Source organism: Haemaphysalis longicornis, unplaced genomic scaffold (assembly GCF_048455015.1).
Source record: "Haemaphysalis longicornis isolate Haplotype H1 unplaced genomic scaffold, Haemaphysalis longicornis Haplotype H1 scaffold_133, whole genome shotgun sequence".
In the NCBI taxonomy this organism is placed as follows: domain Eukaryota; kingdom Metazoa; phylum Arthropoda; class Arachnida; order Ixodida; family Ixodidae; genus Haemaphysalis; species Haemaphysalis longicornis.
Genome location: NW_027526239.1, coordinates 334,245 through 478,423, shown reverse-complemented (window position 1 = coordinate 478,423; position 144,179 = coordinate 334,245). Strand labels below are relative to the sequence as shown.

General features: G+C 46.6%; 2 protein-coding genes across 2 annotated transcripts; one reads left to right on the top strand and one right to left on the bottom strand.

Annotated features, from left to right (window-relative positions):
* Positions 1–48,870: 48,870 nt before the first annotated feature.
* On the top strand, positions 48,871–129,274 carry LOC144164679 (cytochrome P450 3A14-like). Its single transcript, XM_077695002.1, has 14 exons — positions 48,871–49,026; positions 49,394–49,490; positions 84,506–84,558; positions 85,963–86,059; positions 93,733–93,858; positions 96,061–96,313; positions 100,485–100,615; positions 108,264–108,375; positions 110,195–110,288; positions 110,529–110,637; positions 110,723–110,811; positions 111,756–111,896; positions 114,032–114,197; positions 128,980–129,274. Exons 1-14 carry the CDS (start codon positions 48,971–48,973, stop codon positions 129,064–129,066), a joined length of 1,611 nt encoding a protein of 536 aa, XP_077551128.1. The 5' UTR covers positions 48,871–48,970; the 3' UTR covers positions 129,067–129,274.
* On the bottom strand, positions 117,378–119,317 carry LOC144164674 (uncharacterized). Its single transcript, XM_077694999.1, has one exon. It carries the CDS (start codon positions 119,030–119,032, stop codon positions 117,683–117,685), a length of 1,350 nt encoding a protein of 449 aa, XP_077551125.1. The 5' UTR covers positions 119,033–119,317; the 3' UTR covers positions 117,378–117,682.
* Positions 129,275–144,179: the final 14,905 nt, after the last annotated feature.

Here is a 144,179-nt window from a genome sequence, read left to right as displayed (position 1 = left end):
CTGGGGGCCGCGGGAGTGTTTTTTTAAGGAATTGAGGGGCGAATGTTCTCGTGCTCCTTCTACGCTGTTCAGCCGCAATCGGCTGCTGCGGCTGCTCATATTCGCCGAGACGCTCGTCCCTTCTTGAGGTTTCGGGGGATACGCAACCTGCTTCTTCTAATCACCGGAGCCGCGGCCGAGGTGAAGCCGCCTGGCGCGAGCGGTGCCTTCACCACGGGGACACCAAGGAACAGCAGAGTCCCCTCAGATTAGCCCGTGAGGCAAATAAATCTTCGCTTCTCAAACAACCCTAGCATTCCAACGTAGAAAAAGACATAGTGGTGTTAAAAACACGTGCTGCTTTCTAAACTTGTACCAGACACGCACGGCCTACAGAAAAAATAGCTGAAAAAGTATCTGTCACACTCGGACTCTTTTCTTTGCCTCAGATCTATTGAACCATTTGTGCCCTTTAACCATCTGCAAACTAAGCGTTTTCTGTGAAAAACTATGAACTCACTACACTCCGCAAACCCTGCTGTGTTTGTTTATTTATTTTTTCATGCGTCTAGTTAAAAGGCGGAAAGCCGAGCCTGTTGATTCGGCATGTATGGCAACGCGGCTTCTCGCTTTGCTCGTTTTTACTATCTCGGGCTGTCAGAAGTTTCCGGCTGTTCATTTTTTTTCCTTCGAGAGAGGGCGACTCTGATGTTCTCAGCCACCCCCTATGCATGAAAGGATTATCCGCAATAAATCAACGCTCTGTTTTGCTAGATTCCAAACATATGTTTCGCCACAGTGAGTACACATACTTCACAGCAAAGGTACGTAAGAAACAAACAACGCCTACAGACTTAGTTTACCTGTACTGAGCTTCAATTAAAATGTTTCTCGCCAGTTTTGTGCTCGGTATTCGAGGTTCCCTCGCCGATTCATGATGAGGGTTGCCCTAGTTTTGCATTTTTAGGTTTACCCAGGAATTATGAAGTGCCTTATATCCCTGCAACATTTTCAAATTTGGTGATATTCTGGTTTTCTAGAATATGTCTTGGAAGTTTAGATCAGAAGAACTTATGTTTTTTTTTCCTTATCTACAACGGCGTTGACGTAGAAATTTGACGATTTCATTTATTTTCTAGGAACTCCTCGGTTTGGGGAGCATGGATGTCGATTCCTTGTTAAAAGATGCACTGGTTAGTATCATTTTCAACTCTGTGTTTCAGCGTTGCCTTTTTTTTTGCTTTCCAAAACGATCTGTAGTTGGCACGCAGTTTACTTTGCATTTCTTAAATTTTAACGCTGTTGCTCACGAGAACTATAGTTTCTTTGAAAAACATTTACTCTAGCTAAAATAACCTACATAAAAAAGAGCAAGAACCTCTAAGCTAAATATCTGCATTCTGTTCAGGTTCCCGAATAACACCTGAGTATCGCTGGAACAGCACTTGTGGTATCTTTGCACCGAGAGCCTTAAACACCTTACAGAACCATAATCCTGATATGGCGTTTCTAAATCTGTGCAAGTGGGTGGTTTTTGTTTTGGAAACTTTGTTCAAACTTTTACTTCTGCAAACAGAATCTTTGCAATTCACTTCTGTAAGCCCCTGATAGTACCCACTCTCTAGTGCCTCAGTGGTCATCCTAGGACCCCAAGCGAAGTCAGCTGGGTAGGCGTTGGATACAAAGTGGTACTTAAATTATCATGACTACCTACCTATAAATTCTGACAATTTCATTTGGTACTGCTCGAAACATTTGTGTTCTTTATTTGGCATGTGCATTTGTCACAGACAATATAATAATAACAAAGGGGGCTCCATGAGGTTTCATATTTAAAAGCGGAGACGAATGCAATATTGTTCGCCGTGAAATTTGTAGTGACATAAATAAAATTTACAGCACAAGGTGCTGAAACCAATTACAGCTTGCCATTGAGTTTCTGACGTCATTGTCACGCCGCGAGTTACCAGGGAGTAAAGACTCGATTAATTTTACGTGTCCTAAATTTCATGATCAATTCGGATGCAGTTCTGAAAAACACGGCTTACTGACACGTGCACACAACTCCTTCTTACGCATGTTCTGCAAAACTGGTGCCCTGGTGACAGTCATGCATGAAAGGAAACTTAGTACCCGATGACATTAACGTTTCTCTCGCTCTGGTGAGATACATCCGGACCGTGCTCTTGCAAGGACGAGGAAGATGAAGGGAGACATAAAAGAATGTAATTTCGTTCCACCTCAAACGCTTACGTTGAAATAAAGTACTAGAGAAACATTTTCGCTTTGGTGCTTCAGTTTTTTGCCGTTGTGCAGGAAATGCATGTTTGTTTAGGCCCCGTTCCTCCGCAAAAGGCCCTACACGCTTTTTTTGCAGCTACATGAACGCAAAAATTATTCTGAGCAACAAAGTGTAACAAATTTACCAAAGTTAGATACAGCTTGCAACTGCACAAACAGTGCTCCATGGATGCGAAAGGAGGGCACAGCCTGTCACAAGAATTCAAGGGGCTGATGCTCCCACAGTTTAACAGCCACTGCTACAAGCTAGGAGCTCCCCCCGCGCTATAATAGGCGGTTGTAATTCATGATCACTGCAACGTTTATCTACAGAACACGTAGCCGAGAAAAAGGGGACGATGAATTTCAAGATAAACAGCACAGGAAAAGTTCGGATTCTCAACTCTTTACTTCGCACGAAATGCGCGTACGCCTTTTCACGCGCCATTGCAGTTAGTATTTTCACGCACTTTGGCAAAGAGTAGAGATTTAGCGATAGTGCTGCCAATCATGTTCTGTTTTACTTCTGAGCCTTCGCCTAGTGGGAGGATGTGTTGATCTGTTTGTTGTGAAATAAATAGTTGAGTTCGACGGCTTGTCATGTCCTGTTTGTCTTTAATTCTTTCACATCCTAACAGCATATTCGTCAATCATATTTACATCACATATAACTTAAACAGGGAAAACATTCAGTCAAACTTGCACTCACCTGCAAGACTTCAATGGCGTAACTGTTGGAGGTGATCATTGACGGACACGAAGTTGAGCTTTAGTATCGTTGTAGCGTCGTGGTTGACGTCGGCCGCATTGCATTCCAATAACCTTATGTTGAGCAAAGCCAGATTAAGCACGTCATTTTGTTGGACGTTTTCCAACGCCCCTCTGCAAGCGCGGCTTATCGTCTCTACGGAGGCTTTGTAAGCATAGCCTGTTGAAGCGCGGCCTCTTCCTCGGCCGTGCGAACAATTCGCGGCAGAGCCATGTGGATTCAATGATAACCTACACCAGCTTCGACATTCAAGTCGCGGATCTTCTACGGTACACAGCCCATGCGCACGACGACACGAGGACGAACGGACGAGGGGTGTACACTATATGACGTGTTTCTCTTCCTCCCGAGCAAGTGTTGCCACGATACGGCGAACACTGGAGTTTTTTTGTGTTGTTTTTTTTGTGGAGTTTATTTGTGGGTTACAATGCGCTTCAGATTGTCCTACATGCACTCGTTATCAGCAGTGCCCTTTACATGCGCATAACTCGGTTATCCTGGTGGCTGGAGCACAATAGAAAATATAATCCCGCTCATATCGGATTCAGACAGCACCTGGGTACCGAGGACGGCCTGTCTTTTCTGGCTGACGATATTTTGCATGTTTCCCCTCACAGCCACCTTGTGCGAACTGTGGTGGCTACCGACATTGCCAAGGCTTATGACAACGTGGAACACGAAACAATACTTAGAAACATGGAGTTTTTGGGGGTTCCACTTCATGTCACCAAAGTGGTACACTCCTTCTTGTGCTCAAGGACGTTTTCAGTACGAGTGGACGGAAAGCCTGTTGGCCTGTTCGAATCTAACCGTGGGGTACCGTAAGGTTCCGTGCTAGCGCCTCTACTGTTCAACATCGCGTTTGCACCATTGGCATGGAAGCTACAAGACATCCCTTGTGTGAAATTTCTCATCTACGCTGACGATGTCACACTGTGGTCTACAAACCGAGACCTCGGCTTGCAGTGTCGTCATCTGCAGCAAGCCCTGGATGTTTTCCATGCCTTTGCGCAATCAGCCGGCCTGGAAATTTCCGCTGAGAAGTCTGGCTATGTACAAGTGGCTAATAAGGCGGGGAGGAAGTTAGCCTCGAAGGTTAACTGTCAACTTAATATTGGTTCAGCCGCAATACCAGCCAAGGAAGAGCTGCGGGTGCTGGGACTTCAGATCCACCAGTTGGGTTCAGGTATCCATTGGCTCCGAAAGGCACGGAAAGACTCCTCGACGACCTTGCACTTGATCCGCAGGATTTCCACGCGGAGTGGAGGAGCCCGCATGGAGGTGGCTCGGCGACTTGTACGCGCTGTTCTACAGCCACGCTTACTCTACCAGGCGCAGTTTCACAGACTGACAGCACAACAATGGGCGAAGCTTGAGGCTATCAACAGAGAGGCCATGCGAACCATCACGGCACTTCCTCGTCTCACTCCGATTCCTATCTTACAGGAGCACGCTCAGCTCAATACTATCACGGAGCTTGTCAATCAGCGTGAAGAAGCAAGAAAGCTCAAGCGTTTTTACATACCTATGGTCGGAGCTCTCCATTTGTATTTCTGTAAAGAGCCTCCCGTGACTTCAACCATAGACGACCTTCCACCCTGGCGCTATACAGCAATAACAACCAACAAGACAACGAAGCTTTGTCGCCGTGAACAGCCAGCGCCAACCTCAGATACCACATTTCCTGAAGGTTACTGTGTATTGTACACAGACGCAGCCCTTCTCCCGCACGGAGGACGGACCGCTTTCGTCAGTTCCACACACTCAGCACTGAAAGGCTCGCGCTGTTATTCCACCGACACGCCAGACCCGCTGCTACTGGAACTCCAGGCTGTATATGACGCAATCAAAGCTGCCAGTGCCCTAAAGCAAGTGAAAAAAATTCCCCGCATTTCCCCGAGGGAAAGAATGTGAAAGTGCGAATGCACGAGTTGAATTTGCGCGGTTCGGTAATGTTCGCGAAAGAGAGATCACACACACACACAACTACAAAGAAAGAAAGATGCATTTATTCACAGACACCTATTTGTGTTGTCGTTGTACTTGATTGCTAGAGCGGATCTCAGCTTTGAAATTTCGTGTCAGTACTCCTTTAAGCAGGTGCATTAGCCCTTCTCACGCCCGATTCTTGGCCAATCCCCCACGTGGGTATGTGCCATGTCAGCGGCCAGGCAGCGCGCGCCCATCTCCCCCGTTGCCAAGGAAGACGAGGATATTCCTGGCCAATCCCCCACGTGGGTATGTGCCATATCAGCGGCCAGGCACGAGCATTTGCACGAGCGCGGACATCGCCGGTGGACGCAGGTTCAGGGTCGCTTAAGAAGTGCATTCGCACTTAAAAGACTCCCCTGATTTGCCAGCACATTCACAGCCTCCACATGACAGCACAGCTAATGGTACGCGTACATTGGATACAGGGGCACGGTAACAATTTTTTCAACCAATTAGCGGACAATCTTTCGCACTCTCCGGCCCCACCTGAATCTGAATCCGCCCCTAGCCCTCTTCCTAGTGATCCACGCTCCCGCCTTTTAGCCATGAAATCTCTTCTGAGAAGGGACACACGTGCCTTTATTCCCCCGTGTGTCTGCTCCCTCCCCCCTAATCTTTCCCGGGTGGAGGAAGTTTCTCTGAGGAGGCTTCGGGCTGGGGTGGCTCTCACACCTTCAGTCACCTGGACTTGGAGAACCGCACCAGAAGACCCAGGAACATGTCCCAAGTGTCCGGCTTCGGCGGCTGAAGCTGATGTCAATCATCTCTTGTGGACGTGCACAGGAACCAGAACAGCTCGGGACAGTGCGGTAAGAGTGGTTGGTCTTCGGTGGGATAAACTTGGGGACTTCAACCGGTGGGTGCACGAAGACCGCTACTGCAGGTCGCTGCTGAACTTTTTACACGAGACCGGACTCCATGCCTACCTTTAGACTTGTACAGGGTCATCAATTTCCTGACTACCTGTGCTTTTGTACCCGGTATTTTTATTCTACCTAATGTCTTATTTTTCTTTATATGCCGCATGGGCAAAAATGCGAAAAAAAACTTCCTACAACTGCATTTTTGATATCATTCAACACGACACCAAGCCAGAGGTGTGTTGCAAAATCGCTACGTCACGATCAATTTTATTATATTTAATTACATATGACCTTGCAACATACTACAAGTTTTGCCCTGTAATACCATCCAAGCACACCTATAGAGAAAGTAAAATGCGCACTTTCTCACTGCAAGAACAAAACATGCCGCACGTGGCGCTGCCACGGAGAGCCCATTCAAGCGCACAATTAGCATATGAGGCCACATGGAACACTGCAATGATTTCGATGATACCTCATTTCCAATTGCTGTCTACTTGGAAGAGGCTTAGTGGAATGGTTAAGTTGCTTTTTCCTCAGCACCTCAGCAATTCTTCATTGTCGGCATGTTGAAATAAAATAAAATCACCAGGCAAGGAGAAATATGGCTGTAGGTCACGTGATGCTGAAATACTAATCAAGCTATGCGCCGATGGTTTTATGCCCCAGTTTTACAGCTGCCTAGTAATACCGCCATACAATGTTGCTTATCTATGTAGGCTTCTTTATTGTAGGCTTCTAATGCGACCAATTACTCTTTGGTGGATCACCCCGCCCTGAAGTCTGCCTGGCAGCCCTCAAGAAGACAGTTTTACTGTAAGAATTACTCGAATCTCCTGTTTACCAACTTCTCGGGAAGCTTCCACAGGCAGCTTGTGAGGGCCATCGGTACATACCTGGCAGGAGAGGATGTGTCCTTCCCCTCCTTCAAGAAAGCCATACCATGGTTTTCCTCCCAGACCTTCGAAGCTCCCCCGAAAGTTATATTTTGTTGTAGAGGTGTACAAGTGTCTCAAGAGTGTTCGTATGTAGGTGTTGTATCATGGTGTATGTAACCTTGACTGCACCTGGAGCTGAATGATTACAAGTGTAAGAGCAATCTTCGGCTCGTGAAGTGTAAATTCAAAGTTTTAAGCAGTTTGTGAGTTGTCATTGTCATGCAAGGGCTTTTTCCCTTCGCAAGTTTTGTATTCCATGAAAGTGTTTTTTTAGTGTGCTGAACTAGGCACGTGTTGTGAGTGTTGCGCGAGTTTGTTAGCCTGGTCTGCCAGTGTGTCCCCTGTTGTACGAACCAGTGCAGGCTGTGTGTTTGGTGTCCTTTGAGTTATCGTATACGTGTCCTGCCCTTGTGTGCGTCGGTGTACGAGTTTATGGATGTCAGGAAGGAGGGCCAACTCTCTCATTTTGCCTCACGGCGCACACGTTTTCAAAACGCCTTTGCCATTTTAAACAAAAGGAGGCTATCCGGCATGGGGTATCGATGAAGGACACCTACGCTTGTTTTGGGCCTCTCACGCCTGGTTTCACGCCTGGTGTGCAGTCCTGGTTTCACCAAGGCCTCCCCTTGTTGCACGGGGAACCAGAGGCGCGAGGAATGGATTTTTCGGCGGCGTCGAGGGTGTGCGCCGTGACAAGTTGGGTTGCCTCTTCAATGTGTAGGCATTTTATGGACATCTAGTGTAGCTAAATTGCCTGTGTAAATGTATTCCTGTTAGCTCTCGCTTTATTGAGCCTGTTCTCGGAAGATGAACTGTTTGGGCCTTTACTTATATATGCTAATGAGGTAGGAAACTGATCATTACAAATTTGGTCCGTGCCCACGCCCCACTCAAGAAATGGAAGGAGAACTACAGAACCGATAGCCAAGTCAAGGTGTCAATAAGTGTTGTGTCCTATATTATGGTATGCAGGCTTTTTCTTATTCAAAAGGCACGCTCTTGAGGATGTTCGCAATTTTTAATCACGCGACCTCGCGCATTCGTGTGGGTGGAGCCCCAAAGAGATTTCTGTGCTTTGATGGCGCCTTTAACAATAGAGGCTTCAGTTAGCTGATGTATCAGGCCCTCAAAATCGGAGCTCGAACGCTGGAAATAAGCAGGGATGTAAATAAAGCATACTGCCATCAGCCTTTTGAACATTATGCTTTTACAACGATACCTTTAAGTACTGCCTATAATTGGACAGTGCGGTATGCGATGGCTTTGCGGACAATGAGGGCCACGCCACCTGAATATGTACCACCACAATCTCTGTGCTTCTTAATACCATGTAACTGTTCGTGAAATTTGTGTTTGGAGTTAAATGTGCTTCCTTCAGGCACATGGCTCTTGGCTGATTAGCATGCAGTGTCTCGCACGAATCAAGAAGATTTTTCAGTAGGGCTCTACAGTTCTATTGCATAATATTCATTGTCCACATATGAATATTAAGGACTACTCACCCATGTGTGTGCGTGTGCGTGCGTTTGTGATACATTCAGCACACGTCAGCGGAACAGTTACTGGGGCTGGGGAAGTAAGGGGAAGAGCAACAGTAGCTACCATGGGAACAGTTAGTGGAGCAGGAGCTGCAACTGCTTGGCGAATAGTTGGAATAGCCTAGGTGACCTGTTCCTGGTCCGGATTATTCGCTGAAGAAACGGAGGAAGGCATGGAGGTGGTGCCTCCATCCACTGGCATATCTTTTAAACCAACGGCACAATCGATAGTTGACATGCGACATCCGCGCGGGCGAACTCTTTTAGTTTCGTATCAAGTGACAGCGCTCGGAAGTGAAAGTCAAACTGGAGAGTTCTTCATTTGTCCCAGGGAGTGCCGGACCAGGGCTCCTTGCATGTGCAGCTCATCAAAGCTTTGGCAAAGGCTCGCGACCTCCGTCACGGTCTTGGGGTCCTGGTGAACATGGGCGCCTGCGTGCGTGCGTGTGTGTGTGTGTGTGCGTGCGTGTGTGTTTGTGCGTGTGTCCGTGCATGCGTGTGTGTGCGTCCGTGCCTACGGGTGTGCGTGCTTGCTTGTGTGCATGTGTGTATACGTGCGTGCGTGTGTTTCTGTGTGCGTGCGTGTGTTTGTGTGCGTGCGTGTGTGCGTGTGTATGGGTGCGTGCGTGTGTACGTGTGTGTGCGCGTGTGTGTACGTGCTTGCCTGTGTGTGTGAGTGTGCATGCGTGTGCGTGTGTGTGCGTGTATATGCGGGTGTGGGCGTGCGTGTGTGCAAGTCCATGCATGTGTATGTGTGCGTGCGTGTGTGCTTGTGCGTGCGTCCGTGCGGGTGTGCTTGTGCGTGCGTGCCTGCGTGTGCATGTGTGTGTGCATCCATACGTGTGTTTGTGTGTGCGTGCGTGTGTTTGTGTGTGTGTGTGGGTGCGGGCGTGTTTGCGTGTGTACGTGTGTGTGAGTGCGTGTGTGTGCGTGTGTACGTGCGTGCGTGCGTCCATGTGTGTGCGTGTGCGTGTCTGTGTGCGTGCGTGTGTGTGTGTGTGTGCGCGTATGTGCGTGTGCGTGTGTGTGCGTGCGTGCATGCGCGTGAGTGCGTGTGAGTTGCGTGCGTGTGTACGTGTCCATGTGTGTGCGGGTGTATGTGTGCGTGTGTGTGTGTGCGTGTGTGTGTGTTTATTGATTGATTGATTGATTGATTGATTGATTGTAGGGTATAACGCACCGACGCAACACAGGCGATGATGCGCGCCGTAGTGGAGGGCTCCGGATTAATTTTGACCACCTGGGGATGTTTATCGCGCGCCGAAATCTCGCACACACGGGCGTTTTTGCTTTCCGCCTCCATCAAGTGGCCGCCGCGTCCGGGACTCGAACCCGCGACCTCATGCTCAGCAACGCAACGCCTGAGCCACTCAGCCACCGCGCCGGGTGTGTGTGTGTGTGTATGCGTGTGCGCAGTGTGTGTGTGTGTGCGTGCGTGTGTGTGTGTGTGTGTGTGTGTGTGTGTGTGTGTGTGTGTGTGTGTGTGTGTGTGTGTGTGTGTGTGCGTGTGTGCGTGCGTGCTTCGCGAGCACCAGCCATCGCACCCGTACCTCGAATGGAAGCAGGGGGGGTGCGGAAGCAAGGGCCGGATCCGCATCGGTTCTGCTGGGGACTGTTGCCACCACAGCCGCTTCTGGCTCAGCAAGCGGGGTGGTGAGATGTTGGGCTACGTGAGGCAACCCAGCGGTGGGCGGTGGCAGCACCAAGTCCCACTCGGGGTACTGAGTCCCGGCCGATACCCGACGCCACTCCGCCCCCGGGCGAGCTGCGTCGGCATACCGTCTGAGAGAGGTAGAGACTCCGAGAGAGGTCCCGGAGCTCCCTGTCTGGTAAACAGAGAGGGAGCCCATCGGCCGGACCTTGACCACCGCTCCGACTGCCACCGTTCATGGTGTCTTACGCTTAGACACCATATGAAATGGGCTGCAAATAAAAGTTTATGGCAATGTTTTCTTCAAGTCTCACAACAAAACATCCGGAAAATAGGCGATATTATTTATTTTTTATTTATTTATTTATTTAGGTTTAAAATACTGCAGGCCACAAAAAAATGGCACATGAAGGAGTGGGAGATGGTACAACCATAATGATATAAGGATATAACCAGTTACACAGTCGTACAGGTGTAGAGAAAGAAAGAACAAAAATAATACAGACAAGTATACAAAATATTCACAAATAACATCAATCACACTTCAAAGTATTTTTACAAAGATTTTATTACATTTCCTGAGTCAAAATATGGTGCGGCAGTTCGTTCCAGTATGTTATTGTGCGAAGGAAAAAAGAGTACTTACGGGTGTAAGTGCGTGCACAGATAGGTTGAATTTGTAAGAATGGTATCATCTAGTAGGACGCGAAGATAACGGAGTGAGGACGTGCGAAAGATCTATGATACTGTTTTTCCTTGATAGGTGAAAAAGAAATTTAAGTCTCGCTAGTTTCCTTCGGGATTCCAAGGTTGAAATATGGTATTAATTATTAGTTCTGTCGGGGAGTCAGACTGGCGGAAGCGATTGTAAATAAACTAAACAGCTACTCTTTGGATTGTCTCAAGACTGTTAATATCCTGTTTAGTGTGCGAATCCCAGACTTCAGACGCGTACTCTAAACAAGGCCGGAGTATTGTACTAAATTCGAGGAGTTTAGTTCTAGGTGTGAACTTTTGAGTGTGCCTTAACCCTAATTTTATACGGGCAGATGAGCAAATCTTTTCAATGGGGCAGGCCGAAATTAAATTGTTGGTGATTGTAACGCCAAGATATTTATAACTCTGCGTAATCAAAATGGGAGTTCCTTTAATACTGTACCAGTAATTTAAATTAGTGGTTGTTTTTTGTTAGTAATGCGCACACATAGTTTTTTTCTGGGTTTATGTGCATGTCCCAGCATTCCCACCAGGTATTAACTGCATCAATACCTTCTTCCAATAATACTTGGTCATCTGTGGATTTGACTGAACGAAACAGGATGTACTCATCGGCAAACAGCCGCATTTCAACACTACGTTTCGCACTGGATGTAATATCAGTGATTTAGAATAAAAACAGTAGTGGTCCCAGGGCGCTACCCTGGGGAACTCCGAAGTTAACGGCAGCTAAATCAATCCTCCGTCAGTAGAACTTCAAGTTGACGGCCAAACACTTCTGCGATTCCATACAGCATTTAATGCCCACATGTTGCTAAAGAAAAGCATCCCGTTGGCTGACGCAGCGGTGAAGCGACATGATGTCGCCTAGTTACGACCTAAACACTGGTTTAATGCAGCAGTCCTAGGTCCTGGAGGTTGTGTGTAGACGCCTTAATAATCTTCAATATCGTTTTTCGGTCATGAGGATACCATCACCAAAGCAGGGGTGAACAGACTCAGTTAAAATAATATTCTATAGACGCCACTGACTAAACGTGGGCCATCCAATTTGCGATGGCTATTTGCTATCTACGAGAATATAACGCAGTCTGCCTGTGAAATAAATATGCCACCCGGAACAATACTTTGTTTGTCTCGTCTGCTACAGAAATGCTGACGTGTTCGTATGGTTTAAAGCCACCGAGCACAAGCCATATTGACGAACCTAATTAAGGTTCTTGTTTGTCACCTTTTGACAACGTTACCTCCAGATATTGTTGTAGCACTTAAGTATGCCAACTTTGGGCACTTGCGAATTTTGAAATCTTCAGGTTGATCCAAGTGCTCTTCTCGAAGTTTTTAAGCCATTATATATCGGGTGGACGTCGTTTCCTCTAACGGTAAACTCCTACATCGCTGGTTCCGAATGATGCTGTTCGTATAGCCATGCATCCACTCAGTGCGCCTGAGAACTCATTAGCTGCAAATCCTTGCCGGAAACGATCAATCTGGCAGATTGCAAGCGCGATGACAAAAAGACTGACTGACTGCAACGGCTTACTTGCACGAATGCTTTGCTCTGTGGACAGCCAATACACTCGCCATGTGTACAAGTGCGGCACGCACACACACAGCTGGCTGGCGCCGCATCTTTTCAAAGTGCTACGAGTTGTGCCGCGCCTGTGCCAGATGGCGCCACGGGTCCCGCGACCGAGAGAAGACGCAGTGAAACATCCCCCCCTCGCGAGGGCCACGATCAAATGCAGAGCATTTCCGGGGGCGCACGACGTTAAGTAGTTTGCGTTACGTTAATGTTGTTGCACTTGTGGCAACTGCTGACGAGAGAGCGCTCGTCAGCAGTAATTTGAATGAGTCAACAATATAAGGCCCGTTCGTAGCGTCCCATTCTGTGTCGGCTTTGTGGCGCAGTGGGCAGAGCACCATGTACATTGCGTTCCGCCCGCAGGGTCGAGGGATCGAAACCGGGCGCCGGATAGTATTTTTTTATATATAGTAGGGAGGGGTGCGGACTACGGACGTCATCGCGGGTAACATCGTGAGTTACTGAAATGGTCTGCATTTAAAACATTGTCATTTTTTGATAATTCCCCAGGTGGAGAGTCGTCCCTCTAAACAGAGATTTATATTATCGTGCTGCCTTGCACAGAGTGGCTCGTTCGTTTCGCGAGACTGCGCGAAAAGATATCCAACGACGATACTACTCATGTAAGCTTCCGTGCTTCTCATTACACTGAATAGAGGTTGCGTGATGCTCCCACGCCTGCATTGTAAGAGCAGTTATGACCGAACTCCCTGACCTCACACTTTGCAGTAGCTTCATATGCGGTTCACGCACAAAAACGTTTCTTTCAGCAGGCATTGACAACAGGAGACATTTGTTGCGTATGCCGTGCACGCTTAAAAACTGTTCTTTCAGCAGTCATTGACAAGAGATTGCTAACTTCATGTTACATAAACGTCCACCCAACGCAGTGCTATGAATTGCCCAAATACATGACAAAGGTTGTAAACACCAAGCGGTCATGTCTTCGAAACATCTTTGCTACTTTAAAACACGTAAGCAATCATGACAATTCATTCATGAACGTGGAGCAAGAACTTCAAAATACGTTGAGATAGCAAACGGTTTTATTTGGTTGTAGTGCACAGCCTAATGCTGGTCTCCTTGAACACGCTGCGAAAGTGGGGAACTATGGGTTTGTTTTATATAAACGGTCACCGCACAATGTGTTGTCTTCCGCACGAGACTGCAAGGTACAAAATCTATGCACCAAGCGCTCGCCTGGACTTTTAACAACTGCTTTCTATACCGCAAATACTACAAGAAATGCTCAAAAGGTACCCATAAAGCTCACAAATGCATTTCCTAAGGCGCAACGCACTTTGTTTTTGTTTCCGGTGCACATTACTAAAATTACCCTTTCCTGTGAACTCACATTGACGAAGTGCGTTTTGTAACCTTATTTTACAGAAATATTCCGCACACAGAGTTCTCGTCGGCACAGCACGGGCAGATCAAATATTTGAAGCACGAAACCATTACCCTCTGTTAAAACAACAGCTTTGCATACATAGCACGAACAGCTTAAGCTACGCTGGTCATTTAGGCTTTACTTCGGTACTTCAGCTGGAAATTGGATAAACCGGTCACACACCTGTTTTGCTCCCGTGAACATTTAAAATTAGTTTCCTGTCAACACGGTTTTGCAAGGTGGTTAGTGAAAGTTTATTTTCCAGCGCACGACACTGCAATGTCAAAATCTCCTAAAGAACAAAACGCTCGCCCACTGTTAAAACTGCAGCTGTACACACACGTGAACCGCAAACAAGCTTTTTATTGTGTGGTGCGTGCAGATGTACAGATCTCATCAATCAACACTTCCTGACAACCTGGGCTGTGCGACTTTGCTATGAAAAAACAGTTGACCACACAGAGCATTCTTGTCCTCAATTCGAGGCAAAGTGGTAATAAAGCACGCTAAAATGTCTTGTAATTATCCGTGTTGTTGTGCGCAACATGGTCACCTTATAAATTAGTAACAAAACAGTAATTTTTAAAAATTATGACGATCCAGGGCACGTCTTTTTCAAACGAAGTATAATATGTTCGAATTCTTAGCAAGGTTCCACGAGGGAGATTTTTACTTAACCGTAAATAGCCGAAAAATGATGTAAAGTGTTGCGTTGGCTTCCAAGAGCATCAAACGGAGATACGTTGCAGGCAAAAACGGCCTATCGCGACTTCAAGGCAGCACACAATCACCGAAAACAGATGTAAAGACAAGAAGCAAATCCAAAATGACCGAAGTTCGGACAATTTCAGCGCTTCCTTCCCAGATACTTCGTCGGTGGCGTTTACCCGGCCATCATTCGCTCTTTGATCAGCACCCTGAATAATAGAATCATTCAGTTTCGGAAACAAAGCTGTTTCATACATTCTTTGTACTAAGTTCCGGTAGGCTCTCATTTCGGGGTAATTTTTCCTAACTAAGAGTGCAACCAAACCGAGGCCAAGGTGATCGCGAGACTCTACGATGTTCTTCTCACCACGCGAACGAACTCCATAATAGGAGAAATGAAGGCACACAAAACCAGGCTTTGCAGCGCAATGTTTCATACAGTGTTCAAATTTATCGAACGTGATTTCAGTGACGTTGGGATATTTAAAGTACGCCGTTCGAAGTTTCTCATAAACACCGCCGCGAGGAAGCGTATTCCGTAAAAATCCAGTGTGCATGCCATGGTCCTTCACAACGCATGGCTGAATCATGCCCGAGTCCAAGTGTGCTTCAAGTTCTTCTAGCGTGTCTACAGGATTCGGGGAAACGTAGACGGTTAAGCGTGCAGTCAGAACAGCGCGGTAGAACGACAGTGGGATCATTCCCAGAAGCCATACAGCCAGGACAATCCGTATGCCTCTGCCAAAAGAACGAGAACGAAATGTGGCCCAATCGAACATAGTGGACACTGATGTTGATAACAGAGACGAGATGGTGAACATTGCTGAATCTAAGACGACGCCCCATTTAACACGACAACTGAAGTTTGTGCCAAATGTTAGGCAGCCAATAGCCGAGAGAGCCAGCCAGACAGCCACTCCTGTGAGCACCAACAGTGCCAAAAGTAGCTGAGAGTGCCCAAAAAACGTGAAAGACGAGTTCCACCGCTCTCCATCGCCCGAGTAGGCATAAAATCGCTCGTACCTGTAGTATGCAATGTACGGGAAGGAAAATTGTACATCCGATATGTACCGTATAGTTCGTACGAACTGAAAATTAATATCAACTTCGCCGCGATACAATTTTTCATTCTTATCACGAGTTCCTTTCGGTTGTTTGAAAATAAGTGTTGCGTTCATACTTCGCAGAGCTTCAGCGATGGAATGATTGTAGCAGCTCGTAAAGCTGGCCTTCTTCTTAAGTCGCGGTGAATCGTCTACATAGCACAGACCGGAAATAGTGGCGCCATTGAACGCGTCCTTCCATGTCGACCCCCGCTCTCTATCGTGAGAAACGCATCTGCGGGAGAACACTACTGGTGTCCCTTTTTGTGAAATATTGTTTTCCTCAAATTTACGTCCTGTACTGAATTCTGGGACAACGCAGGCTGGGCATCTACCGAGGTAGTGAAGGTGCGTTTGCATTTTGGCAACACTCTCATCATCATCTTTGAAGATTATCCAGTCAACCGAGAGAAAAAGCTTACGGCGCCCTACGCCGTCAAGGAGGCACAGATTTTGCCCTTTTGTCACGGTGGGAAACACGACTGCGGTTTTTTTGTTATCATATATGTTCCTCAACACCATTTCGTACAAAGCCTTGCGTTCTGCGCGCGACCAAACCGTAGCTTTTAACAAAGAATGTTTTAAGAGTGAAGCATCAAATGGCTTCCATTTTTTGCCACATGTGGCGAAGGCAACTTCGTCGTTCAGATCCGTCCACGTCCGAAGCCACTGCGATGCACGCTTTTTGTGCTGATTTTTAAATACCATACCCATCGCGCTGCCTAAAACACCTAATAGTACCAGTGTTCTTGCTAAACGTTTCATCGGTAGGAGCGTTTTATTTGAGATATTCCAAAGACTAAGAATATTTGTTTAATAATATTTTATTACCCCTGCAAGATTATCCCGGGAAAATTTAAAGTACCTTTATGAAACGTCTAATAAATCGTGCTTTAAAAATTTGCCCTAAATATGTCCTTTTCCACATACAATGCCGGTGCTATGAAGGGTCTGTTGCAAAATACCTAAAAGTATCCCAATTTTCATAAACACGCAGCGTGTATGTCTTCCAGATCACGTAAAGGCACTTGGTAGTGTTTTTAAGTGTTTCAAGGAAGATTGACGCGTCTGTACAAACGTATTGTAGAAATATCTGCGCCGAAGGAAGAACCTATGGTCTTTATAAGAAATGTTAATCACCCCAAGACAAAATGCACACAACAATGCAATCTCGATAATCTTGAAAGAAACACAGCACAGAATATTTACCGGATCGAAAAAGGCGTGAAGCAACAGCGCTCAAATGGAGGAAATCTCAACAAAATATAAATAACTTGTCAAAAGATATTTCTCCGCGTAGTTCCAGATGTTGCTTTCGCGGTGCACTGCTTCGGCCCGCTTTCTGCTGTTCCTAAATGCGATGGTTACGATTTTGTTCTTGGCGGATCCCACGCTCCAGAGTGTTTCACAATTGAGGCGCTCCCCGTGTTGTTCACTTTCAACTTGGTCGCTTTGAATCACGTGCCGAATATCTCAGTTTGTGCAACACCTGCAAAAGCGGAGGACAGCAAGAAATACAGGCTGGAAGAAGAAAACCTGTTTCACTAGGAACTCAAACCACCGCGAAATGCATGTAGAGCGGCCGCCCTAACCGCCGAACACTCTCGTACAGTGCGGAACGTTCATAAAGTTTTGAACAGTACCTGAGTGCGGAAAGGCAAACAGAACTAACCGTGCGACAGCAGGCGGAAAAACCTCGCGGACGTAGCTTACTTTGTAATGACAGTATGTACCCAGAAATCGTGCGCCATGGCAAGCGCCCTTTGAAATGCACGTCAAAATATTTCACATGCGGCCACTAAAAAGTGTGCAATTTTTGTTGTACGAATTTACAACACTTTAACAAGCACGAATTGATTTGTTGAGCTTCTCTTTGCGTTTTTTTTTTTTTTTTGTGGCTGGTGTCTCGAGACATTTCTTCCCGCGTTTGTTTTAAGTGTGCTTTGGTGGCCTTTAACAAACTCCGTTTACTCCTGACCTCAGTGTGGGGCATCTCTGACAAGCGATAGTATATAGCAAAAATGTTTACATGTTTTCATATTCTTCTAGGCATTTCTAGTAGCGTTCTACATTAGCACTTAGGATGTTTATCCCAATGCGTGAAAATCTCTAAATACTTTATTGTGCAGTGATCAGCCATAAAGCTAACTTTTATATTATTTATGTTTCATGAAGGATTAATACTTTTGTAATAGAATTTTCTTTGACAACGGCACTCTGTTCAAGTTTTGTCCTTGTACTTCAGTTCATACACAATAAGAATTACACAAGACTAAAGCAACGCCTTCAAGCATGCAACGTGATAGCATTACCGTACTCGTCGATCAACAACACTTCGTGTCTCCTGGCAGAGATATATTTCAGTAGCACATTACAGGTGAATTGATTGATTGATTGATTGGTTGATTGATTGATTGATTGATTGATTGATTGATTGATTGATTGATTGATTGATTGATTGATTGATTGATTGATTGATTGATTGATTGATTGATTGATTGATTGATTGATTGATAGGTACTCAAATCGTATTTAAAAGTTTACAGAAGTGAAATTTTCGTAAGAACGGATAGAGTCCTTTCCACTTTTCACTCATCATAAAACCTCCAACATGAGGGGATACTTGTTAAGAGCTGAAGACTTTCCAACACTGCACATAAGAATATTGTGGAGGAATTTCCACATTAAAAAAGAAAACAGGCCAAGGAATATCATTTTTATTATAGTTATTAGGATACAGCTAAAAAAACAGCAATACGTAGATGACAAACCATCTGCGCTCATATTTGTACCAGCGACAAGAAAGTAATACCACACTCTTTCATAATATGAAAGCCCGCATGGGTGTATGCCCAAAACATAGTTAATTTAGGAAACTAGCAGTTAAATGGATTCTCTAATGTAGCCTCCATGTGCTCTTATAGTAAAACTGTAATGTATTCCACCGTAGTACAGTTTGTAATTTAAAGGGACACTGAAGTTATTTGTAAACATTGCGGGATTACGAGCGCAAATTGCAGTCCGGAGTCCCCAGGCCCTGTTTTTTACCACTCTGAGCGCGTTTACGCGAATTTATTTATTAGAAAAATCAATTAGAAAATGCTGTCCTCTCTGCATCCTCGCCCATTTTCTGGGGCGTTTTCGTGTGACGTCAGGAGGAGATCTGGCAATCGGCTGCGCTTCTGCACGGCTCGCCGGCCTTCCGACAGAGTCAGTCGGCCCAGCGTTTCGATTGATTGATTGTAGGGTTTAACGCGCCGACGCAACGCAGGCGATGAGGCGCGCCGTAGTGGAGGGCTCCGGATTAATTTTGACCACCTGGGGATCTTTAACGTGCGCCGAAATCTCGTACACACGGGCGTTTTTGCTTTTCGCCTCCATCAGAAAAGCGGCCGCCGCGGCCGGGAATCGAACCCGCGACCTCGTGCTCAGCAGCGCAACGCCTTAGCCACTGAGCCACCGCGGCGGGTGGCCCAGCGTTTCGTCCGCCGGCCGCCGACGGGTCGTCGCAATTCGTTCACTCATTTGAAACGAAGCCAGGACACGTTTGTAAATACAAGAATGTGCCTTTCTTTACTTTGTTTGTTTGTACACTGTATCTAGCTCCAAGTCAAGGTCGCTTCACACAAGCGCTGGACGCTTCGCTGACTGGTACGCCAGTAGGAAAATATCAGGCCACTTGACGGCGGCAGAAGGGTCAGCAAAGTCAATATAGGTACTAAGGTACAGCGCAAAACTAGGGTGCAGAAAGCACCTTTTTGCGCTCGGCGAACAAGCACAGCGGTCGGCAGCGCGACCACGCCTCTGCGAACGCTTTTCTGTCTAAGAAATGCAATTGCTAGACGTGAGATATTGTGGAAACTTGGGGGACGTTTACTGCACGAGTGCAATCCAATAAATAGTCACCTAAGCTGCTTGAAATACTAAAACTAAAAAAAAAGTGTAAAATGGTTATACATTATAAACCTTATATTTCCAAGGTCACCAGCGTTGGACCGAGGCCGAGTGGTCTGGAGCGCTGGGTGTGTTATTGCAACTGTTTTGCAAGTCACGCGGTAGCGAGTTCTCATTGGCGTGCTGTTGCCATAAGCACCGACTGCTTGTGGGCAGTAAGCACAGGCAAGAATCCACAGACCCTTGGCCTGGTGCGAACACGCTTTTTACGATACAGGCCTGAGTGAGGCTAGCTACAAATTTGGGGGAAAAGCGCATGCCATTTGAGCGTCTGGGGGGCGCGGAGGGCGCTCATTCACTGCGTAGGCCTCGGCTAGTGATTGCTACGATTCCAAGCCGTCCTGGGAGGCTTATCTTATATTTTACAGCCGACAACATGGCCGAAACGCGGTACGACGATTACTGAGATATCAAGAATGCCCATCCAACTATGCCGTCGGATGTCAACCATATTGTTTTACAGAATCGAAAATGAAACTTGTTTGAATGCTAACCAATCACGGTGCGTCTCCTCCCTTCGTCACAGCCTTTAGTTGGTGCGGCCGCCGCAAACCCCGCATGGTAGTTTTTCTTCTTTCGCGCTTTGTAAAATAATTACCGACTTGTCAACCGGATAAACGATGAAAAGTGTGCTAATTTGAGCCAGCCTACACAGTGCAAGCAAAAACTGGAGCTTGACAAATTCACTTCAGTGTCCCTCTAAGGAGCTACGCTATTCAATTCCCTTTTTATAACGAGAAGAAGAAATATCTAAATGAGTCTATATAAAAAGGATCACTAGCTAAACGTTACAAATTTTTTGGCGAGTCATTCTTGCTTGCGCAGTGCAATGTTTTTCAATTTCTAAATCCCTTCTCCCCATGAATGTAGAGTAACATGAATCTTAGTGCAAGTTTGGCTCTGTTTTGAAGAATTAGTCATCTCGCTTTTCTAATAAGTTCAATTCGTGAGTTACATATCCGTACTTATGTCATCATCAACATCATTACCAGCCTATCTACGCCCACTGCCGGGCAAAGGCCTCTTACATTAATTTCCAACTATGCCGGTCCTGTGCTAACTGCGACCAGTTTATCTCCTAAAACTTGATGATGATGGTTGGATGTTTATGGCGCAAGGCCAACTGGGGAAAAGAGCGCGAAAGCATGATGATGACGGTCTGATTTTATTGGCGCAAGGCCGACATGGGCAAAGAGCGCCAGACACAAAGTTATTTGATGAGGAGAAAACACGAAATATAATCAGTTAAACAACTATGAGCACAGCTGGTGTAAAAGCCCAAGGTGAAGAACAAGAGTGGTTAAAAGATAAATGAGGTTGTTGGTGTATAGGACCAGGGGTAAAACTATGGGTGGTATGAGATGAGTTGTAAGAAGTGAACTTCTGATAGGAACTTAAAGGTGCGTTGAACAGAAAACATGGCATCGTCTCCTAAGAACTATGATGGGTGGTGGAATATGTCGTGAGTGCAGTTGTGGGGAAGTGTTTGCGTCGTGTAATGTCGAGTGCCTTACATTATATGAGGATGTGGATCACGGATAGGGCCTCTCCGCACCTGCTGCACAGAGGTCTTGGAGATGCAGTGAGAAGGTGCGAGTGCGTTGCATGTGTGTGCTCTATCCGTAATCTGGCCAAGGCGACTTCAGAGTATCTATTGCGTGTGTCGGTGGTGTATGGTCCCAATTGAGGTTTTATTACGTGTAACTTGTTGTCTGTTTGTTCACTCCAGTGTGTTTGCCATGTTTTGCGAAGTTGTTGTCTGATGTGCGGTGTCACGTTGGTGTAGGGTAATGTGGTTATGTCTACTGTATTCAAGAGTGTAGCAGCAGCAGCCATTCGATCCGCTGCTTCGTTCCCGGCTATACCACAGTGCCCAGGGACCCAGCAAAGAACCAGTTCAAATTTGCGTACATACACAGACATAATACCCTTGACGATCAGATTGACAACGTGGTTTTTCGAAGGCATTGTTGACGACAGTGCCTGCACAACACTTAGGGAATCTGTATAGATAATGGATTGTGGGATGTGGCTTTGAAGTATATCATTGACAACAAGAAGTACACAGCAAAGCTCTGCCATAAAGATACTAGTATGACTATTCAGAGTTCTAGTGACATTAAGGCCGGGCCCATGCGCCGCGCAGGATACAAAGGTGGCAGTTCTAGAAGCGTTTGTATAAAATTCAGAACACTCATACTTCTGCTGCGAATACAAGAAATGCTGAAGAATTCAACATGTGGGAGCTCGGTTTTTATCTACATGTGTGAAAGATGTGTCGCATGATACAGGGCGGAGATGCCATGGTGCTATAAAATCCGTTAGAGAACTTTGGATTGTATCTAAAAAGGAGACAGCAAACTCTGACGCTTCCTCTCTAACTCTGTAAGAGAAGGGCGCAGAGAACGATGGTCGATTTAAAAGGAGTTCAGTCATGGACGTATCATAAAAAACTCATTTAAAAGGATGGTGTGGCATGGATGAAATTTTAAAGGCATAAAGGAGATCTGTGTATGCTCGCTGACGTTGTAGGTTCCATTTGTTGCACTCCACATAGAGGCTTTCGACGGGGCTAGTGCGGATGGCGCCACACGCCAGGCGGAGCCCGAGATGGAGCACTGGGTCCAGCGTTTTGAGAGATGTTTTACTTGCTGACCCATAAACAACGCTACCATAGTCCAATCGTGAACCTATCAAGCTGGTAAAAACACGTAAAAGAAGTTGTTTGTCAGCGCCAAAAGAAATATGCGAGAGAACCTTCAGGATAGTCATTGTCTTTAAGCATTTATGTATTAGTTGTTTTATGTGTAGGATAAATGTGAGTTTTTGGTCGAAGATTATACCTAAAAACTTGTGTTCCTTTTTGACAGGAATCGAGACACCATTGAGTTGAATGTCTGGATCCGGCCGATTGCCACGCCTCTTGGAAAACAAAACACAAGTGCACTTCCCTTGATTAAAATTAAAACCGTTGCTATCTGCCCAGCCAGCTAGCTTGTTAACACCAAGCTGGACTTGGCGCTCGCAGACAGACGGGTTACAAAACTTAAAGGATAATTGTACGTCGTCTACATAGATTGAGCAGGAAATCGACGGTGGCAATGCCTTCCTAAGGGAATTCATTTTCACAATAAAAAGGGTGCAACTTAAAACTCCACCTTGCGGCACACCGTTTTCCTGCACATGAACCCTAGAGAGAGTAGTTCCAACTCGCACACAAAATGTTCTTTCAGACAGGTAACTGGCAAGCGTGTTTATCATGTCACCCGACATGCCAAAAGACTTCAAATCGCTGAGGATTCCGTACCGCCAAGCAGTATCGTACGCCTTTTCAAGATCAAAGAATACTGTCGTACAGCACTGCTTCTGGAGAAAAGCATCTTTGATATATGACTCCAATGCAACGAGTTGATCGTTGGTAGATCGCCCCGCCCTAAAGCCTGCCTGGAAGCTCTCGAGAAGACCCTTGTACTCTAAGAAGCACACGAGTCGCCTGTTTATCATCTTCTCGAGGAGCTTACACAGGCAGCTTGTCAGGGCAATGGGACGATAACTGCCGGGAGAAGAAGGGTCCTTCCCTTCCTTTAGGAAAGCAACTACTATGGCCTCCCTCCAAGAGCGTGGAACGTGCCCCGAAAGCCATATTTTATTGTATAGGTGTAAGAGTGTTTCAAGAGTGTCTGGATGTAGGTGTTGTATCATGGTGTATGTAATCTTATCTGCGCCTGGGGCTGAAGGTTTGCACGTGCTCAGGGCAACCCTCAACTCATAGAGTGAATTCAGAGTTGTAAGAAGTATTTGATTTGTCTTTGTCTTGTAAGGGCTTTTTTCTGCAGATGTTTTGTGTTTCATGAAAGTGCTTATGTAGTGTGCTGAACTGGACACGTGTTCGAAGTGTTGTGCAAGTGTGTTAGCCTGGTCTTCAAGTGTGTCCCCTGTTGTGCTAACCAGGGGCAGGCTGTGTGTCTGTTGTCCTTTGAGCTTACGTATACGTGTCCAGACTTTGTGTGTGCCCGTGTATGAATTAATGGATGTCAAGAAGGTGTGCCAACTCTCTCGTTTTGCCTCACGGCGCACACGTTTTCCGAACGCCTTGGCCCGTTTGAACAAAATAAGGTTACCCGACGTGGGGCACCGGCGCAGGATACCCCACGCCTTGTTCTGGGCCTCTCGCGCCCGCCTGCAGTCCTCATTCTACCACGGCCTCCTCTGGTTGCGCGGGGCACCAGAGGCGTGGGGAATGGACTTTTCGGCGGCGTCGAGGATGTGCGCCGTGAAGAGTTGGGTAGCTTCTTCAACGTGTAGGTGTCCTATGGATATGTGGTGTAGTATCGATGTCTGTAAATGTGTTCCAGTTAGCTCGTGCTTCATTGAACCTATTATGGGAAGATGAACTGCTTGGGCCTTTACCTATGTATGTTAGTGAGGTAGGGAAGTGGTCACTGCCATATGGGTCAGCGCCCACTCCTCACTCAAGGCATGGAAAGAGAATTGCCGAAGCAATAGCCAAGTCAAGATTTGATTATGTATTGTGTCCTATGTTATGGTATGTAGGCTGTTTCTTGTTGAAAAGGCATGCTCCAGAGGATGTTAAAAACTTCTCTATCAGGCGATTTCGGGCATCCGTGCGAAAAGAGCCCCAAAGAGAATTGTGTGCACTGAAGTCACCTGTTAAGATGTATGGTTCAGGCAGCTGGTCGACCAGCGCCTCAAAGTCAGAGCTCAGAAGTGTAAGATCAGGAGAGTTGTAGATGGAGCATACCGTTATCAACCTATTAAAAATTATTGTGCGGATGGCTACAGCCTCAAGTACGGTGTTCAAGGTGACAGGGTGGCATGCTAAGGATTTTCGGGAGATTATGGCCACACCGCCTGAAGAGTGTGTGCAGCCATCCCTGTCCTTTCTGAAGACCATGTAACTATTCAAGAAATTTGTGTGTTTGGAATTCAGATGTGTTTCCTGGACACACATTACACTTGGCTGATTAGCATGCAGAATCTCATGCACGTCGTCAAGATTATTCAGAAGGCCTATGCAGTTCCATTGAACAATGTTTTCTCTTCCCATTATTATGTGTTCAGAGCTACTGGAGTGTGACTGTTTATGTAGGGTCTTTCGGGGCTTGGACTCTTGGAAGGGGTTTTTTGCCTTCTCTACTGACCTGGACGTCGCCGACCGTTCCTTTCGTTGCGATGAAAGCCGGAAGGGCTCGACGTCCATGTCGTCATCTGAAGGCAAGGGGGTGCCCAGCGGACTGGGCCCCCTTGACGTGGTACACTTTCGGGTGTTCTTTGCCTGCGCTGCCAGTGCTGAAGGCGTGGGGAGCACTACACATGGCACAGGCACTGAGGCGGGAAAGGGGGTCGCGTCGACTGCCTCCGTCTCCACCTTCTCCGTGCCCTTGCGTGTGCTTCGGGCCGGTGGAGAGGAGGGAACGGTGGGTACAGCAGCATCCCCACCGGACGTGGATGTCACCACAGCCGCTGCTCGCTCAGCGAGCGGTGCGGAGGCGGGTTGGGCTGCAAGAGGCAACCCAGGGGGGGGGGGGCGGGACCAAGTACGACTCTCCGTACTGGGTCCCCGCCGAAACAAGACGCCGCTCCGCCCCCCGGCGAGCTGCGTCGGCGCAGCTCCCCAGGGGGAAAGAGGCGAACCTCTTTCGCGCCTCTGGGAAGGTGATGTTTTCAGTGACTTTGATTTTGATTATTGTCTTTTCTAATTGGAACTTTTCACATTTTCTGGAGTAGGACGCATGTGGACCCTCGCAGTTTACGCAAAGAAATTGTTGAACGTTACAGTTGTCGGACGCGTGGTCGTGCTGGGCGCATTTTGCGCAGGTAAGACGGCCGCGCCAGGAGTTTGTGCCGTGCCCGAACCGTTGGCACTTGAAACAGCGCCGCGGGTTCGGGATGTACAGGTGCCGTCAAAAGTAATTGGAGCGCGGGAGCTGTGGCCGAGCTGTATCGGAGCGCCGTGTAGCTGCACCGGTGGTAAACGAAAGGGCAAGAACACGCATGCGCGCCTTCCGACGGCGATAGCCCAATTATACCTTGCAAACCACTTCTTTTAACCTAGCTTCGAACATTGTTCGCAGTATATTGGTCTCGGCGATGGCGCTAATAGCGCACACCCCTAAAAATACTTGAAAGAAAAACTGCCACTGCAGTTTCCTTTGATAACGTGCCGTTTTTCCGGCAGCTCGCGTGCGCTGGAAGTGCGCCACAGACGTTGGGAGATGCGACTCTGCTATCAGCGCCATCGCCCAGACCAGTATGCTGCGAACAATGTTCGAAGCTAGGTTAAAAGAAGTGGTTCGCGAGGTATAGATGGGCTATCGCCGTCGGCACGCGCGCATGCGTGTTCTCGTCCTTTCGTTTACCGCCGGTGCAGCTACACTGCGCTCCGATACGGTTCGGTCACAGCTCCCGTGCTCCAACTACTTTTGACGGCACCTGTACGGCCGGACTGAACATCGGATGTAACCTGCGTTGATGAATTCTGGAAGGGTGGACTTGTCGAAGGTTAGGATGAGGTGCTTTGTCGGTATTTGTTTATCGTCTCTGCGGATGGTTATGCGCCTGACCGCTGTTACGCCCTGACTGCGAAGGCCCTCCAGCAGGTCAGCTTCAGATTCATTTAGTAGGTCATACTCGGAAACACGCCCTGGGAGCTGTTTAGGCTGCGGTGGGGCGTAACTCGGATCGGCAGATCGGCGATGCTGGTTTGAGCAAGAAGTTTACTGGCCTGATCCTGGCTACTGACCTCGACAAGAATTTCACCGGTTCGATGTTTTTTGGCCTTATACGACCCTCCAACAATACCGTCAAGATACTTTGAAATGAGAAATACTGACTGTGAAGCAAGAGGTTTTGATTGGTCTACAGATTCCATCACGATGAAGCGAGGATAGCTGTTCGGCTTCGGAGGACTCAAGTCAGGAAGTGGTGGAAAAGAAACTTCGGTGCGGCCCCTTTCGGGGGCCGATCACGTTTGGGGGGGGGGGAGGGGGAGGGGGGGTTGAAAATGCCATATAGCATAGTATAAAAATTCCCCGCATTTCCCCGAGGGGAAGAATGTGAAAGTGCGAATGCACGAGTTGAATTTGCGCGGTTCGGTAATGTTCGCGAAAGAGAGATCGCACACACACACACAACTACAAAGAAAGAAAGATGCATTTATTCACAGACACCTATTTGTGTTGTCGTTGTACTTGATTGCTAGAGCGGATCTCAGCTTTGAAATTTCGTGTCAGTACTCCTTTAAGCGGGTGCATTAGCCCTTCTCACGCCCGATTCCTGGCCAATCCCCCACGTGGGTATGTGCCATGTCAGCGGCCAGGCAGCGCGCGCCCATCTCCCCCCGTTGCCAAGGAAGACGAGGAGATTCCTGGCCAATCCCCCACGTGGGTATGCTATGCGGACATCGCCTGTGGACGCAGGTTCAGGGTTGCTTAAGAAGTGCATTCGCACTTAAAAGCAGGGAGACGGGGGTACTTTCTTTTTTGACCTTACCCTGGTAGTCAAAGAGGTCCCGGAGCTCCCTGCCTGGTAGACAGACAGGGAGCCCACCCGCCGGAGCTTGACCTGGGCTCCGACGGCCACCATCTGAGGTTTCTACCCTTCACCTTAAAACACATCGCCACGGTTGGATCCAGCTTATGTATGGGGGCTCGGGGTCCACGGTGTCGCCAACACCGTCACCAAGATTGCTCAAGGTGCCCCGTGCGGGGTCTCCGAAAACTTCATGATCTCAGCTTCCCAACTAAGTTTCTACCACCCCCTGCCACGCTTGAATTCTCTTGGGATCCACTCTGTTGCCCTTAATAACCAACGGTTATCTTGCCTTCGCTTTACATGCCCTGCCCAGGTCCATTTCTTCTTAATTTCTACTAATATGTCCTCAACACGCGCTGGTTCCCTGACACACTCCGCTCTCTTCTTGTCCCTTAATGATACACCTATCATCTTCCGTTTCATTTCTTGTTGAGTCGACTTCAATTTAAGTTGAACCCTCTTAGGTGACTACCGGTTAAGATGCAGCTGTCATACACTTTCTTCTTCAGGGACGATGGTAGGCTGCCAGTCATTACCTGAGAATGGCTGCCGAATGCGCTCCACCCCATTCTTATCCTTCTCATTATGCCTGCCTCATGGTGGGGATTCGAGGTCACAACCTGGCCTAAGTTGGTATATTCGCTTACCACTTCCACTGCCTCGCCACCTATCTCAAACCGCTGTGCTGTCCCGAGGTTATTGATCGTTACTTTAATTTTGTGGATATTAATTTTCAGGCCCACAGTACTAATCTGTTTCTCCAATGCGGTACGCATGCTTCACAATTGATCCCCCCGAGTTACATAGCAAGGCAACGTCATCAGCAAATCTGAGGTTACTGAGGTATTCTCTTATGTATGTTTTATTCCCTTACGTACATATGTATGCATACTAAACTGCTTTCAAGGAAGAGCTACAGCCTACAACACCTTACTGCTCACGTCAATGTAGCCCCAAGAGGTGCCCGAAAGCGCCGAACACACCGCTCCTACTCTGGAAACAACTTTGAAGGAGCGCCTTACGATTGCGGAGGTTTAGGTGGGTGCCCAAGCTGGTGCCTGGGATTGTTCTCTCGTAGTCGAAGAAGCTCCCACAGATTATCATGAAAAATGGACGCCTCGGATAAGGCTCCTTGTTTAGTAGTTAACTGGCGGCAACTAACAAATGAGATCGGGGCAACGGCCCGTTGAACGTTTGTCCACAGGTGTCCGGCACATGCAGATATAATTTTATGGACGTGCAACGAATTAGTTGGATCTCAGGTGTATTTTTGGTTCGAGGTGGAGCGCAGTCTGCAAAACTTCACGCGGACTCCGGCCGCCATCGACGTAGTACGGCACGCAGGGGTGTAGCCAGAGGGAAGGGGGGGCACACCGGGCCCGTGCCCCCCCCCCCCCCCCCCCGAAATGTTTCGTACCAGGCTGGGGTGCGGTTCAAGCAGCCTGAAGAACCGCCTGAGGTCACCTGAAGGCGCGGAAACTCCAGTGTTAAGGACACTTTTGTTCATATAAAGCTCAAAACAAGGGCTACGTCAATGTCTGGTTCCTGTGCCCGCTCCGGATACTGTACATGTGAACATAAACAGCCCGGCTGAATTTCGCGCCGGATACCCTGAGCTGCGCCGGGAACCTGCCGCGAGCCGATCGAGGGTCCCACTGTTTCGCTGGCGGAACAGCCCGGCCGCAAAGTGGCGGAAGAGCACGAAAAGCTTCATATAGGCATACATGTGGTCTGGACTTTAGTGTCATTCCTTGTCTTTACAATGGTATAAATTGTAATACCAAGACAGAGCATGTCACTGTATTTTGTTCAGTCAACTATCAATCCTTGATATGTTTATTTTTCTACCGACATCGCATTTCATTCACTATTGCAGTTCCATAATTCCTGCTATATGAAAAGCATTGCTCTGCCCATCTTTTATTTCCTGCACATCACCAAAACTGTTCAATTCTCTTTATTGCGGAGCTTTGTCTTTTTGGCGCTATTCCATTGTTTCCTTAACCTCCTTCTTGGTTAGAATCAGCATTCTGTATTTGCTTAACCGGAATTCTACTGAAGCCATGTCTGTTCAATTTAATGACTACAAATAAAATGAAATTTAAGAAACGTGCAACAAGCTCAACATTCAACAGCAGTGCAAAAAGGTGTACCGCTAAGCATAAGTTTAAATTTCGCGTTAATAGCACAAAAAATAACAAAAAGGCGATTACTTAAGACGAAGACGCACGTTTGCTAGCTTCACCGCCATAATATACGAATGCGCAGCACGTACAGTCAAGTGCGATTCTAAGGTTATCGCCGGAAAGCTACTCTTTCAAATGAAGCAGACAGAACGCCAGCTTTAGCAAATGTTCCATGCCAGTTTCGTTATCATTGGCGTAGATAAAAGGCAACGAAGTCTGTGGTTAATAACAACGAATGTAAAGCTTGAAACCCAAAGAAGGGCAAGTCAGTCTTGCGGGGCGTTGTTGCAGCATGGAACAGCCAACAAGGGATAGAAGAGTGCGAAATCTTGATTTTCATGGTTCCAGAAGGCATAGAGTTTCTTACAGTATACACTAGAGAGGAATCTGGCGCTAGCGTCTATGCGGCTCACATCAAGGCCGTCTGTGTCGTCATGGGCCGCCATTATACATCGCGCTCGCCTTAGTTTCATCATTGGCTTGGATTGAAACGTTTTAGTGACCGTAAATTTAAACAAAGTGCAACAAAAACGCGAAGAATAGTGTTCAATTATGTAAGTGGCAAATAAAAACAGGCTGTTTTAAAACGAAGAAAAAAAGAAGTAAAGCGTATTTTTGCCGGAACGGTTGTTGCTGCTATTCCGCAGGCCAAGGTTGTAGTTACGAACAATGTTATTATTTGGGGGGTAACTCATTAGGGACTGTGATTTTATTAATTTTACCATTATTTCACAAAAGAGTTGCTTGAAGAGTTTCGAATGTTTTTTGAGCGTGCCTATGACAACGTTGCCTTCGTGGTGAACCGGTGCACCGTGACCGCCAGCTAGTATAACAAGAAAAATGAAAACGTGGCGTTAAACAGTCGTGGACGATGACAAGATAGGACGCATACAGGCGCCCGTATCTGCCGTATCTTCTCTTTGTCGAAGTACGTTTTGTTTCTTCTTTCCGTCGGCTACAAATTTCGCGGCGGCATATTACCCGCTCAGTCATACTTCCTTCGACTGCGGCATGACCAACTTCAGGTGCGATCACGCATTGCCTGCTGTTTCACTGAACGCGGCTACCACAGAAACGGGAGGATTTCGGCTTCCTAGTAGCTCGTAAACGTGTGAATGCATAGTGAAGAAAGCAAATCTCAAAAACCGCTTAAGAATCCAGTTGTCATGCCAAGCCAAAGCAACAAGGACGTCTTCTCATAAAAACCCCCATGACGACATGGCTTACGAGGCGCAGTTTCCTCTCTAGTATACTTACTAAGAAACTCTATGCCGTAAGGAAACTGTAGGTGGCCATATACGGACCGGGCAGCTGGACGGGTGGCGCCACCACTCGGCGCTCCCCTCGTCAATGGAATGAGCTGGTGCATTGGACTACACAGCCTCCCGTTGTTTTTGTCGTGTTTGTTTCGGTGCTTTGTATGTTTTGGTGGCGTTGTGAGCAGACATGAGAGATGAAACGAAGTCTAGACAAATGTGTTGGGTTCTTAGATGTAGTAATGACTACGTAAACTTGTCGGACGCGTCTAAAGTTGGGTATCGGCTGCAATGGCATGAGCGCTTTTTGCAGCGATCTGCGCTTGGCTCCACCCGTTCTGAGTACGAATAAAACTGCTATTATTAGTGTTGTTTACTTCTTAAATGCACTAACGGCTACGCAAACTTATTGGATGCTTGTAAGTGTGGGGAAGGGCTACATTGACACGAGCGCTTTTTGCAGCGCTCTGCGCCTGGCTCCGCGCGATCTGAGTAGGAATAAAACTATCAGCAATATTATTATTCATTTCTACCACTTTAAATTATCTTCACTGGTTTCAATGACTACGGTTTCCACGCCAGCCTTAGCGCTGGGATACCTCGATGCGTGTGCTTTAAATAGAAAGGCACCTGCATACGAGATGGATTACCGTGTAGCCGTAGAAATGTTGCGGTAGTTTACACTTTCTGTAACCGTGAGCTTTGTAACTTCGGTTTTGGTGAGCGACACTGTGACAGCATGGGAGCCTGAAAGCCGAACTGGAAATCCCACGTTTGTGGTGGTCATTTTATCAAGAGCCAAAGTTATTCACCAACACAACAGCCCAAGCTACAAACCACCCCTCCTCCCTTTCCCGTTTTACCACCTGCGTAGAATAAAGGCTGGCGCCGATAGTTAAAAAAAATGTGGCAGTGTTAACGTTAGCCGGTGTTTTTTAATACTTAAGTATTCTTTACAGAGTACCTAAAAAAATCGTGTAATGCCTGGTGAAGACACCAAAAACGCGCGATTAGTTGCCTCAAATATGAGTGCATGACGCCGAGTCCTCCACCACAGACACATTTCCGACACGCTGGAAAAAGTTTGGATTTGGAGAGGGGGCATGGAAGTTCAAAATTAAACAGCAAAATCATCTAGCCCTCCGTCGAATGATTATGATTGTTGAACACAAAGCTTTCTTCGTGCGAAATCGAATGGGAAATGGCCAAAGTCAAAGACGCTGCGATCAAAAGACCAAACTGCGTGCTGGTCAAATTCGACGCTTAACTAGTCAAAGTTTAAATCCAGAAGGCAACCAAGGAAACCCATACGATAGAGCTTTGCGATAAACCATCATCGTCGTTAGACGGAGCTGTGCATGATTTTTCAAGCGTAGGTGGCAGCTTGTAAACCGACCGCAGCATTCAGTTGTGAAGCTGAGTACAGGTTTCGGGCACCCTCCTGTCTTGCGTCCTTCAGCCACGCAGGAATTGGTTTTTGAAAAACCATTTACCAACTAGCCAGCAACCATTGCAATTCTTGTAAAGCAATGCTTTTCCACGACAAGCAATAACGTTCTACTATCATGCGGTATTTATTCTATCCACGATTCCCGATGACTGTAGTAAGAACATTTCTGTGAAATTAAACGCGTTTCAGCCGTAGGTAATGAAGTTACGGAAGCGTGGTCCGTCACAATTTCTGTTTTGAGGTAAATCTTCGAAGACACCCCCCCAACTTTGTCTTTCGCTTGTGCACGACGTCGACGCCGTTTCGTCATCAACTGCCAAAGGCCAGCGCCGCAGTATTCGTAGATCGGTTGCACACACCGGCTTTGTGGGAGCATTTAGCGGCAATATACTCCTCGATTCGCGAAACTGCATGCAGGGATGAAAAAAATTCCATGAAGCAACGAACTTTCCCTTCCAGCTTGACTTCCAGCTTGGCGCATTGAGCCTCGTCTGCTATTTGTAAATACTGAGTATGGGCGTAAATAACACACATGGCATGCCTCGTAAACGTCACATCCATGCTCAAGATTGACCGATCTGAAAAATGTACGTGGGGTTACGTACGCTTTGCAAGCCGCACCGCAGAAAAACGACAGAAAGCCATGCACAACTACGCTGCGCTGACCGCCACCGGCATTCCACTGACGAGCGGTTCGCCACGGGCGGAGCTGTTCGCTGAAACGACGGTGGTGCCATACAACGACCGCCCGGTACCTATACTATTTCGTTTCAGCACCATGAAAATCAACTTTTCGAAATCTTTTCACGCTTGGCCGCTCGATACTGGCGCGATAGCCTTCAAATCTGCTCGACTGTGCTTCATATCTGATAAGAAAACTTATTAGTCCCTTTCCTAAAGGAAAATCTAAAACACGTGAATCTTGATAGTAAACAATCTTGATAGTAGTCTACTCGTAGATCGGCGAACGGGAATTTAAGTCATCATCATCATCGTCATCATCATCATCATCAAACCTACTTAAGGTGTGCTTTACTGTTCTCATCCAGCATACACAAATCGCATGTTGAAGTCAGTCATTTCAAGCTCCGTTTGAAGAACAACGCGCAAGAAGCCTTGGCTACATATTTCCCCCTCCCACCTTCTGGTCGACCGCGCCCCCCCCCCCCTTCCTGGCTACGCCCCTGACGGCGCGACCGGCGTTTTGGGCCGTCACGTACGCCACCCCGAAGGACCCCGAAGGTATGTGCTTGCGCCATGGGCCTCGTCGAGGTTTACAGTCAGTCCATTTCGCGCGGGGATGTCGGTACAGATGCGGGCTCGATAACTAGCCGTCGCAGGAAAGGTGGGCGAGCCTTACAAGAGCCAACCAATCGTTTGAACAAGCCGGCCACGCCCCCTCCCCCAAGAACAGGGCGCCAATGATCGAGTGATTATGGCGCAAGGAACCTTCCCAAGGAGAACATAAGTGTATTGTGACCACGTGACCATCTCAACTTGGCGCGCGGTTGCAAGGCGCTGCTGAACGACGGCGTTCTCCCCGCCGTGAATTTCAAAGCCGAAAAGTTCGGAAAGATACACTTCGAGTAAATAAATTCGGGAAGATCGTGGTAGTAAAAACGCCCAGCTTGGAGAGAGCCGCTATGTATCGCAAGACCGAGTCACTCACGATCGAGGGCAAAACCTACGGAGTGGTAGCATTCACTACGCCGCCGAAGGATTGCGCAAAGGGCGTCACTTACAACATTCTATCCAAGGACAGCGAGGAGAAATCTCGAAAAGCCTAATGCATTGCAGAAAACCTGACGGTGCTCCCAGTGAGACGTCTGTAAAAATCAAATGCTGACATTACTGTCTCCAGGGGGGGGACAAGTCTCCTACTCTGTATATTATAGAATGGCGGAACAACGCTGTCACCATCACAAAAGGAGAAACGAGGTGTGCCAGGGTGTGGGCGCCTTGGTCACAGAATCGACGTATGCCTAGTAACAACGGCTACTGGAGTGGCCAAGAAACTGTGCGCGACATGCGGTTCCGAGAAACCGCAGAACCATCACCAGTGCGAGCCAAAGTACGCTTTGTGTGGCAAACGACACACGCAGCACGGGTGACAAAACGTGCCGACAGCATTATCAAGTTTCGTACGTCCTCAAGAAGAAAACGTGTGAGACGGAATAGAGGAAACTCCGCGGACAACCATCGCCACCAACAACCAGGGGCGCTCAAGCACTCAAAGGCATGGCGATGGTGGAGGGACCCCGAAGAGCTCAGGGACCACTTCGAGAAGTTTCCCCTCGGCCCATCCCGGAACGACGGAGAGAGCCAACACCAGTGTCGTGAGCCGCGGAGTGCGTCCCGTTCGAACCATTGACGCTCCGGGGGTTCGACATCGTCTCGCACCGGCCACCCCAGCGGCAAATCGAAATCGAGGTCTGCCAGCAGGCGAAAAGGAGGACGACGGGCCTCGAGATGGCCGTCGAGACAGGGACAAGTACAAAGCGTATCCACGTCAGGAAAAGAACTGAGAAGAAACGGTGGCAGCGAGGAGGAACTGGTGCTACAAAACAAGGGGCACAACTTGAACAAGAGAAGCGGTGTGCTGGCGGTGGTGACATTCCCCGCAGAAATTACAGTAAGCTGCGCGAGCTCGGTCTCCCGACCTGAGAAGCAGGGTAGAAACAACTCATATGGCAAAAAAGATAAATATGCACAAGACGCAGCAGACCAATCCGAGCTAAGCAAGGTTAGACATGCTAGATATTCGGATTGCAGAGAACTGCTCTCAAACGAAGATAGCAAAGTTAGAATCGTGTAGGGATACCACCGCCACGCCGTGCGATAGGGGGGGTCAGGGCTCCCTTAGCGAATGAGAAGAGGTGCGGGTGACAGCAGGCAGGCGATGACGGGGTGGGGACGAACGCACAGCCGAAGGCAAAATCGACGAAGCCGAGTCCACCCATGAAGCCGAAATTGGCATCATCGGCTTCTCCCGCGACGGCGGCGACTGAGGTAAAGCCGGCAACGGTAGAGGCCCCAGTATAGAGACACTTACATTTGGACGACTTCGAGATTGAGCCTCCTCCACCGTACTGCAGGGTAGGCCGCAACAACGCTGAATCAGAAATCAAGCGCGAGGCGAAGAAACATGCGAGGATACAGGGAAGCATACATAACAAATTCGAAAAATATAATTGAGTTCATCTCAACCTGAAAGCTCTCGGAAGGGGAGAGTGGTGATTCGGCAGAGGGGCTGTTGTATCGTTCGCAGTTGTGAGCTACCACTTTTTACGCTTTTCCTCCCTCTGTCTCAATACTCTCTTGGTTAATTTAACACAGGTTTGCTTGTACAATGCGATTCAATTTTTACACTCTGGCAGTGCTGGCGCCCCTTCTTTAAGGACAGCTCGCATCCTTTTCTTTAACTTTTGTGGCTTGTATTTCCTGCAACTGCACGTGCGGACGTTCTGTTCTCTTTGGCCTTGCTTTCATCTCGCCCATGCTGGAGCCTTTCTACGCCTTTGGAACGCGTCGTTCTCTCCTTCAGTGGCCACTTTTCTTCGCTTACTATCACAAAAACCAAACCATTGAGCACTCCAAACTGGACGCGGGGACTGACGGTTGATTACCTATATTTTGCCTCAAATGTACCTGCAGTTTCCTATTCACTAAATATTGGGCACATCTATGACAAGTGCCAGCGCTTCAGCAGTTTCAAACAGTTCTGCTTTTATAAACCTCCAGTTCAAGTATCCTCTCTCTCACTGTTGGGACGGAAGGCTGAATCTAGGCACAAGTGGGTATCGTTTCAAAGCCTCTCTTTGGGAGCGTGACACCTAGGGGATCTGTTTGGGTCCGAGACGCCGCCTGACTGCGGTGGCTTGATAGCGTGACCACGAACTACCTGAGACAACAAAGTGGGCCCCATAAGTGCTCTGCACTTGGTATTTATTAAAAATTTGGACACGACAATGGACGCGAAACTTGAGGAGATAAGGGGCATGTTTACTTCCTTTCTAGAGAATGCAAACAAAGCCTCCCCCCTTCAGCATTATGGTGTCCCCACTAGAGGAACGCACCGAACGCGGCCAGGCAGCAGCAACAGCAGCAGCACGGTCGCGGAGTATGTCCAGTCAAAGCCACAAAGTACTCAAGACAGGCAGTAGAGCCTGTCACATTTGCCTCGGTAGATTCAACGGTAGGAAATCGTAATTCGACTGAATAATCATGACTAGACATGATCGTAACAACCTTAACGATTGAACCATCTTGCAGTGGAATTGAGCGGGTATCGGCGCAAGCGCAGAAGCCTCCAACTGATAGACTCTAAAAGCGCTCATTGCCCCGCAGTGGAGATGAGGCAGATGTGTCGGGATAGACGTCTTGTTTTGTCGCGCAGCTCTCGGAGGACACACGGACCCCGGTCACGAGCCTGCTTACGTGCAACGTCCCGACGCCAGGAAACAAGTGAAACAAATAAAAAATTTTCAATAAAAGAACCCCGCGAAGAATTGCTTCATCAAAATATGTAAACAAAATAAACTCAGCTTGGGTTCATTGTGCTTTTGGTAGTTCTTTAGAAAACTGTAATTACGGACATGTTGTGGTGTAATAGCATACTCGTCAGTTTCAGCACATCCATTCGGAAAATTCACAACTTCGTCTATCAAGGTATCCTTATGCAATGCTCCTTGATGGTCTAATGTTTATACTTGGCCTAGTGGCATCAGCTTTGTTTAACCTTAGCTGCGTAACGGGAACTCGTAAGCATAATAGTAACATGTTTTGAGAATTTTCTTCGCCCAATATTTACGTGTCGCCCATTTTGATCCATCAGAACACAAATGAAGGGTAAGAGACTGACGCCTATACTGCGCAGTCTTTCAATTGTAGGAACAATTTCTACTGAGTATCAATAAAACACACGTGTGCATCCTATACAACGATACCGTGGTGACAACACTTTATCAGCACAGTACCGTATACCCAGTAAAATATTATCTGCACCTCGTGCCGAACAACAACAAAAAATGCAGAACAGTACTTTTGTTGTTCAAGCCTTAGCAAAGGTTACATACACATTTCCCTGCTATCTCCACAGTAAACCTCAACCCAATATATTATTCATTTCACTTACCCTGAAATATTTATGTTTTGTTTTCTTTCTGCAATAATGAAAACTGCTGCAGTTGAACCTGATCACTCCATTAAGTGCTTCTGACGACTGGCCCCAGCCTTAACCGATGGCTCGACGTGCAAAATGCCGCCTGCTTATTCCTTCTAACAACCGACGGCTCACCCTCCCTCAATATGCCTGAGCAGCAGGCAAAATTTACGGCGTTAGGTCGCACAAAACGCAAACAACAATCTCGAGAACGAAGATAACTTTGTAATTCCTACTCCTTGGCGTATACCCGGCTAATGGCTTTTCTCGCAATCAAAACAAGAACATATGACAATTGCGTGCACAAAAATGTCTCGCTCTAGTCAGCGCAAACGTGGTAGTATCAAAACATTAGAAACAAAACACAACAGTAGGGTTTTAGTTTCTTCACTGTGGCTGTATATAATAAAAGAAGTCTAGCTGGAGCTACGCAAACATCTCAGAAAGCAGTTGTGAGCGTCCCGAAATTGTGCTCCTAGATGTAAACAATACATTTTCACGGTGAATGTGCTTCGCAAGACATGCATAGTATGAAGGACAATCAATTCAAAACACAGGGTATGAGTTCTAACTATTAGCTTGCGTCCATTACGATGCTTTTAAGAACAGTTGTGAGCACGAAAAGTCTTGAAAGCTTAGTCAACAATTTTACATTTTTATTTCCTTCAAAATGCACCCGCCCCGAATTCGCTTCCTTTTTGTGCATACGTGCTCGCAACATCAACTGCAGACGCAGCCGTCTCCAAGGTTAATAGAGCGATCGTATTGTGCTGGTTCTTGCATCGTGGTTTAAACCAAGTAATTTTATATATTGCAATGCAGACATTACTGTCGCGCTGCTATAACAGCACAATACGTGCAGGAGATTCAAAGGATAGGTGAATAATCTGACTGATTCATTGTGAGGTTTAACGCACCGATGCTACACATGCGATAAGGCGCGCCGTAGTTGAGGGCTTTGGATTGAATTTGACTACCTGGGGATCTTTAACGTGCGCTGAAATCTTGAACTCACGGGCGTTTTCGCTTTTTGCCGCCATCAGAAAAGCGGCCGCAGCGGCCGGGGATCGAATCCGCGTCCTTTGGCTTAGCAGCACAAGGCCTTAGCCGCTGAGCTACCGCAGCAGGTGAATAGCTGCATAAGCCTCTTCGGTGAGATGACTCACGTCATCACGCCGACTCGAGGACAACGCCATTGCAATCAATCACTCAATCAATCAATCAAAATGTTCATATCGCTATGTATGTTAAACACCCTAATTAATACTGACTAACATTGGTATACTTTACGCTATTATATTATTTAGGTATGTAACTCGGCTAAAGATGACTTTTTTTACAGATTCACGGCATTACACTTATTGACTGCTACCTAGCAATCTTTTTGTGATGAATTGTCCCAACCGTTTACTCCGTCATGAGCGTTGCACTAAGGTCGACATTACGTCCTCTTCTATTACTGTTTAAAACAATCTTGTGAACTGTGTAAAGTTTGGTATACTGCTTTTGATCGCGGGTAATATAAAGCTTTTTTTACAATCTTCAATGCAGTGACAACTGTAAATCTTACGCAAAACATTTTGGTATCCTGCAGTGGTGCACCAAACAGGATTTGGGGTTAAACACATCGAAAATAAAGTTGATTACCCTTTATAGGAAGCAAGTGCCTTTAATGTTCGTGTACCCGTTGGCTAACGCAGGTATCACCCGTGAACACGTCACCAGAAGTTTGGTTTTACTGCTTGAGTGTCAAGAAAACTTTCAACCACAGGTTACGTCAATACGCAACACAGATTAAAACAACGAGCTGTAATGTCACTTCTCATTGATTGAAAATTTTAAAATCCCTCATACCATCATACATTTGTTTTGTTTATTGGTGAGATCGCGTTTCGACTATTCCTTAGTTGCATAGAACCACTCCTTAGTATTGCCACCTAATGAAAGCATTTCAATGATCCCGGTTAGAGTTTTCTAGCACAGAAACACATTGTTCGAATTGTTCGCACACTTTTTGAGGAATTTCAAAAGCCTCAAGTAATTGTCATTATCTTTCAACTCCAATATAATTAGTGCGGCTACACACTTGTGAATTTTTTTGTCTTTGAGACTAGAATTCTGATGTCTATTAGCGTTGCAATTACCTTTACTCAAAAAATATTACAACAAAACAACAATACACACCACTTGTTGGTGGTGTGAAACTTGTGATCAAAGAATTTTCAGTTAAACAAAAGTAGTGCCCGTGTAGCCAAGCACTTCCTTCATGTTTGGATTGCGAAAGTGTGAATCTCCAGGTAAACAGCGAAAGAGCTTCGATTCCACCGCGCACTGTCAGATGAATTCCCCTATGATCCCCTATAACGCGGCCTAATATCTTGGATGTATCTCTTGCGCATCGCGCCCCTCCTTGTTTCATTGAGGAAAAAACCAGCGTCGGCGCTTGCATCGACAGAGAAATGGTTTGTAGCGAAGCGTTTCATAATCCGTGGCATCACATAGACCGACAAATCCCACTCCAGGAGGTGTAGCAATGCAAACGTCTATACTGTGTAGTAATAAAAGGCTGCAATCTACGACCGTTCACCGCAGAACAAGCAAGCGGAAGAGATTGAGATTTGCTCGTTTATAAGCGTTTTTTCCGCTGTCTCACGTATTGTGGGGTGTGCCGACGTAAATGACCACTTGCCACTACGTGCCTCTAATGCGGCGACTAAGCTTTCGTAATGAAGTGCCTCTTGCGATACGATGCCTCCATCTAAAGACACCTCGGTCTAGAAAACGCTTTGAAAAGAATGTTTTCCCAGACCTCGAAACAAGACAAGACGCCGGACTTATTTTTGCAAATTGAGCTATTGAATGATTTTGGATTACATTCTCAGATATTTTCACTTTTTGTTCGTCCCAAATGAACACCTACACATCGTAAGGGGTAATACCGCGTGCTCTGCCAATCAACAGTCCGCGATACGGCACGGCCCCATGATTACAGAAGCAGTTTGGACATAAGAAAAGCGAAGGCTTTTTCTTGGGACTAGGTTTCTTATATGTCTTGTAAATTTTCTAGCCGAGACTATATAGTCCATATAATCATATCACACAGTTTGTTCAGGACTGTAACGGTTTGACCTCATAGCACTTGCTTTTCATAATCGGTTCTGATTCTCGGAGTATGCCGATTTCAATGCCCTAAGGAATGGAAAGTTTGGTAGTTTTCGTTTCCTACGATCTGCGAATTGTGTCTTATTTTCCTGAATACTTTGCAGCGGCTTAAATACTAATTCTGGCCCGCTCTCAACATGAGCCATTGACTGAATAGTGGAACCGTTCGCACGTCTCTGATGCAGCCTTTGTAATTCAGATAAATCCTCAGCATTCTGTTTCAAGATAATCAATTTTGTGTACTTTTGACCAGTGGTACTTCCCATACCAGTGCGCCATGGCATAACGTAACAAAAAATGCGTCACACAGCTGTCTTTGTAACTAATCCAGAAAACAAAGTTACGAATACAAAAAATTTGGGAATACAAAAAAATCAATAAAAGCAAAACTTGAAACGCCGTACACTCAATCAAAAATGCCTAACGCACGGCACTGAGACAAATAATCGTTATAATCGCATAAATGAAGATAAACGGTTGAACATAATCTTGAAAAAATATTGACAAGTAAAGACAAAACATGAATTTTACAAAAACCACCTCTCGAAATCAAAATTGTACCTCTTATACATCTATTCCAGAAAAACTCAGCTTAACTAATAAAAGCTCCGTAATCAACGTCAGAAGTACGAATATTTTGCTTTATCGTATCTTAATTTGCTTTATCGTATCTATTTTAAAAAAACTGGCATTGATCCTGACATCTTTCTGTTTACCCCACATTTCGTATCTAGACGGCGTGACCATAGTTGGAAAATTCGTGAAATACCTTGCCGTACAAATGTTTTCAAAGATTCGTTCTTTCCTCACACCATTAGTTTGTGGAATAAGTTGCCAAGTGCTATAGTTGATTGTACCACTGACGCGCTTTTTAGTAAGTATCTGTTAGACTTGTAGTTCTGTTTTTATTTTTGTATTTGTGACGATGTTCAGCGATGTGTTGTAGCCTGACTGCCACATGTATATGACCACATGTTCAATTTCCCCCTGCTATAATGCCATCTTGGCGCTGCAGGAAATTAAATAAATAAAAATAAATAAGAACACTAGCGAAAATGAGCAAACGGTGTAATGTCCTCCACTTTCACAAAAATGCTTAACTGGCGGAAGTAACACGTTTAATTGTTATAATAGCGTAAGTGGAGATAATTTTGGGAAACAATATATTTTGACAAACAAAAACAAAGAAAATATCAAATTTAAAAATTTTACAAGAACTACTTGTCAAATAAAAATATGCATCTTACCAAAACGAGGAACAAAAATGCCGACCAAAGTCCCTTACCAAAAATTGGCTCGAATCCACGCTGTGAAGGTGGCTGGACTGCGAAGCTGTAATCAAAATCCACAACGATTACCCATGCGACGTCACTTCAATTCACGCACGTTGTTCCACAAAGAGCGAAACGAGAGATTCTTCCAGCCGTTACCTGTGCTTTGCGGGTGCGATTCCCGAGCGCAGCAGCGTCGGCTGAAAAAAAAAACGTAGACGAGCGTCAATAGAAGGGTGAGCAGGAGGGCGGCACGCGCGGGTATGGCGTGATCTCTCTCCCTTCCTCTCCCTCACTCCTGTTCCGTGTGCCGCCTCCAAAAAGCGCCCTCTCCCTCCACAGACACGGAATCCAAGCCACCGCCTTTCTCTCTGGTGTGGGCGTAGCTTAGCCGGCAAAATGACGGGCTTCGCTGCGCGTCTTTGAACCCAGGTTCGATCCCCGGGCGTGCCAGTAGATTGTTTGTGTAGCCTGGGCGTAGCCAGTAGCCAGTACAGTCGAGTCCACTTATGACGATACCGTTTATAACAATATATCGGATATAACGAGGAACAGCTATAACACCGTCAACTTTTGTATTTTTTCTATGGTAAAATAAACCGCTTATTACAATGCTTGAGTGCCACGATATCGGATATAGCGATCGAAGCCGGTTATATTGTGCACCAAAAGTGCAACAGTGACGACTCTAATGACGCGGTTGCGCAGCCTACTCACGTAGTGTCTCGGTGGGAGGTCTAATGCGTCCCACAGTCCCTCGGGGACTTTGTTTACGCCAAGCACATTTACCTCAGCTAGGTGAGGCACCTATAGATGCTGTTGGAAAAGATTTGCGCTAGCTTCACCGCGGCAAACAAAGGTGACCGACTGTGGCTTTTTTTCCGCAAATCAGTAGTAGCACGAATTTGCTGGATGCGAATAAAATGTTTTCAGCTCTGTTCCGCCTTTTTATTTTGCAACCCACTTATAACAATTATCGGTTATAGCGATGGGATTTCCTTGGCACTTGGATATTGCTATAAGTGGACTAGACTATAGTAGCCTTGAATGTGAATGTTTGTTTGTGTATCCAGTAGTAGCGTGGGAGTTCGCTGCTGAAGCGGACAGGATAATGTTGTTTACTGGTTAGAGTTATACTGCTTCGCAGTAAAAACGGTGAGTGAGCAAACCGTGAAAATAACGTGATAAATACTAATAAAAATACCTAAAATCGGCAAACTGTGCAGCGCCCTGGATTATAAAAAATGCATAACTGGCGGAAGAACGCGGTTAATCCTAAAAATTGCATGAAGATAAGCAGTTGAACAGATTTTAGAACACCAAAAAAAGGGCGTCTCTGCTCAGTTTCACCAAAGTGAAAAATCAAAGACAACACAGCACAAATACACTAGACCTAGCTATTAGTGGTAAGAAGATAACAAAGCGTTGCCATGACACCAATAACACTCACTAACCAGCAGAAACCAAGATAAGGCAGTCGGTTGATTCACCGGCCTGCGTCACTAACACTGCCGCTGGCTTGTGAAGAAACGCTGTCAGCGGTTACAATATAACACCGTAGAAGCAGCTAAGTGAAGTCCGCCGGTTGAACTTCAGCCAGAGGGACTAAAGATTGCATCGGCCTCCAGCATCAGGGTGCTGCAGGATCCAAGCTAACCGGCACAACATGGAGGACAACAAGCCGCTAGAGGGTAGCGTACACCAGGAGACCCGACTCATTTCCCCCATAGCGGAGGTGAATCTCCTAGGCTTGTACACGCCTTCATCGTGAGTGGCTTGGTACATGTAGTGCTCGTCCTCAATGTGCTCACAAGCTAGGAAGAGAAATTAGGCAGGCTGAAGAAGAGGCCTGACAAAGAGGCATGCAGCATAGCAGTCACGAATTCGACAAAAACGTGCGGCCATGGAGCTGCACAACTCGGTCGACGAAATGAGGAAAGCGCCGCACATTGAGCAGGCGGTGACATTCCCGAGGGGCCGTACGGCCGTAAACATCTTAGCGTCTCTCGGCAGTTTGGAGAAATACGGTCTCCATTTGCGAGAGGTCCTTAAGATTCTCCTTCTCCTGGCCACCATGCGCCTAGATACCGATCACGCGAAAAGAGCGAGCAGAGCGGTAGCTTTAAAGAGGTAACTCGAGCCAAACGGGAACATGACAAATGGAAACAAGTATATTACGTGGACGCTGCGGATTATCGGGTCACGCGTAGATCGCAGAGCGGTTATGGCGCAATGTTTGCGGTGGTAGTGGATCAGCAGGGGAACCTATTAGCTTTCGACTCGGTCATAGGTGCAGGAATAGGGTGCATTGTGTCGAAAGTAGCGAGTTGGAATCCCCGAGGCACCTGTTTTTAGGTTGATTTTTTTGTACTTAAGTAACGTTTTCTATACTCAAATCACCATTTTGTGCTGCAACCTTCATTGCTCAACATGCGAGCTGGCAGACTACGTGCACAGTGACACTAACGCGCTGGAAATTTAGCGGTGGCGTGGTGTTGACATGTGCACCGATGCTTGCAGGCACACTTCCGAATCAGCCGACTGGTGGCCTTGTCGAGCACGCCTATTGCAACACAGTCACGAGCCAGGCAAGCAGCAAAAATGGTGGATATATCGTTTCGCAGTTGAGCGTCTTAGATGGCGCGGACAGCGTTCAGGCACTGCTCATGCCGCGGCGAGTATATGTTAGGACTGATGTGGTGCTAGCAGGTATGTCTTACGCATTCTGCAGCCGATAACATGGCACAAAAAAGGTATGCCGATTCCTGTGATAAACGTCAAGCAAAGAATAGGTGTACAAGTGCCTATGGTGAGATGACCAAAGTTATCAAGCCGACTCGAAGACAACGCCGTTAGAATCAATCAATGAATTAACTACTCAATCAATCAATCAATAAACATATTGAGATCACAAGTTTTGTAAAATTGCTCTACTCGATAGCGTTCTGTCATTATTCTACCTCTACACTATGGTAACATTTAAGTGTGTAACTCTGCTAAATATGAGTTGCAGAGATTCTACAAATTAGGCCTCATTGACACAGCCTTCACCTTCTCCGTTACGGCACCTTCACGTCAAAAAGCCGCGACGAAGATGTAACGGAGTAGCATTCGTACTGAAGCTCTTCGTCAGAGCACAAGGTCCTTTGCTTAGTGGTCAGTTTAGTCGAGAATTGAGTATGAACAATTAGAAAAGCACAGAAAAGGCCTTGATATATACGATACAAGGAAACTATATTTACAGTAATGCAAAAATAAAAATTGGCTTAGATTTTTACGTGGGCTCACTTTTATTTATTTAGCCGTGGAAATTTTTATTTTTCTAATTGGCTGGCACACCGCGGAGCGTGGTCACGTCGTGCTGACGGAACGGAAACGTACAGCCCGGCTTCCCGTCGCCGTCTTCAGCGAAAAATCACCCGAGAAACAATCGCCCATGACGGAAGACGGTGACGTGGCGGTTATGCGAGGGGGTGAAATACGGCTGTGTGAATGATGCTTTACAATTACTGACTCCTACCGAGGGATTTTTCGGTAAAGTATTGTCTCAACCCTTCAATCCGCCCTTAGGAGTTACACAATGGCACCATACTGCGTGCACTTGCGTCCCTTTTATACTCCTTTGGCAGTGTTTCCTGTGCTCCGCGACTAAGCAGCGCCACTAACGTGACAAAAAATGAACTACGATTATGTTCTGTGTTCTATGCTCCCTACTTTACACAGTCGGTAGAGCTCTTCAGCCACCAAGAATAGGGTGCCTTGATTCATGCAGATCCGCCGTACGGCGTCGTTGGCATCGAGGAGTTCTAACCTAGAACTTCACTATCGCCTGCAGTGAAAATAATATTCCAAGTTATGTGTAAATTATGACCATAATTGTCCCCCTCCGTTTTAAGAACAATTGTCTATGTATCGACGGAAGTACTTATAGAGCTCCCGTCTGGATTTGTAAAGGAACCTCTCTTTGGCACAAACACTATGCACCTAAGGAGAATACCGATTAAGAAGGGGGGATAACAGCACGCGGAATCAGCACCCTGAGAGAGCTAATTCAGCGAAAATAAAATTGCTATCCGGTTTTGTTGTCTGGATGCCTCACTCAGCATTGACAATCGAGTTTATCGCCTCGTGCGCCGCATTGGGTGCATACGTTTTATTCAGACGTAGTACACAGGAGACTCTCATGCATGACTTTATTTGAACAATGAATTCCTTACATTCCAACGAATTCCTGACGTTCCTGGAAAGTGTAAATGTAAGCAAATGGGGCCGCCAAGAAGTGCTTCGTCATTGAGCCATTGGCCATTGAGCCATTGGGAAACGACAACGATGCGGTTTCTACCACCGCACCCGGTTGCCGGTTTTATGATGTATACAAAAAATGGAAACTTCATCTGTCAATTTCGACGCAGTTTAAAGATCCGCAGGTGGTTTATATTGCCTTGTCGGCGAGCATTATACGGCGTGCTTCATAGGACAGGAGTATCCTTAACGCATCAAGCAAACCAATATTTGTGCGAACTGTGTCTACGGGAAAACCAAAAATAAAGGCCGAACCACACGATTTTCAATTATTCAACTCCGAGTTCACCCACGAACAACTTCTGCTCTTTTTTGCTGCATTGAAGCTATTAATTGCGTTCTAGCATTGTTGCTGTAGGGTTGGATATGTCATTTCATTCCTTCAAAAGACTGGGAAAAAATTAGTTCTGCAGAAAGGGACACCGACTTTGAAGACGTTATCCCAACCTCGTGAAATGTGATGTGGACGGATTATGAATTGAATATGTAGGGGCGTGGTGATACAGCTTGTGAAAAACACATAAGCGTGAAACTTTACAGCGGTATGCAAGAGGTGGCAGGCTACAGCCTGCTTTCATGGATGATATGCTTTCGGTTCGATTGTATTTAGATGTAAAAGAACGACGCGAGTTGTCTGCACTGTTTCTAACGGCTGTATTAAATTTACGTGAACGTTCAGAATGTATTATGTGAATGTCTTGCACTCTTTGAAGTAACCTACGAGACGCCAGAGCGCAAGTCGATTACATTTCTAGACCTAAGGCTTCGTTTTTCTGATGCCCACGGAACACGAAAGCAACGCTCCCCTATTCATCCGCGCACTAAAAAGGCATTATTAAGTCTTCTCTCAACAATGCTTTGGTACACTCCTGTCCACTTCATTCCTGCCTTTAATTCTGTCATCAGTGCGCTCAGCTTCTCACGGCATGTTAACCTTCGCATCTCTTATCAGCAGTTGCAGAAAGATGCTGAACGCGCGCCGAGATAAGAACCCACATGATACTCCAACGACCAGACAAGATAGCGAGAAAAGAAGAAGCCTGGCTGTCACACCCTACATTTACGCAGTTGCGCCCTACTTAAAAAAAGTCTGCGAAGCGTGCATGCGTACTTGTGGTGTTCTCGGCCTTGAAAACTGATTCGTTTATGCACAGAAGAGAACTCATTCAGTAGAAATCGTAAGATTGCGGCACAAAGCACGGAAAACAATTTCTAACCTGCAAGCTGGAAGTTGTGTACTAATTACCATTGCACTGCAGAAACAATACGTTGGTCAATCAGAAAGATGCACAAACAACAGGCTGCCAGAACACCAGAACAATGCCGAGAAGCTCGTGGCGACAGGATACCTCGCCTATCATTGTGAGCAGTGCGGTTGCAAACCACTGTATGATACGTGCAGCCTGGCAGGTAATGTTCGTGACAAGACTACAACCAGCAGAAAATTATCGAGGCCTTTGACATTCATCGGCTTCAGGACACACATATTCGCACGCCTTCCGGTGCGCTATCAGATAAGGAATTAGAATATCTGGCTGGCCTTCAATGAGACAAGATTGCGAACTTCAATGTCATTTTTGTGTGTTAGTTTGAAGGTATATATGCTCACCTTTTCCAATGGAACCTTGAGTTGATAGTCAGCGCTTTGCCTGTGCCCCTTCTTTACACCCTGTTGCTGAGCGCTGTGCATGAAGAAAGTGAATGATTGATTACGGGGGTTTAACGCAACGACGCTCGACGCTAGACAGCCGAGAGGCGCACCTTAGTGGAGGGCTACGGATTTATTTGGGCCATCTGGGGAGCTTCAACATGCGCCGAAATCTCGAACACCTGGGCGTTTTCGCTTTTCGCCTGCATAAGAAAATCAGCCCCCGCTGCCTGGAATCGAGCCCATCTGAAGAAAGTGTTTGACCAGTGGTCTAGGAATGATTAAAAGATCAGCGTATTTCTAACTACAGACCACCGAGGACTACAAAATATTAACTCTAAGAAAAGACAATACAGTACTCTGGATATTACATCGACCTCTAAATGGCACTATAGGGGAGGTTCTACATTGCGTAGAACACCTAATTTTCTACGCCAATGTCAACTACTTGAAAATGACCTCCGGCTGTGATTTTAATATACACGTCCTACACAGACAGAGAGATGCGTTTCATTTTCTACCAGGGGCTGATGGTATGGGCCTCGCCCACTGAAAGGCATTTCCAGTCCTCGAATCCATAATATCGACTGGCTGGCCTCCGTACCATGCTGGATACTCCTTTGGGAGTGTTTTTCTATACTCTGCGACAAAACAACACCATCAGCGAGACAAAAAATGAACTACGATGACGTTCTGTGTTACGTGCTCCTACTTTCCACTGGCGGTACGGCTCTTTTGCCAACAAGGATAGGGTGCCCCGATTCACGCACGTGCGCCGTGCGGCGGCGTTGGCATCGAGGAGCACTAACCAGGAACGCCACTATCGTCTCCAGTGAAAATATTATTCCAAGTTATGAGTAAATTACGGAGATAATTGTCCCTCTCTCTTCAAATAACAATTTTACATACTTCGACGGAAGTACTTATAGAGCTCCCAACTGGATTTTTAAATCAGCTTCTCTCTGACACAAACACTATACACCTAAGGAGAAGACAAATTGGGAAGGGGGGATAACAGCACGCGGGATCATCAGCCTGAAAAGCTAATTAAGCGAACGTAAAAATACTCTTTCCGTAGCATACCGGTATTGTTGTGTCGATGCTTCCCTCAGCATTTACTATCGAATAGGTCTGAAAGTTTATTGACTCGTACGCAGCATTGAGTGTATCCATTCTTTTCCGACGTATCCCACAGGAAGCACTCATGTAAGTCTTTATTTGAACAGCGAATTTCTTACATTCCAGCTTTCAAAAAAAACGACAGCCGTTTTGTTGAAACAACCTTTCTGTCGTTAGGCGCTCGGTGCCTATCATGAGGGCTGCACTGCCCTTATCTAATCAGCTTTTTCATAGCGGACAAGCGTGAGGCACTTGAAGATATGTTGATAATGTGTTGTTACGACGGGGCTATTCCCCGTTGTAACCGTAGGCAGTGCAAAGAAGACCAGTTGCCCTATATGTGAGCACGTGAGGAGCTTCCGCATAAGGAGCAAGTCGTGTGGCTGTATAAACCATGTTTCAAAGCATTGTGATTAGCGCGGTTATTTCCCTCGTCGTGTGGTTTTACATGTGAGTATTTTCTGCTTCCCAACAGCTTCAACAGACAGTAATAGATGGTAGCATGTTTGCGTAGGGTTTACTCCCCTCGTTTGTCCGTAAACGGCGTTTGTTTCTACGGGTGGTAACGTTCAACTCGATAACCCACCAAAAAGAATTGGGAACAAAGTGTGTTGTTCACGCTGCGATTATGCGAGGTCGTTGCGTGCATTTGAGCCTACGGGTTTTGTTTAGGAAGGATGCTAAGTGCTCAGTGCGTTTCCCTATCTTACAACATGACTGTTAAGATTCGACAGTGAGGCTCTGCATGCTTCACGTTAAGAAATTAAACGCGAGGAAGTGGGTATTCGACAAAACTGAGATATTACTCTTGTTATAGGCAGCGAAAGCGAAGACTCAATTTCTTCAAGGACCGTGGAATTCCCGGGCCTCCTCCTAGTTTTGTATCTGGGAACCTGTCGGAACTCATTGAAAAGGTATTTGGAAACGTTTTTCCTCATGCGAGTACGATTTTTACGATGTGCCTGAACTTTTCATTAAAAGCTCATCTTTACTTCCTCAAACATTGCGCATTTACCTACAAAACTCTTTGCACGTCGTATAAACGGTTCGGGATATAGAAGCCGCTTCTTTGGCGGCAGAGAATGGCCGCATGCATACGAATCATCAGTGCATGGATTTCTAAAGCCGGATATTCTCCAGGATTTTCCATTGGTCTTGAAGCGCCTACTATTCTTAGAACACAGTGTAAAACTGCAAAACTGAGCTTTGTTCATTGGATCACAGCCGTTCTTTTTTCTGCGGCATTTTTTTAGGAACCTTCATATGCGTAGTGCAATACATGAATTCGGCGCACACCATGGCTTGTAGGCAAACCATTAATACACTTCTTTGATGTTCGTAATTCTACATCTAATCAGGTGCATTTCACTTATTACTTGCGACTTATACCTCGATTGTTTTCAAGGAAACGAAACAGAACATGGGCTCTGTTTTAGGTTCAAACGTTATATTTTGATTAAGCTGACAGATGGTAACAAATAACTTGAAATTATGAAGCTACCTTTACATCTTTGTACCCCTGCAGTTGAAGAAACAAAGGTGCACCCTGTTCTCCTTAATTACTTTTTATACGAACCTATTTTTATACACACGTTTTACTACATACAGAGACTCTGAATAAGGTGCGTCCATTAAGGACCGCGGACTCTCAGAATGCCCAGTCGAATGAGTGCTGTGTTTGGTGCAGAACTGTGTAAGTCTGGACACATACGTGTCCACTCCATACAGCCATGTCGTGTTTGCTGAAACACTAGGTGCTGCATGTTACTCATTCACAAGACACAATTAAAAATACCGTTCGCTGGCATCAGAACGATTCTTTTGTTATTGTCAAAAACGGGAGCGCAGGCTCATGACTTCTGGTACTTCTACGAAGACGAGCTTTAGGCACAGTTTTTCGACCAATTTCACACATCGCAAACCTGATATCAAGTCTGCGGACATAACATCATACGCAAAGGCGCCGCACCGACGCTCGCACGTGCTGCACCACAACTGTCACGTGCGAGGTTTGCACTCATACTTTCACTTTGCCTGGTAAAAGAGCCTACTTGACAGTAGCACTGGACCCGCCGCGGTGGCTCAGTGGCTAAAGCGTTGCGCTGCTGAGCACGAGGTCGCGGGCTCGATTCCCGCCCGCGGCGGCCGCTTTTGTGATGGAGGCGAAAAGCAGAAACGCCCGTCTGTACGAGATTTCGGCACACGTTAAACATCCACACGTGGTCAAAATTAATCTGCAGCCCTCAACTACGGCGCGCCTCGTCGCCTGCGTTGCGTCGGCGCGTTAAACAATACAATCAATCAACAGGTGCACTGATTTCTGCAGTGATGGGATGGGAACACCGCAGGTGTGGTCTGGTCTGGCCAGACATGCTGGCGGTGGTGTACCCTGAACAGGCCATTTAAGATTGCACATAGCCAATAAACAGAGGAGGACTCCTAGTGACAAGTTAATGTTACATGCACTGGGCGAAATTAGCGTTTGCACGTGGCGTATTTGGTTTTAAAAAGTTGGTTTAAAAAGCATTCCCCCGATCATCCGTGTGCAAACTGTACTCAACAGTGTCTCAGTTCCTGTGACCCTCGCCTAGAAGTTGAGCAATTTTACGATGTCGTCCTTTGGCACACCGAAGGGAGTTTTGCGCCCAGAGCACCCGGTTATGTCCGGAGGCCTGATCGACTAATTAAAATATATGTGCGGCACATAACAACTAAAAAGAGAGTCTGATTTCTTGACTTTATCCCGCTCATTTGTACCACATGCCCTGTCGCTTAAAGAAACGAAGTGATACTACTGCAGCCACACTTTGTTGGTATGACTGCGACGAAGGATGAAGTCCGGAAGCACCTTGAGATGCGAACATCTCTCATCGGCATGACCTTAAGCTAACCTGATGATAAAAAATCCTAAATAGTCTCAACTCACGCACGCTCCTAAAGCGCATGAGAAACTGAAAAAAATGCCCAGATTAGTCCATCACCAGCGCGTATGATAGAAAAGACACTCTTAACAGTTCCATTGTCTTCTTTACTTCATTGATAGTTTCATTCAGTGAAGGTAACAAATTATGGCTCTGTACAAATGCCTTCATTGGAGTAAGTAGCAGGGAAACGGATGAGCTGGCAAACCTGCACGACGACACAATCATACGCCGTGGTTGCTCAGTGGCTAAGGCGTTGCGCTGCTGAGCAGGAGGACGCGGGTTCGATTTCCGACCGCTGCGACCGCTTTTCTGATGGAGGCGAAAAGTAGAAACGCCTGGGTTTAGGAGATTTCGGTGCACGTTAAACATCCCCAGGTGGTCAAAATTAATCCGGAGCCCCCCAACTACGCCATGCGCCTCATCGCCTGTGTTGCGTCGGCGCGTTAAAACCTACAATCAATCAATCAACGATGACACAAATGGTTGAAAAACAAAACCGGGCGGTAACAAATATGACTTGTTCTACTAGCAACAGAGCTTTATTGAAAACTGGAAAAAAAATATTAGTCTAATAATGTGCCAGTGAAAAAGAGCGCACGGTCTCCAAGTGAAATAACATAGGTCAAGTGCTATTCCCGTGTGACGCCATCATTGACTGACGTTGACGCTGTCAACTTCCCAGTCTGCTCTTGATAACTAGGAAAGGTGATAAACATCTTTTCTGCTTCTGCGATATCAGCAGCCTCAAGGGAGTCACGAGCCTCTTTATCTCTATCTACACACAGAACACAAATAAGCCGGAATGGGAGTAAATGGCTTGTGTCATAACTCAGTACCAATTCGGAGTTTTCAAAACTCCTTCCAATGGGAGTTTTGCCTTACTCCCATTATTTCGGCAGTTTTTTCAGTAGCATATGGGAGTTTCATTTTACTGCCACTACAATGGGAGTTTCCAGGGGTGCCATTGGGAGTGTATTGTTTCCTCCAACTGGGAGTTTTCAGGGGGCGCATTGGGAGCAGTGTTGACCTGCATTCGAGGTTTTTTTTGTGTGTGTTTTTGTGCGCTTCATTTATATGCGCTGCAGTGGAATTTATTAGTGCATTTGGGAGTTCTTAATAAGGGCACAGGCCGCATTTTTATTTTTCGTTGGGGATCACGTAATTTCTAGTCTTTTTCCGCTTCAAACGTTGAATGGCGAAACGTGAAAAGTTTGTTTTCTTCACAGTCAATTTATTGCATAAAAATTACATGAATACGATATACGTGGGAACACGTTAATAGGACAATAAAAACACTGAATCAACAAAACACCTACATCGAGAACACAAGGTATCTTGGTAAGAACTTTATCTACTACAACACTCCTCAACGAAAAAAATTTAAGCCATTTGCAAACAATGAGGTCAGCATGTCGTCGGTGCGCTGTTTGCTTGCACCTGCCTCCCAAACGCTGACGTTGCCGCACCCCCTGGCACGTTCTTCTGGAAGCCACAGCAGCACATTCATTAGAGGGATAGCAAAACGCTTTAAATCTGCGGTAACAAATACATAAGCATATTGGGCATCTGACCTGAAAAAAAAAAAAAACGGCACTGTAAAGACGCTGAACTTGTCACTCTTGTGTCCAACTTTCCGTAATGTCTGAATGTTTGTTTAAAGCTACGCAAAATTGCACTTCTGTCCGAGACACCTGCGCTCACTAGTTCGTCAAAACGAAGTGTTCTGCTGTTCAAAAAGGTGCGCGACCCTTGTGGCGACCAACTTCTCCAAATGCTTCCTTTCCCTCTTTTCCTTGCGTGTAGTGTTCTGGGAACGAGCTTCAGGTTTTAACCCCGCATTGCCCCTCTCTCCCCTCACCGAAAGTTAAGGAAAAATTTCAGTCGGTGTGACGCCTGCGCGTGCCCCCCTTCAAAAAAAAAAATAAATAAAATAAGCAGTCGTCTGTCGACTCTACAGAATGCTCCCTCGAATGGCGTCTGCTGGTTATAGTTACACGCGCCTAGCGTACGGAGAGCTCCCACGGGGCCCCGATCTTCTCCCTTTCCAGTCAAAGCAATTAATCGCCGGCGGCACGCGGCAGTCACCCTCCTCGTAGCAGGCGCGGCTGGCACCACACCTACTTCTCAGGAAAAGCTGCCACCCTGCGACGTTTGACCGGCCAACTTCACCCTCGCTTGCCAGTAAGCCACAGACACAGCCTAACAAAAACACCTAACAGCCGTCCAGAGTTCGGACAGTTTTCATTCTGCTTGCGAGTGCGAATGAGTGAGTGTTCTGCTCGAGACCCGCGCAAATACACATTGCTTTCACACCGTTCGGCCTACCCAATGACGTTCCGGGCATGGTGCCGTCTTTCACGCACACGCTCACCTCCAGTGGCGGAGAATCGCCCGTGCAGTGGCGCGGGAAACACGTTGAGTTTATTTGACGCTAGAAGGGGCACAAGTCTCCCAAAATGTTGCGTACAATAAAAAACGTGAAAATCTTACCTTCAACCACCTCGCAGAGGCACAACCGCGTTGATTTTAACGAGCCACTCTCAGCGATCACTACATTTAGGCCTCGCGTCGGCTCGCTGGCGTATTGCGTCGGCTCGAATGTCGGTGACACGGAGGCGACGTTGCAGTCCGTCGCACGTCAGTCCAGGCTGGTTCCACAATGTTCGCAACGAGCTTCGGTTGTTGGGAAGCACTTCACACCCGTTCGTCCGGCCGCAAGTTCACACTGGCAATAAATTTTCGGGGACGCTGGAGCTCACACGACACACGACACCAACTGGCAGCCATTTTGTAAGGACGCGTAGAGGAGGAAGGGGTGAAGGAGGAGGAGAAAGAAATGGAGGTGGCGTGGGAGTTTTTAATACTCCCATTAGGACAAACGCAGTAATCACAGCCAGATACTGCGTTTTGTGAAGAGGTACAACCGTGGTAAATGCGCTTATTTACGACGGCTTGTGGCCCCCGGTGTAAACTGGCAGTTTTTCCACCATCATACTACCACACGTGGGAGCAGGTCGCCTGTCGTGAGGAGTTTAAAAGACGTATTGATGATGATGATGGTTGATGTTTAATGGCGCAAGGCCGACGAGGGCAAAGAGCGCCAGAGAAGTTATTTAATGAAAACAAGTGATTACCACAAAAGCTATGTATAAAATGTGTAAACTGGACATAGTAAGATCAATAAAGATAATGGTAATGGCTGGTGTATAGGGCCAGATATGATTACGCATGATAGGAAATGAGGTTTAAAAACTTAACATCTGACAAATATTTAAAAACGCGTTTCACAGAAACCATGGCATCGTCACCTAGAAACAGTGATGGGTGTAGGGGAATATGTTGTCTGTAGAGTTCTCTGAAGTGTTTGTGTCGTGTTGTGTCAAGTGCCTTGCATTGTATGAGTATGTGGACCACGGATAGGCCCTCCCCACACCTGCTACACAGGGGTCTTGGAGATCCCGTGAGCAGGTGCGAGTGCGTTACATGCGTATGGCCTATCCGTAACCTAGCTAAGGTAACTTCAATGTGCCTGTTGTGTGAGTCAGTAATGTATTGTCCCAAGTGTGGTTTTATTACGTGTAGTTTGTTGTCTGTCTGTTCGCTCCAGTCTGCTTGCCAAGTTTTACGGAGTTGTTGTCTAATGTGTGGCTTGAGGTCTGTGTAAGGTAGTGTTGCCATGTCGACTGTGTTTCGGAGTGCAGCATTGGCGGCCATTTCATCCGCCACTTCATTACCGCCAATGCCAGAGTGGCCTGGCACCCAACACACAGTCAACCCAAGGTTTGAAGAATAAGCTACCATAATCGTTTTGAAGATAAGATTAATGACATGGTTTTTTGATGACTTTCCGGATGATAATGCACGGACGACGCTCAACGAATCTGTATAAATGACGGATGTAGGAATATGATGTTCAACTATGTGACTTACAACTAGAAATATGCCATATGCCTCTGCTGTAAAAATACTTGTATTAACATTCATTTTTTTACATGCTTCAAAATTAGGCCCATGCGCAGCACAAGACACCGCAGTGGACGTTTTAGATGCATCGCTGAAAAACTCTGCAGCCCTGTATTTATTCTGCAGATGCATGAAATGCTGCAAAATCCCACTTCTTGGTGTCCTGTTCTTGTTGTATTGTACGAAAGACAAGTCACATGCCACAGGACGAAGATGCCATGGTGCTACAAGATCAGTGTGAGATGATTTGAATGTGTCTAAGAGGGAGACGTCATGAATAGTCATCTCGTCCCTCACTCTCTGCGAGAAAGGAACAGCAATAGATGGGCGGTTTAAAAAGAGTTTAGTTGTGGACGTATCATTAAAAACCGGTTTAAAGGGATGGTTATTCATTGATGAGATTTTGGAGGCATATAGGAGGTCAACATAAGTTCGCTGGTACGCTAAGCACCATTTGTCGCACTCTGCATAAAGACTGTGGACAGGACTGGTACGGAACGCCCCACAAGAGAGGCGAAGCCCTAAGTGAAGCACTGGGTCGAGCATTTTAAGTGCTGTTTTTGTGGCTGACCCATACACAACGCTTCCGTAGTCCAACCGTGACCCTACCAACGCGGCATAAAGTCGAAGCAGGAGTTGTTTGTCTGCACCGTACGATTGGTGAGACAGGACTTTTAGAATATTCATTGTTTTTAGGCATTTTTGTTTAAGTCGTTTTATGTGGGGTATGAATGAGAGTTTCTCGTCAAACACCACACCCAAAAACTTGTGTTCTCTTTTTACTGGAATCGAGTCACCAAAGAGTTTTACGTCGGGATCGGGCAGGATGCCCCGCCTTTTTGAGAATACAACGCAGGTACTTTTAGAAGGATTAAGTTTAAATCCATTTTCATCTGCCCAGCGAGAAAGTTTATTTACCCCAAGCTGGACCTGACGTTCACAAATGGATATGTTACATGATTTGAAAGATATTTGAACGTCATCTACATACATCAAGCAGGATATGGTTGGCGGCAGTGACTTTCGGAGAGAGTTCATCTTAGCTATAAACAAGGTGCAGCTCAATACGCCACCTTGAGGCACGCCATTCTCCTGCACGTGAACATTTGAAAGTGCCGAACCGACCCTGACACGAAATGTTCGTGAAGACATGTAACTACAAAGAGTGTTCAGCATGTTACCCGAGATACCAAAAGCTTTTAGGTCTCTAAGAATGCCGTAGCGCCATGCTGTATCATATGCCTTTTCAATGTCAAAAAATACTGTCATACAGTATTGCTTATGAATGAATGCATCCTTTATGTAGGCCTCTAGAGAAACCAGTTGATCATTTGTGCATCGCCCCGCCCGGAAGCCTGCCTGGCAGCCCTCGAGAAGACCATTGTACTCAAGAAAGTACACGAGCCTACGGTTTATCATCTTCTCGAGGAGCTTGCACAGGCAGCTTGTCAAAGCAATGGGCCGGTAACTGGATGGAGAGGAAGGGTCCTTCCCTTCCTTTAGGATAGCCACTACTATGGCCTCCCTCCAAGAGCGAGGAATGTGCCCCGAAAGCCAAATCTTGTTATATAGGTGGAGGAGTGTTAGAAGAGTGTCTGAGTGTAGGTGCTGTATCATTGTATATGTGATGTTGTCTGGGCCTGGAGCTGAGGGTTTACAAGTGCTCAGAGCGGTCCTCAGCTCATGGAGTGAAAACTCCGAGTTGTAAGAGGAGGTTGACTTATCATTATCACGTAAAGACTTCTTTTCAGCCAATTGTTTGTGTTTCATGAAAGTGCTAGTGTAGTGCGCTGAACTGGACACGTGTTGGAAGTGTTGTGCGAGTGTGTTAGCCTGGTCTTCCAGTTTGTCCCCTGTTGTACTGACCAGGGGCAGGCTGTGTGTCTGTTGTCCTTTTAGTTTGCGTATTCGTGTCCAGACTTTGCGAGAGTCAGTGTAAGAGTTTATGGATGTTACGAATGAGCGCCAAGTCTCTCGTTTTGCCTCACGGCGCACACGTTTTCCCATCGCCTTAGCCCTTTTGAACAATAAAAGGTTTCCCGACGTGGGGTACCTGCGCAGGATACCCCACGCCTTGTTCTGGGCCTCCCGCGCCCGCCTACAGTCCTCATTCCACCACGGCCTCCGCTGGTTGCGCGGGGCACCAGAGGCGTGGGGAATGGACTTTTCGGCGGCGTCGAGGATGTGCGCCGTGAGGAGTTGGGTAGCTTCTTCGACGTGTAGGTGTCCTATGGATGTGTGGTGTAGTTTGGATGTCTCTGTAAATGTGTTCCAGTTAGCTCGTGCTTCATTGAACCTATTATGGGAAGATGGACTGCTTGGGCCTTTACCTATGTATGTAAGTGAGGTGGGGAAGTGGTCACTGCCATATGGGTCAGTGCCCACACCCCACTCAAGACATGGAAAGAGAACTGCGGAGCCAATGGCCAAGTCAAGACATGAGTATGTGTTGTGTCCTATGTTATGGTATGTAGGCTGTTTAGTATTGAAAAGGCATGCTCCTGAAGATGTAAGAAATTTTTCTATAAGGCGACCGCGGGCATCCGTGCGAGAAGAGCCCCAAAGAGCGTTGTGAGCATTAAGGTCGCCTGTCAGGATGTATGGTTCGGGCAGCTGGTCAACCAGCGCCTCGAAGTCAGAGCTTAAAAGTGAAACATCAGGAGGAATGTATATGGAGCATACCGTTATCAATCTATTAAATATTATTGTGCGGACGGCTACAGCCTCAAGGACGGTGTTCAAGGTGACAGGGTGGCATGCTAAGGATTTGCGGGTGATTATGGCAACACCGCCAGAAGAGTGTGTGCAGCCATCCCTGTCTTTTCTGTATACCATGTAACTATTCAAGAAATTTGTGTGTTTGAAATTCAGATGTGTTTCCTGGACACACATTATACTTGGCTGATTGGCATGCAGAATCTCATAAACGTCGTCAAGATTATTCAGAAGGCCTCTGCAGTTCCATTGAACAATATTTTCTCTTCCCATTATTATGTGTTCAGAGCTACTGGAGTGTGACTATTTATGTAGGGTCTTTCGGGGCTTGCACTCTTGGAAGGGGTTTTCTGACCTTCTCTACTGACCTGGACGTCGCAGCCCGTTCCTTCCGCTGCGATGAAAGCCGGAAGGGCTCGACGTCCATGTCGTCATCTGAAGGCAAGGGGGTGCCCAGCGGACTGGGCCCCCTTGACGTGGTACCCTTTCGGGTGTTCTTTGCCTGCACTGCCAGTGCCGAAGGCGTGGGGAGCACCCCAGATGGCACAGGCAGTGAGGAGAGAGAGGGGGTCGCTGCGACTGCCTCCGTCTCCATCTCGTCCGGGCCCTCGCGTGTGCTTCGGGCCGGTGGAGAGGGGGAAACGGTGGGTGCAGCAGCATCCCCACCGGACGTGGATGCCACCACAGCCGCTGCTGGCTCAGCGAGCGGTGCGGAGGCGGGTTGGGCTGCCAGAGGCAACCCAGGGGGGGGCGGGGGCGGGACCAAGTCCGACTCGCGGTACTGGGTCCCCGCCGAAACCAGACGCCGCTCCGCCCCCCGGCGAGCTGCGTCGGCGTACCTCCCCAGAGGGAAAGAGGCGAACCTCTTCCGCGCCTCTGGGAAGGTGATGTTTTCAGTGACCTTGATGTTAATGATTTTCTTTTCTAATTGGAACTTTTCGCATTTTCTGGAGTAGGCCGCATGTGGGCCCTGGCAGTTTACGCAAAGAAGTTGTTGAACGTTACAGTTGTCAGATGGGTGGTCGTGCTGGGCGCATTTTGCGCAGGTAAGTCGGCCGCGACAGGAGTTTGTGCCGTGCCCGAACCGTTGGCACTTGAAACAGCGCCGCGGGTTCGGGATGTACGGCCGGACTGAACATCGGATGTAACCTGCGTTGATGAATTCTGGAAGGATGGACTTGTCAAAGGTTAGGATGAGGTGCTTTGTCGGTATTTGTTTATCGTCTCTGCGGATGGTTATCCGCCTGACTGCTGTTACGCCCTGACTACGAAGGCCCTCCAGCAGGTCAGCTTCAGATTCATTTAGCAGGTCATACTCGGAAATCACGCCCTGGGAGCTGTTTAAGCTGCGGTGGGGCGTGACTCGGATTGGCAGATCGGCGATGCTGGTTTGAGCAAGAAGTTTATTGGCCTGATCCTGGCTACTGACCTCGACAAGAATTTCACCGGTTCGTTGTTTTTTGGCCTTATACGACCCTCCAACAATACCGTCAAGAAACTTTGAAATGAGAAATACAGACTGTGAAGCAAGAGGTTTTGATTGGTCTACAGATTCCATCACGATGAAGCGAGGATAGTTGTTCGGTTTCGGAGGACTCAAGTTAGGAAGTGGTGGAAAAGAAACTTCGGTGCGGCCCCTTTTCGGGGGCCGATCACGTTTGGGTGGGGGTTTAGAAAATGCCATATAGCATAGTATAAAAGCAGGGAGACGGGGGTACTTTCTTCTTTGACCTTACCCTGGTAGCCAAAGAGGTCCCGGAGCTCCCTGCCTGGTAGACAGACAGGGAGCCCATCCGCCGGAGCTTGACCTGGGCTCCGACGGCCACCGTTAGAGGTTTCTACCCTTCACCTTAAAAACACATCACCACGGTAGGGCACAGCTTATGTTGGGGGGCTCGGGGTCCGCGGTATCGCCAGTACCGTCACCAAGATTGCTCAAGGTGCCCCGTGCGGGGTTAAAAGACGTATTCCAGCCAAGAAACTCCCATTCAGGCTAACTTGTGTTTTGTGTGTACAAACACAATGCAGGCGCCCTTGAACAAAGGCTGGCATGCCGAGGGGCTTCCGCGGTTCTCAACATATTGTAGCTAATTTCGGCACAATCGTTTGTTGGGCGGTGGGCAGTAAAGAATCAATGAAAAAATAACCCGTCTAATCTGTGGTGTTCACGAATAAGCAAGATCTGTGGCGACGCCCACCGAGTTGTGCCCCTCCGATTTTCTTTGATGAAAAAAACATTCAGGCGTTCATATACATGAGCCCCGTGAGTTCAGCCATAGTATAGTGCAAGTTATATTCTTGGTAATTGGTTCAAGTCAAAATAGCGTAAAATATGGGTATTGAATGAAGCACTACTATATCTAGAAACCAGTGCTTTACGTCAAACAAGATCGAAAGTACCGGTTGTATTTGTACCCTATTTTGAATAACTAACGATAGTTTGGAAAGCCTGATTACATGGAGCTGACCGCTGACAACTTTTACACTTTTGTGTTGTCTCATCTCTAAGAAAGTCACAGCATCATTCACTGATTAAATGTGGTTTCGCGTCGATAGTCAAGCATCTATTCCGAGCGATAGTAAGTATAACAATCGATGCAGACGCAAATGTGCAGCGATTTCCAAGAGTATAATTTTTGTTGGTGTGCATCAACAAAACAAAAAAATTACACCATCTCCCCGAAGGGAACTATGTGGTGATGCAAAGCAAACTTTCTGGCGTCCATTCAGCTCATCGGACGGTGCAGGGTGTCTCAACCGAAGCAGCAACTGAGGAAGCGGCGTGCGGACCGGGTTTATTATATAGAGCAGATGGAGTGGAGAGGAGGAGATGAGAAAGGAGACGCGCATGCGCGCTAATCACGCAGCTGGCGTGTTGCTGTTATGTTGACTGATCTGGTGTTTAGTAGCGCCAGAGGGAATTTCACGTCCGGGCCCACACCGCTGGCAAAGGCACGCAAGTACTATTGTGTTACGGTGAGTAGGCGGTGGTGCTTGAGGCGCCGAAACTCGTCCATCATGTTCTTGTTTATGTTGTCGTCTCTGTGATAGAATAGGTAGTCTCCATCAGGGTTGGTGAGGTCGGTCAGTCGGTCCAGCATTTAGTCGGCTGACAGCCACGAGGTCGTCAGAGTTCATTTGCTTAGCTAAAGCCAAGCACTGGCACATTTGTTTCAGAAAGAATGTGCGTTTAGTTAGTTAGTTTGCTGACTGTATCAAGCTCTAAGCCCAAGTCGCTCCACACAAATGCACAAGTGACTCTTCGCTGACTGCTACGCCAGCAGAAACTTTTAAAGCCAATTGAAGGTGGGAGAAGAGTCAGCGAAGTCAATATAGGTACTAAGCAAATAAAATCAACCAAAGCTTTATTCTACAAGGTAAAACCAGGGTGCAGAAAGCACATTTTGCGCTCAGTGAACTCGCACAGCGGTCAGCAGCACGACCACACATCTGCGAGCGGTTTTCCGTCTAAGTATTGCTGTCCCTAAACATGAGTGCGATGATTGACATCCCCGGGCCGCGAGAGTGCGCCAGGAGACGACGGAGGCGAGCCGGCGGAGGAAGGGAAGACGACGACGAGCGGGACCACGCAGGGGGAAGACGCACGAGAGGGCAGGCTGCCGGCAGTGACGAGCGACGAGACAGCGCTGGAGGAACGGGCTCAAGGATTCCTCGGCAGGTGGTTCGAGGTCAAGCCAAGAGCGCGCTCGCGCCGTGCGCCGAGAATCGTCCCGGGAGCTGTTCTGGGGGCCCTCTGCCGCAACGCGGAGTGCCTGTTCCCGCTGGCGTGATCCCGAGGCGTGTTCCGGGCCAAGATTCGGGGCGAGGCCTAGAGTGGCTAAGCACGATTGCGGGCATCGACATTCTGTACCTGCGACCACTGCGTCTCAACAGGCGACGTTCCACCGACGTTGCACAGGTTCCATCCACGTCATCCCGCCCAGCGTCGAATAGACTGGAACGTGAGCGTGTCCCCTCGTTGTTCCCTATGATAACATCATAGAGAGGGTCCTCCACGCAGGTGGCTAGTACTCGGCCAGAGAAAAATGAAGACGCGATCTCTACTTCCGCTTCTGGTAAAACGAGGCGGGTTCGGTCCAACAGATAGACAGTGCTGGTGTCCCCCGTCAGCTTGGTATCGCGAACCAAGGAACGGTTCACGATTACGAAATTACAGCCCGTGTCGCGTAAGAGTGTCACAGGTTGCCCTTCAAGTAATCCTTCGGCGGTCGGCATTTGCTCCCGGTTAGCTCTCGTTTTTTTGTGTTTTGGATTCTGTATCCCCTTCCTTGACAGTTCCGGCCAAGATGCGTGTCCAGTCAAGAAACACGAAGCTTGGCCCGTGTTTCCTCGTTGGTTGGGGCAAACGTCAGATCGGTGTCCGTGTTTTCGCCACCGTCCGCAAAAGAGCATCTTCTTGCTGGGCTGATTGGAATGCCGCGATTTCCCCCAGCAGTCCGACGGGCGAGGGGCGCGAGGGAGTCCTGGGGGCTTGCTGCCCTCTTTCTTTTCCTCTCGACCTTTACCCAAGTTGATTAGGCCCTGAGCTTCGAGGTATTGGTCAGCTGCTTCGACTAGCTGATCCAGGTTTTTGTATCCCCTCTCTTTGAGAAAAATGACTAGCTTATCGTGGCACCTGTGGAGAAATTGCTCGGCCACCATTTTGTCTCGGAGCGCGGCGTACGTCTGCTCCGTTTTGGCCAGCTCCTGCCAATTGTCAAAGTAGTGGCGTAGGCCGCCCACAAAATGACGGCCTGTCTCCAAGTTCTGTGGCTTGGACTCCCTAAACGTGCACCTGCAGCCCTCCTCGGTGTACCTGAACCTCTGTAGCAGGGTCTGCTTTAGTTTAGGGTAATCCATGCAGGATCGAATGGAGAGGATCGAGGATCCATGGAGAGGATCCAATACGCTGTAAAGAACGGAGGTAGCCTGAAAGCAGTGAAGAGACGTCTTGGCGTGGGGAAAAATCAGATGTATGCACTTAAGGATAAGCAAGGCAATGTCATCACAAATAGGGATAAAATAGTCACAGTGGCCGAGGAGTTCTATAGGGATCTGTACAGTAGCCGGGACATACAGGATAATGCCGAACGAGACAGTAGTTCAGAGGAGATAGACATCCCACCAGTAACGACCGAAGAAGTAAAGAAGGCTTTGAAAGAAATGAAAGGGGGCAAAGCACCTGGTGAGGATCAGATAACAGCAGACCTCTTGAAGGATGGCGGAGAAATTGTACTTGAAAAACTGGCAAACCTGTATACGCAATGCCTAATGACCGCAATGGTACCGGAATCTTGGAAGAACGCGAACATCATCCTAATCCATAAGAAAGGCGACATGAAGGACTTGAAAAATTACAGGCCGATCAGCTTACTGTCAGTCGTCTACAAGGTATTTACCAAGGTAATCGCTAACCGAATCTCTGCAATCTTAGATTTCAGTCAACCTAAAGAACAAGCAGGGTTCCGTAAAGGTTATTCAACAATGGACCATATTCACACGATCAATCAGGTGATAGAGAAGTGCGCTGAGTATACTGAACCCCTATATATAGCCTTCATAGATTATCAGAAAGCATTTGACTCGGTCGAAACCCTAGCAGTCATTCAGACATTACGGAACCAGGGGGTAGACGAGCATTATGTAAGAATACTAGAGGATATCTACAATGGGTCTACAGCTACCATCATCCTCCATAGGGAGAGCAGTAAAATACCTATAAGGAAGGGTGTCAGACAAGGAGACACAATCTCTCCAATGTTATTCACAGCATGCTTACAAGAAGTATTCAGAACGTTGGATTGGGAACAGGTGGGAGTAAGGGTTAATGGAGAATACCTCTGTAACCTCAGATTTGCTGATGACGTTGCCTTGCTAAGTAACTCGGGGGACGAATTGCAAAGCATGCTTTCCGCACTGGGAGAACAGAGTAGAACCGTGGGCCTGAAAATTAATATGCAGAAAACTAAAGTAATGATAAATAACCTCGGGACAGCACAGCAGTTTGAGATAGGTGGCGAGGCAGTGGAAGTGGTAAGCGAATATATCTACTTAGGCCAAGTTGTGACCGCAGATCCCAACCATGAGGCAGAAATAATTAGAAGGATCAGAATGGGGTGGGATGCATATCGTAGACGTTCTCAGATAATGAATAGCAGCCTACCATTGTCGCTGAAGAAGAAAGTGTATGACAGCTGCATCTTACCGGTACTCACCTACGGGGCAGAAACTTGGAGGCTCACCAAGAGGGTTCAACTTAAATTGAGAACGACTCAGCGGGCAATAGAGCGGAAAATGATAGGCGTAACATTAAGGGACAAGAAGAGAGCGGAGTGGGTCAGAGAGCAAACTGGTGTTAAAGACATATTAGTAGAAATTAAGAAGAAGAAATGGACGTGGGCAGGGCATGTAATGCGAAGGCAAGATAACCGCTGGTCATTAAGGGTAACAGAGTGGATCCTTAGAGAAGGCAAGCGTTGCAGGGGGCGGCAGAAAGTTAGATGGGCAGGTGAGATCAAGAAGTTTGCGGGGATAAATTGGTCACCGTTGGCACAGGACCGAGGTAATTGGAGAATAATGGGAGAGGCCTTTGCCCTGCAGTGGGCGTAGATAGGCTGGTGATGATGATGAATCCATGCAGGGTAATCCAGGGTTGTCCTCATCGAGCTTCGAGACATTGTTTTAACAATGGCTAACGAAGGAATCCTGGCTGGACACCTGGGAGTTAAACGAACTCTGGACCGCGTGCGTGAGGAATTCTACTGGCCTGGTATGCAGGGAGACACAGCACGATTTGTGAAGTCCTGCGACATCTGTCAGCGGACTGTACCTAAATGTCTAGTAGGCCGCGTGCCACTAAGGGACATGCCGTTATCGAGACAGCGGTCCAGCGCGTTGCCATCGACGTAGTGGGGCCGCTCTCCCCCACCACAGAGAACGGCAACCGGTATGTGCTAACGATGGCGGACTTCGCGACCCGCTACCCCGATGCCGTGGCGTTACCAAGCATTGATACAGAAAGGATCGCTGAAGCGCTTCTCTAGATGTTTGCTCGAGTGGGATTTCCTCGAGAAATTGTCAGCGATCGGGGCAAGTCCTTCACATCTGGACTTATGAAGGAGCTCACCCGTCCTCTTTCAGTTGCACAACTGCCCACTACACCGTACCACCGAATGGCTAACGGGCTGGTTGAACGATTTAACAGGACGCTAAAGCAAATGATAAGGTAGATGTGCCAAGAAACTCCTAAAAACTGGGACCGCTACTTGGGACCACTGCTGTTTGCCTACCGCGAGGTGCCCCAATCTAGCTGGGGTTTTGCACCGTTCGATCTCCTGTAAGGCAGACATTTCCGACAACCGATGGCTATACTGAAGGAGCTTTGGACAGGAGAGAACGTAAACCCTGAGGTCAAGACATCGTATGCATACGTCGTCGAGCTTCGTCAGCACCTGGAAGACACTTGCCGACTGGCACACGAAGAGCTCCAGAAGGCGAAGTTGGCGCAGAAAAAGTATTACAACCGAAGGGGGAAGGCACGTCACCGCGCCGTTGGTGACAAAGTTTAGCTTCTGCTCCCAAAGGACAATAATAAGTTAATCTTCACATGGAAATGTCCGTTCAAGGTTTTGGAAAGGCGCAACGAAGTCGATTATGTGATTGATCTTGGAACCCGGACGAGCCTTATCCACATCAACATGTTGAAGAAATATGAAGAGCGGAAACCGTCTAAGCAAGATCCACAACATGTTTCCGTCGCCCTTAGATCCGACGAAACTGAAGGAGGCGACGTAACGTGTGTCCCTCTAAGACAAAAGGAGTTTTACAAGGATGTGGACGTTTCGGCGGCTCTGACTCCCCAACAATCCGCGCAGGCATGTACGCTTCTGTCTTCTTACCAGGAAATCTTGTCAGACCTCCCTTGGAAGACAGGCCTGGTTCACTGCAAGCTGCGCCTTACAACAGACAAACCTATTCAAGTGCGGCAGTCCCCGATTCCATTTGCAATACAAAAGTCCGTGGAAAACCAGGTGCAGGAAATTCTGCGAATGAGTATTATTGAGCCTTCAGAATCGCCGTACCAGTTTCCCATCTTGCCAGTAGACAAAAAAGATGGAACAATAAGATTCTGCATTGACTTCAGACAACTCAACCTTGTCTTTGTCGCCGACCACCAGTTCATACCTAGAGTAGACATGATGTTTGCAAAGTTGGGAAAGAGTCGGTTCTCTTCGAAATTTCACTTCAATAAGGGCTATTGGCAAGTGCCCATGGATGAGGAATCGAAGCCATTCACTGCCTTCGCTTCTGCCTCGGGACTATACCAGTTTCGGTTCATGCCGTTCGGCATCAAGACTGCCCCAGTGGTTTTACATGCGTAAAGTGGTTGGTGGTCTTCCACATACCTACCATTAGTTCGATGACGTTCTCATCGCTACCGTGACTTGGGCGGAACACCTCGAAGCCCTCGAGACATTCCTCAGGAGGGTACAGAAGGCGGGACTCACGATTCGACCTAGAAAAAGCGAAGCACGCTTCTCCTCAGTAAACTTCCTGGGACACATCGTTGGCCATGTTCTACGCCCGCAAGCAGATACGCTCCAAAAGGTTCACGACGCCACACGACCGACGACAAAGCGGCAGGTGCGGTCTTTCCTCGGCATTACGGGCTATTACCGGCAGTTCGTGCCAAACTACGCTCAAGTATGTCAACCCTTGACGCCCAACAGTCTCATTTGGGGCGACAAGGAACAAACAGCGTTTGACACTCTTAAGGAACTGTTGTCAACCTATACTAAAAGCGCCGGGCTTCACCAAGCTTTTTGTACTCCGAACAGATGCGTCGTCCACAAGCGTTGGCGCAGTCTTCATGCAACAGCATGCGGATTTTCTTCATCCAGTAGTCTACGCGAGCCGTCGTCTCTTGCCTCGGGAAGCATCCTACTCCACTGTGGAGAAAGAGGCATTGGCGTTAGTCTGGGCGATTAAGAAGTTCCACATATACTTATATGTAAAGCAGTTCATCCTACAGGGTGACCACCAGCCTTTAGCTTATATACACTCCGCAAGACACATTAACAGTCGCGTACTTCGCTGGAGCCTCACAATAATGACGTAAGACTTTATAGTGAAGTACGTGAAGGGCAGTAAAAACGTAGGTGCAGACAAGTTGAGCCGATTCTGAGCGGAGTGAGTTTTTTTTCTCACGTTGGATTACCTTTACTGGTGTTAGCGACTGCCTCAGACTTTTATTTCGAAGACTGTTTCGAATGGTACTCTTGTGCTGGTGCTAGTGGTGCTATAATGTCTGACACGACAGAGCGTTCTTCAGTGTGATACGTCTCGTCGCTGCCGTGGTGATATTCTGTGCCGAGTTTTGTTTATCCTAAACAAACCTGTCGGGAAGGGGGGTGAATGTGATGATTGACGTCCCCGGGCCGCGAGAGTGCGCCAGGAGACGACGGAGGCGAGCCGGCGGAGGAAGGGAAGACGACGACGAGCGGGACCACGCGGGGGGAAGACGCACGAGAGGGCAGGCTGCCGGCAGTGACGAGCGACGAGACAGCGCTGGAGGAACGGGCTCAAGGATTCCTCGGCAGGTGGTTCGAGGTCAAGCCAGGAGCGCGCTTGCGCTGTGCGCCGAGAATCGTCCCGGGAGCTGTTCCGGGGGCCCTCTGCTGCAACGCGCAGTGCCTGTTCCCGCTGGCGTGATCCCGAGGCGTGTTCTGGGCCAAGATTCGGGGCGAGGCCTAGAGTGGCTAAGCACGAGCGCAGGCATCGACATTCTGTACCTGCGACCACTGCATCTGAACAGGCGACGTTCCACGGACGTTCCACACGTTCCATCGACGTCATCCCGCCCAGCGTCGAATAGACTGGAACGTGAGCGTGTCCCCTCGTTTTTCCCTTCCGCGCGAACTTTGGTTCGGACTTGTGTATTAGTTTTTCCTCCGCGTTGCGCGTGTGCGACATTTTGTTATCGTTCAAGTTCCTAGTGCATTACTCTAGTGTTTGTGTGTCTGCCAAAGAATATACGTTTTTTTTTTGTTGTTGTTGTGCTGAACCCATGGCATCACTTGTCGTTGAACCTCCTCCGCGAGCCACACGCCCGCCTGCTAACACGTGGCCTCACAATGAGATGCTGTGGGAATTTGGGGAATGCTTCCAGCACAAGTGCTGTACAAGGGATGGTCAGCTACTTTATATGATAAAACCAAATGAAAATGTAAGCTTGCTACACAATATAACTGTTATATTTTCACCCCTGGCGTCACTGGCTTATGGCCGCGTGGTCTGGAGCACTAGGTTTGTTGTTTTGCAAGGCCCAAGTTCCCATTCCCGATAGCGCATTTTTTAAAGTTGGTATCATCGTTTCTGGGCAGTTTTTTCTACACTGAATTCGCTATTTTCCCGCTTTAATATTCATGGCTCCACGAGGGAGTTCGCCGAACGCATGCACAATGACACGGACGCGCTGGCGAGCTATCGATGGCGTGATGTTGCGATAAGCACCGAGAGCTTGAGGGCAAAGTCCTGAATCAGTCAACTCTTGGCCTGGTGCGAATGCGCCTCTTACGATAGAGGCACGAGTCAGGAAGGCTTCAAGGATGGCGGAAAAGTGAATCGCACTTGAGGACTGCGGTGACACGGAAGGCGCTCATCCACTGCGTACGGCTCGGCTAGTCGTTCTTACGATTCCAAGCCGTGCTGGTAGGCTTAACTGACGCATTTTACAGCCGAAAACGTGGCAGAAGCGTGGTATGCTGATTACTGAGATATCGAGAATGGCCAACAAAAGATAACGTCGGATACCAAGCACGTTGTTTATCAGAACCGAAAGTGAAACTGGTTTGGATGGTAATCTTGTACATCGTCCGACCACGTAGCACCTTTTACTAACGTCACTGGTGTTTGTGTGGCCAGCGCGAACCGCGCGTGGTTATTTTTATTCTTTTTGGCTTTACAAAATAAATACCTTCTCATCGTCGAGATAAACGATGCAAACTGTGTTTATTTGAGCCAGTGTAAACAGTGCAAGCAAAAACAGAACCTTGTCAAATTTACTTCACTGTCCGTTTAAGTAGTCACGCGTTTTCTCATAATACTACGAATGTTACAGTGCATAAATGATACAGAAGGTGTGACATTCGCACTGCCCCTGTTGACTCCCTAGTTTTCGACCCGTACCCGAGATAATGATTGGGACGCTGCGGGGAAGTCTGCGGGCGCCCGCACGTCTGTGCTACTCGCCAGGTGGTTAGCTGTTTGTGACGACGAACATTCAATAGATTTGCCGCCTACAGAGTCGTACGTATGCGTTTGTTCGTTTATAACTAGCTTGTTGAATCGAAGTTGAAATTGGGGCAAATCGGGTAGGCCTTTTGCATAGTCGAAAAGCTTTTTCGTAAATTAACGTGTAGAGGCGGACCAATTCTCACTGACAACAACGTGTTTTTCTTTCAGTTTCGCTCGAGCGGCAAGAATCTAATCGTTATTTCGAAACATTTAAATTTGACAATAATTGCACGGCCAGTGTTTGGCGAGTGTTAACTGGTGGGATAGTTGGCACTGAGACATTATCCATGTACAGCCCACAGCAACAGGACGTAAGAAGGAATGCAGACACAGCGCTGACTGTCGCTTTAAGTTTTTATAGGAATTGGTGAGTGTATATACCACCAAAACAAAAACAAAAAAATGACGTTGCAGCTGCTAACCTTTTCTTAGTGACCGCCAGCCAGATATCCTAATTTCTTATCCTATAGCACTACAGAAGGCTTGCTAATACATTTGTTTTGACGCCGATGAATTTGAACGGCCTCGATAATTTCTCCGGTAGACTTCGCGGCACCGCTACCTATCAGGCTGAACTTACCATACAGTGGTTTGCAACCGCACTGTTTACAATAACAGGCGAGGTGTCCTGTCGCCACAAGCTTCTCGACATTGTTGTCGTGTTCTCGCAGCCTGTCGTTTATGCACCTTCCTCATTGGCTAATCTTGTTTTGCGGCGATTACTTGTGCCGCAATCTCCCCGTTTTCCACTTTTCAGTTCACTTTTGTACACAAACGAACCAGTTTTTCAGTTGCCCAGAACACCACGAGTACGCTTGCACGATTGCCAGTCTTTTTTGGTCGTGTTCTCGCAGCCTGTCGTGTTCTCGCAGCCTGTCGTTTATGCACCTTCCTCATTGGCTAATCTTGTTTTGCGGCGATTACTTGTGCCGCAATCTCCCCGTTTTCCACTTTTCAGTTCCCTTTTGTACACAAACGAACCAGTTTTTCAGTTGCCCAGAACACCACGAGTACGCTTGCACGATTGCCAGTCTTTTTTGGTTATGCGCAGTGGCGTGAATATCGGGTGCGACAACCCTGTTTCTTCTTTTCCCCCTTATCTTGTCTGGTCAAAGAGTACAATGTGGTTTTTATTGCGGCCTGCTCCGCGCATGCTTGCTGCAACTTCTGATAAAACATGCGAGAGGCGACCTTCCTTGAGAAGGCGAGTGCACTCAGCTTCTGACTTACTCAGCCTGATTACCGTTTATGTGAACTCAACTTTTAAGTGCAATGCACTTCTTAAGCGACCCTGAACCTGCGTCCACCGGCGATGTCCACGCACGTGGAGATGGGCGCGCACAGCCTGGCCGCTGACATGGCACTGACCCACGTGGGGGATTGGCCAGGAATCTCCTCGTCTTCCTTGGCAACGGGGGGAGATGGGCGCGCGCTGCCTGGCCGCTGACATGGCACATACCCACGTGGGGGATTGGCCAGGAATCGGGCGTGAGAAGGGCTAATGCACCTGCTTAAAGGAGTACTGACACGAAATTTCAAAGCTGAGATCCGCTCTAGCAATCAAGTACAACGACAACACAAATAGGTGTCTGTGAATAAATGCATATTTCTTTCTTTGTAGTTGTGTGTGTGTGTGTGTGATCTCTCTTTCGCGAACATTACCGAACCGCGCAAATTCAACTCGTGCATTCGCACTTTCACATTCTTCCCCTCGGGGAAATGCGGGGAATTTTTATTTCATGAGAGGATGATTCGTTCATTCAAAACGAATGGCGTTTTTATTTGTTCCGCCTGCGTACCCTGTTAAGAGATATTTTTTTTTTTATTTTACCACACAATTTTGAGTACGCGATTGCAAGGAAGTAACGTTGTAAGAAGCTTTAGGTGTGTTGACGATTACTTGATTAGTTGAAGTTGTAGCAGTGACGATTTTCCTTCGCACGTGGCACAAGTTCTCAATGTATCTAGTGAGTGCTTTGCACTGCTTGAAGTAAACTACGAGATGCCAGAGCGCCAGTCGATCAGCTTTCCAGATGTAAAGCTTCACATTATTTATTCGTATACCTGCTGGGAATACGAGCCACAGATCAGAAACCACTCATATCTTATTCATACGCGCACTTAAAGCTCAACAAAAGAGGTAATAAGAAGTCGTCTTTTAACAATGCTTCAGTAAAATCTTGTGCACAACGTTCTAAATTTCCATTCCGTTATCAGTGCACTCCCCTCTTACGGTTATCAGTGCACTCCCCTCTTACTCCCCTCCCATCTTTTATCAGCAGTTACAGAAAGATGCTTAGAGCAGGCCGCAATAAAAACCCACATTATATTCTAACGAAAGACAAGATGTTAACAAAAGAAAAAAAAACGAGGCTGTCAACCCTGCATTTACGCCGTTGTGCACAACCACGACCTCAAAACGACTGGCAAGAGTGCAGGCGTATATGTGGTGTTCTCGGCTCCTGAAAAACGGATTTGTTTATGCACAAAAGTGAATTCAAAGAGTAGAAAACCCCGAGATTGCGGCACAAAACACCGTAATCAATTTGTAGCCTGCAGGAAAGAAGTTCTGTACTCGTTACCCTTGGTCTGCAAAAAAGAATAGGTGTGCAAATCAGGAAGACGCATAAACGACGGGCTGCGAGGACACCACGACAATGTCGAGAAGTTCGTGGCGACAGAACACCTCGTCTACCATTTTAAACAGTGCAATTGTGAACCCCTGTATGATGACTGCAGCCACATAGTTAATGGTCGTGAGAAGACTGCCAGAGAAACTATCGAGACCTTTGAAATTAATTGGCTTCCAGACAAATGTACTTGCACACCTTATCTAGGACTATTGCATAAGGAATTAGAATATCTGACTGCCCGTCAATGAGAAGAGATTAGTAACTTTAGCGTAATTTTTTCGTCTTTGCTTTGATGGTATATATGCTCACCTTTTCCAATGACACCTTCAGTCGATAGTCAGCGCTGTGTGTGCGTTCCTTCATTACATCCTTATACTGTGCGCTATGAATGCCTAAATTGTTTGAGAAATGTTCTAGGAAGGATAAAAATATGAAGGTATGTTTAATTACAGTATTACCACAGACGACTACGATATAGTAACATTAAGTAACGACAATAAAGTATTCAGGGTTTGATATCTACCTCTAAATAAAAGTACAGGGAAGCTTCTAGATGGCCCAAAAAGCATAATTTACTTCGCCAATATTAATAACTCGAAACTAACCTGCTTTGGTGATTTTATTGTAAACGTCCTATTAGGACAGTGGGATAATAACCTTTATTCGTCGACCAGAGCCTGGTGTAATGGGTATCGCCCCATAAAATACAATTTTAGTCCGGGATTCTTTGACTTAATTGCACTGGGTGTCTGGCTACGTTCCCCACGTTAACCTTGATATCCGGGTCTGAAGTGACCAGGGAAGCCCTGCACTGCTGGAATGTGGGATTGGGAAGACGGGCAAATTTGGAATTTGTTGGCACAACCATACTATATGGTATAGGGTGCCATACTGGGTAGAGTAAGCGTAGAGGGAAGACTGTTGAGTCGGGAAAAGAGATGAAGGTGGGTGGTAGGGGGATGGTAGCTGTCTAGAGTTGCTTCCAAGTAGTAGACTCGTCTCAGGAGGGGCGCCAGTGTGGTGGCGGGAGGCTGCAACGAGTTTGCCTGTAATGGTCGAAAATGGTGGGGTTGATCTAGAAGAGAACGATAATGCACTTAATCTGAATATTCGTCTTCGATCATCTGGGTTCGCTAATTTAATTACTACACTTACCCGAGTTACCCTCGCACGTTCATACGCCCGTGATATACTAATTACTGCACTAGCACTCCTGTCTCTACCGACATACCATTACTTATGATATTAGCGACCACTCCTAGGTTTTTATTACGGGTGAAAGGAAATTCAATGGTCTACTAATTGCCAGAGTGCACTCTCCTGTCTTCAGCTCAGGAACAATTGCATATGATTTTGCGATCACTTTCCGGTTTATATGATATGTGAAAGCAAAATGAACGATCTAAATTCCCAGTGTGAGCTTCTTACGTTTCAATATATCTTTGACAAAGCATTAGAATAATTTAAGCAGGAGCTGCGAACGTATGATCTGAGAAGAGTCTTTGCTGATAATATTGCAGATACCGCTTATTCTACATAAATGAAACGTTTTACGCGTACTTACTCCAGACATTTTCCTATGAAGACAAGTAGTCGATCTATGAAGGTAAGGGAGCCGTTGGTTACGCAAAAATACCTTAAACACATAAAAATTATCATTGTTCTAACTTTAATTTTTTGAAAACGCAAGCGGAATAAAAACTAGAAGAATTTAAAGATATGAAAATCTAATTATTTCAGCCCTAATACAAGCGAAAAGTTTGTACTATCACCGACTGTTTTCTGATATGTGCTAAAACAGCCTGATCCCGTCTGTAAGACTATAAATACCGTAATGGGAAGAAAGAAACATACCATGTGCCCCGATGCAATCGCTGTAAATAACGCAGAGTTACTTAGTGGAGTCCTTGCTGGCTATTTTAGCAAGTATTCTGTAGACGTTGATATAACCCCACCGTTGGCTCGCTTTCTTCAAACGTGGTTAATTACGACATAACGACTAGTATTTACTTTCAACCTACAGACGAGGCTGAAGTTGATGAAACTGAAGGAAATAAATGAATAAATATACGCAACTCCCGGCGGCACCTCGCCGCGCTTGCTGGGCGATCTACGAGATACAGGGTTAGGTATGCCCTGTGACATTCGTCCACCCCAAAAACTGCTCCAGACACTCAATCCTTTCTAGGCACCTTCCCTGTGAGTATGGTGGCGTCATTAATCTGGCCTCGAACAGGCTTACACTTCAGTAGCCAGACACACCACACAGCTACCTCACGAGAAATTCTACTGCAGCAAGATTTGTGAGTGAACATGTGAAGATGCCTCCACGAGCCAGAGCTTTCTTACTCGCCAAAGTAAACACATTTTCTCATGATGGAGCAGTGCTTGAAACGAGTTACCTTGTTTTAGGGAAAGCAATAAGTGTCACTAGAGGACTAATGTAGATTCGTGAAGGACGCGCGCAAATTCTTGGCTGTAGCCACGTAAACAGCACCACCGAATTTCTGACCGTCAGTGTAATTTCCGGCCCGAAAAATCCACCTTCACAAGAACAGGCCGCTGTTTTGCACCTTGACGTTAACCCACAGTTTTCGGAACAGCAAATGAGTGAATTGCTTGCTCTCATCGACAAATTTTGACACTTTTTTGCCACGCCGTCTAAATTTGGCCGTAGAGCAGTCAGTAAAGATAAAATGATCACGCATGATGCCAAGCCCCAAACTCGCCACTTCCATATACAGTTTCTCCCAAAGAACAATAAGCAATACAAAATCAGGTGCAAGACATGACAGATTGTCATGAAACTGTCTTAACAGCACCCGGGTCGCACCTGTAATGCTGGCGAAAACACATAGGTGGTAATTGCGGTTTTGCGCCAATTATTGATCCTTAAACAGAATAACAAAGACCTGAACCCACTTCCCCGTATTGATAACACTTTGACTGGCGCTGCCATGCCCGGTACTTCTCTTAGACATACCTGAATGGCGGGTTCTGGCAGATTCAGGTTGACGAACGTATCCGAGAAAAGCGGGTTTTGTTAAATAACTCTAGACGGAATTTGTGAAATAAAAGTTTTGCCTTTGGGACTTTACACGGCATCAGGAACATTCCAGCGCATCATAGGTACCGTTCGTGTGGCCTTAAATGACAGGCTTGCTTAGTTTTTCTGAACAACGTCATCATCTTTTCCCTAACATATGACGAACACGTACGACGACTTAGAGCAGTAGTGAAGGCTTCCAAAACCACTTCCTTAACACTCGAAATAGAGGTTAGGGATACGACAAAGTGAAGTTTCTGGGGCACATTCATCGGCATCAAAGGCCTCACTTGTCACCCATGACAATAGCTGCCATTCGTGCGTTCCCAATACCAACTGACAAGTTGCCAATGAGAAGGTTGCTGGGCTTTGGCGCTTCCTGGCGACGCTGTGTACGATCTACTTTCGGATTTCAGCACCACTAGTTGATCTTACAACAGAACACGTACCATTTTAGTAGAAAGACGAGCAAAATCATGCATATGAGGAATTGAACGCAGCTCTGCTGACAACTACTCTGTAAGAACCCTTTGACCAAGACACTGAAACTGAAGCACACGCGAACGTGCGAAACACAGAAGTCCACGCTGTGCGTGTTCAAATTCAGGATGGTGTGAGCGTGTCACAGCTTAAGCAAATCGAACAAAGGCAGGGCAGAACTATTCCACCACAGCAAAGGGACGCCTTGCGGTCATCGGGCACTGACGATGTTCTGCCCATATGTGTATGCACGTTCGTTTCGACTGGGCGCCGATCACCGTTCACTGTGTTGGCGTGCTGAGCTAAAGAACCGTGTGGGCGACTTCCTAGGTGACGCCTTCGTCTCCAAGAATTTGATATCACCATCTCCTACAAGCCGTGCCGCTAACACAGTGATGCGGACTCCCTGTCTTGCGCCCCCGACGAATAAAAGCAGATTGACGTTGATGACGACGACACTTCCGGACATCGCCTAGGGGGGCGCCCGCTTTTCTGTAGATGAAATGACGTGTTACACGAAAAGAACTTTAACGCAGCCAGAAGATCGCGGATTCTCATCGTAACAAACAGTTTTACTAGGCTTACGCAGATATAACCAGACGTTTACACTAAAAGGTGTGTTTTACTAGAGGATGAGTGTCGTTTTCTAGAATAAAACATCCAAGTCAGCTACCACCAGAATTAAATGAACGGCTTCTGGGTCTAATGCATACACTGATCATTGAATAATAAATGTGGTGACCCCCACTTTTTTTAATGTAGCGAAGCGTGTTTTAACTACAGTTTTCAGACTTTTCTGACGTGTGGAAGAATAACGTCTCGCTTCTAATAGTATTGTAACGAGGTGGAAGACCCCGATGAGACGAACCGTGGTTCATTAGGAACTGGTCCATCCACAAGATGAGGTGAACGTATTTACAGTATGACCATGACGGTCATCAGAGAGCTTGCGCTTGCTGCGCTCACACATCTTCCTCTTCATCATATGCATTGCTGATGGGTCATGGCACCGGTTTGCCTGTCACGTCCCGTTACATCACCCCGCAGTCGAGGACGACTGTCGCGGTCGAGACAGAGGTAAGCCAAGGATTGCATGTGGATGAGCCTTCCGATGAAGGTGTACAGTGACGAATCCCCTGCTGCCACGGATGACCATGATGACGTTGATGGTGCCTGGCCCCGCAACAACGATGCTTTCAGTCGCGGTGAAGCGAGAACGGTCCTCGAGCACCATCGGGTGAAAGGGCGGGGGAACACATATTCGGCTTGCCTTGGTACGGCCCTTCTCGGCTGATCATCATTTTTTGTCTCTTGGGCTGGGGATACGTGGCGGTGATATCTTCGTGTTCTGGTCTCAGCTGGGCTGGGGGTGCCCGGCGCGGCTTTTTTATTCTTGGCGGCCTTGCCCGCGACGATGAGATGCGAAGCTGGGGCTAGGATTGGGATGAACCCGCACCCTGCACCAAATGTAACGTGGCGGAAGAGCTGATGAGACGAACCGTGGTTGATTAGGAACTGGTCTATCCAAAAGATGAGGTGAACGTATTTACAGTATGAACATGACGGTCATCAGAGAGTTTGCGCTGGCTGCGTACACAGATATCTTTTTCATCGTCACAGCCATTTGTAATGGAACGTGGCTCCGGATTGTCCGTCACGTCCCGTGATAGTATATTCATATTTGTTCTCTACATATACATGGAACTGCGACAGGCTGGACGAAGGTGGTTTTGTACTAGCCACATGTGTCCATTAATATAATTTAAACAAGGCACATGTAAGATAATGGCCAAGTGTTGTTTCTTCTGCCTCCCGTACGAGTGTCCTGACGTACCTTCACTTTACAGCCATCACTGGTTCCAGTTTTTTTTTTAGGTTTTGTTTTGGTTAAAGCAGTCGAATGTCTAACGGCTTTTACAACCTAAATGGAAAATAAATGAATCTCCTAAAATACGCGTTACTCATGAAATAAAACAGGTATCTCAAAATGTATACTTAAAGCGATGACCTGACGATTTATAAAAGCGCAACTAGAATGGATAGGTGGATTTAGCGAATGACTTGTTATATTGAGGAGTCGAAGCGGACGCGAGTTTAGAACCACCGTCAGTCACCAGATAGCGCTAAGATCTCGTAATGTTGATGTAAATTTCTGGACTGGATATCCTGACACCCTGTGCAGTACGGTATTCTGTTTCTGAGAGGCTGTGCAAATAATTATGGCAGTGGTACTTACAACATCGAAAACCCTCGGAGTGACTCTTTATTTCCACCATTTGTTAGCCAAATTTCAACTTACGCTGAGGGCACAAAGTATTGCTGATGATGATGGTTGGATGTTAATGGCGCAAGGCCAACTAGGGCAAAGAGCGCCAAAACAGTGGTTAAATATGAGAGGTGAGAACTTAAACACTGAAATCAGTAAGCAAGAACAAAAGTAAAATCAATAAAATACAGTGAGGATGGCTGGTGTAAAGGGCCAGGTTGTGATGGTGCGTGGCATGAAATAAAGCTTTAAAAACTACGCGTGATAGGAAATGAGATGTAAAAACTTGATGTCACTGAGAAACTTAAAAGTGCGTTGCACAGGAATCACGGGATCATCCGCTAGAAAGAGTGCTGGGTGTAGTGGAATGTGTTGTCTGTAGAGTTGAGGGAAGTGCTTGCGTCTTGTTGTCTGGAGTGCTTTGCATGTAATGAGGATGTGAAGTACGGATAGGCCCTCCCCACACCTGCTACACAGGGGTCTTGGAGATCCGGTGAGCAGATGGGAGTGTGTCGCGTGTGTGTGGCCTATCCGTAATCTACCTAGGGCAACTTCGGTGAATCTGTTGTGTGAGTCACTAGTGTATTGTCCTAAGTGTGGCTTTACTATGTGTAACTTGTTGTCTGTCTGTGTATTCCAGTCGGCTTGCCATGTTTTGCGAAGGTGTTGTCGGATGTGTGGCTTGAGGTCAGTGTAGGGTATTGTTGTTATGTCCACTGTGTTTGCAAGTGCAGCAGTGGCGGCCATTTCATCTGCGGTCTCATTCCCCGCGATTCCAGCATGGCCTGGAACCCAGCACAGGATTAGTTGAAAATTATTTGCATATATAGACATTATGAAATTAAAGACAAGATTGACAATGTGGTTTTTCTTGGGTCTGTGTGAAGACAATGCACGTACAACGCTCAAAGAGTCTGTGAAGATGACGGACTTAGGAATTCGTTTTTTAAGAATGTGCTGAACGATGAGTAAAATGCCATATGCTTCTGCAGAGAAAATAGTGGTGTGTACACTCATGGTTCTGCAAGCAATAAAGTTGGGACCATGAGCGGCACACGACACTGTAATTGAAGTTTTCGAGGCATCGCTATAGAATTCGGCACATTTATATTTATCCTGAAGCGACAAGAAATGCTGCAGAATTGCAGCTCTCGGAACCCTGTTTTTATCTATTTTCATAAATGAAACATCACAACAAACAGGCTGCAGTTGCCATGGTGGTATAACGTCAGAAAATGATGATGATGTACAGACATCTAAAAACCCAACGGAAAGACCTGAAGCTTCCTCTCTCACCCTCAGAGAGTAGGGCAAAGGAACAGATGGACGATTTGAGAATAGCTGGGTTGTAGATGTATCGTTGAGGACAGGTTTAAAAGGATGGTTATTGAATGATGAGACCTTAAAAGCATATAATAAATCTATGTACATTCGTTGATGTTCCAGGCACCATTTGTTACTTTCAGCGTACAGGCTCTGGGCCGGGCTAGTGCGGAAAGCACCACACGCAAGGCGCAGGCCCAAATGGAGAACTGGGTCAAGCATTTTTAGTGCTGTTTTTGATGCCGACCCATACACAACACTACCGTAGTCTAGCCGAGACCCGACTAAGGCGGTAAAAACGCGAAGAAGGAGTTCTTTGTCTGCACCATAGGACTGGTGGGAGAGGACTTTGAGAATGTTTAGTGTTTTCAGGCATTTATGTTTAAGTTGTTTGATTTGTGAAATGAACGTGAGTTTTTCATCAAATATTACACCTAAAAACTTGTGCTCCTTTTTTACAGGGATAGAATCGCGATGAAGGGTGATCTCCGGGTCTGCCTTAATCCCGCGCTTGCGGGAGAACACAACACAAGTACTCTTTCCAGGGTTCAGTTTAAAACCGTTTGTGTCCGCCCAGCCAGCAAGTTGGTTCACCCCAAGCTGGACTTGGCGTTCACAAACTGAAAAGTTACAGGACTTAAAAGATATTTGAATGTCATCTACATATATAGAACAGGAAATGGTTGGTGGCAATGCCTTCCGAAGTGAGTTCATCTTAACAATAAACAGTGTGCAGCTCAAGACACCGCCTTGAGGGACGCCATTTTCCTGCACGTATACATTCGAAAGGGCACTGCCAACCCTCACTCGAAAGGTCCTTTCCGACATGTAGCTACTGAGCGTGTTCAGCATGTTGCCGGAAACACCAAACGACTTGAGGTCACACAAGATGCCGTACCGCCAGGCCGTGTCATAGGCCTTCTCCATATCGAAGAAGACTGTTATACAATACTGCTTATGAATGAAGGCATCTTTTATATATGTTTCCAATGCAACCAGTTGATCATTGGTGGATCTCCCAGCCCTGAAGCCAGCCTGGCAGCTGTCGAGAAGACCATTGTACTCTAAGAAGTACATGAGTCTCCTATTGATCATCTTCTCGAACAGCTTACACAGGCAGCTTGTGAGGGCGATGGGACGATAACTTGCGGGAGAGGAAGGGTCCTTCCCTTCTTTCAGAAAGGCCACTACAATGGCCTCCCTCCATGACCCTGGGAGGTGCCCCGAAAGAAATATTTTGTTGTAGAGGTGAAGGAGGGTTTCAAGTGTGTCTGTGTGCAAGTGTTGAATCATAGTGTATGTAATGTTGTCTGCGCCTGGAGCTGAAGGTTTACAAGTACTAAGTGCGATCTTCAGCTCATGCAGTGAGAAGGGGGTGTTATAAGATGAGGTCGACTTATTACTGTCTGGTAAGGACTTCTTCTCACAGGATGTTTTGTGTTTTATGAAAGTGTTGGTGTAGTGCGCTGAACTGGACACATGTTGGAAGTGTTGTGCGAGCGCGTCAGCCTGGTCTTCCAGTGTGTCCCCTGTTGTACTAACCAGGGGCAGGCTGTGTGTCTGTTGTCCTTTTAGTTTATGTATTCGTGTCCATACTTTTCGCGTGTCAGTGTAGGAGTTGATGGAAGTGAGGAAGGTGCGCCAACTCTCCCTTTTCGCCTCACGGCGCACTCGCTTCCCAAAAGCCTTGGCCCGTTTAAACGAAATGAGATTATCTGATGTGGGGTACCGGCGAAGGACACCCCACGCCTTGTTCTGGGCCTCTCGCGCCCGCCTACAGTCCTCATTCCACCACGGCCTCCTTTGGTTGCGCGGAGCGCTGGAGGCGTGGGGAATGGATTTTTCGGCAGCGTCGCGGATGTGTGCCGTGATAAGTTGGGATGCTTCCTCCACGTGTAGGTGTTCTATGGTTGTGTGGTGTAGTTTAGATGTTTCTGTGAATATACTCCAGTTTGCTTTTGATTCATTAAACCTGTAATGGGAAGATGGACTGCATGGGCCTTTAGCTATATATGTTAGGGAAGTGGGGAAATGATCACTACCATATGGGTCTGTGCCCACACCCCACTCAAGACATGGAAAGAAAACTGCGGAACCAATAGCCAAGTCGAGATGTGAGTATGTATTATGTCCTAAGTTATGGTATGTAGGCTGCTTTTTGTTGAAAAGGCATGCTCCTGAAGATGTAAGAAATTTCTCTATCAGGCGACCTCGGGCATCCGTTCTGGAGGAGCCCCAAAGAGAGTTGTGTGCATTAAGGTCGCCTGTTAGGATGTACGGTTCGGGCAGCTGGTCGACCAGCGCCTCGAAGTCAGAGCTGGAAAGTGCATAATCAGGACGAATGTAAATTGAGCATACCGTTACCAACCTATTAAAAATTATTGTGCGTATTGCTACAGCCTCAAGGACGGTGTTGAGAGTGATAGGGTGGCATGCTAGGGATTTCCGGGCTATTATGGCTACACCGCCCGAAGAGTGTGTGCAGCCAACCCTATCCTTTCTGAATACCATGTACCTATTTAAGAAATTTGTGTGATTGGGATTCAAATGCGTCTCCTGAAGACACATCACACTTGGCTGGTTCGAATGCAATATCTCATGGACATCATCAAGATTTTTAATGAGGCCTCTACAGTTCCATTGACTAATATTTTCTCTTCCCATTATGGAGATTTAGAAGCTACTGAAGTCTGTGTGTATTTGTGTTCATGTGTCTTTCGGGGCTGTTACTCTAGGATTTGGCTTTTTGGGCCTTTCTGCTGCTGGCTTGGGCGTCGGAGGCCGCTCCTTGCGCTGCGTTGCAGGCAGGAACGGCCCGACATCCATCTCGTCGTCGGATGTCCGAGGGATGCCCGACGGACCGGGCCCCCCAGACTTGGCCCCCATTCGGGAGCCCTTCGTTTGAGCCGCCACCGCCGCGGGCGTCGGGGACGCCAAAAGTGGCACGGGCGGTGCGGTGGCGGTGGGAGCCGATGCGGGGCCCGTGGTGTCCATCACCTCGGTAGCCTCCAACGCACTGGAGGACGGGGAGGCGGAGGCGGGAGCGGCACCGGTCCCTACAGAAGAGGTTGTCACCACAACCGCTGCTGCCTCAGCAAGCGGCGTGGTGGCGGGTTGGGCTGCCTGAGGCACCCCAGGGGGGGGCGGGGGAGGGACCAGGTCAGACTCGCTGAACTGGGTCCCTGTAGACACCAGACGCCGCTCCGCCCCCCGGCGAGCCGCGTCGGCGTACCTCCCCAGGGGGAAAGAGGCGAACCTCTTTCGCGCCTCTGGGAAGGTGATGTTCTCAGTTATCTTGATGTTGATGATCTTTTTCTCTGTGTGAAATTTTTCACATTTGCGGGAGTACGCTGCATGCGGCCCCCCGCAGTTCACACACGTGAGGGTGTTGGATGGGCAGTTGTCACTGGGGTGATCGTACGCGGCGCATTTTGCACAAGTCATTCGGCCACGGCAAGAGTTTGTACTGTGCCCGAACCGCTGGCACTTGAAGCAGCGGCGCGGGTTCGGAATGTAAGGTCGAATGGAGCATCGGATGAAGCCTGCATTTATATATTGTGGAAGTGCCGAGCGGTCAAAGGTCAGGATGATGTGTTTGGTGGGGATTATCTTGTCGTCCCTGCGCATCGTGATGCGCCGCACAGCTGTGACGCCCTGATCCTTTAAACCTTCGAGAAGGTCGGCATCTGTTTCCGTCAGGAGATCTGTCTCAGAAATCACACCCTGAGAGCTGTTCAGGCTCCTGTGTGGCGTGACCCTGATGTCGAGATCATGGATGCGGGTTTGTGCAAGAAGAGTGCGGGCTTGTTGTTCAACATTGACTTCTACCAGGATTTCTCCGGTCCTGAGCTTTTTAGCTTGATATTTGCCACCTATGGTGCTTTGCAGAAATTTAGAGATCAAGAATACGGACATGGATGCGACAGGTCGTGCTGAGTCAGCAGACTCAATCACAAGAAAGCGAGCATAGTTATTTGCGGTTGTTGACAAGACAGTTGTTGAAAGAGGTGGGTACGAAACTTCGGTGCGGCCCCTTTTCGGGGGCCGATCACGTTTGGGGGGGGGTTTGGAAAATGCCATATGACACATTGGAAAGCAGGGAGACGGGGGTACTTTCTCCTTTGACCTTACCCTGGTAGCCAAAGAGGTCCCGGAGCTCCCTGCCTGGTGAACAGACAGGGAGCCCATCCGCCGGAGCTTGACCTGGGCTCCGACGGCCACCGTTCACGGCTTCTAACCCTCCACCTATAAACACATTGCCACGGTTGGATCCAGCGTATGTTTGGGGGCTCGGGGTCCGCGGTATCGCCAGTACCGTCACCAAGATTGCTCAAGGTGCCCCGTGCGGGGCACAAAGTATTGCCTGCAAGATAGCGTATTTATACTATTTAGGTATAATACATCTCTCGTTGAAACCAAAAGAAGTATTCCGTAACGACAAAGTTGAAAGCTCGTGCTAAAAAGAACCAAAACGTTTTCTTACACTGCCTTGAACAACTGTAAAAGTGCCCTTACCTGTGCAATGCAATGTATTACTACCACAGTATTACGCTTGTAAAGCTATACGAAAAATGCGCACCACGGATATCTGTTCCCACGGTAGAAAGTACCATAACGCGCACTCTCTCTTTACACATACCCTTTGATGTGATGTATTTTTATGCCTAGATTGCAGCAACGTCCCCGTGAGTTTTTTTTTTTTTTTGCTGTCAAAGTTTTTTTTTTTTTTTTTTTTAAGTAAAACAAAAGCCACTTTAGTACACCTTGTAACGATGTCTCTCTAGATTTATCCCGCTGAGAACATTGTGCATCCCATCGGACCATTTGAAGAATGAAAATGGGCTTCAATTTCTTCACATTTAGCGGGAAGCACCCTGAAATCCACTTTACTTCGCAAACAGTTCCTCAACGAGCTGTCATTTACCGCCCGAAAGCCAATTTAATAAATCCGTAGCAGAGCAGTTGCAGCTGTCCTGACATGACGCCGAAAACGCATTTGTTATTGTTTTTCTAAGAAGTATTTTATAGCCCATATGTTCGTTTTGGATGCAGTCATTTATGCCGAAAATTGAACGGCAGGAACGAACGATTCGTGGGAGGGAGCGTCGGGTTGCTCCTCCCCTTTTTGATAGAAATAGCAGCAAATGCCACCAGATGGGATGTGCGCAAATATGCAGTCCGGCTTTCTCGAAATTAAACTTGCAGCCTAATCGTATCGAGACTGCGTATCCGGCAAAGTGATTGCGCTTGGGAATTTTCGCTCCGCTTTGTGTTTTTGTTTCAGGGTTCTGCAAAGGCATTCAAGGACTGGATGGACCAGTATGGTAGCGTTTTAGGGTACGTGATCTTCTGTATACAAACAGGACAACGATTACCTCAACGTACCTTTGTTTTGGAATTACCGTACACATTGGAAATCTAGTATTCAACAAATATTTATATCTATTTTCAGCGAGTAATTCCGTTCCTCTGTCCTTTTCTAGAAAATACATAACGTGCCAACTAATACAAGTTACTTCTTTATCGCGACGCGCTGACTGCTGACTGCACCTGAAAAAAATACGGCCGCTCGCAGCGTTTGGTTAGTTTAGAGTAAGGATACTTGGTGAGAATTTACGATTGGCCAATGAAGAACTGCTATGACTTAACTACCAAAGGTGCCTTATTCTCATACCCTAACCATCACCGTCGACCAAGGTATCCGTAAAGAGGCGAATCACGGAATTTCCGGTGCGAAAGTTTAACCCACCCAGCACTCGATAGACGTGGGTGGATATCTTTGCCAGAGGCCTTCGTCCTGCATCAGAAACGGGCAGGCTAAAAGAACGTTTGCATGGCGTGGATAAGAGCTATTCATTGCAATTGTAAACCAGACGATGTAAAGACCTAAAGCGCCTTATTTGCAACTTCACACCGAGCTGCTCTACTTCTAAGTTTAATTTTTCATTGTTGTAGAGTTGAAACGAGCATGTCTTGTTCAACGTGCGATCTGAGGCGCCTACCATGACCAGTTAGATCCGCAGAAGGACTAGCAGGACGTGTACATGCACTTATACAACCAAAAACAACTGAGAAGTTTTTTATAGAAATGAATAAAATCTATCTCAACAGAATTTGACAAAAAATTGTCACCGGCCTTAAACACAATCCTGTCAAAGCTATTATATAACGTTCTAAATGTCAGTAGAAGACCTTCGCGGTCATTCTTATTAAGCACTAAATAAATACTTGATCGCAATAATTGACTAATGACGAATTACTAAGACCATTTTTATTTTTAAGCCCGCCTGACAGTTCAAGCTTTGCTATGAGAACTCACAGGAAAGCTCCCATGTTCGTTCTGTGAGGTGACGCAAAAAGCCCACTGCCATTGGGAAAATGAATTTGGCTCATTTTTATACGTACAACAACACCATCTGGTTTGTTTTAGATACTAAATACGATATGCGAGCACATTTGCCAGACTTTATCTGGACTATTTGGGGACAGCCGCTTTTCTAAGAGAAAGTGTCCAATTTTATCTTGTCACTGCTGTTTTAGGCGACTTTGATCCGGTTTGTGAAGTTGAAGTATAAAAAAACCTTTTTTCCTATTTGCACGAATGCTCAGTGATATTGCTAGGCACAGTAAGGCTTCCAGAATCACACGCATGTGCACCTGGAAAACTGGTGCTATACGCACAATACTCTCAAAAAAGAGCTAAGGCGTATGGAACAGCCTAACGCTTCCCTTTTTCCGCAGGTTCTTCAATGGTGCCTATCCTACAATTATTGTCAAGGACCCAGAGCTCATAAAGAAGATACAGATAAAGGACTTCGGAAGTTTTCATAGCAGAGGCGTAAGTTTGTTTTGCATGGCTTTGCAGTAGGAGCATTCCGCTTCGAACTGCTTCTAATGCCTTCCAGTGCAGCACTGCACGCTAAAAAGCGGCAGCATAAAACTTTTATTACAATCGTTTTTTTTTTTCTGGTACCTAGGCAACCCTAGGCAAATTTTTTTACGTTCTGCAGTAACTTATTTAGACATTGGTTTGATCAGGCCACAGCATAGTTTTTTGTCCAGTCCGCTGGCGCCTGCTTTTCAGTGACATTCCCTTTTGATGTATGATGTATTATTGTTGTATAATTAGAGTGTACCAATAATACCAATGTATTATTGTAGTGTTTGGCATAAACCGTCGGCAGATTTCTCCCCAATTCATTTATGCACGAAAGCTTCTCGTCGTCCTTACAAAGAAGCATTGAGGTCTAAATCTGGCATTTTCTACGTGCAGTAGCACGTCGTTGTTGTGTGAGTCATATCTATTATTTTTGTTTTAACGAATTAGCAAATAAAATTCAAATAAATGTCCAGCGTATCAAAGTATGTGATTGATAGATTGATTGCAAGGATTAACACGCCGACGCCACGCAGGCGATGAGGCGTGCCTTAGTGGAGGGCTACAGATTAATCTTGACCACCTGAGGATCTTTAACGTGCGCTGAAATCTCGTACACGCTGGCGTATTTGCTTTTCGCCTCCACCAGAAAAACCGAATAATCGAACCCGCGTCCTCATCAAAATAGGTAGAATGCGTAATTTATAACGACATGTCCTAAACCTGTAAGGAAGGCATCTCAAAATAAAAACGTAAAATACACAGCGCCGAAAGCACTAAGAGCAACTTTTCGATTCAAACAATGTAAATTTTTTAACTATATCTCGAATACCACAAAGCCATAGGTGAAGCACTGTTGACGATGATCAGGAATAAATAACGCGGTTGCCGCGGCCATTTCGTTTTCTGTTTACCTCCAAAATTCGTTTGTATTCTGAAGACTTCTTCTTGCTGAAGTAGTTAGCATATTCCGCTGCTTTTTTGTTAATTTCAGCTATTGAAAGACCAACCCTCTCGTTGATTCTTCGTTTTCTGTCCGGTTTAATTATGTATAGAGAACTCCCAAAGGCGTAATAAGTGGGTGTCTACTGCCGGGAAGTATTCGGTGCATAAATGTTCCTTACTTTGCCTTTGGGTGGCTGTCAGCACTAGATATATGATTCCTCGATTGGTTCGACAGGACTGGGTGGGGTGCTTCGCAGTATTTTCGGTTATTGGAGGTGCGAGGGGCGTAGATTTTTAAGGATCAGGATTTGAAGTGCGGTAGTGCTGTCGAATAACTGTTTAATCGCCGCGCGGTTTATTGGTTAGACATCCAAGATAATATCTTGAATGCCAGGGAAAGCGCAAGGTCCGGCGCTGTGTCCAGAGAGAAATTATTTGTTATTGTGGTTGAGTCATTCAACGTATTACATCGACAAAGTTATTATTTTAGGTTCTTCACATTATTTCTGTACTTCCTCCTTATTTTTAATCTAACCACGTCGTGCGATGTGCAACGAAAGCCTGATAAATAATAAGGATTCCCTTTTTGCGCGCTGGAAAGGACTTAAAAAGCCTATCAATTCCTCTGAGGAATGGTAGGTGAAGTTGCCTATCTTTACACTGGAAATGACGGGTTAATTCTGCTCTGGGATGAATTTGACGAACACATAATATAGACTTGGGTGCAAAGTATTTATCTGCACTGTTTGGCTTGCCCAAACCAAGATCGATGTCCTCTCAGCCTTATCTGCAGTGTTGACTTGTATTTCTACAGCTTCATTTGTTCCGTATTTCCTTCGGAAGCACAACTGACGTCAGCGAGTGTAGAAGGTTGGAAAAGGATATCGATCTTTTTCCGTCGGCATGATGGGCTATTCCTCTGCAATATCACGGTTCGTCTGATAGGGGGGCTATTACGGTTCGCCACTTCAGCCGTTCGCCATCAGACGGCCTTGAGCTGGGTGGTTGCTCCGGGTTCCGTTTTTGCGACTCCGATAGCACCGGTTCTCTCGCTAAGTGCTTTAGTGCCGTCATATGATGGCGCATTTTCTGACCTTTGTTATAAATAGTCCTCGCAAAAATGCCAATATCTTGCAATGAAGAGAGCAAAGGTGTTCTTTACACTGGCTATGAAAGGGCTTAGTTGGTGCAATGGTCGGCGCTCGTCTTTTTGTGAATGCTTACGAGATGCGTACACAATATAAGCACACAATAAAAGCACACACTAAAACATCCGTAAGTTATACATCGTTTAGGATACGCGTTACATTGATGCAACCAAGTTCTCACAGTTTCTAACAACCAAATTCAAACAATTTCTAACCAAGTTCTAGAAACAGTGTTCTAACAATAATTGTACAACATCCAAATGATTACAGTGCGAAAAAATCAAAATAACACAGCCTAAAAACAACCGATTTTGCAAATATGACTACAATAGCGCAATGTTAGGGTTCCGAACGCAAATGTGCTTCAACAAGAAATGAAAAAATATTTAAAGAATATCTTCTTTAAAGTTTTAAAGTTTTTTAAAGTTTTAAAGTTTTTAAGTTTCTTTTGGTCGGTGTCTCCGTTTTTTACTCCAACATGTTTCCCGACCAGACGGGTTTCCGTCAAACCCTCGACTTCAGAATATCTTCTAGTAACCATGGCTGCTAAGCTGTTCCATTCCCTTATGGTGGCTGGGAAGAATGAGTGTTTGGAACAGTCCGTGCGGAATGCGTATTCATGCAGTATCTCAACGTGCTGCTTACGCGTGGGTCATGATTGTTTAACAGTAATGTATCTGGAGGAATCGATGTTGATATGCTTATGGCGTAGCTGGTACATGAATCATAGGCGTGCTAGTCTTGCTCGTTTTTGCAGCGTCAGCATGCCCGCTTCTTGAAGCATTTCGGTAGGTGAGTCCGTTTGCCTAAACTTGTCATAAATGAGTCCGACGGCTTTTCTTTGGACGCCTTCTAGCTTCGCCATACGTTTTTTAAAGACGATAGTCTTTCTTCGGCTACTTAAAACTAGAAATTTTGGTGTGCCTGTATGTATGTCTGTCTGTCTGTTGTCCGTCTGTCTCTCTGTAACTCGATTCAGCCACCCGGCCAAAGCGAAATGCTTACTGCGCAATAGTCTTATATACTCACAGCCAAATGTAAACGTCTAAGCCCGGTTTATATGTTCACTCTTGTTAACTTTGTTCAACAAGGACAAGACATTACGCAAATATAAGCCAGGAAATTAGTACAAAAGGGATATTTACAGTGTTTCTCTATTAACTAATTCCTGGATGCTTGGTTTTTCGTTAGCAAATGATATTCTACATCTACTGCAGAACATTGCGTACCGCCTGCTGTTGGTTGCGCGACCTCCTGGCGGCATATGACAAATCACGCGGCAACAGCAAAGAAAGGTTCCACTAGCTAGGTTTCATGTTCTGATTGGAACGCACGTGGAGCACGGCAACGCGGTTCTATAAACCTTGAAGTCGGTCGCCTTGATTCACGCGCGTCTCCGCCGTACTGCAGCGCTTGCATCGAGAAGCCCGCCGGTAGCAGTGGAACGCGGTAAATTCAAATCGCCTTGAGCAAAACTTCAGTGTTTTGACCTTGGGATGAGCTCGACGGAACAGGAACAGCATGAGAGGTGAGCGGGAAAGTGAAGGGGGGCATTTCTTTGGCAAATGTCTACAAAGACTATCGTCTTTTGTCGACATTTGGATCGCAAGCAGCAGATAAGCGGCCAAATGTTTTGGGTACGGGAACCAAACAATGTTCGCATATTCAAGAACAGATCTCACGTACGTGTTGCAGGCTGACAGTTTAATTTGACAAGGTGATATCTGAAGGCATCAACTCAGAAAAAATAGTCGTTTCAGCGCGGTTGCTGTAACGTTAGAAACGTGGGCATCCCATCTGAGATCCCTAGTAAAGGTGAGGCCAAGGTACTTATGATGACTTGCTCTAGGAAGTGAGATACAATTGATGGTATATGAGAACTCTTACCATTCCCTTTTTCTTGTTACTGTCATTATAGCTGATTTTTTTACATTCAGTACCACTTGCCAATCTGAACACCAGTTTGATACTATCTCAAGGGCTTTGTTTAAGGCAAGATGATCTTCTGCAGAGTTTATTTCATGATAAATTATACAATCATCCGAGAAAAGTGTGACGTGGACGGGAATTTGACAGGGTAGGTCATTGATCAAAATTAGGAATAAGGTCGGAGCAAGAACACAATCTTGGGGAACACCGGATGTGACGGGAACTGTTGTGGATACTTGGCCATTGAAATTAACAAATTGTGTGCGACCGGTAAGGTAGTTTTTGATCCATTTCGTAACGGAGCCATTACCTAAGGTACATTCTAACTTTTGTACCAGTTTTTCATACGAAACCTTATCAAAGGCTTTTGCGAAGTCTAATAGGATAAGGTCGACCTGTTTTTGGTTGCCCACACTTAAACTTAATCATAGGTTAGTTCTGTTAGTTGCGTGACTGTAGAAAGCCCCCTAGGGAAACCGTGTTGAGAAGGCGACAGGTTGCGTTCGTTTTCAAGATACATATTGATATGTTTTAAGATAATATGTTCAAGAAGTTTGCTGGAAGTGCAAGTAAGAGATATAGGCCTGAAGTTATTTACGTCATCTTTGGGCCTGATTTGTGTATCGGTTTAATTTTCGCTTTTTTCCAATCATCCGGTATGGTGCATGTTGCTAGGGATTTATTATATATGATTCACAGATATTTTGCCATCCACTCCGCATATCGGTTGAGAAACAAATTTGGAATGTTGTCTGGTCCTGAGCGTTTTTTGTGTCAGGTTGGAGGAGCAGATGAAAGATACCTTGTTCCGTTATCAGGGGCGGTTCCAGTGGTTCTTTGTTCAAAATTTCGATTGGTGGTTGATTACCGTCATCGGCCGTGAAAACTGATTGAAAGTGCTCATTGAGCGAAGAAGGGGTAATAAGGCTATCTTGAGAATGATTAGCGTTTTCACTAGTCTTTGAATTTTTAAGAAAGCCCAAAATTTTTGCGGCGAATTTTCGATGATACTAGGAAGAGCGTTAGTGAAATAGTTCTTTTTTGCGGTTCTTATTTTTAATTTCATGTCGGTGATGGCAGTTGTAAGAGCAGTCTTAGATTTGCTATTACTTTTTTTTAGAGATTTCCTAAGTCTTTTAACTTTGCGTTTCGCGTGAATGATATCGCGATTAATCCAGGGATTTTATTTCCTTGATCTTTTTGTTTTATTTGGTACATATAATTTCATACAGTGCGTTACGATATGTTTAAATTTTAACCACAGTTCATCGACACTTATACATGCGCGTTGTGAATCTTCTTCCAATGGTGCTAATTCCATTAATAGGTGATCAATTAGGCTGGTATCATCCGCGTTCTGAAAATCTGGAACGTTTTTTGCGAGTGGCAGTGACTTTTTTGGCACAAATTGATGCCCTGCACACGATTAGCTTGTGGTCCAGTATCCCATCGAGAATTTCTACTCTGAGCTTATCACTTGGAAAATGGTCAATTAAGAATACCAGGTCAAGTATATTGGAGCTCTCCGCCTGCACCCGTGTTGGCTCCATTATTATTTGACTGAGCTTAAAAGATAGCATTGCATCAAAAAGGGTTTCTGAGCTTAAGCACTCGTGCTGCATGGTCCGCCAGTTTATGTCGGGCAGATTAAAGTCCCCCAAAAGGATTAGTCTCTTTCCTCTCACATTGTGCTGCATGTATGCGTGCAGTGATTGCATAGCGATATGATCTGACCCTGGACTGCGATAAACACAGCTAACTCCGATTGCAAATGAGCCGCATAATAAATTACAGAACACCGCTTCAGCACCTTCAACAACAGGCATCTGTGGGAATCGAATACGTTTGTTAATAAGAATGGCAACTCTACCGCCGGGTGTTGCTCGGTCCTTTCTCACAATACCGTAGTTTGGAGGTGCTATTTCGGTGTCTCCAATCTCGTTTGAAAACCACGTTTCCGTCACTGCCAAGAAGTCAGGGTTGACAGCGAGAAGTACTGATTCTAGCGAGTCGAGTTTGTTCAGTATGCTTCGGGCATTCACATTGACAAAAACTATTTTGGACGAGGTTGTTGGCGGCGAGTGCGCATGGGTGGTGTTCCTTCTTGGTTTTTTGGGGTTTTTTTATTGGAGGGAGCATTGCGTTCCGTTTTAATCTCAACCTTATCCTTTAAAGGAGGCCTTTAAAGGAAACTGAATATTGTACTCGGTTCATTGCTCAAGTAAAGCAGCGGATAAAAAGACTGGGTTATAAATTTATTCTAAATAAAGGCCTATAATATCAACCAACTATAGTTAAAGGCCACTTTAGAGTGCACTAATAAAGTTGATTTGATATTTTTGAGGTTGCTGAACATGCCTGAAAATCTGTTCCCGTATTTTGGGGGTAAAAGGTTGGATAGGTTGCTTGTTCATTAAATTCATAAACGGCACTACATATCAAATATCACTTTTATACTTTTTACAACCTGTACGATAAACTACTAAGCCAACACTGCAACGACACCTTCTCCTCGTATTTTTTCTTGAATGCCACGCCCTTGTGATCGTTGAAATTTGGAAACCGGTACATTCCTTTTCAAACACTATTACATTTACTGTGTCCGTTGCAAGGCGTGCAAACAGGCATTAAAATGAGCTTTTTTACCCGGATAATGTCCATGTTCAGCCTGGTAGAACTCGCTGCATGTTGCGAATCGAAGTTTTAACCAGTTCAGCCAGAACAAAAAAATGGCCGCATGTCAGCTTAGTTTGCTGAAAATGTGATCGAAAGACGGTAGTGTTTTGCAGCCGCTGCTGTGTAGGCGCCTCTCTTCTATCCCCGGAAACCTGACTTGCTCTTCCCCTCCCATCTCGCTCCTCCCTCGATAAACACGGTGAAAGTGTCTTCCACTAAATTCAATTTTCGCGCGCCACACTGCTCGCGCGCCACCTACTGGAATGTGTCTTTACTGTTGGACTTTCTCGGAATGGTGACAGGAGGGATAGCGTCGCGAGAGAATGGTTTTTCGCAACCTTAGCGCAAAACATTTTCCGAGGAAGTACATCAATTGAGACTGCAAATATCATTTATGTATTGATGTTTTGCTTAAATGTGCCGTGTTTTTCTTCCTGCTGGCGAGTACAGACGTTCCCAAAAAGATTTGGTCGTTAGGAGTTAGTTCAAAATTTTTCTCCTTTTTTCTCGGAGCCTGAATCAGGGGCAGACAGACAGGCAGACATTGTGATCTCTGGTATCATTGCAGGCATACAGACAGGCCACAAGTTTTGGGTTCGAGCAGCCTAAAAAAGACTATAGCCTTCAAACCTATCAAATCATTCACGTTGAAAACGACGTTTGCCGGCGTAACGGCCGCCTCCGTTTGTACTTCTCTTAATATCTACGAAAATGTAGCTAATCAAGCGACACGCAAAGGACACGTAAGACTTTTATGGCCAGACTAGTAGCCAGCCTAGTTGCCAGACTAGTAGTGTTTTTGAAGGCATAGGAGTGGGGCTTTTTTTTTCGTGGCCAGCATTAGTCTGCTGTATTCGTTCCAATAAAAGTGATGCTTTGAGAAAAAAGAAGGTGCTCTTACTCAACTGTCATCATAAGTGTGGGGTGTACTTGCAGATTACTTCGGCATTCTCCCAATCTCACCCCACCAACAGGCACAGCCTCACAAACGCCTCTGGTCAACGCTGGAAGGAAATGCGCAGCCTCCTCTCACCTGCGTTCACAACGAGAAACATGAAAAAAGTAAGGGGACAAAGTCCGGTGCTTTCACAATTTATCACGTGAAGCTTATGATCACTGTCGTCATTACGTACCGAACTATTCCTTATTAACACATAACTGTCACTGCGAGCAGCAGCTGTCCAGCAGTAAAATATTTTAGTTTCTAGTGACTTTTGATTCGCCTTGAGACGGTGGTGCAACTGTTTGTGGAGGCTGAACTAGTTGGAAGTGTTATTAGGCATTGAGTGTTTTCGCATCGCGGTCAGTTTTCAGCGGATGCCTTACAAGTTTATTCGCATTAAGGGTAAACTTCATTTGAACAGATCTCTTCTGGTCTTTAGGCAGCGGGACGTTATCGTCTACATTTCAAGTGTGTAATTTTACGTTTAATCGTAGTATGGGACGGCTCTGCGAAATTACGTATGTTTTCACGCTTCAACGTCGGGATGCACGAGTGCTTTTCTACAATTCCTTATACGTTGTAGTTTATCTACCCGTCTATTCAGAAGGGTTGCCATGGGTTGCTCTGCAGGTGTTTGTGGCGTCACCTTGAACCTTTAGTGTTTCAGGTGTTCAAGCAATGTTTTCACAGCATATTAGCTGTCGCATCCGTACAGAGCAGCAGAACTCGGCCGCCATGGGCTCCGCAGAGGTACCGTACTTAACGGTGAAGTTCACAAAGTAGGCGAAAATCTAGGTGGTGATAGTTCTTATTCCAGCATAAGGTTTTGCTTTACTACCTGCATCCAGCTTTCAAACAACGAAATGATGAAGTAGACCTCCGGTCGCATATCTTGTCGTGTCCACTAAAATCCATATAAGATTCGGGAATTCACAATTTTTTCTGTCGTCTCTTCTTACATTGGTTCCAAGCATTCCTTACTAAGAGTGGACGCTGCCGATGTATTCGGTTTGTATTATTTTGCAGAAATTCCACTCGATGAACACGAAAAAGGCTCTTTAAGCTCCAAAAAACCGACACAGGCACTAACCTGAAACTACGCACTTATAGACCCAATCAACGTTTGATTAAATTACTGAGATGATGTGTGATGTACTGTAAAATTGTCGAAGAAGACAATACACAAAAAAGGTTAAAACGTTCATGTTCCCTTAATTCGTGATTATGTTGTATAGGCCGGATACTTACTCCAGGAAAAATTAGGCATTTTGCCTAAAGTTCTGGAGTTTAGTCATTATAAACGCCAAGCAGAGCAACCAGTTCAAACGGCGCAAGTGACGAGGCATCAGTCGCTGATACTAGAGCCGATCAATCAAGTTGAAGGTAGGGAAAAAGGGAAGTAGGAATTGATGCGTTCATCACAGCTCTCATTCTTTACGCCTTGCTCAGTGTCGGCCCCGTAGACCGTTGTCTCGGCATGCTGGAGGCATTGGCTTATAACAGGTAGAGAAATAACCACTCCTTTATAGATGCCCAAGCGTGCGCTAAGGCAACTTTCTTAGGAAAAGTGCTGCGCTCACAGCGGCTACTCTCTGGTGCAGGATGCCTATACAGCACGGCGGGCGCGAGCACTTTCCAGGTTTTGAAGCTGAAAAGGGTACGGTATTAAACAATGTGACCAAGCATAAGTCGTAGCTTTCCTACTGCCAGTGCAGTTGGAGGACCAATGGATAATCGGCCGTGTTCCCCGTTCAAGAGCTGTCCACGTTCGAGGCTGCTGTTCAACAATATGATCGACAGTCGCTCTCTTGGATGGTGATTACTTCTTGTTGTGTCCGCGTCCACGCCGATCATCGGAAGTCAAGATGCGTGACGTGAGTGGCGAACGGACCACTGCTCCTTTCCATGACTCTCCGTCGGCCCTCAGTCAAGGTTGATGCTGTAACAAATTGAAGGCGTAGCTGCGTGTCCTCAAATGCTTTGTGGCGCCAGACACCAGCGCGGGTTCCCCCAGCGGTGCGTTTTCAGGGAATGACACCGAAGTGACCGTAGAGATGTGCCAAATTTACGCCGAGAAAACAATTTTCGAATTATCCAACAGTTAAAACAGTTTAATGACGTCAGGTGGTGGTACTGAAAGCTAGACAAAATAGCCTATACCGAACAACTGTAAGCACTGGAGTATAAGTAAGAAGATCCACCTGCAACAGAAGCCTCATAGTTTTATGGCACCGTTCAATTTGTGGGGCGGACGTGCCGCCCACAAATTTCGTATTTTTTTCTTTGTCGTTTGTTAATATGCTCGCATTGTTCCCTTGCAGATGTTCAACCTGATGGAAGACGGCACAAAAGAGTTCCTGGAAATACTAGACGGTCTAGGGACAAGAAAAGAATCTTTCGAGGCTCGTGAACTTTTCCAGCGACTAACAGCAGATGTTATCCTTCGGTCTGCATTCGGGCTCAAATCGAATGTCCAACAGAAGAAAGACGCAACCAGCATTGGTGAAGCCCTTTTTCAAAACAGCCAGCAGCACTTTCAGCAGTTTCGTCAGGCATGGAGGACCTATCTCATCGGTAAGCAGTGTTCGCGTGCATATAAAAGCATGAACAAGTTGGCTGAAGGGCCGCAGATGGCTAACAACTATTCTTTGTTCCCCCGAGCAACGACGGAAATTGCTACTAATTGATTCCCCAAAATTACTATTAGTAACACCTAAACAAAAACCCAAAGACAGGCCAGACTCTCAAAAACAGCAATGAGCGTAAAAACAAATTAAACAGCATCATCAACCCCAACACGAAAACACTTCCTGTAAAACAAGAAAACGAGGCCCATTATCTACAGCAGTTAATGACAGAAAAAAATTAGCAATGGCTAGGCTCGGCTATGCCGGGATATACGTAGCATGAGCTAAGGTTCAGCTGGTTATTCTTAGGTTTCTTGGTTGTTTAGGGTTAGCTGATTATCATATTTAGTGCTGCTAAAACGATTTCCAATCCAATGCAATCCAACCCAGTCAAGTCCAGTCCAGTCACTCCTCCTTGCGCATGCGCCGCACGGTTCTCCAGGAGCCACGCGAAACGGCTATCAAGCGGCTCCGGCGCACCGCAAGACTTAGCTACTGCGCAACGGAGGCGCACAGCTGGGCACGCGCCGGCGCCAGTGAGTCTGTCGCGGCTATGACGTCACTCCACTGGAATGCGCGCAGACCGGCGAGTGGGCAGACCCTATTCTTCACACACCTGTAGTCCAATGGGATTCGATTTCCAATCAAATCCAACCAACTTTAATCCAATCCAATCCAATTCAATCTAGTGCACCTCGCTCTTGCGCAGCACGGCCCTTCAAGGTCGACGCAAAATTGCTCAACCTCGGCCAGTGTAGCTTACGCTAGAAAAACACAGCAATTATTACCTACTTTTCCCAATTGCCACAGTTGGCCATACCCTAAACGATATGAAGCACGTGTTATCTTTCGGTGCGTACATTCAAGGCTCTGTTTCCAGCGTATGTGGATGAGTGATTGCGTACACATGAAACAACTAACGCCATTCCGTAGAAGATGGCACAAAATCTAGATGTAAAAATATGTAAGCGCACTTAAAAAATTTCCATCTGCAGCAAAGTAGAACAAGTGCAGTATACGTTTCATAACTCGCATGATTTAATCAAAATTGAATAAATACAGGTTTTTTTTCGCACTCAAATCAAGAGGCACATGTAGTAAGCTAACAAAGGTGGTGCTATTTTTTGAGAAATGTTAGCTCAAACTGCTTCCGACAGCACAAACAAATCCATCGCGTTTAAATCTTGATAGGGAGGTTTATATAAGTTAATGCTAACTCGTTAAAACCACTTTCCAACTCTAGAGAAGACCAATTTCTCCCTCAATAAATCAATTATTTGGCCAGATTCTCGTTTCGTCTTCTATAGCATTCTGGGTTTCTTCCAAGTGTGTTTCATCCTGTTTTCGCTAAACAATACGCTTCGATCGAAGACAAATCGGGTGCTATCAGAACTTTTGCATCGTGTTTCGTTTGCAAGGAACTGATTGACTGTTACTATAATTATAGTCCGCCAGCCAGTGTAAAAAGAAATTGCTAATTGCTAATTTAGCTTTGGAACATTTTATTCTGCGCAAATTCTAAAATTTAACATCTTTAAAAGCTGTTTAAACCATATTATTCTAAAAAGGCACAGGCAAGTCTATCCAACAGCCTTTCAAAGAGGAGCAAACGTTTCACCTCATCATAAATGCCTCTTCTCAGATCAGCCTTTTCTACGCAATCCAAACTATTTATTTTTGTAATCTAAGTCAGTTTTGTGAGCCTTGGCCCCCTGCAACGAGGCAAGCCTTTATTAAGATGTTTCACTCACTTGTCTGGGCGCCCCACGCGTCTACTGCCGCAATCAAAATTCGCAATAAAACACACGGTGATTTTTTTTCGACTGATTGCAGACATTTAAAACTATACGCACACGTGTTTCAAAACACCGGATACAAACAGCACACTGTCTACTGCAAATGTTTAGAAAAACGCGTTTCACCATAGCTATGAGCTGTATAATTTCATGAAAAGAAATTATGGTTCCATCAAGGCAAGCCATGGGCTGATGCATGTTAGCATTAGGCAGGGTGGTTCAAGTTTCAGAAAACTCTTCTGAACGTTGACTGTAAAGGCACTGAAGTGTAAAGTGTCAGCGTTTTCGCGTTACTTCGCACACGCGCAAGGGGCGTTTTTGCTTGAGCTATATGTTCTTCATGAGCAAGGCAATATTTACATTTGTAAAGTAAGTCATGAACACAAATACACAAACCTTTGTGTCTATGGCTCAATAACTTTAGGAATATTTTTTTACAACTACACAAATTTTTATTGGACAAGTATTACCGTAGCCGCTTGCATAAACGCGGTGATTATCAGTTTGCAGCATCCCAAAGTGTGCTGGTTGTAAATTATCCGGTAAAAAACTGTTGCTATTAGAGAAGCGATGAACTGTTACCGAAATCCTACAAATCTCAGCGCTCTGCTTTGAAAATTGAAATATCCGCAGGGCGTTCTCTTTAGTTCACTGCGCCCAAAGTTTTGTCAAAACATTTCTTGAAGCTCTCCACACAACCAAAACTTCCATTTATTCAGTCCAGGGTTTTCCTCTTATGCATCCTATGCATGCCTAATCTCTAGCCGTGCAACAAAAGTACAAGATGAGCAGTGGGAGTTGTATGCGTGTGCTCATTACCGGAAGCCTTATGAACGAAAAAAGCGCCGCAAATACAACGGTTTTCTCATCCCGCGTGAACAATGTTTTCTGTATGAAATTTTGATATCAACACAAATATTAAGAATGCAGTTGAGGTGGAAGCCCCATGTAATGGCCACTCAAAGATGCTGCTTCAAATCGCAACATTCAATCGTTCCTCGGTACCCTTGATTTGAATTTTTACCAGAGTGAACGTCCCATGAGTAGATAAAATAGCATATGTGCGCGTTCGAGTACTCAATAATTTGTTAACTTTTCAGCACTGTCCAGCTTCTCTTCTGATTGTGAGGATGCAGAGATTGTTCAAGAAAAGTTAGGGTTTTAGACACTTTTTTAAACGGTGGCGAGTGAGCATATATCGCCACCAATGATTGCTGGTTACGGAAACGGTGAAGTCATCTAAACAAGTAACAAGTGTTCTAAACCGCCCTGAACAAAAAAGATCAACCACTACAGCACTTGGAATTGAAGAGTGAACACGTTTGGTTAGGGCTTAGTTTTTTAAACACTGGAAATGGTTTAGCAGCGGAGCTGTTTAGCAAATCATTAGAGTTTGGTGTTCACATTCAATAAACAGAGAAAATGCCGAGCGCTCGTGTGTGTATGCCTCGTAGCTGCCACCCAGTGTCCCCGGCGCCCATTTGTCAATCCAAGCATGCCCTCTTATAGAGATGGACAAACTTGGACAGAAATAACTCCGGTTTGGTGTCTTGTAGACAAGCTGGCGAGATCAATGTTCCCCTTATGATTACCTCGAAATATAAAGAAGTTTTGGTAAATTTTCAAGAAGATCTACAAGAAATTAACTACATAACGCGACATTCCACCGAATTCTGAAGATTATTGAAGCAAGTCTTCCACAGCCTCTTAATGAAGCTTAGCATAGTCATGGCATAGCTATGGGATGATGATGATGACTAGATTTCTATTGCACAAGGCCGACTAAGAGCAACGAGCGCCGAAGAAAAAAATTCATGAGGGTGAAGTGCCAGTAAACATAAAGCACTTCAGTAAAAAATGCCAAATGAAACAAAAGGCAATGAAGATGACTGATGTAAAGGACCAAGTTGGCAATGTGCTTGATAAGAAATGCGATGCAAAATGTTTACGTACATTTGTGGTATGTATGTGCGCGGGCACGCATGGATGCAATATTGTGGAAAGAGAGCAACAAGTGAAAAGCAAACATATGAAACTGCTATACCGACGAAAGCAATTTTTCACTGATGAACTATTTGTCCTTTTTCCCACACTCATACAATACATTTACATAGGGCAACAAAAAAATTTCCTGCGTTTCAGACAAGACATGTCAGGCCATGTATTGTCGTTTATTGCAAGTCCACATTACTTGTCACAGATAATATCTCACGTGCAAACCTAGACGAAGGACTCCGGTGGCAGGTGTTGCGATGTAGATTGAGCCATGGACCCTCAACGAGCAAGTTCTGTATCAAACAATGCACTTATTCTTTCTTGCAGCCTGCTTCCCAGAGTTTTCGAGTCTGTGGCGCATCGTGTTATCTTTCTTAGCAAAGTTTAAAAAGGCGGCAACGGACAACATCCTAAGCGACCTCATGGCGATCATCAAATTCCGTCGTGAGAACCGTGAGGTGAGTTGCTTTGACACATGCCCCACATGCCCGCAATCATTTATCATACACTGCAGTCTTATTAAAAAGCATTGATTCGGAAGGGTTACAGTTCTGGATGAGTATGTAGTAGAGAAGAAGAAAACGAAAATAACAAATATAGGCGATCAAGAAAAGCTAAAACATATGGCTACACAATCATCACCGAAGTACAATAAAACTTGAAACAAATTGTTCAGCAACACCACCCAACAAGTACTTCAAAAACACATGGTTTTTCATAGTTAAAAAAACCGAATACCTTTTTAGCGGAAGTGCTGTCTCTTGCGACTCTACTTTTGCTACTTCCCAACAGTTTCCGATGAGATTGCATTTGTACCAATTATTAGTGGGCGTGCATCCTTTGACTATAATAGCAAGACACATTTTGACGTTATGTGCGCAGTAGTAGCTGCTGAATTTGTCAAATTATGTTGCGGTATTCCTTATTAACGAATAATAAAAAACATCGACGAAACTTTCAGTAGATATGATTGAATCCTAGCGTGCGTACTTTAATGAAAGCAAGAGAACAGATATTACGGTAGATCCACAAATACAAAAAATACCTGCCTCAGCGAGATGCTCCACATGAACGAAACAGGAATTGCCTTCTGAATATGTTTTTATCACTCAAATGGCCCCATAAAACTTTGATACCTTGTTCATTTATAAAAAAATAGCCGATGCAGCTCAAATTACTTACAAGATCCAATATATTTCTCGTGCCAAAAAGGGAATATATTCTATTCCTTTTCCTAGCGGTTAAAAACAGATCAAACGTTCTCGGTTTGCATTAAAACTCTTTTAGGAACTACTCCAATCATGTGTAAGCACCGTGGATGTCTCTGTCGCCCTAATACGTAGCCATTGTGTTCCTTCGTCGTCGTTTTGTTTTATAAAAATTTAGTGAAGTTCTGTTCATTACTTATTTCTCAGTTATGTTAATATACCACCGTTCTTCAAAGACACTGATAACCTAGGCAGCGTATTTTTCGTGATTATTAGTCTTCATAGCATTAAACCAAAACAATTGATGAAAAGCGACGACACAGCGACAGTCACTGTAGAGAGGCCCCACTACATACATGTACAGAGAAAATATTTCTCCCGGCTTACCTATTATAAGCAATTGCATTACTGAGAGCCGTTTTTGTGGGTCAATCTAGGCAGTGGTTTTTGTGAAATGGAGGGGTCTTTTTTTACGCATTGCCTAGGAGCTAAGGAGTTGTACTAGGAATGATCGCACCGATTTCGAAGGGAGCAGCCATGGCATAATTACGCATTAGAAATCAGTATCACGACAACTAAGCGCAGAAGGCCGAAACCGTGCCCAAATGCAAACTTAAAGGCCAACTGCACTCAATCTTTTATTTGTACAAATTTGATTCAAATAAGTAGTCTATGATCTTAAAATCGCCATGGCGAAATCCTAAGCTTCGTAAGCACGCAGAACACTAGGCGCAGTCGTTAAAAGTAGTTCCCTACAGACGCCGTTTGCACCTGGGGGAAAGTCGCCCGAACGAGTTCCGAGCGGCGGGTGACGGAGGTTGGGGAACGCGTCCCGTGGAGCTCGCGCTCCTAGGGCTACTTGCACGGCGCTCCGGCGGGCGCCGGGACGCGTTCGCCCGGGGTTTTTCTGCTACCCCACCGCGCTGTACCGCCGTCGCCATCGCAGGTTTCAAATTAGTTGCGTAGGTAGCAATATCCGCCTTTTTTAGTGCAATAAAATTTTTTTATAGCCTACAAACTATTCGCGCGCTTGCTAACGTTCTGGAGCTGGCAAAACTAATTGTACTTGAAAATAATATTTATACTAAAACAAATAGCCTGACTCGCACACTTGCCTTACATTGTCTTTCCTATGGAACCTATCACAGAAAAAAAGGGATGTTCTATAAATTCTTGGCCACTTGCACTTCAGCGTCCAGTTTTTGCCATATTTTGGCTAGCCCAACGTCACCCCCAACCCTCAGATCTTTTAAAAGTTTAACGACCTAACTTGAGATGTTATACACGATGGTAAAAACATTTGTGCGACTTTTGCCTCAGTCGCTGAGGGGTGCAATATAATCCTTGCTCGTGGTACCAAATACATCCGCAGAACCCAGGCGAAAAAAGCAATTGGAGGCCCAATTGGCCCTGTCGAAAACACAAATGGGCCAAATGGAACCATTTTCATTTCAAATGGTTTCATTCGAACCAATTGTGTTTTCAGCAGGTCCAAATGGTTCCCCCATTGTTTTTTTCGCCTGGAAAATACCGGCCGTCGTCTTCGCGAAGTGCAAAAGCTAACAATACTGCTCCTCTCATAAACAAAAAACTTGATTTTTTTCAATCCCCAAATAAAGTATTTACTTTTATAGAGCACTTGATTTAGTTTAGTTCATAGTAAAATGTTTTCAACAGCACATGTCTCCTGTGAAAGTAGAAAACAGGGGTAGATAGGTAACTTTTTTTCGTGTTTCAGTGGATCAGTTACCTGTGGAAGTTGGCCTATGATTTTAGATCCCTTTTATCATTCGATTCTTGATCTGCAGCAAGGCGAGAAATACTGGGCTGATAGTCACGAAGCTTTTTGCACGTAATGTATAGTAAAAATAGTGATTGATCTACGCCCGCGTGCGGTTCATTCCTGTCAAAGAGAGCGATGCGACAGCCGAGGCGCCGGCTAAACAAAGGTGCTTTTCGATATTGTACGAGCAACTAGCTTTGTATATCACGGCCCGCTTTTTTACTCGCAATGACAAGGATTGCTCAACGGCAGTTATTCTGATGGAAGAAGAACTGTCGTACGGTCTACTTCATTTCGATTGATAGCAACGCGATGTCGGCATTGCACCTAACTCCAGTATCCTTGGCAAAAGGTAGTGGGAGTACTTCTGTGCAAATTACAGTGCGAAACGCGACGATTGGCGGTGAGATCTTTGAGTGGCGCCCCCTGGCTCTGACGTCGGCTTAGGGATTCGCGCCGCTGTCGTCTGCTACACTCCGCTTGTGAGGGGAAACAGTGCCTGGGCTAGAAATCGCCCGCTTCGTTGCTGTAGTGCGATAAAAAGCGTATTTCTAGCGACTCAGTAATTTTGCCAGCTTCTGATGCATCTGAATAATTCTAAGCTGTATTCCCCACAAGTTTGCAACACACGAAGAGATAAAGAACAACTTTCTTCAGAGTATCGGTCAGAAGATCGTGTGTAACTCGTCCTTTCTTGCTTATTCGCGAGGATCAGCGATCAGAGCTTCTCGATAAGTATTCAAAATGCGTAGGCTTCCCTGCAGTATTTTTTAGATGCTCCTATGAAGACTCAACAGTCTAATACTACGTACCAAGCAGCGGCCTCTACACGCTCATCGCAGAGCAGGAACTAAAACGGCTTTCTTCTGTTTCTTTCGTTGTTGTCTTGTATCGGATTAATGTTTCTTGCTTTTTTTCTGCCCAACGCATTAATTTTTCTGCGCCGTCACCAACTTCTTATTACGAGGTTTCTGGATGTTTGGGAGCCTCACAAAGGTCGTGTGGATATTTCCTTCATTTTGTATGGCATACATTCCCTTCTTCACAAATTGGCTTTCATTACGGCTGCGTGCAAGAAGGTGAATATCCCCAGCGTGCTTTGTTTATTCACATAAAAATACAATAAGAAAGTTTGTGCTACGCCACCGCGATCGCGCCCTAAACAACGTGGTCCACACTACTCGAAGGCGGCTTTTGTGCTCCGAATTTCTGTCGTAATTATATCGTTATCATAACGAACTGACTCTCAACTCGAACAATGATGACATGATTACGGTGTTGAAGGCATGATATACTCGCTAACTAACGTAATAAATAGTATACCTACATATATTACAAGACTCGAAACCGAAGAAGAATTCCAAGTAGCTCATTATTGCTTTTCAACCCTTCCAGGCGCGAAGAACAAATCCTATTTTACTCGGGATGGCGTTCTATGATTTGAAGAAAATTACTTTTACTCTCTTGTCCTGGTCTGAGGACCCGGCCCACTAACCAGATCGATTTAATTGTTAAATAAAGTTTTCCCCTCCTCCCCTTACCTCCTTCTCCTCTTGAGTGCAGTTTTCCTATAACGCATATCCGAATATCGGGAAGATATGGCTGTGCAAAATGTTCCGAAATATCCCTCCAAGTCTTAACAAACATATATGTGTTACTATAAATTTAACAAAGACGTGACTCGTTTTGCTCAATAAACCTCCATACTGGTTAGATGACTGGTATAGAATCAGCACGCGCGTATCAGCACTGGGTTATTTGGAACTCAACCTACAGTTTTTGCAGTCTATAGTGCATGTCGGCAAACTTTCATGCCTTGAAAACGTAAAGTGATGTGACAAAACGCGTTCGAGCGTTCGGCAAGGTTGCAAAAACTGTTTTACCTTACATATGATTACCGGGAATCGTGATGCCTTCTGCCAAAGCCGACAGCCCTGAAGGCCTAGAATTTGTTTTGGTCTTCCATTTTCGCTGTTGTCGGTTATTAGCAGCTGACTGTTCCTTTTGTTCGAATGCTTACATGAGAAGCTAACGCCTAGCTCCAACTCTTCGCGCTCCGCACAGGCGCCGGCAATGTTTCTGCCGTAGCGGTATCCAAAACTATACTTTAATTGACACCATGAGCTAGTGTATGCGATTTTAAGCCTATTATTATGATAAAAAGTTACCCACACGCCAATTCTGGCGCGGACAAGCATCAGACGTTGACCACCGCAAAGAAACAGCAGGGAGAGCGATCCTGAGTGAAGCAGACGACAAATGCGGGAATCCCTAAGCTGATGTCACGGAGGCGCGCTTCGCAGCGCCGCCTGTGTTCGCGCTCACCGCCAATAACGCGCGCGTTTGAAGGCGGCTCTCTGCGGCCGCCGGTTCTAGCGCGGCCGCTTTTGTTTCATCACGTACGTCACGTCGGGCCACCGGCAATGGCCTCCTTTTCTATTCAGTTTCGGTTCCGGAAACGCCAATGTCGTGAGCAGTTTACGTCGTTTGCGTTCATGTTTGAAACGTAGTATTTTGCATTTTGCACTCTCGTTACGTGTGCTATTAGGTGGCATTTTTTTTACGTTGTCGAAAACTTGAGTGCAGCTGGCCTTTAAGGAGTCTGTTACAATCGCTAAGCGGGAAAGTCAGCTAATAAATCGTTGAAGCTGCCATGAAAGAAAGGCTTTGCGGCACATGTGTGAGCATGGCTTTGTTGAGCTTATCGTACAACAAAATTCTGTATTGCTGCTCTCCGCTGACACATGTCTGTGGTTTACCGAAATACCAGTTTGTTGTGTCTTAAGCGAGCACTAGTGGAGGGTTTTGTAACCCATTTTAAACCAAGAATTGTGCACACGTGTCTTTTTTTCTCTTTTCCCGTCTGTTTGGCGCGGCTTTTTTCACCGATGCGTATATATCCTCAATTTTTATGTGTAGTCTTAACTGATCACATCTCAGAAACAGCTCCTTCTTGTTAGGTTTTTTGTACGTCAAGGTATCGTTTTGATAATTACGTGTTGAGCTAAAGAGAGTTTTGATATCGCTCTATATTCATTCTGATACAAGGGCAATCCATAAGACAGAATGCACATGAGACGTTAACGAGCGGCACACAATGACGGAATATAAATATCTTATTTGCCTAAATCTGTTTCAGTGATTCGGGTGTATTTTCAATCATGTTATCAGTTTCACTGTCGCATAGTAAAAAATAGGGAAACGTGGCGTTCTCGCGGGGTAATAATCAGAGGGAAAAAGAAAAACGAACACGTATGAGCTGATACGTTGCTGGTCAGAGCTCTCAAGGGGCCCGTCGTTTTTCATTTCGCCTATCATACCGCCCAAATGTTACCCGTTTGTGTGCATTAATTATGACGCTAGCCCTGAAGCTAGAAAACAAGAGAGGGTGAGGGCGAGAAACGGGATATGATAGTGGCTTCCATCCCGATCTTTCATTTAGGGGCTATTCTGCTACAATTATGCATGATTTACTTAAATAAACGAAACAATACTCTATTTAAAACATTTAATGATAATACAGCCTATGAGTTCACTAAAGCCAAAGACTAAAAATTTCGGGGTTTACTAAGAATTTTTTAAATCAACGGAAGTTTTTTTCCTCGTTTTGTGTTTGGGCATTGTGAGTACCTAGATCGAACGTTTTCGCATTGCAAGGTTTGAATGTGCGATTGCTAGTTTTGCTTGTTCCTTTTTTTGTCATATATTTTTGTGCAGGGCTGCTCCACAGTCCCCATTACCGTTATGCCTTGAATTTGTGTATGCGTATATATTGCATGCGTGCCACGGCCACTGCTTATCCTCGGTATTCAATTGCGTGGAATGCATGCAGGCACCCAAGTGTGCGCCGCCATATCTGTGGCCAAGCGTCTGTTGCTAGTTGACGTTGTGCGCACGGCCCGCAGATCAGGCACCCCTCTTCTACTCCATGCAACCGTGTGAGTGCGCCCGTGGCCTCCGCGCCGCCGGCAACCGATCGCAGAGGCCACGGTGCACCGTTACTCGTTACGTCGGGCTCCGCGGTATGGCGGCACTTGTCTAGCTAAGCACGACTGGGAAACACATGACTGTGTTTCACGTTACGAACTCTTCGCCGAACACAAAAAATTGCCTCCCGTTCACTGTGAGTGCGATTAATAACATCTCCGTTGGCGCCAAAGTTTACAATCGGATTGGAACGGAGCAGATGACGCATGCCGGTGTCTTTTTTAAGTGCGAAGCACTTCTTAGTCGGGCCTAATCCCGCGTCGGCCGCCGTCCGTCCGTCCGCCCGCCTCGCCCTTAGCAACGGCGCAGAGCGGAGGGAGAGCGTCCGTAGCAACGGCGCAGTGACGTAACTACGCCACGTGACGGCGCGTGCTCTCACCGCCCCTCGCTGCGCCGTTGCGCGCATTCGCTGCCCTCTCCCCTTCGCTCGTCGCGCTCGCCCGCGCCTCCTCTCTCTCAGCCACCTGGCTCGGCGCGGCACACTAAACGGCCAGACCTCCGTGGGTCGGCGCGCGCGTGCTCTCTCGCTACAGTCTCCTCGCTCGGCTCGGCTCTGCAGTTAGTCGCGCGCGCGTCTTCGTCGAGAGCGGTCGTCTAGTTCTGCAGTCTCGATGGCTGCCGATCCCGAAATGAAGGCTCGCGATGCCGAACGCAAGCGGGCGAAGCGAGCTGCGGCGTGCAAAATGCCACCAAACTTCAACAAACTCCCCCTCATAGCATCACCCCGTGCTTCGCACTTCCTCATACTCCCCTTCGGGGAAATGCGGGGGAATTTTTTTTCTTCGGCATGCGGCCGCAGTGGCCCAGCCTGCACCGTGTCCGCTGCGCATCGGCCATGTCTGTGGCCGTTTCCATTTTGCCAAGCGAAGAAATTGACCGCTAAACTTTTCAACGAATACCGTCTATACGTGAATAGCTGCGTGCCACTCGTCCCTTCCTCACCACACACCGCGGAGCTATTGCTTCCCTCCACCTGGCTTAGCCTTTTTTCTCTTCACTGCACCGAGCAGAGTTTGCTGTTAACGTTCGCCACGGCCAGAGCTCAAGAGGAAACGACTCCGCTGTTAGAAAGCCTTTCATATCTCAGGCTCTACCAAATATTCACTCGCATTCTGTGTATTTTTGTAGGACGAAAGAACGGACTTGCTGCAACTGATGCTAAATGCGGAAGTTGAAGAAGGCGCCCCAGTCAATGTACATTCCCTAACTGCTAACTACGATGCCGACACTGTATCAGAAGGTAAGATGGGTGCCACCTAGGCACGCATATTTGCACTACCAGCTGTGTTTGGTTAAGGTAGCACGCTGGGCTGCAATTGTAACAATTGGAGGCAAATTTTCTTTGCACACAGTTCTCCTACCGGACATTTCTTCTAACGTACGTATAAAATTATTTGGACACATGTACTACCGTGCTGCGTCGGCAAAGTGTCCTGAAATTCACCGGATACCTGAGGTATAACACAGCGTTGTCTGTTGCGTTGGTTATTAGGATGTACCACGCCGCTACTTTCTCAGCCGAACAGGCGATGTACTCTAGGGCCATTCTTTCGTCACATAAGCAGGTTTACCTTCGGTGTTAAAAAGTGACTTGGACTGGATTCTGTAAGGTGTGCGAATGCTAAAAAAATATTGTCTTCTGGAATCGGGTATTGTTGGTGTTACGCCGCTATTCCTTGTCCCCGCCCCGAAAGGAACCGCTAATGCCATTTTTTCTCGGCGTTCTTGTTTTTCTACGTCCAGAAAATATTCACAAATTCAGAGAAAGGTGTACTAATCCATAAGGATTCTTGCGCCTCTTCTCTTTTCATTTTTTGAAGTTTTTTGGACCAAGGATCTCTTCTTGCGCTATTATGACGATGAACTGTGTTAACAGCCCAATTAGGCGTTTTTGGCCAAATGCATCGTGTTTCATGATTGAAGCTTCAGCCTTCAGGGGTACTCTGTAAAAAAACGGTAGCGCAATACAAACTGTATGAACATGCATTTCCACGAAGAGAGAAGCAGGGATTAGAGCATGCTTATAAGGAATTAGCTTCTAACCCTCATGGAAGCCTTCACGGACGCCGGCTCTAACTTTGCTTCGAAGGCAATATCCGCCTGGCTTCGCCCCGCCAAGACAAGGCAAAACTCAACCAGCGACTGTCTGTGCGTAGTGATTACAGCGCGATGTTCGCAGAGCTTCAACCATCCAGCCCACCCATACTGGCTGGCTTGACATTCAGCGCCGTTGCGCATGCTGCCTGTAGACGGAAATACTCTTATCATTTATGTCAACGAAGGCTGGCTAGGCAGGCAGACTCTGTTCTTCCCTGCGTTGTTTGCGTGCAGGGAAAGAAAAGACCTACGTGGATGCTGGTCCGATACTTTTCAACATAGTTGGTGATTGCGCTTGGTTAAACTGATCAGTTGCAGAACGAAGCACTTTAATTGTGGAAGAAGTGTGAAAAGTCTCATCTTGCTATGCAACCAGGAAACTAGGCTGTACCCAAAGTGCCGAACAATTAGCATGAGTGCAATGAACATACGTACTCGCATGTTGACAGCTTAGCTGCAAAGTCGTAGACAGGGAAATATTTCTAATGGCCACAACTCACAAACTGTAAGTACTTTTGGCGCATTCAACCTTTAAGTACACTTTTCCTCGTATCATTTCCTGTCATTGCCAACGTCTTTCTCATGCGTCAGGCTGCAGCACCTTCGAGTATCGAAGAGCGAAGTGCGTATTAGCTGATAAACCTAACCAAAACATTAAAAGGGTTTTCCAGCGTGGAGAACTCCTCCAAACAGCAACATGGTGTTCCGCCAAAGATCCACTCTTGGATCATTTATAGTTAGGCGTAAATTCAATACAGCGCTGCAAGAATAAGAAAATGTACAGCACGAATAAAACTACCCGAGCAAAAAGTTCCGAGTGTCTTGCTTTTTAAGTGAAAAGCTATCTTCCAGAGTTTCAGTTCGTACCTGATGCTTCGGATGAGTGCATTACTTAAATTTACAACACGCCTTTCCCACCAGGTTGTTTTCGTTTAATTGTCATGGTATCTGGTCCGTTACAGAAGCCAACGTGTCCACGCTTTCAATCACCAAGAAGAAGCGCATCTTAACCAACGAAGAAATCCTGGCTAATGGCCTTCTATTCTTTATTGCAGGGTACGGAAAACTTTGTACTTTTTCCGACAAGTGTGAATTTTACATTTAGTACGGGTTAATTGCCCCTCGAGCTCGAACTTCCTTAAAGGTCATATGCTTTCTTTCATACTTGTGAGAGGCAGTTCTGGCGTCTCTAGTATGCTTTATTTCCTCGCAGTTTGAGAACAGAAGTATTTCTAGGGTGAAGAGTTCTCTGTGATCTTGATGGAACTGGTTCTGTTCTCGCGTGAAATGTTCCAGGTTCGAAACAACTGGTGGAACGCTGTCATTTATGTCCTATCTTCTGGCTAAGCATCAAAGCATTCAAGACAGGCTGAGGAAAGAAGTTTTAGAAATACTGCACCGGGACGTAAGTAAGCCCTAATAATTGCTGTGTGACGAAAGCAAGGGGTGAAAGATATCTTTGCAGCAATTCGATCAAATTACCTTTTCAGGGATCGTTCACGTATAACAACGTTTTCGCCATGAAATATTTGGACCAGGTGCTTTCGGAAACTCTCAGATACTACTCTCCCGTAGTTGGGTGAGTGTTTTGTTCTTATTTTATATTTGTGTAGCCGCCAGTGCTCACGGCAGTAGAGATGGAATTAACATTGGAAGTGTATGTTGGTCGGATGGATACCAACAAAATCCAAAAGAAGTTTCACCCAACTATTTTGGCCACTATTGAAAGCGAAAGCTTCCTTAGTTGGACCGATGGCATTTTGTAAAAAAAGCTAATGCCTTTCCAATGGACCATTTGGTCGAGGGAACAGCTTCAATAAAATCCCCGGATACACAGCACGTTCGGGAAACCAGTGTGACAAAACCGTTACTTAAAAATCGTGAAAAAGAACGCTTCTACATAGTACACAGCGCTCATCGACCATGAAGCATCGTACACATTTCGTATACCCGTTGAGATTGTTCGTAGATGTCTTTACTTAGTGCGTGAAAAACAAGTAGAATGGGTGCATTTTTCGTTATCGATTTGGGGCCTCCAAGGATTGACTATAGATTGCACTCAATTTCACCGAATGTTAGACGCACTTTAACTCTCGCGTTTCTCTCTACTTTTCTGGGGGAGGGATGGTAAATTTTGCTGAGTCTCTCGGTTTTTGCCACTGCATCTGGCGAACAACGGGATCATGTAGGGTGTTGCTTGTAAGATGAATTCAATAATAAAAAGAAGAACCGAAAAGCGTTCAGGGTGCCACCTTTTAAATATATGGGAGACCAAGTCACCAATCCGTAAGGTCTTTGTAGAGCAAAGATATGGTGCACCTAGACGGGCGATAACCCGCACCTATTGCTTTATTATAATAACTTTGAATTACGGGAATCGACTTGTTTCCTTTTACTCATTCTTGAACATGGCCCCCTACTTGTTATTTGTTCCCACTGAAAGACATTTCAAGTATTAGTGAAGTAAAGTAACGAAGAGATAATTATCGTTGGGCGATCAATGTCGCTGCGGTTCTTTTTCAGATTTACCACAAGGACAAGCGCAACTGAGTACGTTCATAACAATGTCACCATACCTGCTGGAATCACTGTCCTTGTCCCCGGTTTTCACATGCATCGTGACACTGACTTCTGGGAGGACCCAGACAAGTTTGATCCGGACAGGTAGATCGTCCCTCATTGTGTCTCCATTTTAAAATATTTGAATATATCGTTGCGGGAACTGAACTAATTAATAAAATACAGTCAATCCCGTCTGGACTAACTTGGTTGAGACGATTTCTCGGTTATACCGAATTACTTGGGAACGCTGTTTTGGTTTTTAATAGAATTAATGAAAAGAAATCTGCTTAAGGCGAACAGCCTCGCGCGTATGCATTGGTTAAGACGAACAACATCCGGGTGACAACCCCTGCTGGCGATTCTGCGTAGCGAACATGGCAGCCTTGGCGGTGTACGGCGGGGCATTCACGCGACAAGAGGGAAAGAAAAGTAAAAAAAATCACAACACCAAGCGAATTCACGCCGCGGGAGAAGGGAGGGAACGACAAAAAAAGACCGACGGACAAAGCAACTACTTCTCGCACCCTTCAACCTGTGAAGCCAGCGGCAAAGCAACGAAAAATAGGCGAGAGCGAGTTTTTTGGCCGCTCTACTGTCGAGGAGATAGGCGCAAAACTAGGATGATAGATAGGTGACACTTTATTAGGATGATAAATTGTTTTCAGAAAGCGACAACAGAGACCTCTTGTTCCAGAACGTAGGAGATATCCTGTCCAATGCTGTTTCTCAGCGGGAGCTTGTGAATTCGCATCGGTTCGCGTCCCGGGTCCAACGGCGTCACCGCCAAGAAAGCGGGAGTTCCCTATCTGCCTCTGCTGCGTTGTCGCTTGAGGCAGAGTTCATACGTTCACCGATGCCGCGTGGACGTGATAAAACTAGGGTACAGCCACTTGAAGACAGACTTCTAACATAGCTGTGCAGTCAAATGAATAATTTTTGTTTCCTTTTTCCTCACCGTCTTGAAGCAAGATATTTGCAGGCACATGGGCGTGTGACCAATTCGCTCTTTGTAAGGGCTTCTGATAAAACGGTGAAATCATCATGGTCGCTTTGCGTTCGCCCTAATGGGGGTTCACGGTAACACAAATTTAAACAAATACACGTCAGTGGCACCTAATGTGGAACGCTGGCATTCATATCATCAATAGCGTAAACTTCAGAAGCATGGCAATGATTAGTATGTGATTCAGAATCCTCACGTTTTTGTGTAGAATCGTTCTCAACGATGGTTTCTGTACCTTGCGCAATCATTGCTTATCCCCCGAAAATGAAGCTACGTTTTTGGAAATATGGCTGAATGGTGCCCAATGGCTCCAGCTGCAACGATAAAATTATCTGTAGTGCTTGGTTGAATGTAAGGAGCCAATGTTTCTGTGGAGTTAGTGTTTCTGGACTTTAAAGAAGACCATGAATGATAGTATTACGACGTCCGAGGTTGAGTTTCTCGCAGCTGTTAGGGTAGCCTGGAGAAACGTGACAGTACGCTACAAAATAGCGGCGTGCGTAGCTTCCCTCCGCCACTACTCCGATGCACGCTTTCAGTCATTTATTCTGGCCAAAATAACACCCAAAGCTGCAGCTACAGTGAGCATACAACGGCACTGCATGATTTCTACACGGAGAGGATGCCTGCTGTAGTGTTTGCCTGCTTCCGTGCTATTTTTCTATAAAGTGGGTGTTAAATCCAACGCGTTCATCGCTCAACTGAAAAGCAGCCTGATATAGCTTGTAACGTCGCTCAAGCGCAGAAGCAATAGCAAAATCGCGATATCCAGAAATAATTGTTTGAGCAGATTCTAGCGTATTTAGTAGGCTCCACCAGTAAGATTGGTTTGCGTACTTCAGGGTACCAAATTGAAGACTGGATACCCTATTTAGCGATATTCTAAAAGCATTCGCAAGTTTGTATTTAATTATCAAGCAAGTGTGGATGCGGACCATTCGGCAGCAGGTTAAAAGCGCTTGTTATAAGAAAGCTGCTCAGCACCACGATGAAACACGATTTTGAGTTCAGTAACTCGAGGTAACACATCCTACATATGTTGCTTTAAAATATTAGTTGTACTTCTCGGTTCTGAAGACCATAATGGAAACGCCGTACACAACCACACCATAACGGTATCAAACAAAGAGTTCTGATGTAAAGGTAGTTAAAGCGCAACATTGTGCCGTAGTCTAATGAGTTTTATGTTTTTTGGCGTATCATAATCCCCGTACTTTTATATACTCTTGTTAAGGTTCAGTGCCGAAAACAAGCCCGGAATTGACCCCATGGTGTACCAGCCATTCGGCCAGGGGCCAAGGAATTGCATCGGACTCCGCTTTGCTCAACTGGAAGCAAAACTGACAATGGCTAAAATACTAGCCAAATACAAGATTCTCCTCGACGACCGTCACCTCAAAGTGAGTGAGAAAATCTGAAGGAATATTACAACGAAAGGCCTGCTGCTTGCATTTTAATAGTGACGGGTGGCTCGTTGACATTCTTAACATTGGTATATTTCTCTTTGTAAAGTAGAAAGGACGTTTGTGTGGCCCTCCATCCGTCATAACTCAGTGGAGATCAATTTTAAATGGTTATTACTGCTCTACGTTTGAACGGTCAGGACACGGCGCGGCTCAGCTGCTATCTGACAAAAAATTCAATTAAGCAGGTGTCTAGTGTAAACGCTACCAGCTGTTCAAACTCGACGCGGTCTGTTGCTTCGCCCTAAGTAAGCGACACGCATATTAGTCACGAATGAAAAGAGCTAGCACGTGCCCAGCAAAAGCACAACATAAAGTAAAAATTTTGGAGGGGCTTCGGCATCATTTGTCCCGTTCCTTCCGGGCGGCCTCACCTGATGGCAGTGTCAGGCAGGCTGAATGCGACGGAACTAATCCCTGATTTAGCTAAATAAAGGACAAGCTAGGTTGGGAAAATTTGCCTGGATGAGTATGAATCCAAGGAGAAAGGTGTCGGCTTCCTTAGACCGAAATTTTTGACGATGTTGTCTGTGAACCCCCCGCAGATACACCAAGGCCCTCAGAACCCGAAACCAGAACTGATGCCATGAATGGTGCTGTAATTTGTAATCTGCGAGATATGTAATACCGTTAACTCCTACGTTATATTTCATGCGGTATAACGGAAACATGGAACCAAAAAAGGGTGAATACACAGTTTTTGTGTCAGTACTCATTTAGGCATTTCGGTGGAGCTTTTCTTACGTTAAATAACCTTGCAAAGTGCACGGCAGGATCTTAGCAGCACCATAACGTTCACCTGCCCGAGATGACAAATAATTGTAGACTCTCATAAGTATACAAAATTCAGCTATTTTCATTGTACTGATAGCTTACAATGAAAATAGATAGGCCATAGTGTAAAATCTACGATATATCTGTCCATTTTGATATATATATATTCTAAGGGGATGTATTGCTCAACGCAAGGTAGCTGACGAAAGGCCTTTAATGACCGTTATCCAAGATGGAGCGGGTTCACAGACGCGCGCCTGTCGTCTTCGTCGTCGGTGGTTTTCGTTTTGTTGTCACTGTCGATGCTGCTTGACATGACCCACGTGGGTCATGTCGAAGCGACATGACCCACGGATCTTTTCGCTGTTCAGATGGCATGGAACTCACGTCAACGAGCGATACAAAGCACTCAGAGGGGGAATTAGTCGTCTCGTCAGGCAACATCGGACACCGGGAGAGGGCGTCAGCGTCGTGGTGCTTGCGGCCAGACCGATACACCACGCGGATGTCAAAGTCCTGAAGGCGGAGTGTCCAACGTGCCAGTCGGCCAGAAGGGTCTCTCAGGGACGACAACCAACAAAGCGCATGATGGTCGGTGACCACGTCGAAAGGTCGGCCATACAGATAAGGACGAAACTTCGAGAGGGCCCACACAATTGCCAAGCATTCTCGCTCAGTGACAGAGTAATTCGTCTCCGCAGGCGTGAGTGTGCGGCTCGCGTAAGCGACCACGTATTCGTGGAATCCGGCCTTCCTTTGAGCCAGAACAGCACCCAGACCAACTCCACTCGCATCGGTGTGGATTTCAGTCGGGGCCGACGGGTCGAAATGGCGAAGAATTGGCGGGGACGAGAGGAGGCGAAGTAGGGTTGTAAAGGCCTTGTCGCAAGCCGATGACCATGCCAAAAGACCCGTCTTGTTGCCAAGAAGTTGTGTCAATGGCGCGATGATGGAGGCGAAGTTACGCACAAAGCGGCGGAAATACGAGCATAGCCCGATGAAGCTACGAAGCTCTTTGATCGTGGTCGGCTTCGGGAATTCAGCCACGGCACGAAGCTTGTCCGGATCAGGAAGAACGCCATCTCTGGAAACGACGTGGCCAAGGATCGTCAGCTGGCGAGCAGCAAATCGGCACTTCTTTAGGTTTAGTTGAAGGCCTGCGTCCTTCATACAAGCTAAAACTTGCTCGAGCCGCCGTAGATGCGTGGAAAAGTCGGGTGAGAACACTACAACGTCATCCAGGTAACACAGGCATATTTTCCATTTGAGGCCGCGAAGAATATTGTCCATCATCCGTTCGAATGTGGCTGGCGCGTTGCACAGGCCGAACGGCATGACGTTAAATTCATATAAACCATCTGGAGTAACAAAGGCTGTTTTCGGACGATCCGCATCTGCCATCGGGACTTGCCAGTATCCGGAGCGTAGGTCAAGGGACGAGAAATATTCTGCTCCTTGAAGGCAATCTAGGGCGTCGTCGATGCGTGGTAGCGGATAAACATCCTTGCGAGTTATTTTGTTTAGGCGACGGTAGTCGACACAAAAACGGATGGAGCCGTCCTTTTTCCGTACGAGTACTACCGGCGACGCCCAGGGGCTGTTCGATTGTCGAATGATACCACGCTGGAGCATGTCACCCACTTGTTCATCAATTATGCTCCTTTCGGAAGGGGCAACGCGGTAAGGTCGCTGGCGTAAAGGCGCGTGGGAGCCGGTGTCGATAGGGTGGCTGACCGTCGTGGTGCGACCAAGCGACGTCTGCGCACAGTCAAAGGACGAATGAAATTGACACAGTAGTTTCATCAGTTGGTCTCGTTGGGGCGGCGTAAGGTCGGCGTCGATGGCACGATCAAAAACTTCCGGGGATACCCGAGATGCAGTGGCAGGAGGTGGACAGAGTCCGGTCACCTCAACGTGCGGCAGGTCGTCTAAAGCGGCGATGAAAACGGCGGTCTCCACTGACTAGGCGCGTCCAAGGCACTCGCCGCGGAGCAAAGAGCGAGGACTAGCTCCAGGATTAGAAACGAACAGGGCGGTTTGGCCATCGCGGATACTCAGCAAGGCGAAAGGAAGCAACAGACATCGGCGTTGGCAGAACAATTGCGACGGCGTGAAAATTGCATTGACGTCGGAAGGAAGATGGCAGATCAAGGGCACAGGGACGGTGGAGCATGAAGGGATAGTAGTGTCGTCGGCGACAGAAACGTTCACGGAAAGTGGTGTTGGAGAAATTTCTGATGGTATATCAAGGGGCGAAAATAACTCAACTTCGGCTCGGGCGCAGTCAATGATGGCGTTGTGCCGGGAGAGGAAATCCCATCCCAGGATGACGTCATGTGAGCATGAAGAGAGGGCAATGAACTGAACAATGTACAGAACGTCCTGGATGAACACCCGGGCAGTACACGTACCGACTGGTTCGATCGAACGTGCTGAAGCAGTACGTAAGGGTGGTCCAAAATGCGGCGTCATAACCTTTTTCAGGCGGCGGCAAAGCTCTAGGCGGATAACTGAAACGGCGGCTCCAGTGTCGACAAGCGCATGAGTGGCGACTCCGTCTATTATAATGTCGACGACGTTATTGGGTAAGAAGGTAGGTCTTGAACAGTTCGACGATGACGCAGCTCTTGCCTCCGGAACTGCGGCGCCTAGTTTTCCGCTTCAGGAGGCAAGGGGCGCCGACGCATCGGCGAAAGTGAACGGCGTCGCGGGGATGGGTGACGGTTGGTGGTGTCACGCGAGTTGGCGGGCGGAGACGTCTCGGCAAAAGTGGTCGGAGCACGAGGCATCGACTGCGGCGAGACATACGGCACGTTCCAAGAAGGCTGCCGTGCAGGCATCCCCCCGCGGCGGCAGTAACGCGCCACGTGTCCGGGAGTTAAGCAAACAAAGCAGATTGGGCGATTGTCCGGCGTGCGCCAAGCGGTGGTCGAAGATGACGGGTCAAGCCGTACGCGTGGCGGCCTCTGCAACACAGGCGGCATCGGCAGGTAGCTGGGATACGTTGGTCTTCCTGTGAGCTCTGTGGGCTGTTGCGGCATGACCGGGAAGATTGGCTGACTTGTGACGGTTTCGGCAAAGGGCCTGGAGATGGCGTCGGCGTAGGTTAGAGGTCCGGCAACAGGTAGTGTTTGCACAGGGGTCACGTACGTGGGCGTAACAGCAGGTGGTGTGGGTTGCGCGATGCCGGCACCGATCAGCGAAGCGGTCACAGGTGCGTGTTGGCGGGAGCATGGAATGGTATCGGCCACCTGCTGCTGGATAGCACTTCTAAACGAAGGGGCAAGGGTGGCGTCAGACGTCGGTGTGAAGGGAACTAGGGAAAGCTGACGGGCAACTTCTTCCCGGATGAACTGCTGAATGCGCGGAGACAGAGTGTTGTCGCTACCAGCAGTTAAGCTCGACACATCCGGGCCAACAGATCGCCGTGTAAGAGCTCGCTGTCTCCTGAGCTCGTCATAGCTCTGGCACAGGTTGATGACGTCGGTGACCGTTTGGGGATTCTTCGCCAGCAGCATTTGAAAGGCGTCATCTGAAATGCCTTTGAGGATGTGCTTAATTGTGTCCTCGTCGCTCATCGTGGCGGTCACCCTCCTGCACAAATCCACAACTTCCTCGATGTAACTGAGGAAGCTCTCACCGGGCTGCTGCGCTCGTTCTCGCAAGCGCTGCTCTGCATGAAGCTTCCGCACTGAAGGGCGACCGAAGTGTTCCGAAAACCTCGATTTGAATTCCGACCACGTGGGGTATTGCTTTCCGTGGTTGCCATACCAAAGCTCGGCCGTACCGGTGAGGTAAAATTCCACGTTGTTCCGCTTCACGTTGTCACCCCAGTTGTTGTGGGCGCTTACTCTGTCGTACGTGGCGAGCCAGTCTTCCACGTCCTGCTCGTCTTGGCCATTGAAGAATGGGGGATCCCGCTGACGAATGGAACCGGAACAGATGATGGTCGTCGAAGGAGGTGCAGCCGGGGGCTCAGTCTCGCGAGGAGGAGCCATGGTGCTGGGGAGCGTCCGGGAGCGGAGTTCCAGTGTAGAGAGAGGTCAGGACCACAGCAACCTCCACCAATTCTAAGGGGATGTATTGCTCAACGCAAGGTAGCTGACGAAAGGCCTTTAATGACCGTTATCCAAGATGGAGCGGGTTCACAGACGCGCGCCTGTCGTCTTCGTCGTCGGTGGTTTTCATTTTGTTGTCACTGTCGATGCTGCTTTCGCGGCTGCGGAGTCTGGCGCACTATCGCGTTTCGTTCACTAGCGCCTGTACCATTCATCTCCTTTACAATTTATATATATATATATATAGGTGGCAAGGTATTCTCAATAATGCTTCGCTTTTCCTCCTAGAAATTCTTAGACACCACTGTACTAGCCAACCCAGCCTCTTCAACGACCAGATTGAAGCTCTTTCGCTAACTGAGTAGGAGAAAATAGATCTCAATATTTTTATAAATCGTCAGAAAAAATGATCTTAGTAATAGGCAAGCGGGAAAGTTTCAACGTGACCAGCTTCCCTCGCGAATTACAGCTTGCACTGTAGAAAATCAGCCTTTCAATAGCCCGGACTATGGAATATTAGGTCATGCAATGCTGCCCCTCGATACAGAGATTGCTTTAGTAGAACCTCATCCCCCAGCCAATAATCCTATAGAAAAAACGAGCTCCCTCGCTACCGACCCCAGCAACGTCATTGACATTTTCAAAACGCTAACGGCCGACGAAAAAGGTTTCCTAGAACGAGGTCTAATTTTCTGTCCAACGAATAACCGTGTGAATGAATACGAGTTACGTAAAGATCTCACTGAATTTTCTCGGTGAATGAGACTAAGCAAGTTTTTTTTCGGAAAAGCAGGACCAACCTGACATTAACGAATGCACCCTCCACCCTCCCAGCACTTGGACTCCAGATGTAGATCAATCTCCAGAATTAGATCTGTACTTACAATCAGTATCAAGAGAAATATTGGCAACAACCAAGCGATCAAACAAGCGCAAGAACCTAAGTACGTCGGCAGAAGCTACCCTGAATAGCCTATCAGCCAGAACCGACATAGTCATAAAGCCAGCCGACTAAGGTGGTAGCGTTTCACCTATGGGAAAATACAAAGATGAAGCTTATAGGCAGCTCAATAACCCTTGCCACGACAAGCCCTTAGATAACGATGCGAGCCAGGAATACAGCCTAAAAATCCTCGAGAGCCTCACAGATCTGCGAACTAGAAATTTAATAACGACCACTGACTTAAATTTCATGATACCGAATAATAAGCATGCAGGCCTTTTTTACCTCCTCCCAAAAGTCCACAAAGTCCCCGTAGAATTATTGTTCACTGCCGACATTCCTGGCAGACCCATAGTTTCGAATAACAATACCCCAACAGAAGCACTATCTCTGTTTCGGAATCATTACCTATCTGACATTCCGACTCTTCTTCCTTCATTCGTTCAGGACAAGCCCCACTTCCTCCGCATAATAGAAGAGATAAATAAGAGTGGGCGCCTACCCAGTGGAACCCTCCTTGTTACTCTTGACGTTGCCGCATTGTATACAAACATCCCTTTCGTCGAAGGAATTGAAGCGATTTCAAAATCTCTATCAGTGAACCCGCACCAACATGCACCAGAAGTGTACATAACTTTGTTAAAACTAGTTTTAACTCTAAATTATTTTGAATTCGACTCTTCTTACTTTTTGCAAGTTTTTGAAACCAGCATGGGTACTCCATTCGCGCCGACCTATGCCAGCATTTGCATGGGGCAACTTGAAGCCACTCTGTTAAGCTCTTTTCCGCATAAACCTCAGGTTTACCTCCGCTACATAGACGACATGATGATTTGGGAACACGGCCGCGCGACTCTAGAAATGTTTATATCTCATCTCAATTCTTCGCATCCGACTATTAAATTCTCCTGCCAGTATTCTGAAAAAGAAGTGAACTTCCTAGATACTACCGCCATTTTAGACAACGGTAAACTTAAAACCACGCTTTTTAGAAAATCAACTGACAGGCAGCAGTACCTAGACTATAAAAGCCATCACCCGAGACACTGCCAGCAAGGGATCTTTGTAGGACAAGCCACCAGGCTTAGACGAGTATGCAGTGATGACAGTGACTACGCATAGCACCTAGATGAACTCAGGTCCACCCTCCTTAACACGAACAACCCCAAAAGCTCGCTCGATCAGGCGTACCAACGTGCATCTATCTCAAAAGGGATGACGTGCTCAACAAACAGCGACAAAACGAAAGCGCCAGGCCGCCTGACCTAATAACTAAATTTTCAAACACCCTCCCAAACGTAAACAATATACTGCGCAAGTACTACCCCATTTTGGCCAGTAACGACCGACTTAGAAAGACTTTCCCGGAAGCCCCAAGGGTTATCTACCGGAGAAACAGGAATCTAAAAGATATTTTAGTGCATGCTAAAACAGGGCCTTCAAAGCAACCAGTCATAGCCAGCTGCTCCCGCCCCAGATGCAAGACTTGCAGGCACCTGCAGACCGACTGCATTGTAAAAAGCACAGCCAGTAATTATGTCCACAAGATTAATTCAAGTTTTAGGTGCACTTCATCCTACATTGTGTATATGTTGGAATGCTCAATGTGCCACAAACAGTATATAGGCGAAACGAGTCAACCTATGAGCCTACGTCTTAATGGTCACCGGGCAGATACTCTTCACAAATCCTCCATAGCTGTAGCGCAGCATCTCAACCAACCAGGCCACAATTTTGATGACCTTAAGCTGTATATGCTTCAGTCAAACTTCAGGTCTCCTAAGGACAGGAAATACCGAGAATCCTATTTAATTCACAAATTCAACTCCATGGAACGTACTGGAATTAATGCGTCTAGGGGCAACTTGGAATCCTTGCGATATTCACCGGGAATACAGAAATAGGCACTGTCTTGCATATACCTTATCCAAAGACTATTACCCCTCCCTCTGGTCTGTACCTGGTCACGTAATTACTTTTTTTTCATTCCTTAGCCTCTAGCTTAATACTCGACCGCATCCCTCGAACCTTTGCTTTTGGAATTCCATTTTATTTATTTTATTTCTCTCTTTTTTTTAATCCGCCTGGTCTTGTGCCCCGTACGTCACTCTAAGTTTATCTTGTCGTTTTTGAGTTTCAGGACAGGCCTGTTCCAGGAATATTGCCGTGGGTGACACGTGCCATTTCAGTTGCCGGGTCATTGCTTTTTCTTTTGTGTGTGGGATTGTGTGGTTTCACTCCCTGCTTTTTTCTCTTCTTTTCTTTTTTCCTTGACCTAGTTATTCCCCCCTTCTCTACCTTTTGTTTTGACCTGAGGCTTGCAGATAGTTTCTGATAAGGACCTCACTCTCACCGCCTGGTCTGCTTCCGGCGGTTCTGAGAACTTTTCCGTATGCCACGCGGCGGGTCAACAAACACCCTCTCATCCTTTCTCTCCAAAAATTCCCCGAATATCAACCCCCCGCCGACTTCCCTGTGACCTACTTCGCGGCTCAAACTATACAACCTTCTTTGCCCCTCAATATCTCCCCCGACATACTCCCAAACCAATCCGCTTTCTGAATTTTCCTTCCTTCTTTCCTACTCCCCTCTCACCTGGGGACCTACCCCTATATAAAGCGTGCCAGCCAGGCGAGAGATTGCCCTGACGAAAGCAAGACTCTTTGCTGAAACGTTGGCAACAATCGTGCTTTTACCTTGTTCAACGTTTTCTTATATATATATATATATATATATATATATATATATATATATATATATATATATATATATATATATATATTCCTGAGGAAGACCTGTCTCAGGTCGAAACGTTGGAAATAAAGTCTCCGAAGAGCGTACTTCTACTTTGTGTATATATATATATGTGTGTGTGTGTCTGTGTGTGCGTGTGCGTGTGTGTGTGTGTGTTGTGGAGGAAATGGCCGACGACTGGGGAGCCGGTCAGAGAGGGGTTTATTCGCGGTCGAGACGTACATACGCAAGGAGGGAGAGCAGGGTTCCGCAATTCCCGATGCTAAGCGTTTTTTTGCTTCTTTCTACACCGATGCACGGCATACCCGAATGGGCGGATAGCGCTGCGTTATGTCTACTTACTCTGACGCGTCCGCTCATAGTCTTCGCTTTACACACACACACACACACACACACACACACACACGCGCACACACACACACACACACACACACATATATATATATATATATATATATATATATATATATATTTATATCTATATATATATATATATATATATGTGCAGTAAAATCTCGACAAACGGAAATCGCCTACACGGAGCAGTAGGCTATAAGTTGTTGGCTTTGTATTCAGATGACGTAAAAAAACTCTCGGTAATCGGAACTAAAATTTCTGCGTAACCGTGTAAACGGAACTAGAAATGGAACTTCTTGTGAAACCCATTGGCAGGAGAATCAGCTTTTTACGGTTCGGGCTGTTTCGTCACTCCTTTTTTTCTTCCTCCTTGTTTTCTTTTTTTTTTTTGCCTCGTTGGCCTCGTAAACCTCGTCTCGTTAGTGGTCCGCCGTGACAGCGCAACAAATGCCACACCGCAGTTGTTGTTCCAGTCGTTCGGTCTCGATTCAACATGCCGAGATTACAGGGCTCAGCTCCAGCGGCCTCGTCCGTGCCATCGTGGTGCTAGTCGCGCTTCATTGCCGCGTTGCCGCCTCCTAAATTCGGTGGCTCGTTAGCTCTCGCAAAGTTGGGGCGGCTAGCCTCCATGAAGATGCTGTCGCAATGACTCAAACAAAAATAATTGATGGATTTGGCAGTACACAGAGCCGCATTGTTGCCAAATCAAGTTTGTGAATGCTGTGCCAAAACCTCTTGTAGTTTTCTTGCTTTCTAAAAAAACTATCAGCTACATTCACCTTATGGAACTCCTGTTAAACGGAACTAATTTTTTCGGTCCCTTGATGTTCCTTTTATCGAGAGTCTACTGTATATATAGAAAAACGAACTTCAGCGTGCGGATGGTTTTTACATCAAACAGCAAGGTTTTCAAACGAAAGGAACAATGCCCTGGCTTTCTAGAAACCAATGGCACGCGCTTCCACGTGCTCAGAACTTACGCATGCCGAGAAAGGCGAGTGTGATGAAGTTCGGGTTAGCCGAGACACGTGCCAGAAGTCATAAGGGTCGGAGACATGGCATGGATGAAGAATGCGATGGTTGTATTGTCGGTACGTGAGACACGTGGTGCGCGGAACGAAAGAAAACAAAAAAACAAATAATAAGACTGGGAGAAAGGAAAGAGGACAGCAGTCCTTGTCAGTCCTAGTCGCGCTAGTCCAGTAACCTTAGTCGGGTGCGGCGTCAGCGCCTACTGCCAACCGAACGTGCTCACGTTGCTGCGCAGCGTCCGATGAGGTCCAGTAGCGCCAGGCACGGTAGAAGCGGCAGCAGGCACAGGTAGTGGGGTGGATCCAACGGGTGGTCTGCCCGAAGAGGTTGCGGCCCCCTCCTGGTTGGCCCGACGACCAGGCGACCCGGCGCAAGGCGCGGATGCCCGGCGCAGCGACAGACACGGGTATCCGGCGCTGTGGCGATGGCCCTGTAGCCCCGGCAAGAGCTGTCGACGTCCCGGCGCGGTAGCACGGGCGCCGTTAATGGGTTTCTTCGCGATTCCAAGCGCGACCCCGAGCTCGAGCCAATGTCGCCGTTCCGTCCCCCTTCTCGCACTCCACCTGCCTTCTCATCATCAGCGCGCATGACAACGTGGCACATACCCGCGCACGGGGGATTGGTTTGGCGTCTCGTCACACTACCCCCGGCTTCAGAAAGTTGCTGGGGCGGAGCCGCACACACTTTCAGATGACACCGGTGGGCAAAAGGGGGTGCAGGAAAACAAAACAGAAACACTGTTCGCACAGTCAACAGATTTCGTGAACCGGCAGTAAGCATCGTCTGGACAACACTGCCGAGACGCCAAAACAAGGTAGAACAGGTTGACCTCACAGCACAGATTCTTCTATTCGGCGTGGCCTGTCGGTGCGCTACGGGCTTGTCGTTTTGCTTGACAGCAGACTTTGCGTTACGCACAGGCCAACAGTAGGCATCTTTCTCGAAAGAGCAATGCTCACCTCGATTTTCGGATTTGCCGTCTTGCATGGCTTACAAGTCCTCAGAAATCTTCGGAGGTCGGCGTAAATGGTTGGCCAATAGAACTCCCGGAGGATTCTTTTAGTTGTTTTTAAAAATCGGTGATGATCTGGGACTCCTTCATGGCCCTTCCTCATGACCGCTTCTCTGAAAGGATGTGGAACAACAAGTTGCTGGTTGAAGCGGCCAGATGGTAACGTGTACCGACGGTACAGCAGCACCTTTTTACAAACAAACTTGCAGGGGTTCTCCTTATCGGAAGACGACTCTGTCGTTGCCATCTTCATGCAGTTGGCCAGAGTCTTGTCCAGCTGCTGCTGTTGCCGCATCTCTTTTCTGGTAACCCCGGCGAACATGATGGGACTTGCCGGCCGGTTACGCTGTACCTTCTGATGGACACGGCTGGTGTTCTCGTCGGCCGAAGAAGGATGTGCTTCTCCACCGAGCACCGCTGGAGTTGCTGGATGCCTTGGTGGCTGTGGCTTCCATGCAGGGTTAGGACTGTTGGGATCCCTAACACCAGGTATGTTCCCCAGTATCAGGTCATACAGGGGGTCGGCCATGCATTTCGCCAGAACGTGTCCTGTGAAATACGGCGTATTGACATAGATGTATGCCTCTTCAAGGTGCCGCGTGGTGTTGTCCACAAACAGAACCGTGGACGCTTGGCCCGTGAGACACCTGTCTCGAATGAGTTCCCGACGCACGATGACAATGTTGCTGCCAGTGTCTCGTAGAACGGAAACCAACCGCCCGTAGACCTGGCCGGTGGCCACAGGCATGCTGCTTGCCAGGCTTTCTTTTTGGAGCTCGCATTCTTCACCCCCTGAATGTGTGGGGGCCAGTTTGCGTTTGCCTTTGCCGCCAGTGTCCGTATTCACTCCTCCGCAAGGGCGTTTTGCAAAAGTGCAAGCGGAGACCTGTTTGTTATTTGGCGGTTTGGACCGGCAGCTGTCCGTCTTGTGCCCCCGTTTTCCGCAGTTTTCACAGTGGGCAGCCCGGGCTGCTATCCTGCAGTCAGGAGCACAATGTCCGGTTTTGCCACAGATGAAACATGTGGGGCCTCTCTTGGTAGGGGTGTCGACATGGGGCTCTTTCCTTTCGTCCCGGAACTTGCCCAGGTTTGCGACTCTCTGAGCTTCAAGGAAGCGGTCACATGCTTCGGCGATCTCTTTTGTGGAGTTGCATTCCCTCTCCTTGATGAAGATTGCCAGCTGGGAGGAGCAGCACCGTAGAAATTGTTCAGCGATCATCTTGTCGCGTACTGCCTCGTATGTCTTGGGCACCCCAGACGTCTCCAACCACCGGTCGAAATATCCAGAGAGGCGGGAAACAAGCTGGGTTCCGGTTTCTCCGTCCTCAGCTTTGGCCAGGCGGAACTTGTCGTTATACCCTTGAGGGGTAAAACGAAACCGCTGAAGGAGAGCCAGCTTGACCTTCTGGTAGTCCAGCGAATCTTCTGGCGTCATCCTTCCTATCACGGAGAGGGCGTCACCGGTGAGGCAGGTGCTGAGTCCTACGGCCCATTTGTCCTCCGGCCATTTTTGCGCGCGCGCGACCCTCTCAAACCTAAGCAGGTACGCATCAAGGTCATCTCTACGCTCGTCGAACGGAGGTATGAACTTGTGGGGGCTGGCAGAAATCGTTGGTTCAGCCTGAGGCGCGCCTGCAACAGAGCCATCAGCTTGCGGATTATTTCGCGCGCCTTCCTGGAGCCTTAGGTTAAGCAGCAGGTTCTCGTGCCTAGCACGCTCCAGATCTGCTGCTGCCTTCACAGCCTCACGTTCTGCTGCCCTTTGGTCTCTCAACCGGTCTTGTTCCGCTTTCACCCACTCTCGCAGCTCGGCGTCACGGAGTCCTAGCTCCTTTCCACTTGCTACAAGCTTTTCAACCTCCATGTCGCTTCTCAGGCCGGAACAACTCTGGCGCAAATCTCGTCGTCCTCTCTAGATGTTGTTGAGAGGTCCTGTCGCGGACGCCAGTTGTGATGAAGTTCGGGTTAGCCGAGACACGTGCCAGAAGTCATAAGGGTCGGAGACATGGCATGGATGAAGAATGCGGTGGTTGTATTGTCGGAACGTGAGACACGTGGTGCGCGGAACGAAAAAAAACCAAATAATAAGACTGGGAGAAAGGAAAGAGGACAGCAGTCCTTGTCAGTCCTAGTCGCGCTAGTCCAGTAACCTTAGTCGGGTGCGGCGTCAGCGCCTAATGCCAACCGAACGTGCTCACGTTGCTGCGCAGCGTCCGATGAGGTCCAGTAGCGCCAGGCACGGTAGAAGCGGCAGCAGGCACAGGTAGTGGGGTGGATCCAACGGGTGGTCTGCCCGAAGAGGTTGCGGCCCCCTCCTGGTTGGCCCGACGACCAGGCGACCCGGCGCAAGGCGCGGATGCCCGGCGCAGCGACAGACACGGGTATCCGGCGCTGTGGCGATGGCCCTGTAGCCCCGGCAAGAGCTGTCGACGTCCCGGCGCGGTAGCACGGGCGCCGTTAATGGGTTTCTTCGCGATTCCAAGCGCGACCCCGAGCTCGAGCCAATGTCGCCGTTTCGTCCCCCTTCTCGCACTCTCGCTGCCTTCTCATCATCAGCGCGCATGACATCGTGGCACATACCCGTGCACGGGGGATTGACTTGGCATCTCGTCACAGCGAGAAACAAAAAGTTCATTGTTTCTCACAGCAGTAAACGATCATTCATACTTGTAGTCGAGTGCATAGCTTCCCCGATTGATGTTTGTATAGGTGGTATTCGTTGAAACGTTTAGCTGTCAATTCTCTTCGCTTGGAAACTCTGGAAACGGCTACAGAAATGGCCGATACGCAAAGGACATGGCGCGGTTTGGGCCGCTGCGCCCGCACGCCGAAAAAAAAAACCCCAGGTGCGCCGTCAGCTCCGTTTCAACCCGATTCGCAGCGGTGGCGTCAACGGAGATGTTATTATTCGCACTCACATTGGACTCGTGGGAATACTTTGCGTTGGGTGTGTTAGAGTTTGTTAACGTGCAACACAGTCATGTGATTAGCACGAACAAGTAGCGCATTCCCGCGGAGCCCGACGTAACGAGTGACGGTGCACTCACACGATTGCCTGCATGCGCGCCTCGCCAGTGAATACAATCAATAGGCACACAGCAACAACGGGAACCGACTAAGTATTCATTGAAGGATAGTTTTATGAAGCGACCCTAGCGGGACTGTGGCTTTGCTTGCTGTCACACGCTCAAAAATATGTTTCTTGGGGCATTTACTTCCTCAGGAAAAAGCGATCAGTAGACTCAGTAGTAAAAACTCTCCGTCATCACCGCCCCGGCTTTACACTCAACGTGGCCGGCGGCGTAACAAACAGAACTATGTCAAATATTGCTTGGATTGATGCCTATTATTAACTTCAAGAGCCCCTAAACAAAGCGACGTAACTGACTCAAAAAAGTGCTCAAAATATGGTTTGAGCTGGCTTACGAAAGTGATTTACTTGTTAGGTTAATTTGATCCGTTTTATCCGCGAGATAGGTTTAAAAACATCGGGTGACCCTAGGTCTGGCCCGTTTCTTCAGTGAAACTTTCTTGTCTCTTTTGGGCACCCCGTATACCGTGCTCTTAAACAAAAGAAACTGACCTCACGAGAAATATTTCTTCGCAAGAAATAGAACATTACAAACACAGTGTGTGCTGACATTGTAAAATGGGTAAAGTGGAGGGCTACTTCGAATGCAAGCTGGGATAATTGGAACATATAAGGCTTCTGCTAATTATATCTTATTCAATTATCGAGCAATCTGTGACACCATTGTAGAGTGAGACATTTATGTTTTATGCTTTCAGGAGCAAGACTTGGAGATTGGATCTGCATTTGTCTTCGCCTACCCTCGACACGGCATTTGGTTAAAGCTTGAAGAACTTCCTAAATGAACTTTTTTTCTAAATGCCTTATGATGCACTTACGCCTCGCTTGTGAATTGCAGAAACGTTCTGAGCTATTTGCCTTTTAAACTATAAATAAAGCATCGTTTTTGACACACCTAGGAAATTCCCGCATTTAGGAAACTCGCTTCGGCCTTAGGGTGAACTTTGCTATTGCGGCGTGGTTTCACACTGAATAAATTTTGCTGGAGCTAGCTTTGTTGGCCAAAAGTTTCTCCATTTTTGAGCACACTTGTACATTGTTTTAATATAGAAAATTTACGTAGTCTCCCGCTTCTGACAACTCAATCCTTCACAACCCAATTTTCGTTTGTAAGAAGAAAGTTGTCACCTTGTAAACAACAGCGGTAGAAGTTGCAGAAAATTTCGTAGCATTGGAGGCATTTAGTTTCCAGTCCCTCGCATCATTTAGTGCCACGATATTCCTGATTTATTCATAGGGAGGAGAATTTTTAGGGCGAAGATAGCGTAAATATAGCTTACGTTTAGTGCTTGGCCAGTGCTGAATGAGGTCCTGGCCAGCAGACCCAATAAAATACTACCGTCACCGAGAGGAGAGCACAGAGTAAGGTTCAAGTGCGTTTGGATTCCACGTCGCGTTCGCAGTGTGGATTACTGCCTGCAATTAGGTAATATAAGTGAAGTCAATTTTCACGCTTGCGGGTGTGAAACTTCATTGTTTCACGGCTACACGATCATATCGAAGGCGTTATTGTTTTTGGATCTTCTACTACGACTTTTTTCACGCTGTCAGTATTCGATGCGCAGTGGCATTGTGGGTAGACGTCATCGTTGTTCTCGCAAAAGTGCCCCACTGTTCTTCGTTGCGAATCATTCGTCACCAGGTTCTGACAGCTGCGAACACTCGGCGCACAATGGGGCGATGGTTAGGGGTCATGATATCGCACTGATGCACGAAGTCATTCTCAGAGAGATGCACTTGTTGTGGCTCTCGCAAACGCACACACATGAACTTTTTGAGGTCAATGGTTACACTATGACGGTGTCTGGAAAGGGCGCAACCTCAGGAGCTGTTGGTGTCATGGTAAACGCAAAGGACAAAACGTGTGCTATTTCTTGTGTACTGGCCCTTGAGAAAAAACGAGGACGCTGACAGTGGCATGCAGTAACGTTAAAGTAGACAAATCCTGTAATTTTCGATATCAATGCAGTAAAAATGATGTGGAGAGATTCGAAATTGAGGCAAATTGCGTGAGGCGCGCGTGACCTACTGTGGTTGCGGGACATTTCAATGTAGGCATCCTAAAACCACACTAATAATTGCGCACGCGGATTTCCGTAGGAGAAGGGTTTGCACCGTGGCACGGATCTTCAGAGGCCTTCATTTTTCATGAGAGTGACACTTTAGGTCTTCACGAGAGTGACACTCACAGACCTTCATCCTGCAGTACACCCATGAGGCTGTTGATGATTATTATGTGGCGTCACGTTCAGCGGTCCCTCCGCATTCACTAATCTACAATTCTTAGTTCTCCATTTAATAGCGTTCTGTGTTTTGTGAAGCCGCCACATTACACCTCCAACCTTCCCACTTCTCACCAATCATCCAACGAGCATGTGTCGCGAAATATAAAACAACGAAAACCGCTTTTGTTCTTTTGCTGGGAACAAGAATGAAAAGCCTCTATGAACAGCCCTGTCTCTGTATTGTCTAAGCTGTAAACGGCACATTGGTCACTAATTGAGGTACTGTCGGCCGCAAAAGTGTGCGAGATGTGCAGTGCGAGGCATAGCGGCGCAAATCTGCTTTGCTCCACCACCTGCCGCCAAAGACCGCCATGTCGAGGCTGACGAAACTTGGGCGCCATACGTGATTTGTTCATGGCTGTCCCTCATTAGTTAGTAGGCGTCTCTAGGCACTCGCTTTTACTTGACGTGCTTTCGATATTCGCGGCAGCCCCTGTGGCGCCACGTAACCATTGCCGCGGGGCTTCTCACGGCCACCTTTTGCTCTGCGGTCAACGCTGTGTAAGTATAACGAGTAATATGCTGGTGAACAAAGTGGCAAAGCGATCAACTTTGTTTAAATATACGAAGTGGCGTCCTGGTCGAACATTAAAGCAATTATGGCGGAGGTTTTGTAGGCTAGAATGCCAAGAAAACTGCATGCGTCGAAAATGTGTTTTGCGACCTAGCCAACTTTCTGATAAGAGGCCTTATGCTCTCAATATAATGCAGGTATCTTGAAGAGTATCTTGACGAAAGCCGTGCGGAAACTGGGCGCTAAGACGAAGTGGTAATTACGCCGAGTTTAATTTACCTATTATGATTGGGTACTTCGAAGGAAATATTCCGTACTTTTCTCCGTCTATGGTTACAAGGGCTTGCCCTAGAAGCAAGCGGACAGTCCAACGCTTGACCGCTGGAATAAAACTTTACTCCATGCAAGTTTCATTAAGGAAATTAGAAAATATGCTCAATCGCAATTTACAAAGAGCGCGGGATTCGTCCACTTGTACTGCGCCCATGGTCCGAAGGTCATTCTTCCTGACAGAGAATAATGGCACTCGTATTTTTCTCCACATTTCTTTATAACGACGTTCAAGTGAGCGTTCCGGTATTTAAAATACATGCATCCTATTGCCATAAACAGGAAAAACATTCCGCATTACCTTGCATATTTGCATATTTGCAATGTATGTACCAGTTCCGAGCTTCTGGTCAGTGTTGAGGAGGCTCGCAAAACTTGTCTTCAGTGCACCTTGGCTTGAGTTCGTAATTTTTTGCCATTCCTCGCCATAACGACAATTTTAGTAGCACTTTTTTACGATACCTACATTAGACTGATAACTGCAGATCATTCAACGAAAATTTTGGTCGCCATACAGCCGTACGAAAGTCCCGCCAGCAAGGCTGTTGTAAACCACCACAAATGGTGATGGAAGAGGGTATAAAATGTTTGTCGATCGCACTCGGCATAGTGTCACTACAAGGGTACCGAGTATCGGCACTCTTTTCTCCTATTGCTTCGTGCTGGCGCCATGATTATTGGTCTGTTCGTATTACGTGACATTTGTTTACACTGCGACGTTTCATGGGCGCCGCCAGTTGGTTGTTTATGCGTTTCAGTCGGTCCACTCTGATAGGCTTAGCTTGTCCTCCATGCTCTTTGGTTGCATGCGACTGATGTCTTTCAGAATGCTAATCATAGATAATGCGTGTAACAGCATTTCAGCAGCAGAGGTGTGTCCAAAGATGCCGTTTCGTTGCATCGTCGGCAGTGTTGTCAGCAAACGACCAAGTTGAAGTTGATGGAAAGGCCGTAGATGCAACAATTTCGCAACACCGGCGAGTGACAAAACGGCCACAGTTGCTAACTTGCGTGCCTTAGTGGCGGTCCTCTAATACCTTATCTACTGACACTACTCTCGGCGTCTCTGGCTCTAAATGCTGGGTCCTGCCCAGCCTGACGCATGGACTCGGCGTATTGGGCAAGAACTGATCTATTTAGTGGCACTAATCCTTCTTAGCCTTCCCAGATATTCCGCAAACATAATCTTTGACAGGACCACATGGTGCGCAGTCCCGTTGTTCACAGGCGCCTTATCATACATGTTGCGGTTCCATATCCTGGACCATATCCTGGACCAGGACGAATTTTTCTTCAACTGCGAAGTTTCCGAGAAAGCTGTATAGCTTTCCTGTGTAGCCGTATGGCTGCATTTAGGTGGATGTCAAACTTTCTTTTACATATTGCGGTTTCAATGCTTGTTTTGTGATTTTCCCAAACAAATTATAAGCCCTGTGCTGTATGCCTGATTAGCCTGACGCATGCGCTCGGAGTGTTAGGTTTTGGTGCCTTGGCTTTTTTTGCGCACAGAGACCATCTTTGCACACGGCGATGAAACCGTTGGGGGTAGAGGTATGTCGCTTTGCTGTAAAAAGATGGCTTTGCCGCAACGCACCTTGTCGACGCGAGCATATTTGTTCAGGTCCTAGCCTATTACAGCTCCACTACAATACCTCTAATGTTAGAAGAGCAGATGTTTTCCCAGATAGCATGTATTAAGACAGGGTTGATCGCCCCGCAAAAGACGGCCGTGGGCTGCGTCTTTAGTTGCACCGGTGAAAGCAGACCCGCGGCGATGGTCACGCGGCGCCACACAACACAGGACAGAATAGAGAAAAAGCGCACACAAGTAACTGTTTATTTGATTAGGAAAGCACGAAATATATACAAAAAATGTTCTAAAAAATACCTACGCGCATGAGCAGTGAATAAAACGAGGTATGTGTGAACACACGGATAGTTATAATCAACGAAACACGTTATCTCGATAAGTATGCAGTTTTTTCAGAAGAGCCCTACTGACGCGGTGCGTGTACACAATGTTCCTTCATTGCGTACAGGAAATCCTTCCCAGATTTAGTGTGTGCGCTGGCTTTTGTATCCTCTTAGGGTACTATATTTTTCAAACTGCGAAGGGCAGCGGCAATCGACATGTGGGAAAACATGCTGCCCACCGCAGCCTTCACTGTCTTGGCGTGATCATTTAGACTGCCATTGATGCAACGCCCCCCGGTTTGTGCGACGTGTGATTTCCCAAAAGCACCCAAGCGATCGCGAACACTACTATTTTTTGGCAGCCGACATAAGGCTTGGAGCGATTTTTCAAGCATGCTTTGCACGCTGCTTCCTCACTACTCACGTTTCTGAAGACCTCGTCGAGCTTGTGAGGGTCTGAAAAAAGCAACTGCACACCCACGCATCCTACTATATTTTAAGCTTATGGCTGACACAGTCAATGAGTGGCATTAAAGCTTTTTGTTATAGCTTTATTGCGAAAGTGCTGGTGTGGTAGTCTTCGCATGTCGCTCAAAAGATTATTTTCTATGGTCTCGACCATATGATGTGGGAACTCGGCGGCAGAATGATGCGATACTTGTGCATTGAAACTTGTGCGCACGGTGCGTGCGCCAAACCGCACCAGCGCATTCTTTATAACGGAAGTCGGAACCGCCCACTTCACAATTTTTAAGTGAGCTGATCAGTGTCGTATCTCTTCCTAGAGCGGGGTGCATATGTCCAGCATAGGTGTTGAGGGCTGACTTGCAAGGTCGTGGAATGGCTGCTTGACATCCTCGAACTCCTGTTTTGAAGGTCGAAGGCACAATAGGCTCATTCCACGCGAAAGTCCCAGCCCAAAAATTGACCATCGCCAATTTTATTGGAAAAAATTGCTGGTAGTTGCCGATTAGGTGTGGGAGGTCTGTACTGAGCCTTTCGTAGAAAAAATTTGTCGGTCCAGGAACTTTCTTTAAACACACCAATTGTGGTTGGAGATAAAAAATTTTAAATTAACAGGGAAACTATGCAGAATGACAATCACTTATATAGAACGTTCTTCATGCATTGTTTTTCAATGTGGGACCATTTTTGGAGCAGTGTAAGGATTTTCGGTCGTGTATTAGCTAAGTAAAACACAAGAAATGACGCCTTTTCGCAAATTTTTCGTAAAGACACCGCTGAACCTTCGGCTGTAATGTTTCCGTCGTGCGGGCATATGTTCCTGAAGTGCCTATTAAATATAATTTCGGTCGAAAAAATAGCCTACGTTTCAAGAAAAGTGCTTAAAAAGATGATAATAGGTTTTTACCAAACTTCCGACTGAAAGAACCCAGGCCCTCAAGTTAAAATTACGTAGGACAGCTCATTATACGTATCAATACTTTATGTTTTATTATAAAAATTTCATTAGAATAAATTTTATTAAAGATACAAAACAATTTTAAAGTTCACAATCATCCGCACTTGTCCCTACTGCGGAGCTGTGTCCCCAACTCGGAATGCGCACGCACCTGGTGGCCATTTTTGTGGCGGACATGTGCGCACCTGGCTTTCTGCTGAACTAAAATTGTTTGTGTCGTTTGAAATCAGAAAAAAAAACCCGTAAACGGCATATATCAGCCAGTTCACCACTTTTTTTTATTTTTAGGACTTCGCACAGACACTAAGGGGAACACAGCCAATGAGCGTTTTATAGCGGCTGTCATCAGTCGGCTTAACCTCATTCTTGTCTGATGCGGAGGGAGAAGTGTCACAGTCATTTTTCCCTGCGCACCGCACTTCACCTGGCCCATGCACATTTACCGCGTTGGTGTTTGTAATGTAATTTTAAACCGACCTCTGCAAGTGTTCTCTAGACATAGAATCATTTGCAAGACCTCGTGAGAAGAACAACAGTCGTCTGTTAAGTCATCGTCTGAAAAAGTAGAATTGTCATCGTCTGCAGAAGAACCGTATGCAAGTTATCGTCTGTGGATAAATTTCCTACAAGGTATCACCTCGAGAAGAATCGTCTGCAAGTCAGCGTCTGCCGAAGGAGAATTGCCCGAAAACTCTGCTCCCAGGAGTTCATTTGCACTAGCTTAGAGCATTTCGTACGCGGAAAGCGTTCAAGACAAGGCACAGTGAACCGACATCGAACATCATATATGGCACAGAACTCGGCCGTAAAACCTGAAAATGAGTGGTGACATCCAAACTTGCCATCCTTTCCGATCGCCCCCTTCTGAATATGAAGGTGAGAAAAAACATTGGTTTAAACACCTCGTGTGAAAATGGGTGGACTGGGAAATCTGAACAGTTCGCACAATGATGGCCGCAAAAAACAGAACACGATAGTTTGCGCTGCACAATTCTGCTTACTTCCCAGGCTAGTAGGGAAATGACACTTGAGGGAATTAAAGCCTCGCCCTAACAGACAAACATGGGGTGCCTGCTTCGCAGTGGCTTTGACGAATCTAATATTACTGCTAAAAGTTCTTGTAAGCGGCGGCTTCGTGTTCTTTTTAATTAAACTGCCGCTGATAGTTATCCACGAGGCTTGCTGAGATGAAGCGGTATTTTGCTTATTTAAACAGTTCAAAGTTGTATGATTTGTTTGGGTGTTGATCCCTTAAAACATGTTACAGCTTTTTGGTTACCTAACCATTAACGAAAACGCGCGTGTATTGATCGGAAGAGGAAAAATTCAAATGGTTAACACCTACACTGCAAACTTATTATGATATGCAAGTGAATCATGGCTTGCAGATGGAGCCACCTTAGGCACCTATTCCACTATCATTGTTTCATCCCTTAATTTATATAAAGTGCTACGACGCATTGGCAAACAAGTTCGCTTTGCCGCAAGATGTGTTTTGATGTCTGATATTACACCGGACACGATTAAGACATTTGGTAGCATTGGTATGAAGCGTCGCTGTAAGATAATGGCAGGGACAACGCGCAAAGATAACTGCTGCGTAGATGGGCAAGAGCGCCATAACTGACCGACTCAATCAGAATATACTGGTTGACCCATTCAAACCGGCAATACCGAACAGCACAGGCCATATGACGGGCATAAAACTCCCATGTATAAATTAACTGTTCCTATAAAAGGGTAACGCGTTGGGTGTAGGGAAGTATTAATTAGTTGATGTCAAATGGCGTTTGTCTCCGGAGGCTTACGCGTATGCTTGGTCCTATTTTTCAGGAAACAAACTTCTTCCATACACCTTCTGGCCGAGGAATTGCAACAAAACCACGTACTGCAGCCAGCAGCAGCTCACAGTTGTGCGTGAATTCTCAGACCTACATCAGCGCCTCCTGAAGCTGCGCTCAAAGCAAAGCCTTCATGAGGACCCACAATCTGTGGGCACTACAAGCAACTTTGTCTTCAGCGATACACTTCCAAAATGGCATCGAAATTGTGGTCGGACCCATTTTTCACACATCCAAAGGTCTGCCTTGGGTCAACAGTGATCAAAATGGCCCTCGTTGATGCCCACCCTTCACTTGACCTCGCTCCTGGAAACCGAATTTGCGAAGCTTGCCAGCGGCAGTTATATAGCTCTCGAAAAATATCGACACCCTTGCCGCTGAGAGAACACCTCGACGCCATATGCTCGCAAAGTGAAGCTTCCAGTAATGAAACTGGAGACGAGGACTCAGAAGCAGCTGCTGGTAGCCGCGTTAAAAGAAAAATACTTCAGCTAGAGTCACAGTTGCGCATGAAGAAAACTACGAAAACTTTCTGGTAGAAACCAACAAGAGTTATGCCTATATCCATGGTATTTTGCCCACCATGCATTCGGGACGCACATGAGGGAGGCGAACTTCTCAGTGGCTGTGTTATCATAATGAACGACCTGCAAAAGACGTTGAGACGACACAAAAAAGGTTAAGTATTTTATTTTGGACCCCCTTCATGGTCTCATGAAAGTACAATAGAATTCCTTGGGGCATCTGAACGACAAGCTTAAGGGGGCAATGAAAACCAAGGCTGGTGGAATTGTAGGCACCCTGGAAAGAAACCATGGTCACCAAGTTAGTGAAGAAATCAAAGCGTCAATCACAGCATTCTAGGAGGATGATTAACTGTCGCACTACCTACCAAGGAAAAAGGATTCTTTGCAGGGCCACCAAAAGTGACTGTTGTTGATGAACCTCAAAGAGATATATGAAAAATGGAGGGGGATGTCCGATTTAAAACGTGAATTGACCACATTCGCGTCTTTCCGTGCTCCACGCTCTGTTCTGGCTGGTGGAAGCAGCACACACACAGTGTGTGTCACCCTGAGTAACCAGAACTTTAAGTTATTGCTCCGATCTAGTGGCCTCAAGGAGACAACTGAAGAGCTATTGTCTACTACAGTGTGCAAACTTGATAACAAGCACTGCATTTTCGACTAATACACTACTTGCCAAGGTACGGCTTACGCAGAGAGACTACTCCAGCGAAGTCTTGCAGACATCTTCCAGAGAAAGGACAACATACATGCCCAGAAATGGATCACTGGGTAGACTTGAGACTATGGGTTTAACGCCTGAAGATATTTGGCAAAGTTCATGGACATGTTGAACAAACTTAAGTCCATCATTTCTTTAGTAAGCAGCAAGCCACCTACTTTCGATACATTAAGGCCAACTTAAGTCAAGACGAAGCCATGAGGGAGATGGATTTTGCTGAAAAGTACATCTCTATATTCCAGGACGCACCGCAGTCATACGACTGGGTCAACACGCAGGCCACAATCCACCTTGTACTTATGTATTTTTACAGCGAGGAAAGCAACCCTGCCGACGTTTTTGTGCGTTCTTTTGCTATTAGCTCTGACTGTTTGGAGCACGACAAAGTTGCAGTGCGTACATTTTGTAGCGAAGTGCTTGCAATACAGAAACAGGATCTGCCTACTATACAATTAATTTCATCAAAGGAACATTAACAACAAAAAGAACTTCTTGAATCTTTGCTACCACGCGGAGGACCATCAACTCGCGTCACAACAGAATTTCTTTGCCACTTCACACGGCAATAGCGCATGCGATGACGTCGGCGTCACACCTAAACGTCTGGCAGCAAGAGCAAGTCTCCAGAGACCTTTTCAAGATCAGATTTCCACCACAAAGGACCTGTATGTCTAGGCTAAAAAGAACATCAAAGGAATCACAGTAATCTGAATCCAAGTTATAAAGTACAAGAAACAAGGGCACCACTTGGTTCAACATTCGCCATGGCAATTCCAGTCAAAAGAACGAGACAATATCATCACTCCAGACCAGCTACGCTTTCAACACTTCGTGTTGCCATTATGCCGTACTCAAGCTTAAAAAAATTACGTTAAAAAACGAGAATGAACAACTAGTCGGTGTTGTTTGACGCTGACTATTCAACTGGTGAAGAGTTGAACATCTGTGCATAAAAACCGGAGGCAAAAGAAACATGTGGCAAGAAATTTTATTTTTGCAGTAAACGGTATCGTGAGGTGATGTGTGTAGGTCAGGTAGCTTACGGTGCGCAGGGGAAAATCACCGTGTGACTCTTCTTCCTCCGCATCAGACAAGAGTGAGGTCAAGCTCGGTGATAACAGCCGCTACAAAACGCTCACTTGCTATGTTCCCTTTAGTGTCTGTATGAATTCCCAAAAAGGAAAAACGGATGTGAACTGGCCAATGTATGCCACTTGCGATGTATTTCTTCTCATTTCGAACGACACAAAGAACTCCCCTTTAGCAGACGGCCAGGTTTACATATGCCTGCCACAAAAAGGCCAGCAGCACGTGCCCGTTTCGAGTTGGGCAGACAGTTCCGCAGAGAACACAAGTGCGGCTGCTTGCGAACTTAAAATGTTTTTTTCGCCTTAAACAAAATTTACTAGAAAAACATTTTCAAAATAAAATATAATGTGATGATGCATTTAGTCGACGATTTTATGTATTTTTAACTCGAGGGCATCGGTTGTTGTTTTATGTCTGAATTTGGGCAAAAAGTCATTTCTTGTCATTTTTGTAAGCACTTTTTTAAAAAATGTTTTTTCAATCGAAATTATTTTTAAGATGCAGTTCAGGAACATATAAACGCACGACCGAAATATTACAGCTGAAGCTTCAGCTGTGCTCTTGCGAAAAATTCGTGAGCACGGGCGCATGTCTTGCGTTTTTACTTAGATTACACACCACCAAAAATACCCACCCCACTTCAATTATGGTCCCACATCAAGAAACAATGAAAGCAGAATGTTTGAAAATAGTATTTGTCATTCTAAATAGTTCAAGTATTTATTTAAAATTTACTATTATCTTAACTATTATCTATTATCGATTTATAATTATGAGTGATTGAGAAAACTTTCAGTAGTGCTCACGCGGTCGAAATATTGTTTTCGACGATAATACTCTGTGCCGACCTCCCACCCCTAATCAGAAACTAGCACAATTTTTTTAATGAAATTGGCGACGGTCGATTTTTGGGCTGTGACGTTTTGCGTTCAATTACCCAACATACTAATGAAAAAATACTCAAAAGTTCACATTTTTGTGTATTGTGCTTCTGGATTGGGCGCACAATTTTCTGCTGTTTCTTCCGAATGTATAGCACCTTGTCGAATACGAATCCTGATGCTTCTCTAATTGCGAATGTTCCGGGTGACAACAGTGTACAGATGAAGACACCGGATCTTTCCCATAGCATGAAAAAATCAACTTGCACCGGCAAAACCGAAACACCAATGGTCTTGGTTCCCCTTACAAGGATGCCGTGACTAACGGTTTTGTGCCACTGGCTGGCTTCCGGAACCCAGGAAAGACAGCCAGCGAAAACCGACCGCAAGGGTGGTTTATCTGGAGGTGAAAAGGCCACGCAATTCGCTGCGATGGGGCGGCAACTGTCGCACTATTGCACGTTGCCACACATAATGTGAGATGCCTGTGGAACATGATAGTCGATAACAACTTTTCCTCCCCTTTAAACGGATAGACGTGAGCATTACGGCCACTCAGAAGACAAAGATTTGAAGTGAGGAGCACATTCCGGCTGCATTAAAGCGCTTTTTAGAAAATAATTGCGCTCAACATTCTTGCACTCTACAGGCTTGCCTCGGCGATGTTGTCGGATAATTACCCCAAAAACTGCCTTTTCCTGTCACTCCTGAGCTATAATTGATTCGGGCAATTCAGTTCATGGGACCTTGTTATGGTAAGAGCGGCATGTCGCACCATATGCCGCTACGCACCAGTGAATTTCCGGAAATGTAACACGTACTTTATGCCGCAAGAAAATTTCATTGCCACGCTACGAAAAGTCCTCCACATGAGGGATTTTAACTGTGTATGTGCTTAGCATGATCGCCCTATTTAATTCAGTGCTCAAGTATGGTCTTGGGGATGTCGGCCAGGAAATGTCAGTACACTTCAAACGCCCAGTTTGACTGCATACACGCCTCCGCACGAGATATTCCTAACGTTGATGATGATGATGGTTGGATGTTTATGGCGCAAGGCCAACGGGGGCAAAGAGCGCCAAAACAATAGTCATATATGAGGGGTGAAACCTTAAAAACTAAGTAAAGTCAGCAAAAACAAAACTGAAATTACAAAACGACAATGAGCATGGCTGGTGTATAGGGCCAGATTTCATGATGCGTGATAGGAAATGAGGTTTAAAAATTTGACGTCTAACAAATACTCAAACACACGTTTCACAGAAACAATGGCATCGTCACCTAGAAAAAAGGATGGATGTAGGGGAATATGTTGTCTGTAGAGTTCTCTGAAGTGTTTGCGTCGTGTTGTGTGAAGTGCCTTGCATGTGATTAGTATCTGCAGTACGGATAGGGCCTCTCCGCACCTGCTGCACTGGGGTCTAGAAGATCCCGTCAGCAGATACGAGTGCGTCGCATGGGTGTGCCCTATCCGCAGCCTACCCAAGGCGACTTCCGTGTGTCTGTTGTGTGAGTCAGATGTGTACCGTCCCAAGTGTGGCTTTATTACATGTAGTTTGTTGTCTGTCTGTTCGTCCCAGTGTGTTTGCCATGTTCTGCGCAGGTGTTGTCTTATGTGTGGCTTGAGGTCTGTGTAGGGTATCGCTGTAATGTCTACATTGTTCCTGAGTGCAGCAGCAGCGGCCCTCTCGTCTGCCAACTCATTCCCAGCGATCCCTGCGTGTCCTGGGACCCAGCAGAGGACCAGCTTATGCTTTTGTGCATACACGGACATGATAGTGTTAAATACAAGATTAACAATGTGGTTTTTGGGGGGTGTATGCGATGACAGTGCGCGAACAACACTCAAAGAATCTGTATAGATGATGGAATTGGGAATTTGATTTTCAAGAATGTGTCGTACAATCAGTAAAATTCCATACGCTTCTGCTGAAAATACTGTTGTGTGCACGCTCATGATTCTGGCTGCATTAAAATTTGGACCATGAGCAGCGCACGACACCATAGTGGAGGTTTTAGAAGCGTCACTATAAAATTCCGCACATGTGTATTTAAACTGCAAAGACAGAAAGTGCTGCAGTATTGCAGCTCGTGGTACACGATTTTTATCAAGTCTCATAAAAGAAAGGTCGCACGACACAGGGCGAACTTGCCAAGGCGGTAAACTGTTAGAAAAAGATGACCTGTACACGTCTAAAAACGAAGCACTGAGATCCGAGGCTCGCTCTCTCACTCTAAGTGAAAAGGGCAGAGGAACGGATGGGCGATTTACAAAGAGCAGAGATGTTGATGTATGATTAAAGACAGGATAAAAAGGATGATTATTCAGCGATGAAATTTTAAAAGCATAAAGCAAGTCCATGTATGTTCGTTGGTTCTCAAGGCTCCACTTATTACATTCGACATAAAGACTCTCAGCAGGGCTAGTGCGAAAAGCACCCGACGAAACACGAAGGCCCAAGTGTAGCACTGGGGTCAAGAATTCGCAAGGCTGTCTTAGTCGCCGACCCATATACCGCACTGCCATAGTCCAAACGAGACCCAACCAAAGCAGTATACAAGCGAAGCAAGAGTTCTTTGTCGGAACCATAGGATTGTTGGGAGAGAACCTTAAGTATATTCATTGTTTTGAGACATTTATTTTTAAGTTCCTTGATGTGGGGAATGAATGTGAGTTTGTGATCAAACACCACACCCAAGAACTTGTGCTCCTTGTTCACAGGAAGCGACACGCCATTAAGAGTAATGTCTGGGTCCGGATGGACCCCACGCTTCCTGGTGAACACAACGCAGGAGCTTTTTGCAGGATTCAATTTAAACCCATTGTTGTCTGCCCAGCCGGCAAGTTTCTTGACACCAAGCTGGACTTGACGTTCGCAGATTGACATATTACATGATTTATAGGATATCTGGACGTCATCTACATACATGGAATAAGAGATTGTGGGTGGCAGTGCCTTACCAAGAGAGTTCATTTTTACTATGAAGAGAGTGCAGCTCAACACGCCACCCTGTGGCACGCCATTTTCTTGCACGTGAACCCTTGAGAGTGCACCACCGACTCTCACTCGAAACGTTCTTTCTGACAGGTAACTGACAAGAGTGTTTAACATGTTACCCGAGACACCGAATGACTTCAGGTCACTGAGGATCCCGTAGCGCCAAGCGGTGTCGTAGGCCTTCTCGAGGTCGAAAAAGACCGTTAAACAGTACTGCTTATGCGCGAAGGCATCCTTGATGTACGAATCAAGAGCAACTAGTTGATCGTTCGTCGATCGCCCCACCCTAAAGCCTGCCTGGCAGCCCTCGAGAAGACCGTTGTACTCGAGGAAGTACACGAGCCTGCGATTTACCATCTTCTCGAAGAGCTTGCACAGGCAGCTCGTCAGGGCTATAGGACGGTAGCTTGAGGGGGACGACGGGTCCTTTCCCTCTTTCAGAAAAGCAACAACTATAGCCTTCTTCCAAGAGTTTGGAATGTGCCCCGAAAGCCATATCTTGTTATATAGGTGTAAGAGTGTTAGAAGAGTGTCTGCGTGCAGGTGTTGTATCATTGTGTATGTGATGTTGTCTGGGCCTGGAGCTGAGGGTTTACACGTGCTTAGAGCAGCCCTCAGCTCATGTAGTGAAAACAGGGAGTTGTAAGAAGTCTGTGATTTGTTGCTGTCGCGTAGGGACTTCTTTTCACAACAGGCTGTATGTTTCAGGAAAGTGTTTGTGTAGTGTGCTGAACTGGACACGTGTTGGAAGTGTTGTGCGAGTGTGTCAGCCTGGTCTTCGAGTGTGTCCCCCTGTAGTGCTGACCAGAGGCAGGCTGTGTGTTTGTTGTCCCTTGAGTTTACGTATTCGTGTCCATAATTTCCTTGTGTCTGTGTAGGAGTTTATTGATGTTATGAATGTACGCCAACTCTCTCGTTTTGCCCCACGGCGCACACGTTTTCCTAACGCCTTGGCCCGTTTGAACAAGAGGAGGTTTCCCGACGTGGGGTACCGACGAAGGATACCCCACGCCTTGTTCTGGGCCTCTCGCGCCCGCCTACAGTCCTCATTCCACCACGGCCTCCTCTGGTTGCGCGGGGCACCAGCGGCGTGGGGAATAGACTTTTCGGCGGCGTCGAGGATGTGCGCCGTGAGGAGTTGGGTAGCTTCTTCGACGTGTAGGTGTCCTCTGGATGTGTGGTGTAGTTTGGATGTCTCTGTAAATGTATTCCAGTTAGCTCGTGTTTCATTGAACCTATTATGGGAAGATGGACTGCATGGGCCTTTACCTATGTATGTGAGCGAGGTGGGGAAGTGGTCACTACCGTATGGGTCAGTGCCCACGCCCCACTCAAGACATGGAAAGAGAATTGCAGAACCAATAGCCAAGTCAA

Bases quoted from the DNA above. Each gene is read 5' to 3' on its own strand.
- LOC144164679 (XM_077695002.1), top strand. From the start codon at position 48,971: ATGTTTCAAAGCATTGTGATTAGCGCGGTTATTTCCCTCGTCGTGTGG. The intron at 49,491-84,505 runs GTATTTGGAAAC...TTTTTGTTTCAG, and splicing joins TGTCGGAACTCATTGAAAAG to GGTTCTGCAAAGGCATTCAA. The intron at 100,616-108,263 runs GTGAGTTGCTTT...GTATTTTTGTAG, and splicing joins TCCGTCGTGAGAACCGTGAG to GACGAAAGAACGGACTTGCT.
- LOC144164674 (XM_077694999.1), bottom strand. From the start codon at position 119,032: ATGGCTCCTCCTCGCGAGACTGAGCCCCCGGCTGCACCTCCTTCGACG.